The sequence below is a fragment of the Podarcis vaucheri genome (assembly GCF_965113315.1).
Source record: "Podarcis vaucheri genome assembly, chromosome: 11".
NCBI classification, from domain to species: Eukaryota; Metazoa; Chordata; class Lepidosauria; order Squamata; family Lacertidae; genus Podarcis; species Podarcis vaucheri.
Window position 1 is genome coordinate 22946687 of NC_138749.1, and position 103632 is coordinate 23050318.

The 103632-nt window shown below is 43.6% G+C and overlaps 1 protein-coding gene and 1 long non-coding RNA gene across 3 annotated transcripts; one reads left to right on the forward strand and one right to left on the reverse strand.

Annotated features, from left to right (window-relative positions):
- Positions 1-9593: 9593 nt before the first annotated feature.
- NDUFS4 (NADH:ubiquinone oxidoreductase subunit S4) lies at positions 9594-62066 on the forward strand. Of its 2 annotated transcripts, none has more exons than XM_082242300.1 (5): positions 9594-9753; positions 22129-22207; positions 53762-53934; positions 56986-57059; positions 61852-62066. In XM_082242300.1, the coding sequence occupies exons 1-5, from the start codon at positions 9632-9634 to the stop codon at positions 61953-61955; spliced, it is 552 nt and encodes a 183-aa protein (XP_082098426.1). In that variant the 5' UTR covers positions 9594-9631; the 3' UTR covers positions 61956-62066. The 2 variants fall into 2 exon arrangements, with proteins under 2 accessions (XP_082098426.1, XP_082098427.1); XM_082242301.1 differs by lacking the exon at positions 9594-9753 and adding an exon at positions 13022-13091.
- Positions 43979-65318, reverse strand: LOC309514304. Its single transcript, XR_014211905.1, has 3 exons — positions 65178-65318; positions 63021-63127; positions 43979-45014 (listed from the first exon to the last, which is right to left on the reverse strand). It is a non-coding gene; the product is annotated as an uncharacterized lncRNA (long non-coding RNA).
- Between the last annotated feature and the right edge of the window lie 38314 nt (positions 65319-103632).

The window sequence follows — 103632 nt, forward strand, 5'->3', positions numbered from 1 at the left end:
TGTTCTAAGTAGCTGTGATATATATATTTATGGTACAATAGTATAGAAATATTTTTTATTGGGGGGGACACGGATTAAAGATGTAATGGAGGTTTCTCAGGTTACCTTTACTTGCCCCTTCAACACTCCCAAACCAGGCTAGATGTGTAGCTTTTTCGGGGCAAGATCTTGACTCCAGATCTGATTGTATCATGGTGCCCAAAATGGCCACCATGGTTTTTCTAAACACTTGCAGGGTATGGCATCATGATTTAGGAAACTGATTAGTAAATCATTCCATGTATTATAGAGGGGACAGGGCACTGGCGGAAGAAGGTGGGTGTAGTGGGTGTGGTCTGCCCCAGGTGTCATCCCTGAGGGGGGTGACATCGCCATCCCACCCCCGTGGGACACTTACTCCACCTCCCGGGACATTCACTAGCTCTGCCTCTGGGACAGGGAAAACTGGATGCAGAACTGGTGTTTTATGTGGCAGCCAATAAAGCGAGATGAGCACCACAACCCCAGAGTCGGTCACGACTGGACCTAATGGTCAGGGGTCCCTTTACCTTTATGTATCTGATAACATATAGTTCTTCCTGTAAAAGAAGGATCTAACTCTCAAAAGATTACTAGGAAATATATTCCTGGCCGATGCTGAATATTTGTTGGTACAAAAATGTGTAATAAAAGTGATCAGAAATTTTCAATGACCAGTTCAGTTAACTGAAACGTTTAGAATTTCCCTAAATAAAAATTGGAGCCAGCAACAACACCACAATGTTCTGTTGCTCATTAAACTCTCTTGCGACTGAAAGGTGCAGTTTCTTGCTCTGTATAATCTGGGTTTAATGTACCCAAGTAGAAATGTCTGGCTTCTGCTGAAGGTACCCCTCCAATGCGTGGAAGGCCAACAGATGGGTGACGAGGATGTGATGGGAACCAGCCTCAACCACTTCAGATGATTCTAGTTGTGCAGGGGAGAAACTCCTGAATAGGGCTTTCATCGTTCAATCTATTTGTCTCACTTACCGAGTTGAGGCTCTTTCCCTGCTTACCCAGTATGGTCTGTAGACTGGAATGGGGAGCGGAGGGCTTCATCACAGGAGAATACAGTTAATAGTCAGTGGTGTCTGTCCTACACAGTAGGAGTGAACAGAACAGGCCGGGCTTCAGCTGAAACACATGCAGGGCAGGATATAGCCTTTGGGAACTAGGCAGGTTTAGCTTCACACAAACTGGTGGATTTATTGAAAGATGGCAAAGGGTTGGTGGTACCATTAGCCAGAATTGGCTGTAGGGTGATTAGGCTGGAGGAAAGTCAAACTATATCTTCTGCAGATGAAGAGAAAGCACACAGATGGAGAAGGCTGTAAACCCTTTGAGATATACAAGAACCAGGTATAATGATGGTGTGATGGCCTGGGACTTGGGCTCGGACTTGGAACCAGAGGAGTCTCAGTCTGCACTGGATCCTTTGCCTTAGGCATCATCTGAACCAAGTCTGGGGCCTGATCCTGAAGAGTCCCAGTCTACACAGGTTCCCCTGCAACAAACACCAGCTGGGCCGAGTCAGGGGCCTGAGCCTGCCCTGACTCCAGATGCGGGGCTTACCTTGTTGCCTCCAGCTGGGCCATCACTTCCAGCTGCTCCACTAACAGTTTGGTCAGGGGAGGCTGAGGTGGCCCCTGGGTCTAGTAACCCACCAACATCTCCCGAGCTGCAGAGACTAAGGTCTGAGAGAAGGAGAGACCTGAGTACTCGTAGGAGGAGTGCTCGCCTTCGGGTGAATCAGGGAGGTGAGTCGCCGGGGGATCAGGACCAGCCGCTACCCCGACAAAGATAAAAGGCTGTCAGGCCCCACCCCAGGTTGCCGGAGCAACATTGCTGTATGCTAGATCCTGCCTGAGATCCTGTATGGTTTCCTGCCTCGTGTCCTGCCTTGGCCCTGTTGGACTGACTCCTAGCAGAACCTTTGGATTCTAGTCCAGTCCTGGACCGTGTTTCACAGGTTACCCCCGGGCCCAGCACAGACGGTGTAATAAACAATAGCAACAATACATCCATAACATTGTAGCAGATAGGTCAACTTTGCATTGCATTATGTCCTCACTTTAGGGATTATTAGATTGTGTCATAGATTGGATTGTTTTCTTTTTTATACATATTGTGTCACTAATATTTTTGAATGCTATCCCTAGTAATACCAATAGACCAAGGGGGACTATTGAAAACTTATGTGAGAGGTCATAGCCCAGGATCTTCTACAAGCAAAGCCAGATACTCTACAGTGAAACCATGGCTGCATTAGTACTGATAAAGTTTTCATCATACTTTGAACTCTATATAATACTGTTTGTCCAGTATTAGGCTCCAAATGGGCTGGAGATGCTAAAGGCATGACAGCTTCCAGGAGGCAGACAAAACTAAGCCATTTTAAAAATAAAATAAAAGTGAGGAAAACGTTGGAAAAATTGAGCCTAGAATGAGTCAAAATAAAAATTTCACCCACTGGAGGTAGACAGCTTTACAAGTGGCAGCTCAACTTCCATGGGCTTTCTTTCTGTAACAAATTGAGTCTGCCACTGCTTGTGGTGACACCTCATGAAGACATAGTACCATTTCAAAGCCATTTTAAGTAAATGGCAGCTCTCATAAAAGTTGGTGACCAGTGATGGCCAGTGCATTGTGCAGCTTGGGAAGATAACAATCTAGGTCAATCTTAGTAGGATGACTTACGGTATATCCTCAAAGGTACTGTTGGGGTGGGGTTTGGGGGGGAGGGGTGCCACAGAGCATTATATGAACTATCACCAGAAAAATGATGTGGAAGGAGTACAATTGTCTGAGCAACAAGAAACTGGTACCTAATAAAGAGAAATAATTCCCCACCGACTCATTTACAGCACATAGAAAATGTCCAAGCTGGAGCTTAAGATACCTGTAGCAGTATGTCAAGATAAGACGAGCCTGTATCAGCTTCAGATGGGCCGAAGCTGGTCAAAATCTCACATTTTTGGTTATGGGCCCAGAACCAAAAATGTGAGATTTTGACCAGCTTTGGCCCATCTGAAGCTGATACAGGCTCGTCTTATCTTGAGCCCAAGCAGAGTAGTCCACACAGCAGAAGGATAAGCAGTATGTGCCACATTCTTAACTTTATTTACACTCTATGCTGAGAGAATACAAACATGCATCTTGCCTCTGTGAGAGCAGAGAAGCAACTCCTCTCGGAAACAAAGAACACCGAGAGAACACTGAAAAACAGGAAACCAGTGAACGTCACATCCAGTCTCCCATTCCCGTGGGAATCCAACAGTAACTCGGACTGTGGAATGCAAAACAATGTCTTGTGACTGCAGTTGCTGCTCAGAGAGGGAAATAGAAACCAACAGTATGAAGCTGATTCTTTGAAATACTCAGTCTACTGAGATGATCACATTTTGCACTGCTTATCCTAGTTAAAATACAATCTTCAAACTAAACATGCCAGCTTTGGGGAGACTAAGTTTCACAAGCATCTGCCTGTTTATTAATTAGTCTTCTTTCCCCCCAGTGATAAAAGAGGGAAACAGTTTTTTCTCTCTTATAAAGTGTCTTCACGCTGTTTCCTCAAATAATTCAAAAGTCACAAATAATAGCAAGAATCTTTGGTGTAGTTTTAGAACTGATATGACTGGGTTGTTTTGTGGGGTGTTTTGTGGGGGTTAACCAGGAACTCTGACTGGTTATATTGGCCTCCACTTGGTGGTGGTGGTATATGACTTCAGAAAACTAGCACAAGCCATTGGCATGCGTTTTTAGGGGGATACCAGATTTCAGGATTCATAGTTAACACTCCTGTCTTCAAGACTTGTAGATAGCACTTGAGTGTATGTCTGTGCAACAGTCTGTTGAGAATATTAGACACACTCTAAAGAAGGAACAAGTAAAGAGGGTCTATTTAACTTTGAGCAGTGAGATCTATAGACAAGGCACCCATCAAATTTACAATATGTGGGGTCTTTGCTAAACTAGCCTCAAAAGTCCCTGCTTCTCTTCACCACCAGACTTCAAAAAGAACAACAAAGAGACATTTTCTTCCCAGCAAAGGATGATTAGCATTTAACATTATTATCTACCAAGATGTGTCTGATTTATCCTGCTCGAGGCACTCAAGCCATTATGAACAGCACCCTTTTTTATTTTCACAAGGCTCAAGCATCAGTCAGGCACACCCAATATTTTTAAAAAAGTTTTTTAAAGAGGAAAAAAACCTGAAAAAAAGAACATAGGAGCATATGGCTATAAAAATTCAAAGACAAAAATCTGTTTTACCTCTTTCTTCTCATGGAAAACTTAACCAATTTTACACCCACAGAAGACACTATAAAGTGGGAGGGGGGTTGGAGAAAAGAAGGGGGCTTTTGCATAGACAATACAAGAAAAGAAAATCTCTGCTTACGTCAAACAGTATGAACAGTTTCTTAACAGCATCGGCCCTGAAATGAGTTTAAAAAAAAAAAAGGCTTCACAGCCCTGCCTTCCACTCATCTTGCAGGTTTCTAAAGTGGGGGTGGGGTGGGGGATAAAAGAATCACAGTTCCCTGTCTGCTAGGTAAGCAATTGTGAAAGAATATTTTAATCATTTTTCCAGTGTGCATAAGCACACAAAGAAAACCTGGGTAAAATAATCAATAATCTTACTTCAAAGAACAATAAAAATGTGTGGCATAATTAATTTGTGTCAGGAAGCAAAAGAAATTCAATTCTAAAATGCCTCTGAAAACAAACAAACAAAGCCTTTTACTAACCCCTGGGAGGCATATAGAAGTCCACACCTTACATTTAAAGCACTATGATGCCATTTTCAATGTTATGGCTTCTCCCAAAGGAGCCTGGGAACTGTAGTTTGTTACAGGTGTTCGGTAGGTTTAGCTCCATGAGGGGTTTCCTAACAACCATGCAGTTGATGTGTTTGCTACTCTGAGATCCTTTGGGAGGAAAGGCATGATATAAATTTACTAAATGAATAAGAATAAGAATAAAAACACGGTGGAGTTGTGATCTCCTTTCTTGGTTTAGGTCCATTGGTTTGGTTTGGGTTCTAAGTTCCAGAGCAGGAGAAAACAAGCTTGTTCCTTCCTCCATACGGAATCTTATCTCCTCTCAGTCTCCTCTTTACTAGGCTGTACATACCCTCAACTGTTTCTCATAAGGCTTGGTTTCCAGACCCTTGATGATCTTGGTCGCCCTTCTCTGCACACATCCCAGCTTGTCAATATGCTTCTTAAATTGTGGATCCCAGAACTAAGCACAGTCCTCCAGGTGTGGTCTGACCAAGGCAGAATAGAGCCAGTACTATGACTTCCCTTCATCAGGACACCAAACTTCTCTTGATGCAGTCTAGAATAGCATTAGTGTTTTTTGCTGCTACATCACATTGCTGGCTTATGTTAAGCTTGTGGTTTACTAAGACCCCTAGATCCTTTTCACATGTACTGATTATTTCTACCTAAGTGTAGAACCTTTTATTTGTCCCTATTGAAATTCATTTTGTTAGTTTGGGCCCAATTCTCCAATCTGTTAAGGTCATCTTGAATCCCAATTCTGTCTTCAGCGGCATTGACTAGCCCTCCTAGTTTGGGGTCATCTGCAAATTTGATCAGCATCCTCTCAATAACTTCAACCAAGTCATTTATAAAAATGTTGAACATCAGGTCCAGGACAGAACCCTGCAGCACCCCGACTTACCACTTTTTTCTAGGGTGAAGAGGAACTGTACTTGAGTATTCTTTGGGTTCAGTCAGTCAACCAGCTATAAATCCACCTAACAGTTACCTTGTCCAGCCCAGCTTCCTTGTAAGAATATCATGGGGGTCTTTGTCAAAAGCCTTCCTGAAATCAAGATGCACTATGTCTACAGGATTCCCCTGACCTACCAAGCTTGTCATTATGGAAAAGGGAAATGAGGGTCATCTGGCATGACTTGTTTTTTAGAAAACCATGCTGGGTCTTAGTAAGCAAAGCATCCTTTTCTACGTGCTCACAGACCGACCGTTTAATTATCTGTTCTAGGACCTTTCCTTGTATCGAATATCATACCAATATTTGCTATGACCAAATATCACAGGAGTTGTGAGCAATCATAACAGCCACAGTGATACAAGGAAGGCATTCATGGTATTTCTGGCCTATCAGTGATGGACTCTATGCTATATCTGTGGTGTTACTTGCAGGAGTATCAACAATCTCAAGCTGCATTGAAAAGAATTATGAGCCCTCTCTTGATTACAGCCCAAAGGGTGGGCTTGATAGAAGCCACAGGAAACAAGTTGCAACACAAACAATCTACCCTGACTCATTCTGATAACAAGGGGTTTGACTGGATTTCTTACTTGCCTCAAGTCTAGAGTAACATTTAAACAGTAGATTTCAAACCACATTATCAATAGCCAGCACGAAAGCAGTGCCCGTTAAAAATGATTTTCTGCAGACTTATGGGGGAAAGGTGGAGTTTCCCTGTAGGTCTGTGCCGTCTGTTTAGTTGCATGTGAAACGGACAATGTAGCAGAAGTTGCCTGTTTTTAATTTTTCTTTTTCTCCATGGGCTGTGATGTTTTATTGAAGACTCATACAAAAGGAGGGGGGGGAATTAAAACCAGACAGCTCTGACTTCATTGTAAATTTCATATGCAGCCCAGCAGGCCGTAACAAATAGCGTCCACCCCTCCCCCCTCCCGCCTCATCAGCTCTTTGGCTATAGCTTGGAGATTGCATAAAATCACAAATAACGTGTGCCATGTGAGTATCCTCACTGATTTTAAAAGACAGAAAATGGTGTCGAAATAAAAAATAAATATTTCATTATGTAATAGTATTGCATAGTGAATTTAGCAAGATTTAAAAGATGCAGTAGATGGAAAGCTGCCATTATTCCTTTTTTCAAATCCTAATTCGGACATCACAAAAAGAGAAGGGGGGGGAGCTGACATAGTACCAGCAGGAGATATCATTTTGCATATGGAAAGTAACAGACGTGTACAGCCCAGGAAGAGAAACATACCCCAGGCAGGAAGAAGGGAGTCATTCTATCACCAATATAGTTTTATTCTTAAAGTCACCACTAACCCAATGTGCACAGGAGTTAGCATACAAGCAATTAGTCATATTTATGTTCTTATTCAATGAGAACTAAGGCTGCAATACTAGATTCACTCACTAGGGATTAAATTCCATTGATCACACTTAGGTATTTAGGATCGTGCTGTGTGGTTGCCATCTGACAGATACCGTACATACAGAACTCACAGGGAGTCTTGTTTTTGAATGAACATGCAGAGAACTGAATAAGAGCAAATGTCATTAAAAGGTTTACAAAGTGCAGTAGGTATAAAAACTGCAGGTGACTGCAAATATCTGGTGAATAGAATGTATTCCATTGGTAATAATTATTATCTAATAAGGGCTCTGGGAAGGATAGTGACCAACTTCCTCAAAAAAAATAGGAATAGTGACAACCCACTGCTATGACCTGGTGAGGGGGAAGTGCCTTTCTGTCCCTTGAAAAGTTAATAGAGCTGAAGGAGGAAGTTGAACAAATTACACTCTTTCACACTTCATCGTTCAGCTCTATGGGCTTTTCAAGGTTAAGATGATTAATTCTACTTGAATTGAAGACTGCAGGCACACCATAGATTTAAAGCACATTACTTCCCCCAAAGAATCCTGGGAACTCTAGTTTGTTAAGGGTACTGGGAATCAAACCTCTGTGAGTGATAAACTACAGTTCTCAGGATTCTTTGGGGGAAACAGTGAGCTTAAAATCTATTGTGCATATGTATGCACTTTCTGTCTCTCCAGAGGATGGGTGGTGCCCACAGCACGCGCTCAAAAATCTAATTGCACCCAAGGACCTAAAAAGATTGGCGACGCCTGTAAAAATCAACCTGAAATGCCACTTAAAGGGAGAGTGTGAGTGGTTAAGCCATCAGATGACTGTTCCTGCCTCTGTCCCCTCACCCTCTTTTAATTCTCTGAGCGACCCAGGAGGGAGAACTGGACCCAGCTGTTCTGCTTAGAGAAACCATTAGAGAAAGAGAAGGCAGCAGCTGCTCCTCACAGGAGCTGCCATTTTCTTTTCTCTCTTCCTCCCCCTTTTTTTGCAAAAAGAACTGGAGACGACCAGCAAATCCAGTCCACCCAATTGCACCATGCAGAGAATGGGGAGACGGGGAGACGGGACCAAGACTGCCAAGAGAGAGAAGGAAAGAAAGAAAGGTGAGCAATTGTGTGGAGGCTGTTTTGGTTCATCTTCACTTCCTCTCCGGTGGGGAGTGGGTGACACGGAGGGTTCAGTAACTGATGGTTGCATAAACCTGCCCAGGAACACTTATATGTCCATCATCTCTCAAAGGCCCTCTCTGTTCAGAAGGATCTACGTATACTTACTGACCCATCCTTGCTCTCGGGGCGATGCAGCATGGAGGACTGGGGCCCAGCAGGACTGTCTAGGCGAGTTCTTCAACCTCTGTTCCCCATTTGTTGCGGGACCACAACTCCCACCATCCCTGACCACTGTGAGACTGACTAGGGGTTGCTGTGCACCTAGGAAGAGGTGTCTGCAGCTGCCGCCACATCTGCCTCCTTGACCTTGACCTCTGGATTGTGCCCAGAAACAGAGGTGGGTGAGCAGACAGACAGACAGTCAGCAGCCCAAGTTCTCCAGACCACACCTGCCTATCTGCCATTTCTGGTGGTGAGGAAGATCGGGCCAACGAAGGGGCTTGGGGTGGGGAGGGGAAGGAGGCCCCCTGCCTCTATTGGTTACATCCCAACTTTCCTCAGAATTGCTCAAGGCAGCATAAGGGGGGTCTTTCCTGTAGCCACTTTGTCCTCACAAGAACCCTGAGAGGTAGAAATAAAAAAATTCCTTCCAGTAGCACCTTAAAGACCAACTAAGTTAGTTCTTGGTATGAGCTTTCGTGTGCATGCACACTTCTTCAGATACACTGTGTATCTGAAGAAATGTGCATGCACACGAAAGCTCATACCAAGAACTAACTTAGTTGGTCTTTAAGGTGCTACTGGAAGGAATTTTTTTATTTTGACTATGGCAGACCAACACGGCTACCTATCTGTACCTGAGAGGTAGGTTAGGCTGAGAGAGGCTGGCTGAGTGTCACGCAGCAAACTTCCTTAGCTGGGGAGGGAACTGAACCCGTCCCCCCCACCCCCCCACCTCGCAACCTTCCTAGCCCAACGACAATCTTCAAATCACACAGACATATTGCCAAGCCATTCCAGGAGCTGCCGGTGGCTATTACGGCAGCCACGAGAGATTGACATGGGAGCAAGTCCCACTGAAGCCAACGGGAATGGTTCCCAAATAGACACGTGCGGGATGGCGCAGGTATGATTTGCACCATACCTAACCTCCCTCACCTCACCCCACCCACTCCTTTCACTTTGTCCTCTTGCTTAAAATCGGCCCCTCCCTCCTCCCCCGCCGCCTCTCTTTGCTCTCGCCTCTCGTGGCAAGTTATTACGGCAGCGGCGGCAGCAGCCATTCATCTCCTTCTCCCCCTCCCCTCCCCCGGTTCGCGTTTCAGCCGGGACGGAGGCGGTTTGTCCCTAGCGGCGCCCCGTCTCCGCAGCAGCTGTTCGCACCAACATGGCGGCGGTGCTGCTTCTGCAGCAGCTCTCAATGTCAGCGGCTGCGGCGGCGAGGCACTTGGCGCGCGGGGCAGGGAGAGAAGCGGCAGCCGTTGCCTCCACCGGCGGCCTCGGGCCCAGGTATATATCTATCTGTCTCTCTATATATATGGGAAGCGGGCGCGTCGGCGGGTAGATAGGGGAAGCGGGAGGGCCGTGGCCCCTCATCCTCCACTACCCACCAGACCAGGAATGGGATTGGGGGTCGGACGAGATATGGGTGCGTCTATGTGTCTCGTTGTCCAGGTGTCGTCGTAGAGAAAGGGCGTGGGTTGAGGCCACGAGCCAGGGTGTGTGTGTGTGTACACATATACACGTGTTTATATGCGGCAGACTTAACTGGGACGCCCCTCACCCAGCTTTGCCTCCCCCCCCCCTGTGGATGCCCCTGGGAGTCTACTCGTGAGGGGGAAGCAGCTCTTCGCCTACCCCCAACTCTTAAGGGTTTTGATTCTTTTCTCTGGCCTCCACTTTGCGCAGTTCATTGTGCGTCCAGCTGTAAACGGGGAAGAGAATTAGCTCTCCTTTCAGATAGAAAACAACAACAAAGATTGTCCAAGAGGCACCTAAACAAACAGGTTTATTGTATGTTTTCGCTTGGAGACCTCAGCTGCGTGAAGCGTAGTGTTTGGTTGTCAGGTGCAGTCACTTGGTGCAAGGTGATAATTGCAAGCAGCCGGGCATGGTGAAGGCCATGAAATGTAAAAGGAAGTAGTAGGTAGGCCTGTGCCTTTTTCCGTGCGGAAAGGCAGTATATACAATACAGTACAAGATAAGAACGTGCCCTTTGCAACAGCGGTCACTGTGATGATAGTCCTTCCGGTTTGTGTTAATGTTGATTTGACTTCTGTATGGGAAAGAAGCCCATCGTTTCAGAAGCCTGGTTTTTCCATTCTTGTGATGCTGATGATTTCTTTATTAATGTTGATCTTCTGACTGAAGCTTACTTAAGATGTGCTTTTCTCAGAACTTTCCACAGTTGCAAATCATGTTTCCCTCTTCCTTTAAAAAATAGTGTAAACTGTACAGTATACATATGGAGATATTCTTGTTCTGCTTGTGGGTGAATAGGAAGTCCACTGCAGTAACTTCTGTTGTAAGTAAACTCTTCTATCTGTATGGCTTGAGAGAATATGAACATGAAGACATTAAAAAATGTTGGAATAAATATATTCAAAGCTATCTTTGTAAGGCCCCTGATCTCTTTTCACGCACACATATTATTTACAGCATGGACAATGTCCTGTACTATAGCTGCTTCTGAATGACAAATTTCAACTGTCGACAAACTCTTCGGGGACTGGGAAGCCCTGAATATTATTATAGTGTGTGAATATGTGTATATGTACACCATATTTTGACCTTTCCTTTGCATCTTAACCAAAGTCTCCCTAACGCATTCATTGCTGATTTAGTGGAGAAAATAAAAAAGAGTTTATTCATTTCATACTGTTTAGGTTTGATAGTTGCCTATGATTAGAACTTACTACATTTGTAGCTAATTAGAGCTAAAGAAAGTTCACAATTCAGATGCTATCAACAACCAGTTTGAGGGAGAAGCAGAAGGGAGGAGCTACAGAGGTTTTCTTGGAACTTCTATGGAAGAAAAGTCTTACCTTTTGAATAGTCTTTCTCTGTGTATTTTTCTCCCTCTCTTCTCTGGGCTAAATTTGACCCATCTGATTGGTTATTGTGGTTTTTTTAAAAGTATACTCTTTTACCTGTGGGAGGAATAAAATACTGTACTCCCTAATGTCCTATATGGGAAAATTGTCCTGATCTTTTGCAGAATCAAGCACACTCTTCTGCACTGATTTTAAGGCATGCCTTACCTTACTATAGGATTGGGCTATAAAGATTTTTCTAATCATCCCTAACCTGTCTCATCCATTATAGCTTTATTATCAGTTAGTACATATACCAGTGTTGGTTGGAAAAATTTGCACAGAAACACTGCTGAATAACTAGAAGATTTAGATTCCTATGCTGTTGTTTCTTAAACCAGAAAGAAGAAATGACTCTGCACTGGAGCAAAATATGAAAGAAATTTCCTTTTGAAAAAAACCCCAAACCCCTATACATGGATTCAATGAGACCTACTGCAAAATAAGTTTCCCAATAAATGTGTATAATGTTGGAATACAAGTAGTTTACAAGGGTCTTCTTAAATAAAGGCCTACTTGTCTCTTGGCCTACCTCTGTCCTTTTCTAATGAACTTCGCAGTTGTATGCAAATGTTTGTGTCATTGGGAATCAGGATCTGAGCAGTTACAACATTTTTATAGCCTGATGTTAGCATAGTTTAAAATGGCTACACTTCTGGACAAATGCTTTATGGGTTGTCTTCAGTATCCTAGAACTCATTGGTAATACATTTAAAAAAAGAATTCTATATTGAATATTGGAGCTTCAGTTCTTGGGTGGTCTTAAGCAGTGCTTTTTTCGGGGGGGGGGGTGTGATGCAGGGGTATGCATACCTCTAAACATTCTGTGAATCTTTGTACTTTGGCCCTTTTACTGTATTTATTTCCCCCGATTTGAACTATAAAATGGCGCTTTTCTTGAGTCCAAATGAAAGTACCACTAAACATTTTTAAAGGAAAAAAAACACTGGTCTTAAGTTATCCTAAAATGGGGACTTCTAGTAACAGCTTCTTTACATTGCATTCTTCTTCTTTTCAACCCATTGAGACAAACATTGATGTATTTAAGCGATCTCCTTGGACCCAAATATCCAATTAGTGCTACCTCAAGGCAGTAGATCGCCCCGAGTGGTACACAGCATCATGTGGAAAGTGTGTCCCAGTATTCCCTGCAATGTTATAAAAGGCACTTGATTGCGTGTGCCTGCACAATGAGTTATATTGTAAAGTTTCCTAAGATGTCCATCTCTGATTTCATGATGCTTCACTGTGCCCCTAAAAATACTGCCTCAAGCAATTGCTTGGGTTGCTTATGCAGTTTAGGATTTTAACTCGCTGAAAGAATGAGCCCACTTTCACATTTCTTTGAATAGTGGAAAAATCAGACACTAACGATGTCTTAAGCCACCCTTAATTAGAGCCTACTACCAAATTTTGTAGGAGAATAAATCAAAAGCAATGCTGGTTTTTAAAATTCAGATTATATCACAGTTCTAATTACTGCATGGTATACAACAAATTGAAATGCAAATATGATTTTTGTTGTGTTCAAATAATCGGTATCACTATATGCTCAATATTCATCTTGCATTTTAGAGAGGCATGACTTCCAATTGTTTGTCTCGCTTTTGACACCTATATTTTCCTGGCAGATAAACAGTCTTCTTTGAAAGATCTATTACTTAACCAGCCATTGTGTTTTTCAGGAATCTCAAGAATGTTATTCATTACAAAGCACATATTTGATTGTCAGTGTGAGAAACTTCCATTCTATTGGTAAGGTCATTCCCTATATCCAAAGAGAGCTGGCAATTTCAAGCAGTATTTGAACTTTGTTCTTCAATCAATATGATTGGTGACAATACAGATTAACATCACATATTTTTTCTAGACCAAATAAAATTCATTTAGTTTTAGATAAAGCAGAAAAATAAGTTCAGTGTTTTTACATGATTCATAACATTGCTTATTATTGTATTTTAAAAATAAATAAATTACGAGCCCTTAGTCAATTTCTGAATGAAGAAGTTGCCTCTTATTTGTTTGTGTATGTTTCAGTTCCATGATTGACAGAGATTGAACTTTCACCAACCCACTTGCAGGCATCTTTTGAAATAGTTGTAGCAAGATGAAACTAAACAGTAAGTCTTGATTAGAAGTCTGCAAGGTTTTAAAAATTTCATTTAAAAGCAGCCACAGAGTGCAGATTCCATTGAATCTCTGCAAAAACCTCTAGGTATTCATTAGGGAAAACTTACAGGTGTTGTTTACCTCTTATTTCTCTGTTTAAAAAGATTTATTTTGTATTTTAGTACTCCTGCTAATAATGCTGGATGTCAATTGCATTTTTTGTATGGCATAACAGGATAAACTCTTTGAAGTCCGTGCTTCTGAAAGAATAATTCTCCATTCTGAAAATAAGATTATTTTGTGTACGTATATTACACAATACTTTGAGTCGATATATATCCTTCAACAGAACAGTCCTGTCCAGAGAGCAGATGAGTTGCAACAGCCCTTTGCACAGCTGATACCGCAAAACCTGAAATAAATATAGATAACTTGTTTTCTGTAGAGAACCATTTATTCAGACTCAAAACATCATGACCAAATGCAGCCCCCAGTTGTGTGTACACTTGTCAACTGACTGATTATTGGTTTCACCTAGAAATGCAGTGATATTCATAATTCATAATCTACTGTTTGTAGATTTGTAATTAGTGTGTGTATATATTTTAAATAGATGTTTAAGGGTGTAGCATGTTCGAAGTGCAGTGCTTTAAAATGCAAATTTAAGAGCAGGGAGCAAATTCACATCTGCACATGGCAAAGCGGAATAAGATGTGAGATGGTTTTACATAGGGTAGTTATGGATGCAGTCCTGTGCATACTGTTTGGGAGTATTTCAGTTGGGAAAGAATTGCACTGTAAAAAATAGAAGTACGTTGAGGAGATGTATAATGGGGCAAGTGTGTCTGGTTTGTTTTCTATTGTGACAAACATGGACTAGCCTGTGTGTGAATGATTTGTGTGAAGAGTTGCCATTGAATGTGTTAATTCTTCTTGACATTTATACCCACTTCTTCTGAAGTGACCAGAAGGAAAATGGATGGCGGACCTGCTAAATTTACTTGCTAAAATTCCCTCTAAAGCTCCGTTTATGAAGTTGTTGTGAAATTATGCACAACTATTAAAGGTGCCTCTTTTGCATCTGCTTGCACTTGCTTCTTCCTATTTGTTATGCTGTTATACTTCACGCAGATATACATAATTGGTTTGTTAAAAATATTTGAATAATAAGTTCGTAAGATAATAGTGTTAATGGCTTTGGTCTAAATTGTTAAGTAAATGATTAGTTAATATATACTTTTTCAGAACTATTGCTAAGACAGTTGGGGCCACCAAGCTAGTGACCATTGAAAGACGAAAGTGATAAAATCCCATATGGGTGATATCCAGTTGGGGCTTTTTGCTTGTTCCACTCATGAAAACAGGAATTTTCTTTTCTCTCCTCCCATTGCATGCCCCCCAGATCTGCTCCTGAGAATGGGGAGACACCCTGGGGGTAGAAGGTGGTGGCAGGGGGCATGGAAAGAGAAGACCTATTGCATAATAATAATAATAATTTTTTATTTATACCCCGCCCTCCCCAGCCAAGGCCGGGCTCAGAGCGGCTTACAAGCAATAATAAAAACAAGATGAATGATTACAACTTAAAAACAAAAATAAAATACAACATTAAAATAATGGAACATTAAAATATTAAAATGTAGCCTCATTGCAAGAGAAGGAAAAGAAAAAAGAAAATGGGGGGGAGGGAATCAAATTGGCTCCAAGCCAAAGGCCAGGCGGAACAACTCTGTCTTACAGGCCCTGCGGAAAGAAATCAGATCCTGCAGGGCCCTGGTCTCATGAGACAGAACGTTCCACCAAGTTGGGGCCAGTGCTGAAAAGGCCCTGACTCTGGTTGAAGCCAATCTAACTTCCTTAGGGCCTGGGACCACTAGGGTGTTGTTATTTATGGACCTTGAGGCTCTCCGTGGGGCATACCAGGCGAGGCGGTCCCGTAGGTACGAGGGTCCTAGGCCGTGAAGGGCTTTAAAGGTCAAAAGCAGCACCTTAAATCTGAACCTGTACTCCACCGGGAGCCAGTGCAGCTTGTAAAGCACTGGGTGAATATGCTCCCATGGCAGAGACCCCGTGAGGAGCCTCGCTGCAGCATTCTGTACCCGCTGGAGTTTCTGGGACAGCTTCAAGGGCAGCCCCGCATAGAGCGAAATACAGTAGTCAAGCCTGGAGATGACTGTCACATGGATCACTGTGGCCAGGTCGGGGCGGGAAAGGTAAGGGACCAACTGCTTGATGCGGCGAAGGTGGAAAAATGTCGCCTTGGCTGTTGCTGTAACTTGCGCCTCCATGGAAAGGGAGGCGTCAAGGATTACACCCAAACTCTTAACGGAAGGCAATGGCACTAACTGGGCCCCCTCAAGAGAAGGGAGTTGATGTTATATTATATAACAAATGTGATGTTATATTTTGCCCTTATAGTTGTACTGTGCCCTACGTTATTGTAAGTTTTCTTACTAAAGGCGCAAACTCCTTTGATCAGAAGTGAGCAAACTCATTAACAGTTAATAAGTGAACGAGGTCAGTGTTGATCGTTTTTCACAATATGACTTTTATTAATTACTAGGGGGAGATAACTAGTTGCACATATAAACAGCAGCCCTTGTACTAGCTATTTGAAACTGTTCATTTGACTTGGGGACAACTGGCAGCACAAAAATGACTCTTGGGGTGTCTTTTGTAACAGGCTTACTCCAGGCATTAGTAGAAATCTGTTACATTTCTAACGAAGGAGAGGGCCTTTTTCACAGTGGCACCATGTCTTTGGAATGCCCTTCCCAAAGAAACATGCCTGGTGCCAGTGTTACAGGTTTTTCAGTAGTACATGAATGCTGTCCTACTTGTGTAGACATTTTAGATAATTTCTGGATTTTATCTCCATTCAGTTCTTTTAGTTGTTGTTTTTTAAATTGTCACTTGTTTCATTGTGTTTTATTTGTTGATTGTAAACTGTATTTGTGCCGTGAATTAGTTTTATTCACACTTTTTTGTTTCATTCTGAGATGTCTTGTTGAAAGAAGGTTTAAGAAATAATTTAAGTAAAATAAATCAAAATTGGAGAAAGAGCATCTGCGGCTTGGTGGCAAAGTACATGCTTTGTATGCAGAAAGTTCTAGCCTCAGTCCTTGACCACTCCGGTAGGACTGTGAAGCATTAGTATCTGAAACTGGGGAGCTACCAGTCAGTGTAGACACAACTAAGCTAGATGGACTAATGATTTGACTGTATAATTAGAATCATGGAGTTGGAGGAGACCACAAGGATCATTTAGTTACACCCCCTACAAATTTGGAATATGCAGCTGTTCCTTACAGGGATCAAACCTGCAACCTTGGCATTCATTAGCACCACACTAATTATTAATTTTTTATTATTTGATTTATATACTGTCCCTCATCAAAAGATCCCAGGGTGATGTACAACATTTAGAACACATTAAGTAGCTTCTATATCATGATGTTCCATATAACTAAATTCAGTGTTGCTGTTTTTGGCAACTTATTTTACTTTCTGTATGTTAATAAACTTTCTATAAGGCTTATCTTCCGTAACTATGCCACTCATACACATTTTAAAGTTTGAAGATGCTGTACCTGTCTTGTTATCTGGAAGGTGCTGCCCCCCCCCCGCCCCCTTAACTAATTTATAAAATTCAGAAGGAGTTTGGAAAAGTAGAATATCATAGTCTTTCCTGAACACAGAGGTGGGTTGTGGAACGTTAGCTGTTTCATTCCTCGCAGTTCTGGAATTAAACCCTTTGACTTTTGTACTACTTTGTGATAATAAAAGCACACTTGTTATTTACTGCGGCTTTTGGTACAATCTGAATATATTTGTGTGGGGAGACATTTGACATTTCAGAAAACACTGGCAGGGCAGAACTTAGGTCACCTGTGGTTTTTGCAAATTTGTAATCCTTCCTCCCCCAGTCGTCTCCCTGTTCCCACCAGCCGCCCACAAATACAGAATTCCAGTACAGTACTAGTCAGGAGCTAAGGAGATGCTGCATGGGCATAATTACTGTTCTGTTAGATTTTGTATTCCTTCTTAAGCTGAAAAGTTGTTGTTGTTTTGCTGCAGCAGTTATTGGAATCAGCATCATGGTCTGTCTACCTTGTCTGGTCTAGGAAGCAGTTCCTTGGCTAGTTATCAGTGGATGACTCTTTCTTTCAGCAATTTTGTTATCAAATTACTCATTTTCTTAAGCAATTGTATGTATAAATAGCACTCTGATTGACCTATTTTGGCATCTGATGCTACGGAAGCATAAAGAAATGCACTTTTTTCACTTGGAGTTTGATACCACCATTGGCTGTGATCAACATTGGGGGGCTTCAGTTGTATATCTATTTGTAACGCTCATATGAAATGCCTAGTAGTTGTTCATTTCCTAAATCATGTTTTTATTACCTAAAGGGTCATGAGTTCAATTTCAAAAGACAGGTGAACTTTCTGTAGTAATTGGCTTTGATACATGATACCAAGTAGCTGCCTGACCTTTGGCTAGTAATGTTAAAATTAGTTTTATTTTGGTTTTTATTCATGTACCAAATGAGTGGCATCTGTGTTTCCAAGACAATGTTGTTGCAGGAGACTAATATAGTGAAATCACCTGTCCTTGTCCGGACATAATGTCAGGTAGCTTTTTTCTCCAAGTTGAGTTCCTCTATGTGTACTATCTATCCTTTTGAACATTTTCATTTTAGATCTGTGTTTCAAATTCTGTTTATCTACAATATCTTTAGTTTAGGGTACAAACACAATTATTTTTAGATATTTATAAATATAACATAGTAAAGGTCACTTGCCCTGTTTCCTGTGTTGAATAAAATTGTCTTTAGACAGGAAAAGTTATGCAACATAGAAAAGAGCTTGATTTTTCTATCTCTTTTTCCCTGTTAATATGTCACAAAATAAATATTTCATAGCACTTCCTAGGCATGTAGTGGCTTGTCTGCACAAATGTAACTGTGGAAAATTAATGCAATTAATTCTAGGAAAATTAGCAGGATTTAAAAACTGCCAGATAAGTAGTAAATATGTATATTGTTATGGGGGTGTGTTTGTTTTGTTTGTTTTGATCATTTTATGAGATGTATTTTGTGTTTTCATTTTATACTTTAATGGTGGAAGTGGCCCTGTGGTGTTAGGATCAAACAAACAAACAAAAGCAATAGAGAAACGGACTGGTGTTATTTGATTGAAATAAATTCCATACATTGTACAGTGTACCCCCACCCTCTCTGAATGTAACTTCTTTGGATGTAAATCCCACTGGATATTTCCAGGTCTTGAAGGTTTTGATTCAACTGATAGCTATATTTATTTATGGAGAAACACACAGCATAATGTATTTAGCAGCGATCTTGGTTTCCTGGGTCTTGACAGCAGTCAGTCAACTCCTGTGGTCCTGATCAGCTGCAGCTAGAGGCGAACACCATCAATCACCTACAAAAACACTGCGGTCCAGGGACCACCAACCATCATCACTTCTGCCTTGTTTTTATTCAGAGTGTAAATCCATGAACTATGACTTTCACTCACTTGTTTAAAGTGGAAACTGCATCTCCTCAATTTGAAGAGCAGTAGTTTTGAGGGGTACCCCATGCAGCGTTTGAAGGCTGAGCACCAGTCGAATTTTGCGATTGGCAGTCGGACTTTTGCGACTGGATGGAGACGTCCAGGGGCTGCCCTTGGCACCTTGCATCTCCACCTGCCTGGCTGCAGTCATCTGGTCTGCTGGGCACAGCGGCAGCAAAAGACACGCCTCTTTTTCTGCAGCACAACCCTTGGCAAACATCTAATTTGCCCAGCCGCGCAGCAGCAAAAGATGCACCATTTTTTACTGCCATGCTGCTGGATGAATCAGATGTTTGGCAGGGTAGAGCAGTAGCAAAAGACGTCTCTTTTGCTGCTGCACTACCCTGCTGACCCCCTGATTCGCCTGGCAGCATTTTTTCTCTCCTTTTTATTTATTTTGCTGCGGGGCTGCCTGGTCTGATAGCAGAGCAGCAAAAAAAAGGTGCCCAGACATTTTGTCCTAAATCCCAGGAGCCACATGGCTCCTGGCATTCCTATCCCATTTTCTAACACTGATAATATTAACAGCCTTGTACAGATGTTATTGGCAAAGAATGGAACTTGATGGCATGCTGAAGATTGGCTGTGCTTGCCTTTTGAGAATATTTGATCAAAAATGCAATAGAACCTCATCTAGCTTGCACAGATGGGCTGCATTCTCCCTGAAGCAGCAGGTGCATAGCGTGCGGGTAGTTCTAATCCTCACTTGTCACTCTCTTTAGATTTACAGGTGGCCACAGTGGCAGGAATTGCCTTTTGGTAGCTTTGGCTGGTTAGGCCTTTTCTGGAGACGATGGTCTTGGTGTCAGTAACTCATCCTGTAGTAGAGTATGACTAACTTGTGGCCCTCCAGAGGTTGAACTTGCAACTCCTGTCAGGCCCAGCAACATTTGGAGGGCCACAGATTAGCGGTCACCTCTGCCTTGGTTACTTTCAGATAGTGCTGTATTGCTGCAATGTAGGGATGCTTTTAAAAACAGTTCTATAAGGTTCAGTGAGTGCAAAAATGGTTCTGCCAAATTATTGTCTGGGTTTCAGCAGTTGGAGCATGTCTCTAAACTGATTTTGTTTCCAAGCTTGATTTAAAGAGCTGGTTTGTGCCTTAAAGCCCTAAAGAGCTTAAGAGCAGGCTATTTCAGAAAGTGTCTGCCCTCACACCTACCTGCCTGATCCTTGGCTGTGTGGCCCTGCTTTCTGCCCTGTTCTTATGTAAGATATGATAGCACCATCTTATTGCCCCTTTTTTCTTGTGATTCTTATTATGTCCAAACTTTTAAGAAGAGAATGTACCACTTGCCTGAAATTCTGGCTTTATCTTGTTTGCTTCACATTGGGAGCCATTCAGATATATATTTTTTAGCTTTCTGGAGTTCACAAGGCAGCATGTGAGACACTCTTAGCTATTTTCTTCTAATAAACGGAACTTTGTGAGTAGCCTTAAAGTTCATTTTCAGTCGGAAACAACTGGGATAGTCTCTGCTTTGGAAGCTTGCTTCGCTTTGTTAAAATATCGCACATCTGGGTAAGCCTGATTTCTAGTCATTATTAAGAATGATGTGTTATAACCAAGATAAAATACTAGTTAAGTTTGCATGCTTGAAAGTGCTCTCAATTAATCACCACAGTTTAAAGTATAAGCTACTAGAAAGCTAATATTGAGGAAGTAAACTATTTTTTTGCTTTCTGTTTGATGGTTTGTGGGAGTGGGACATATTGTCTTTCAAACTTGTTCAAATTACAGTCAGACGAAATAGCTGACGTTCAAAAATTGTGATGCTCATGTAGTGGTGGAATCTATGCCAGCAAGGCAGCTACGGCACCTCATAAACTCAAAATATAATTTGCATTTGGAAGTCTGCTTGCTTTGTGAATTATGTAACTGCTTCAGAGACAATTCAAAACTTAAAAGGAGTCTGGTTTTTAAATTCTGTCTGTAGTAAACTTGCTGATCTGATGTTTCCCAAAGAGGAGTGGGATGGAAGTGAAATAGATGGATATTTATAATGCTCTGTCTTGCTTTTTAAGGTAAACAATAAAACATTATGAGCTGTACTGGTATCTTGATTACAAAGTGGCATACAGTAAATTAATAAAAACAGTAGAGTAATAAAAAAGATGAAGTCTCAAGCTTCATCTTGGGGAAAAAGTGTGTGCTTGGAATCTTTCATCAACTTCTTGCTTTTTTACTTTGCTTCCAGTTATTTAATGAATATTGATAACTACAGTTGAAGACAATGGGCTGGATCCAAAGAACCTTGAGAAGGAAAAGAGCTGCCACCGCTTTCATCACATGCTTGAGCAAGAATTCGCCTAGTGATATGAGAGGTTAATTCTGTAGCAGTTCTCTTTCCTTCTGCCTACACAAGAGGCTATGCAACCTCTTTGAATTTACTTGGATTTTCTTGCACAGCGTTCCCATTGCAAAATGTCAGTCCTTTTGTCCAGCGCAAGGACAACTTTTGGATCCAGCCCAGTGTTTGGCCTAATGTACTAACTGAACCATAGAAATGACTCGAATCATTTTTCTGGGACAGATCTTTAGAAGTCAGTTACAGTGGCTATTTGTAGATAAATGTGTACATCAGAGAAATGTTGAACAGGGCCTAGGCATTAATTCAGAATCTGTGTCTTAACTAGTCTCAGGAGTGTTCTTTCATTTATGATCCTGCCTTGAAACTTCCACTGCAGTTTGAATTGTTTGGAAAGGGACTAATGAGTTTAAGTCCTCTGATGCTTCATTGAGGTTCAGAGTTCCAGAGGAGTCGCAGTAGCTTTGCATTTTTTTCCTGTTTGTTCGTGACAAACCAGCTACTGTACTTGCATAGAGTAGTACAGTCCTTGCCACTGGCAGTCTCTGTGTGACAGAGAGCCTGTAGGCTGACATAAAGTGCAGCCTGTTGTGAACTGCTAAGTGAGAGTCTGCCAAAAACTCAGTAGACAGAACTAATTGGGGGGTGGCGGGAGGTGGGTGGATTTTTGAGCCCTCATTTCTCTCCCCTTTTTTTACAAGATGGATATTGTTAAAGTAACTTGTTTATGTAAGATTTGTCTGCCTCTATTTTCTCATTGCATGAATCATTTTTTAACTTCAAGTCTTGCACTGCAGGTCACTGAACACTTCCACATGGCGGCTGGCACAGGACCAAGCTCAAGACACGCAACTCATCACAGTTGATGAAAAATTGGTAAGGGCTTTCTGCTGCGTATGCTGCCTTGAGGGTTGTTTCTGTGCAACAGGTATTCAGTCCTCCATAGTGTACTGGAAAAAGAGTGCAACTGCCGAGTAAAAGGCCTTTCTTGACTAAAATGGGTACCTAGGTAAGTCATAAAAGTCATAGGATAGGATAGGATAGGATAGGAGAGTTGGAAGGGATCCTGACGATCATCTAGTCCAACCCCCTGCAGGAATATGTCTTCAGGGGGAAAAATGTGTACTGAGATATGCAAGAGTTTAAAATACGAAATTATGCATCTTGACTACATTCATGTTGACTAAATTGTGGTTAGGAAGCAGTAAAAAACATTTTTAATGTGACATATTGGAATCTGCCCACTTCCCTGTTATACATGAATGATTTACAAACACTTCTTAAAATTAACTGTTGGGTTGTCTCATTTTATCGCAATACAGTTTAAAGAAGCCATGTAAATTAATTGTAAGCTGTGTTCATACACCCTGTTTTAAATATGCATGAAGGATTGCAATTAGAAACAACTGTGTAGCATTCTTTTGCTAATCATTACCAGATCATAATTTTGGCAGCCTTTAAGTTCTAACATATTGCAGCGTGTGGTCCATCACTAGTACAGTGATGCAACCTGATATTTATGCTTACATTATACAATGGCCTGACTTTTGTTGTAAAGCATCCAAGACTCCTAGTGGGAATGTCATAGTTAAAAGAATAATTTTCACTGACAATTGTATCATGTTTGATTTTTGGAGATGGAAAATTGTAATAGAACCCCCAAGAATACATAAGTTGTAGTGTGCTTACCTTTGAACATTGTGAGAACGTATCTCCTAGAAAGCAAATGGCAGTGGCTGAACAAGTGCTTGGGAAAACTTGCAGTGCTACCTTAATTAAACAGGGTGGTTATTGAAGGATGTATACAGCCCCTCTTAGCAAGTGCAGACCTGCATTCTGGGGGGATTCCCAGCTCATCTATGCATTCAGGAGCATTTCAGGGTATCAGAGTGGGGATCAGTTGTGCTCCCCCTTTTCAATAATGCCATTACAATTAATATTAAATAAAATGAAACTTTCCGATTGACTTCTTCAGTGACATTATCTAGCAATATGAAGAACAATTCTTGGTGCAGATTTTGTTGAAATGCTTGGTCATTGTGTGGGAGCACACTTAAATTCAACTGCACTTTTTTGTATTCTTTAAATATAGCAGGATATTTTATATGTAAGACAGCCTGTGCAAGTTAAGTTCATCTTACAGGTAAAATGCACTCTGTGTTAACCCTAGATACAGATTCTGCATATTCTGCATATTTTTACAGGTATTTTTTGTTAAATGAGTAGTTTCCCCCCTAAAATAATAATACTTGTTATAAATCAATCCTTGTAAAGCTTGTAAAGCTATGGGGGGGGGGGATTCTCCAAGCTTCTTAGAATTAAATATGCCTGTTCTAATTTACCCCTTGCCCTCCCTAGCCTATTTGAACTTCTAGTCACTTACAAGGATCAATTGAAGTACGGCTAGACTAGTCTTCACTGAATTTAGAAATGTGGACCCTGAATGAATTAACGATCTATAAGATCATTACAAAAAGTTCAGTTTGTGCTTCTGTGGCAGACTGAACTTTTGATGTTTGATGATGAAAAATAAATTAATGCAATCCAGTTTTAAGAAGTCTTAATGACAACACCCACAGCAATGAGCCACAAATTTGCATCGTGTCCATATAATTTGATAAAATTTAATAACCCAAACTCTGGTTACTCGTATATACTTTGAGACTGACTCTGTAACTTCCTTAACTTCAATCAGAATTATTGAAATTTGAATGGACAACCCTGCAAATTTCTTCCTCTCTTGCCACTAGTCTTCTAGCTCAGTGGAGCAGCTTTAATATTATTTCGCACAACCCCAACCTCTCAGTGGTGCGAGATTCTAGGAGTTCCAGCCACTCACCCAGGGTCCCTGTTTCCTTTTGGAAATGAGGCACGGTAAAGACTCTGGTGTCTTTATGATATATGGTTTATTTACACATATATACAAGCCGAGCCCCTGTGTTGGAGGGGCTCCCACCATTGCACTCCAAGAGGGTCTGGTCTCTCCCATAGCTGCAGCCTTAGATTCAAACAGAAATCAAAGATAACTCTAAAACATGGGTCTGACCCTCTCTCCAGCTTGCTGCATTTTACCATCTGCAGTATCACTGCAAAAACTCCATTCTAAAATCTCCATTCCACTCTTCAAAAACTCTTCTTTTCGTCTTCTACCTGACTCAGATCTGGAGGAGGGGCCTCTCCCATCTGTCTGCTTTCAATAATAATAATAATAATAATTTATTATTTATACCCCGCCCATCTGGCTGGGCCTCCCCAGCCACTCTGGGCGGCTTCCATAAAAACCAAAAATACAGTAAAATATCACACGTTAAAAACTTCCCTGAACAGGGCTGCCTTAAGATGTCTCCTGAATGTCAGGTAGTTGTTTATCGCTTTGACATCTGCTGGAAGGGTGTTCCACAGGGCGGGCGCCACTACCGAGAAGGCCCTCTGCCTGGTTCCCTGTAGCTTTGCTTCTCGCAATGAGGGAACCGCCAGAAGGCCCTCGGCGCTGGACCTCAGCGTCCGGGCAGACTGATGGGGGTGGAGACGCTCCTTCAGGTATACTGGACTGAGGCCGTTTAGGGCTTTAAAGGTCAGCACCAACACTTTGAATTGTGCTCGGAAACGTACTGGGAGCCAGTGCAGGTCTTTCAAGACCGGTGTTATATGGTCTCGGCGGCCGCTCCCAGTCACCAGTCTAGCTGCCGCATTCTGGATTAGTTGTAGTTTCTGAGTCACCTTCAAAGGTAGCCCCACGTAGAGTGCATTGCAGTAGTCCAAGCGGGAGATAACCAGAGCATGCACCACTCTGGCGAGACGGTCCGCAGGCAGATAGGGTCTCAGCCTACGTACCAGATGGAGCTGGTAAACAGCTGCCCTGGACACAGATTTGACCTGTGCCTCCATGGACAGCTGTGAGTCCAAAATGACTCCCAGGTTGCGCACCTGGTCCTTCAGGGGCACAGTTACCCCATTCAGGACCAGGGAATCCTCCACACCTGCCCGCCTCCTGTCCCCCAAAAACAGTACTTCTGTCTTGTCAGGATTCAACCTCAATCTGTTAGCCGCCATCCATCCTCCAACCGCCTCCAGACACTCACACAGGACCTTCACCGCCTTCACTGGTTCTGATTTAAAAGAGAGGTAGAGCTGGGTGTCATCCGCATACTGATGAACACCCAGCCTAAACCTCCTGATGATCTCTCCCAGCGGCCGCATGTAGATGTTGAAAAGCATGGGGGAGAGGACAGAACCCTGAGGCACCCCACAAGTGAGAGCCCAGGGGTCTGAACACTCATCCCCCACCACCACTTTCTGAACACGGCCCAGGAGGAAGGAGCGGAACCACTGTATAACAGTGCCCCCAGCTCCCAGCCCCTCAAGACGGTCCAGAAGGATGCTATGGTCGATGGTATCAAACGCCGCTGAGAGATCCAGCAGAACTAGGAAACAGCTCTCATCTTTGTCCCTAGCCCGCCGGAGATCATCAACCAGTGCGACCAAGGCAGTTTCAGTCCCACGATGAGGCCTGAATCCCGACTGGAAGGGATCCAAATGGTCCGCTTCTTCCAGGCGTGCCTGGAGTTGTTCGGCAACCGCTCACTCAATCACCTTGCCCAGGAATGGAAGATTTGAGACTGGGCGATAGTTGGCCATCATGGCCGCATCTAAAGATGGTTTTTTAAGAAGCGGTTTAATAACCGCCTCTTTCAGCAGGTCTGGGAAGGCTCCCTCACGGAGGGAAGCATTCACCACCCCACGAAGCCCATCGCCCAGTCCTTCCCGGCTAGCTTTTATAAGCCAGGATGGGCAAGGATCCAGGAGACAGGTGGTTGGTTTCACTCGTCCAAGCAGCCTGTCCACATCCTCGGAGGTAACAGATTGAAATTGATCCCACTCAACTTGACTAGACAGAACTCTAGCACTCTCCCGTCCCGGCCCTGCTCCCACGGTGGAGTCTACTTCTTCCCGAATCTGGGCGATTTTATCTGCAAAAAACTTTGCAAAATCATTGCAGGAGAACATGTGGCCCGTACTGGGCCCCGATGTTGCAGGTGGTTCCGCTAAATTGTGAACCACCTGAAAGAGTCTCCTGCTGCTGTTTTCTGCAGATGCAATAGAGGCGGTGAAGAAATTCTTCTTCGCCGTCGCTATCGCCACTTGGTAGGCTCGACGTTGAGCTCTAACCTGTGTCCGGTCAGATTCGGAATGAGTTATCCGCCACCGGCGCTCTAGCCGTCTCAACGATTGTTTCATTGCCCTCAGATCCGTGGAAAACCACGGGGCTGTCCGGGCTCCATGCAATCGGAGAGGGCGCTTCGGAGCCAAACAGTCAATAGCCCTGGTTAACTCCACATTCCAGCGGGCCACCAGGGAATCAGCTGAAAGGCCATCAACATGGGATAAAGCATCCCCTACCACTCTCTGGAAACCATTTGGATCCATTAAGTGGCGGGGGCGGACCATCCGAATTGGTCCCACCTCCCTGCAGAGGGGATGGGTCGCAGAGAAGTCCAGTTGCACCAGGAAATGATCTGACCATGGCACTTCTTTCGTTTCGCTTTTACTTAGTGTCAGATCACCAACATCCATAGAGGTAAACACCAGGTCCAAGGCATGTCCGTGGCTATGGGTTGGGCCAGACTTATTCAGGGACAGCCCCATGGAGGCCATGCTTTCCACGAAGTCCCGAGCGGCCCCTTGTAAGGTCGTGTCGGCATGGATGTTAAAATCCCCTAGGACGATCAGGCTAGGTGTCTCCAGGGGAACATCCGCCACGACCTGAAGCAGCTCGGGCAGGGAATCCTTGGCGCAGCGGGGAGGTCGGTACACCAAAAGGAATCCTGTACTGCCCCTATTGCCCAACTTCCAGAACATGCACTCAGAAAACTGGGTCTTCCCAATAGGACGCCTGGTGCAAACTAATGACTTCCTAAAAATCACTGCAACCCCCCCTCCCCGCCCACGTGACCTGGGTTGCTGTGCGTAAGAGAAACCTGGTGGACAAGCAGCGGCAAGAACAGGCCCATCTGCTTCACCCAACCAAGTCTCTGTTACACAAGCCAGGTCAAATCCTCCATCCATGATCAAGTCATGGATGGCAGTGGTCTTATGAATCATTGACCTGGCATTGCACAGCAGCACCTTCAGGCCATGTGGGTATCCCTTGCTGATTCTAGTATCCATCCGGTCAGGACCAGACCCGGAGGCAGGGATAGTCCTCAGACAACGACTAAACCTGCCTCCTCTGTAATGACATGGTCTGGTCTTAGCGTAACTCCTCCTCCTACCCGTGATCACTGAGATCGGTTGTCCCAGTGCATCCCCCCCTGTGGAACATGCCCCAGCCATTTTGTGGGCTGGGGCCCACTCCCCGGCAGCCCTGACCCCTCCCCCTAAAAACAAAATAACACCTTAAACAAACAAACAAAACCAATAAAACAATACAAACAAAAAAATGTAAAAATTTCAAAAACATCAAAATAAAAAAAATTATAATTCCCCAAGCCCAACCAAACATCCATCCCACCCCCACCCCCCACATACAAAAAATCCAAAGAAAATTTTTAAAAACATTTTAAAAACACTCTGTGCCTCTCCGGCAGTAACAACTGTCCTAGTGAGGCCTGTCAGGCCCCGCCCCAGGCCAGATGGTAAGTGGCAAGAGCAGGGCCCTCAGGCACTCACTCAGGGAGTCCTCCTGGGCAGCAGGCAGCAAGCAGCACGCAGTCCTTGTGAGGCCCCAGGCCCCGCCCCAGGCCAGATGGTAAGTGGCAAGAGCAGGGCCCTCAGGCACTCACTCAGGGAGTCCTCCTGGGCAGCAGGCAGCAAGCAGCACGTAGTCCTTGTGAGGCCCCAGGCCCCGCCCCAGGCCAGATGGTAAGTGGCAAGAGCAGGGCCCTCAGGCACTCACTCAGGGAGTCCTCCTGGGCAGCAGGCAGCAAGCAGCACGTAGTCCTTGTGAGGCCCCAGGCCCCGCCCCAGGCCAGATGGTAAGTGGCAAGAGCAGGGCCCTCAAGCACTCACTCAGGGAGTCTTCCTGGGCAGCAGAGCAGTCCTTGTGAGGCCCCAGGCCCCGCCCCAGGCCAGGTGGTAAGTGGCAAGAGCAGGGCCCTCAAGCACTCACTCAGGGAGTCTTCCTGGGCAGCAGAGCAGTCCTTGTGAGGCCCCAGGCCCCGCCCCAGGCCAGGTGGTAAGTGGCAAGAGCAGGGCCCTCAAGCACTCACTCAGGGAGTCTTCCTGGGCAGCAGGCAGCAAGCAGCACGCAGTCCTTGTGAGGCCCCAGGCCCCGCCCCAGGCCAGATGGTAAGTGGCAAGAGCAGGGCCCTCAGGCACTCACTCAGGGAGTCCTCCTGGGCAGCAGGCAGCAAGCAGCACGCAGTCCTTATGAGGCCCCAGGCCCCGCCCCAGGCCAGATGGTAAGTGGCAAGAGCAGGGCCCTCAGGCACTCACTCAGGGAGTCTTCCTGGGCAGCAGGCAGCAAGCAGCACGTAGTCCTTGTGAGGCCCCAGGCCCCACCCCAGGCCAGATGGTAAGTGGCAAGAGCAGGGCCCTCAAGCACTCACTCAGGGAGTCCTCCTGGGCAGCAGGCAGCAAGCAGCACGCAGTCCTTATGAGGCCCCAGGCCCCGCCCCAGGCCAGATGGTAAGTGGCAAGAGCAGGGCCCTCAAGCACTCACTCAGGGAGTCTTCCTGGGCAGCAGAGCAGTCCTTGTGAGGCCCCAGGCCCCGCCCCAAGCCAGATGGTAAGTGGCAAGAGCAGGGCCCTCAAGCACTCACTCAGGGAGTCTTCCTGGGCAGCAGAGCAGTCCTTATGAGGCCCCAGGCCCCGCCCCAGGCCAGATGGTAAGTGGCAAGAGCAGGGCCCTCAAGCACTCACTCAGGGAGTCCTCCTGGGCAGCAGGCAGCAAGCAGCACGCAGTCCTTGTGAGGCCCCAGGCCCCGCCCCAAGCCAGATGGTAAGTGGCAAGAGCAGGGCCCTCAAACACTCACTCAGGGAGTCCTCCTGGGCAGCAGGCAGCAAGCAGCACGCAGTCCTTGTGAGGCCCCAGGCCCCGCCCCAGGCCAGGTGGTAAGTGGCAAGAGCAGGGCCCTCAAGCACTCACTCAGGGAGTCTTCCTGGGCAGCAGAGCAGTCCTTGTGAGGCCCCAGGCCCCGCCCCAAGCCAGATGGTAAGTGGCAAGAGCAGGGCCCTCAAGCACTCACTCAGGGAGTCTTCCTGGGCAGCAGAGCAGTCCTTATGAGGCCCCAGGCCCCGCCCCAGGCCAGATGGTAAGTGGCAAGAGCAGGGCCCTCAAGCACTCACTCAGGGAGTCCTCCTGGGCAGCAGGCAGCAAGCAGCACGCAGTCCTTGTGAGGCCCCAGGCCCCGCCCCAAGCCAGATGGTAAGTGGCAAGAGCAGGGCCCTCAAGCACTCACTCAGGGAGTCCTCCTGGGCAGCAGGCAGCAAGCAGCACGCAGTCCTTGTGAGGCCCCAGGCCCCGCCCCAGGCCAGGTGGTAAGTGGCAAGAGCAGGGCCCTCAAGCACTCACTCAGGGAGTCTTCCTGGGCAGCAGAGCAGTCCTTGTGAGGCCCCAGGCCCCGCCCCAAGCCAGATGGTAAGTGGCAAGAGCAGGGCCCTCAAGCACTCACTCAGGGAGTCTTCCTGGGCAGCAGAGCAGTCCTTATGAGGCCCCAGGCCCCGCCCCAGGCCAGATGGTAAGTGGCAAGAGCAGGGCCCTCAAGCACTCACTCAGGGAGTCTTCCTGGGCAGCAGAGCAGTCCTTGTGAGGCCCCAGGCCCCGCCCCAAGCCAGATGGTAAGTGGCAAGAGCAGGGCCCTCAAGCACTCACTCAGGGAGTCTTCCTGGGCAGCAGAGCAGTCCTTATGAGGCCCCAGGCCCCGCCCCAGGCCAGATGGTAAGTGGCAAGAGCAGGGCCCTCAAGCACTCACTCAGGGAGTCTTCCTGGGCAGCAGAGCAGTCCTTGTGAGGCCCCAGGCCCCGCCCCAAGCCAGATGGTAAGTGGCAAGAGCAGGGCCCTCAAGCACTCACTCAGGGAGTCTTCCTGGGCAGCAGGCAGCAAGCAGCACGCAGTCCTTGTGAGGCCCCAGGCCCCGCCCCAGGCCAGATGGTAAGTGGCAAGAGCAGGGCCCTCAGGCACTCACTCAGGGAGTCTTCCAATGGTCCATCTCCCAAGGCGATTACTTCTTCAGGAAGCCAGCCTGGCTTATATTTTAACATTTGCTGGGTCCAGGGGTTAAGAGCACCCAGAAACTCGAGCACCCACCAACTTATAACTATATCTATATCCTTCTATCCATCCATCCATAGAGACAGACACACGGTTCATAATACTGGTTAATCATGAGTTTTTTCTGGCAAAGGGGCTGCCCTTATTTCCTCACCTTTTATTGCTGAAATGGGATACTATGGAATAATTTGACTGCATCATGTTTCAGTGGAGTTGACCTTTAAATGTGTTTCTTAAATTTGAATGCCCTTATGGTGACATTGATAAAGTCTGCAAAAGAAATAGGCAAAATATTGTAGTGATTCCTAAACTGGGAGACAGAATGTGGACATTTGCAGAGGATAATTTATGTGGGTGATACGTACTCAGCTTAAATGAGACACAAAGAAGCCCTCAATATAGCAGAATAAATACTTTCAAAAAGATTCCTCGCTTAGCCTTGCCACAGATGTTTTTCCTACATCTAAACAGTCAGATCTAAAGCATGGGTCCTTCAGTAGCATCCTGAGTTTGTGGCCTAACAGCAACACCAGGTGAACCATCCATGGGTTGAATTCCAAAGGTCTGGAGTTTATCCTGAGGAGCTGATATCTATAGCTTGCCAGCTGAGCTTGGCTGACATTATAAAATTCAGGGTGAGAGGTGGCCCCTCTAGGCTTTGTCTATGTTGGGAAATTGCCCTGTTGCTGACGTGAGATGTCAGCAGTGGTCTCCCTTAGTGAAACTTAAAATGATTTAACTTCTACCATATGAAACAAAATTGGTTCCAGTACTATTATAGAAATCCTGTTTCTCCTTTTATAAAGTTGTGTGTGTCACATATAGTTCTCTTAAACTTCAGTAATCTCTGCGGTGTTTCTGCATGAGCCCTCGTGCCTGTTAGTCCACTCACATTCTGATTTGTTGAGTTGTAAGTATTGCTCTTCCAGATCACTTTGCAGCTCAAAAACAGGAAAATATAAAAGTAGCTGTCCTAATTTGTTTGTATGCTATAGCAAGAAATGCTTAATCCAGTACGTAAGTACCACAGTACTATTGTTAATTAAATAATAATAATAATAATACTAGTGGCAAGTTGTTGCTGGCAAGCTTGGCATAATAATAATAAATACTGCAACTCTGATTGTGGGATTCCTGGTCAAAATGAGTCAACTTCCTAAAGATTTCCAGGTTGGTATAAGATGCCATTTGTCCCCATTCCAGTTGGGCTTTGTATATTGGAAAGAATAGGATAAACTTATCCTAAACCGGCAGACTTCATTCAGGACAAAGGAGTAGCAGGAATCTTCCTGCCCTCCCTCCTCTCCTATAGAGTTGAAGGGATCAATGTTCATCATAATGAACTGTGGAGATGTAAGTGGGGTAGAATTTAAAGGATCCTTAGAGATATCTTGTACTTTTAATGTCTGCACTGTGGTTCGGAGCCATACTTCTCACATTGAGAGTCTGGCTGCTCCTAAGAGAGGTACCCTGGGGGTAATGTAAAGTAGACTCATCCCTAGCCCAAAAGACATGGACTGCAGTAGAAAGTATTGTTTCATTCTCTCCCAGTCAGGGGCCATGTGCCCACCCACTTCTTCAAGTGGTAGTAGTGAGGGACCAGCAATGCAACCCTTTATTTTTCATGGCCTGTTTTGTTTCTGCAGGGAACCTGAAAGCATCTCTGTGATCCCTGTCTGCTCCTTTGATCTGCTTGACCTCAGACGGGAGATAACTGAATGCTGCCAGCTGAGCTGTTTGTCTTTACTTTGTGCTGGTTACGCTTGGAGGCCCAAATAATTCTTTTGAGTTAGGGGTGGCTCTCTGTGACACAGTTTTAAGACCTCTTGTAGATAATGCTATGGATACTTCAGTATCTGTTCTGGAGCTTAGTGATACTGAAAATTGTGGTCATTGTTGTAAGGTTGACTTGTGGATTTTGTGACCAGTTCTTGAACTGATAACACAATAATCTCAGCGCAATCTTACATATGTCTACTCAGAAGAAAGTCTCATTTAGTTCCATAGAACATACTCCAAGAAAGTGTGTATTTGTGCACGTAAGTGAATTAGTAACTATTCACTTTGGGTACCTGTAGTCAGCCTTTTACCACATGCCCATCAACTTAGGGGCATGCTACAACCCCCAGGTTGCTAGCCAGGATATCAGTATTGTTCTTCAAGAACTCTATATGATTATGAGTTAGTAGAACACCACCTAGTAACAGAAGAACTCAGTAAAATTAGAAAATACAGGTTGGTGTTTTGAGGGAGCTGGAGGTCTGCTTAGCTGAAGATTTGAAGCATTCAAAAGGAACAGAGTTTGAATTATACATTTCATTTCTAAATTTCTTTTAACATTGACTTTCTAGCTGTCACTTCAGAATTGCTGGTAATATAAGGCATTGTACAATATTTTGCATTCAGTTAGAACATTTGTTACTGCCAATACCTCAAGCAGTATGTTTTAACAGTCTGATGTACTAATGGCCTAAAATTGATTCTTACATTTAACTCAGTACTTCTGTATTTCAAGAGTATGTTTCATTCCTGTTATAGGATTTACTGTGGTTAGGGGACATCATTGGGTCTTAAAAATGAATGCGAATGAAAACTGGCATAGATAAAGATGGTCCATCTTGGATTGGGCAAGTAGGCTAATGGTCTGATCTGGTATGTTTGTTAGTAATGAACAGATTAATGAATGGCAGTTAGGAATTAAATATAATAAGAGCTACCTGAAAATGGAGAATACAGGAGCAAAGGAGAACATTTCCACAGAGTTCCTAAAAAATTCTTTTAAGACTGGTAAGAGAGATGAATGTTTAGTTGATAGACAGAATAGCACACTATGGTTCTTAAGCTGAAACAGGACTTGTAGTGCTAGACAGATTTACATATTCCCTGGTATGTTAGGAATGCCGCAAGATTTATCTTATTTTAGTAAATGCATGTCTTACCTTTCCACCTGGGGACACCCTTGGCAACTAACAATATAAAATACCAAAAAATTACACTCAAGTAAAACTTTTAAAAAACATTTACAAATGAATAGTTGAATAGCAGATAAGTACCAAAACACACCAGCCAGTTAAGTTTTTTTTTAAAAAAAGCAGAAGAGGGCCAAACATGGATCTTCCTTGTTGTAAAGGTAAAGGGACCCCTGACCATTAGGTCCAGTCGTGGCCGACTCTGGGGTTGCGGCGCTCATCTCGCTTTATTGGCCAAGGGAGCCGGCATACATGTGGCCAGCATGACTAAGCCGCTTCTGGTGAACCAGAGCAGTGCACGGAAACGCCGTTTACCTTCCCGCCGGAGTTGCATTTTGACGTGCGTTCGAACTGCTAGGTTGGCAGGAGCAGGGACTGAGCACCAGAGGGTTTCACAACTTGGTGCAGCTCCAGAGCAGTCTCTTTAAGATTTACCCCACAAATGTGCCTCTAATAAAGAAACCTCCTCTACTAATCCATCAAGTGTCCTGACCACAAATGATTTAAGCCTTTAAAAGTAATAGTTAGCACTTTGATTTGAGTCTAGAAATGAATCAGTAACCATCTGGAACCACAAAGGATGGGCATCTTATGTTAGGTTTCCCAGTAAATGGCACTGATAGCTTAGATTAGGTTTCGACATAGGGAATGTGTCGTGATTATGCAACTCTCCCTGGGGATCTTACTGAGTGATAGCATAGAAATATCCATAATGATTTTTTGATATATATATATTTTGCAAATAAGCTCCCAAAATGTTAGTAACCCTCCTGTGTATATGTCCCTGAGAAAGAGAGATGGGGTCTGCCAAACTACTCACCAGGAAGAATAGTTAACCTGGGCAAGTAGCCTGATGAGAAACTACAGGTCTGAGTTGTTGGGACAAGAAGTATTGGCTTACTCTTTAAAAATACTACCCAGCGACATCTTTTCGTTCATGCAAGGACTTCTGCTTCAATGGAACTTCTCCTTCCACAGCATCCCCCACCCCCCGATCTGTTTGGGGTTTTAGATTGCAGGGGTGGAAAAGGAGGGGGAGATTGCAGGCAGAAGTCCTTGGGCGAACAGAGTGACTTCGTTGGACATGACTCTTTGCTAGGAATGTCTTGGATAAATCAAAGGTCTTAGTTTTATAATGAGCTGCCATTATGAGTTTGGAATAAATTAAAAAGAACCAAGCTGAAAGGCATCCCTTGTAATCTTTTATAGACATAACATGTCCTATAACATACTTTGGATGAAATGTGGTTTAACTCTTGCTTGTCCTCCGTCGTGAGATGTATGAAAAGGACTGGGTTCGTGATTCATATTCAGCAGATGAAGTAGGCTGGAGGAAAAATCCATGTTTAAAAGGCAGGGGCTAAACATATTTCAGGCTGCTGTATTTGCATTTTTGTTATTGGAGATACCTTCCCTAATCTAAACATAACCTTGTCTTTGCTGGCTCATGAAAACCTCAATCCTAAACACATATCAGTAGGCTTCTGGCACAAGCAAGCGATTTTGCGCAATTACTAAAATATCCTCTCAAATGAATTGTTCAGTGCTTCCTAACTACGCTGAAAACTCCATTTGTGGGAACAATGTTCCAGCATTGTACAAGCATCCTAGAGGCAGCCAATTCTTCTGTACAGAGATTCCCCAGAGTGCCTTCCCCACAGGACAGGCTCAGGCCTTATCTGCAGCTTACAGTGGTACCTCGGGTTAAGTACTTAATTTGTTCCGGAGGTCCGTTCTTAACCTGAAACTGTTCTTAACCTGAAGCACCACTTTAGCTAATGGGGCCTCCAGCTGCCATTGCGCCACCGGAGCATGATTTCCGTTCTCATCCTGAAGCAAAGTTCTTAACCCGAGGTACTATTTCTGGGTTAGTGGAGTCTGTAACCTGAAGCATCTGTAACCTGAAGCATATGTAACCCGAGGTACCACTGTATTCTGTGCTCCAAGACTTGTGGTTTGCCCCATTTAGCTGCTGAAGACTAGTTTCACTCTCTCGTCTCCATCCAAATATATTCTTACAGCTAGTTCCAGTTCAAAGCATAGTTGAAGGACAGCTGTATCTTGGACGCAGGCATTGGAAGGATTATAACTGCCATGTGACCAAAGCTTTCTGTTTAAACTGAAGGTTAATGTCATTGACAGGAGGAAACTTTTCTTCTTTGACCTTAACAATATAGGAACTGGTTTGTTTGTTTTTCATACACTCACAAAAATTTGTTGAAGAGAAATCTGGAAAAATTGCAGTGTTGCTTAAGATAGCTGTCAAATATCCTGAATTCTTGGCACCATTCTTACTGATAGGATAGCATTCTTTCTTTGCTGACCAGCTGACAGAATCATTATATGACGACTTGCATTTACTCTGGCAAATTTTATTTCAAGTGTCTTATGACCACATGAGGCCCAGTTATCTGAGCTGCACTCCGACTCTGAAGCTCAGTGAGTATTCCCCACTAGAATTAAATTGTTCCTCGGCATCTACCAATCAGTCCTAACTTTTTAATAGAATTGACTCTCTTAATAGGTTCCAGTGCCACATTGTCAACATACAACCATTGAAGCTGCCTTATACATTGAGTCAGTCTGCTGATCTATCTAGCTCAGTATTGTCTCTATCAGTGGGACCCACCTTTAATCCAAACATCCATTTCGGGAATGCTTTTCTAGTTTGAAAATCATGTATTTGTGTTGCAGTTGTACTGCTGTTACAACCCACTTTAGATAAGGCTTCAGCCTGGTAGTGGGCCCTTATCCACCAGTTCTGGACCAATGATCTACAGTGACTGACGGCAACTTTCCATGGTTTCAGATAGGATCTTTCCCAGCCAATACAAGGGATTTAATCTGGAATTTACTGCATGTACAACACGTGTTGTGCAACCAAGATATAATTCATAGGGAGCTATGGTTAGCACAGCCCAACAAATCCTCATCCATTTTTCATGGTTTTTTCAACCTACCCCAATGAAATTGCAGTTTTTATTATAGGGAGGTGTTTTCTAGGGAAAATATGGAGGCTTTCTTACTTTATTTGCTGGTTGCTTGATATGCTGTGTCCTATTAGTACACTCTTCCTTGGACTAAAGGACATAACCATTCTTTTTGTTTACAACAACATTAATGTTTTCTATTTCAAACATTTGATTTCTTCTCCCACCCATCTTTTCCAAGGGTAATTAAGGAACCTCAGAAGCAAATCCAAGACATGCCTAAATAACTTGGCATGGGGCTCCAATGCCATACTTCTTAGTACACTGCGGTCCTTGCTACTTGAAATTCTTACAAGAGCTGTAAAACTATGCTTAATTAATTATATAGTTCTTGATTTTAAACATGTTCATGCACATAAATTTGGAGAAGAAAAATAACTATTACATGAAACTGTTTTCCTTGTAATCTGTGTAGAAATTAAAGTGCATTTTTACATTTTCAAAGTTTCTAGAAAGTTTCATTTATGTGAAAGGTGGAGTTCTACAGGAAAGGGCAGTCTTTCTTGTCACACTTATTTCAGCTGTCTAAAGCTTAAGCTATAACCACAGAGTGCAAAGAATATGTTAAAATCCCAATTTAGTCCTTTTTTGTGTCTGGTGTTACACCTTGCCTCAAATGCTGGCTGCACTTTTTCTGCTTATCATTACTGGTTTAATTTGATGAATTTCAAGTAGCCCTGATGTTTAAGCACATCAGATTTGTAATTGCATTGCTGGAAAAGTTAGTATATCTGGGGTCTGCAGACTTTTTTTGGGTGGCTTTAAACTACATCTCCCTAGAGGTGGGTGAGGTTTTCTCTTTTGAAGTTATTTGAACACAACTTGTTGATTGAATTAGTTTTTTAAAAGGGGGGGGATAGAGATTTGCATCCTTGAAAAGTGAAAGAAGAGAAAGTTGTTAAGACAAAAGTGGCTATTTATCTGTATGTTTATTTCTAGTGGAAGCTGATATCACTGGTTAGTATTTGGCACTGTAACTGTAAACTGGTTCAGTTTTAGATATAGAGAAACTTTTAGCAGTATTTACTAGACAAAATAACTCCAAACTGGCTTTAAAAGCAGAGATAACTAGAGCATCATCTGTTTGAATTGTACCCTATTGCCACAGAACCCATGTTAGCTGTGGAGTCTTGTTTTGTGTATATGGTGGCATTGTTATGAAAAGAAATTCCAGATTAATTAGATGGGAGACAATCTGCAGACTTAAAGTCAATGGAAATGTACAATTAATTTATGGTCTGTTTTGACTGTTCACATTTAACGTTTAGCGCAATTTATTTAACTTTATTTTAGTCCTTCTTTTCCAGAATGCTTAACTTTCAGTTTCTTTTGCATTCTTCCTTCACTAATCGTGCTCATGATTATCACTTTGAAGTCTGCCATGTTGAAAGTGATAATCAAAGCCACAATTAGTGGTGGCAGATTCAACTCCGCAAGTAGTGTATGTGAAGCAAGGGAGTAGAAAATAGAAGCCATTTGTAAATAGGCAGAGCTCTGCAAACACTGAGGTGCCTTGTCTTCTATTCCGGAGAGCTTACTAATTGATTATCGGCTGTCATGTAGCAACCTTGGTGGTGAAGGTACATTTTAAAATAGCATTTGATTGATAGAAAGTGCAGTAATATGCCACATGATTTTTCTATTCAAGAACTCTTGCAAATGGGCCTTGGGGCTAATACAGGCAAACCATTACCCTTAAACTTTTTGAGACGGTGTGCATTTCTGTAATACAACCATATAGCTTGCAGTCCCCCCACCCCAAATGAATGCTCCAACGCAGCCCTTTAAAAATAAATGAATAGGATTTTGAGAATAGAGGTCACGGTAACATAGTACGTGCATATTTATATTTAGAGAAGTATATTCAATTTTTAAAAGATTGATAATTCATTGCAATTCATTGCCTGCCAATTAATTCCCTCTTTAATTGGAATACTGTATCTCAATTCAGCCCCCAGTGCTTGCTGCCACTTGCTTTTCTAAGTAATTACTGTTTGATTAAGCATGTGGTAGTGTTAGCAAGCTCAGCTGGCTGGCTAGTGATACAGAGCTTTCTGTAAAATGTCTGCAGGCAACAAGTTCTCCGCCAGTCGACAGACTGTAGCAGTGGCAGATCTAGCAACGAAATCAATATATTTATCCTTGTTTGTAAAAGGGTTTTATGGTCTTCCAAAAGAGAGGCTTTACATGAGAGATGCTCATTTCCCATAATGGCATTGGATCATCATTTGGTAGCTTTTCAAGTATTATTGTGGGTCAGCAGCAGCTCATTTTGAATTACTAACCTGACAAAATACTTTTTGTGATGGTAGCTGCATTTAGTTTTCAGATTAAGGGACTGGTGGGTCTGGCTTTCATTTCTTCAGTTTCTTTTCACTTTGGTACATGGCCGTGCTATCTCTGCTAGGTTGCAGGAGCGTCTGAGATTGGGGGTTATACCATTTTTCTAACATCTCAAGTGTCTGTTTTGTCTGCTCAGAGGGCATTCTTGTGCAGAGATTTCAACGCTTTAGTCTGGAGCACTGGGTCAAAGGATATGTCTCTTTGGAAGGCAGATGGGAGACCTTTTTATTCATGAAGTAGCATTTCACTTTACATCAAAGAATAGTAGGTTTTCAGACCTCATTATGATGGAAGTTCAGTGCAGCCCTTTAAGAAGACATGCAACATATTCAATCTGTTTTAGATGCTTTGGGAGACACTTGTCATAGTAACTTTGCAAGGTTTCAAATTTGCTATCCATAACCACTCCAATCCAGCATTAGTTTAATGCTCACAGAAGATTTCTGTGCATTCATTCCCTGTAGTATCAGGAACCACACATGTAATTTCTGAACTTAATTTCTGAAATCAGAACCATATGAACAGTGCAAAATAGCTTTCTTGGGGTGGTTGGGCAGGAGAAGGCATGCTACAAGACTGAATCCAGCCCCTTCCTCTGTTCTGAGGAGGTGACAATTCTCGTACCTTCCATACAAATGGCTGAGATTGTCATTGTCAATAATAAATGTCCCTTTAGCACTCCTTTTAAAGAAAAGCCTTTTGTTTTACAATTAATTCCAGAAATAACACAGGATTCTAATTGTTGGGGTCTCTTAATAACAACTCCCTGAGGTGGCAGGATTCCCTATCCTTGTTGAACACCCCTCCAATATCTTATTGAATTTTTCTATTAAAGATTCTTCAGCTTCCCTGCAGAAGTTTTTCATTAATTAGCTACCTACAGTTAGAGCTTCCTCTGAACTAATCTAGTGTCTCATTGCAACCAGCTACAAATTAAATGTGCTCATTGAGCCTTCCCTCTAATATTAGATATTTCATTATTATTATTTTTGAAATTATGAATTTCACATATTTGGATTCAAATAAACTGGATCCTGTCTGGTTTTTTTTGAATCCACCTTAAAATATGGGTTCAAGCATACAACCAGAAAGATAACAAAGTGCTGCAGCTTCTTATGGAGGGTTGGGGGCAATGGCTTCCTGTGATATTTCAGGTCAGCTTTTCCCAACCTCAGTTACCGTTGGACTACAATTCCCAACATTCCATACTGGCTGAGGCTGATGAGAGTTGTAGTCCAAGATTGGGAAAGGCTACTTTAGGTCATATGTGATCATGCTCCAGCTGGTCTATAGTATTACCTCTTTAATGTGCCCCCACAGGTCTGTAATATGTCAGGGGTATTGCATAGGAAGCATATAAGCCCTCTTGCCTTTCTGTGGGGCTGTTTCGCCTACAAAGCAGTTGATACGGCCAGGGTGAGTTCAGCATTAGGAGGAGTGTCTGGAGAGGCAATGCAACCAGACACATTCCTTTCCCCCCTGCTACTAGAGATCTGTGTGGCAGGGAGAAGGGTGTTGGGGTCTGCCAGTGCAAGGGGAAAATCTGTGTGGGTTTTGTTCAATACATTTTTTAATTCAGATTTGCTTCCCTAAGAGAGTTGAAATCTTGCCACAATTTGGAAAAGACCTCCTTAATTTGGATTGGCTTTTGCTGAATTTGGAAAGTTATTTATTGTTTATTTTTGTTACTATATTAAACAACAGGGAGAGAAAACCTCTAAGTTGCTTGCATAAACACAACAAAAGACGACTTCTACAACAAAGAGGTTCCTGTTTCTGGTTTGTAATCGGGGCAAGGGAAAATTTAAAATAAATGTTAACAAATGTATCAGATATTTACAGTTGCTGAGAGGAGAAACGGGAGCGGGGTATATAATAAATGTGAGTTAGGAAAACAGGCTTCTAGAAGTAGTGTTTAATGGGGACTTGAAAGTTCTAGGCATTAATTAACAAAACAAAGTGAAAGTTTAAACTGTTAATAGCTGTGACATCCCTAAAGCATAGCAGTGCAGAATGCTAACACTAACAGTTCTCTATTGTGCACTATTTTAACAGGGTAACTGTGTCAGTTCTTCCTAGCTCCCCTACCTGCTGTCTTTGGAAATAATCTTCATTACTTGGTGCTTGTTTTTCCGCCTTTCATTAACAATGCCTATCACAGCATGAAAGTGCAACATCTCTCATTACTCAAAACGGGGAAGAGGGGGGGGGGAAATGTATTGACTGGCAGAGGTTGGGGGCACAGCATCTAATACTTCCTAAAATATTTCATATTAACGCTTGCAAGTTAACATAAGAGGACCTTCTAAGCCACTGCAGAGGCTTCTCTAGAGTAGCCTTCAGTAACCTCCATGTGTTTTAGGCTAGCTGGAGTTGATAGGAGTTGTAGTCCAAAATGTCTGAAAGGCCCCAGGTTAGTGCAGGCTGTTCTAGACCCAAAATCTTTGCCCACCCTGTTTACTCTGTGGCAAACGCGTAGTTGTGTTCAGCTCAGCCTTGTGTTACCGTATTTTTCGCTCTATAGGACGCACTTTTTCCCCTCCAAAAATGGAGGGGAAATGTGTGTGCGTCCTATGGAGCAAATGCAGGATCCTCGGCTTCGCCGCGAGGCGCCTGACCTGGAAGCTGGAGGAGGAACAGAAGGGACTCCTTCTGTTCCTTCTCCAGCTTCGCTGAAGGGCGCTGCGCCTTCTCCCTCTCTGCGCAGCGCCCCTCCTGTGAAGGAGAGGCGCTGCACAGAGAGAGAGAGAAGGCGCAGCGCCCCTTGAGCAACGCGCCTATCAAGCGAAGCCGGAGGAGGAACAGAAGGGTCTCCTCCTGTTCCTCCTCCCGCTTCGCAGCGACGCACCTTTCCAGCGAAGCCGGAGGAGGAACCGAAGGGTCTCCTTCTGTTCCTTCTCCAGCTTCGCTGAAGGGGCGCTGCACCCTCTCCCTCTCTGCGCAGAGAGAGAAGGCGCAGCGCCCCTTCAGCGACGCGTCTGTCCTGGCTTCTGCTTTAGCCCTGCACAGCCTCTTTGGGCAGGGGGAGCCTTCATCCCGCTGCCCTGAAGAGGCTTGGCGGGGTTACCCCAGAAGCCAGAACAGCCACACAGTATCCCAGAAGCCAGATCCCTCTTGCTGTTCTGGCTTCTGGGGTTCAGAATAAGTTTTTCTTGTTTTCCGCCTCCCAAAACTAGGTGCGCCCTATGGTCCGGTGCGCCCTATGGAGCGAAAAATACGGTAATTTATTGATAATGCTTGAAATTGGCATGTTGGACCCCTTTCCTGTTTCCTAAACTGCCCTAGCCTCTTGCGTGTGAACATTTAAAGCTCTATGTGTGCCTTTGTGGCCTGTCTTCCCATACAGTTACACATTAGTGGGAGAACCTGCCTTTAATTCTGTGGTTGTCTGTGTCCAGGGCAGCCGTCTACCAGCTCCATCTGGTGTGTTGATGGAGACCCTACCTGCTTGCACACTGTCTTATCAGAGTGGTACATGCTTTGGATATCTCCCACTTTTACTGTAATGCATGCTTTGGATATCTCCCACTTTTACTGTAATGCATTACTGTAATGCGCTCTACGTGGGGCTACCTTTGAAGCTGATTTGGAGACTACCAGAAAACTACTCTGTGGCTACCAGAGTGGCGACTGGAAGCAGCCACCAGAACCATATAACACCGGTCCTAAAATATCTATATTGGCTCACAGTATGATTCCGAGCACAGTTCAAAGTGTTGGTGTTGACCTTTAAAGCCCTAAATGGTCTCAGCCCTGTATACCTGAAGGAGCATCTCCACCAGCTACACTACTTTCCAAAGACATTTGAAGGCAGTCCTATACTAGGAATTTTTTAATGTTTGATGTTTCATTATGTTTTTATATTCTATTAGAAGCTCCCCAGAGTGGCCGGGGCAACCCAGTCAGATGGGCAAGTGGGGTGTAGTAGTAGTAATAGTTCTTTTTCAAAAAAACATCTCAATAGCTTTTATTGAGTTGGGGAGACACTGGTTTTGAGACCAAAGCTTTCATAGAAGGATGTCTATGTCCAAGAAATAAGTTCAGTAAAATCCATAACTCTTCCCACCCCCCTTTATACAACCCTTTCTCTCTTCAGGCATGCTTTACCTCTGCAATGATCGCAGGTTCATCAATCACTTTAGCCATGTTTAGGTATAATCCTGCATGATCAGAATACTAAATTGTGGGGAGAGCCTCCATGAGCACAGCAGACTCTGCAACCCCAGCGCATGGAGGGCAGTGGGAATTTGACAAAGTGGATGAAGCTAGCTAGCGTGTCCATTCTCTCCCCATTTCACCATTCTAATTATATAAAGAGTAACAGCACCTCAATAGTTGCTCCATGCATCTCAGGATGACAAGATAAGTTATGAGGAGAATATTATTGCAGGGGGTTGGACTAGATGACCCCCAGACCCCCCTTCCTATTCTACAGTTCTATGATTCATTGTCAGCTTTGTGGAGGCCATTGCTAGCTGTGTTTTTGGTCAACAGTGTAAATGGTTTGCTATACAATGGAGTCAAAAGAAATCCTGTGCAACTCCCCTTAGCTGTTCTATAGTCATAGTTTCTTCTTTTTAACCATTATTTCCTGATTTTTAAAGCAGAAAATAATGCTCATTGTGGCACAGAATGGCAGCAGCAAGGTAACAGTGGCAAACTGCCAGAATCTGCAACTGAGCATATTTGGTGGGAAATTGCTCATGATTGGCCTTTCTCAGGTTTGTGTAGCATGGTGCTTCTTTTGGGGAAGATGAAAATTCAGAAATCTATCTTTCTGCCTGCATGTCTAATCTGACAGTTCCTTTTGTGTTGAACTTCGCTGCTGGTTTTCTTGTGTTTTGTCTGAAAAACTGTCAAGCAAGAAATGCATATACTTAAAGTCTCTCTCTCTCTCTCTCTCTCTCTCTCTGTGTGTGTGTGTGTGTGTGTGTGTGTGTGTGTGTGTGTTTGGAGTGGATGAAAAATTTGGGTGTCTGCCTGCAAAGCAAGCAATTTTATTCCTTTCTTTCTGTGGTAGGGGTATAACTCCCAATTTCCAAACACCTCATTCTCTTGATGAAATTGTATGGAAGGGTTTAATGTGCACAGGTAGTTAGAAATATTTTTGGCAGGATCTTAGTGTACCTGTGGATAAATACAGCAGTGGTGATTTTTTTTATTTTTAAAGAAATCTCTTAAGCACCAAATATTTCAGGGGTTACCAGGGCTTAGACTTTTTCTCTGTTTTTGTTATAGTTGCAGGGGAGGGAGAAGACAAGAGGGACACAAAAGCAAACATTACTGTTTCACTAATTAGTTATATGAAACGGGCAAAAGAGAAGTACGGTAGTCTTGGTTTGATAGTCCCTCTCCCTCAAATTTTTTTTAATGCTACTAATGCCTGTGTTGGTGTCATGCTGTGGGTAGTGCTGGGTTGTTAAGCTTATAGATTATTCTTATGGCTGATAGTATGGCTGAAACCAAAGGGCCTACAGACACATCTCTTCAATCTCCGATCATGTGACATCTCTTGGATACCTGAAATTGAGCATTAAAGAGCAAAGAGCTGTTTTTCCTGGGAGATAGCAGTGGGGCCAGAAGAAGTGTGGATAAGCCCTAGTGTGTTATGCTTTTTTAATGCATTATTGAAACGCCATAGGTATTCGCTAAAAGGGGGAAGGAAGTAATTTGCAAATCATCCCTGAAAATGGGGGGCTGATCCCCTCTGTCAGAAATTCTCTTTTTGCTTTCTTTGGTTCCTACTGCTGTTTTTTCTTTAGGGAAAATTCAGCGACAACTCTTGTTGGGTTGTCATCAAGATGGGATCTCAGGTCTCTAATATTTTGCCCCACTAGTTAGCACAGGATGGGCAAAGGAGAAGTAAGTTGATAGCAAATCTTCAGCCATATTTTGCATTCTCATTTGTGCACATTTGCATATATGGGTGAGACTTGGACTGGATTGTCGTGAATATGAAAACTATGAGTAGGAACTGTGGTAGAGCTCACTTGTGTGAATTGCTCTTTAATATTCACCCCTTCCTTGATGCTGTTCCTTCAGTACTTTTGTGTGGCAGGGATGCCATTGCATTGCAAATGGTTCAGGTAGGATGCTATTTCTGGGCAGATCAGTGCCCAGTGATGCACGGAAGCTTGGTGTTTCGTTCCGTCCTGGTCATCTCCAGGTGCCTGTGGGGAAATACAAGCATGAGCTGGGTTATACATAGATACAGTAACCAGGCCAGCAGCAATGTTAGTGATTGACAGAATTTTTTCCACCACAGTATTTATGGAAACCACTGCTAACAATATCTTTGTACAGCATGCTGACATTTCTCCCAAAGATTCCCTATTGGGAGATAGACAGAAGGGAACAAATGGAGAAAAACCACAGCTGCCTTCTATGTGGGAATCAACCCAGAATTACTGTATGAATGTCTATGTAGCAAAAAGACAAGCGTTTGGGTATAGTAAGTACTTTCTTGAAGGCTAATGCGCTTCCCCATTGCTTGTGCTGTTTGAATCTATTAGTTACATACCTGCTCATGTTAAGTGTTTATTCCGCAGACTTCCCTTCGTCAAACCGCATCCCAGAAGACAATAGGGAAAAGCATTGAGAAATGAAACAGTTTCACTCTCAAAAAGCCACACACAAAAATTTCAGGAGCAATATATAGAGGCAGACACTGCAGTTGTCCACAATTGTCCCAGTTGTATGTTTTTCAACTCCATGCTCTTGAACTTTGTTTTTAAACTTCCAGTGCTTGTCCTGGCACAGTCTGTTTCAACCAACTCCATTGCAACATCTTAGTGGTCTATTTAAAATATGAGGCATGCTAGCAAATTTGTCTAAACTTATCTAAAGTAGCGATACCATCTCTTCAGTCCCTATCTTTATATATAAAAAAAGTATAAACTGTGGAGGTTAAGTAGGTTGGGCAACCGGAAGTAATTACTAAGTCCAGTGTGGTTTAATAAAGGCAGAGGCTAATTATTCAGTTTTTTATTTAAGTGAAATGGTGCCAGAAAGGAGGCTCCTGCAGAGCAGCTGCACTCCTTCAGTGTTACCCTAATTTACCACAGACACAACTGTCACAAACAGAACTTTTAAACTTGATATAATGGAAGTTAGGGGGCTTTTGTCTGGAGTGCATGCAGAAGAACCCTTTTATACAAATCAACCGGCAGATGATGGACAATGATGAAAATTTGATTCTTTGAAGTCATAATGGTCATTGAAATGTGTGAAATTCTGGCATTGAAAAGAGGGCAACTAGCAAGGCTCTGAATCTTGGGTGGCTGCTGGAAGCTTGCTGGGAGGTTTTCTGCATTTTGACATCAACTTCCCATTGCTTGTTCCCGGCTTCCTTTTATTTAGAGAGGAGGAAAATGTTAAACAGTAGATATTTGCTCTCTTGGGTTCTGTATAATCTCTTGTGGTCATATTTTTGTGCTCTGTCGTTATGCAGATGTGAAATTGTTATATGTTCCTGATTTCATGAAACAAAAACTGCTGATGCCCAGAGGTTGTGGGGTAGGAGGGTGGGTTTGCTACTGTTTCTTCCCTGTGGCCATATCATTGTCTAAAAGCTTACATTACTAATTTTCCCCATAACAAGGGGGTTGAAGTAATAAAATTATTCTCAGAAATGAAGCAGAAGACTAACGATGAAACTTCTTCCATGATTTTGGAGGGAGTGATCTAATTTAAAAGTAGCCCACTTCTTCTGCTTTGAGTGAAAATTAAAGGTTAGAACCCTAGAAATTGGTTTCCCGTTGTTGTTGTTTTACAGTTGTGTTATGAGGTATTTCGTAATTAAAATTCCTCTTTGTTCCCTGTTCTTAAAAGCACCTCTCTTATATCACTCCACCTGAAAACCTGCTTCAAAATGGAAATAATCATCTGCCATGCCAAACAGGATTCTAGTTCATTATATATACAAAGCACCAGTTTTTTGTTTTCTATATTTTGAAGATGCACACACCCCAACAGAATATCAAAGAAATCCCACAGGTGCTCTGCTGTCAGCATTTGAAAATGAATGGACACAGAAAGCTTGGAATTGTTAAGCACAATACTGCTAAATATACAAAAAGGTATTTTTTAAAAATAAATTAAAAACCCCAACTCTTTCCCAACATCTTTGTTTCAGAAAGTTGGTTCACAGGTAGTTTTCACTGAGAACTTGAACTCGGAACAAAGCGCTGGAGACACAGTAGAGAGTTGGACTTAGTTCTTTTCAAGTATTATATTGTTTTTAATGGCGTCTTGAAGCGGGAGCTTTAGCCCATTGAAATGTCGCTAAAAGGACAGGTTCTTCTGTCAGTAGCTGAAGCTGTGTGGATGAAATGATCACAATAGAGTGTTGTAATGCATTTTCAAAGTGTGAGAAATCAGTTTGTCTAGACTGAGAGTGCGCCTACAGGGAATAGGAATTTTAGAGCTTCTGTGCTCTTTAGGTGTCAAGTATGTGAGAGATGCCAAGCCTTTATTCCATATCTTTGGCAACAGCTCAGCAATGCTACAGTACCTTACATGTCTAGTGCAAGCAAAAACAGCAATTCTGTGTCAGGACAACTCAGGGCTTCACAATCCAGAAACTCATTGTCCTAAACAACTGTCTGTTCAATTGCCAGCTTTAAACTGGGGGAGGGAGGAGTGTGTATGTGGGGAGAGGGGAGGGGAGATATCAATAAACAATTGCTGTATTCCCAGAAGGCATGGAAACTTTGGCTGTAATGAATCAAAAGTACAACGAGCTAGCAGCATCATGCAGCTATTTTAAATTATTAAAGCAGGCCCTGTTTTTCTTCTTGCTCTGAAAAAGAGGCTTTCAGAAGGATAAATCCCTTGCCACCACTAAAGGTTTTTTTTTTCTCTTTAGTTGCAGCCAGTCAAATACCATGGTATCTACGGCTTGACTTTTTCACGTTAGACTAGACCTTTTTCTTCATTAGAAGTAATTTTTAAGCATAACAAATCTTCCAAGAGCAGCATAGTCCTATTGTAAAGCTATACACTAGTTTTAAAATAACTACAGTAAAGGCCCTGCAGTGGATTGACTTGATGGGGGGTGAGGCAAAGAGAGACTTGATGCTGTGCACCTAGGACATAGCGTAGCTTTCTTTAGTGTTTAACTTCCAGTAGTGAAGAAGCCCTCATCTCTGATGTGCTGCTTTTCAGTAGAAATATCCCCTTCTTGTGACCTACTTTCCCCATCCATTTCTGGGGAGAGGAGAGACTGGATTCTATTCTCCTCCACCGAGTCACGAAGGAGATTCCTCTCCAGAGTTCCCTTGGCTTCTTTTGCAAGTCCGGCTACTGCAGACAGCAGTTGGCCTCTATCTAGAGCACATCTTCCATGTACTCAGGACCAACAAGAGATGCTATTTGGGGTGGCAGGGGACGATTCGCTGTTGCTCAGAACTGGGGAAGGAGAATATAAAGGAGAATATATGAGAATATAAAGGACAGAAATGTGATTGCATTCAGTGGTGACCTAATTCAAATAGAAAACACTTCTGCTTGTGAAAGAATATCAATTCTGATCTACCCACTGCAGTTTCCTGCTCCCGGCAGCCCTGCTGTTAAGAGCTGGGCGACTCTCTGGAGTAGTTTGTGGTATTTTGGTACAGAGGGTTGAAGAAGAGAAGAATGGAGTCTTGCCTTGGTCAAGCACTTTCTGCTAGCATGAAGCCACTGTTGGCTACAACCCACAGATTATAATCCAAAACGCCATGTGTACCAGGTCTGTACTTTCACTTTTGATGTGAGGAAAGCACCTGGGAAGAACACCTGGTATAGTGGTAGTCTAAAGACCAATGCAATGTAAAACAGAGATTTACCTGTTCAAGTATCTTTAAAAATATGACACACTTTGTGGGAGGATTCCCCTACCTGCAAGTGTTTGCAAAAAGAAAAACTATGATTTGTGTACTGCAGAAGCTAACACAGAAAATTCCTTAAAAACCTGCTATTTTTTGCAAATTTTAGAGTGTGTAAGCTTATGATACTATCATGCTTCTTGGTGTCTCCACATGCAAATGAGGTGGGCGCAGGAACAAGCCTAGGGAAACTTGAGATATTTCAAACTAAATCATTTAGTTCTGTGGAACTGGGGGAGGAAAGCGTACAATGTTGCAGGAGAGGGGGAATCAGGGGAGCCAAAAAATCGGGAGAAACTGAGTTGCATGGACCCTTGGAGGATTCTGGGGATGAGCAGACAGCAGTTGAAGCCTCTGTGCCGGCACAAAGAAGGGAGAGGTAACACTGGAGTCGGGACAAAAGTGAGCAATTGGCTTGGCCTCAAAATACATTTGGAGGTGGGACTGGCTGAATAGAATGCAAGCAGTGAAGCAAGTTTATTCTGCTTAGCACTGGTACACTGTGGGGAGGGGGCGGTAGAAAAGAGAGTATGAGTGGAATGTGAGCTGTGAAGCGAGCATTCCACCCAGACAACTCCAGGAGCTGTGTTCCATGAGAGCCAGGCTCTCATCCCTAATATTACTTAATTTTTCTTCTTAAAAAAAAAGATACAAGGACATCAGGACTATGCATTTTCACACTTCTGAAACAGTTGTGGTCCTGAAGTCCTTGCACGTGTTTTGGGTAGTATGGAAAAAAAGAGGGCAATACGATAGTGTGTGCAGGGGGGCAGCAAACGGGCTCGGAGTCATCTGTGAGTTTGAACAAATATTAGCAAATAGGGAAGGTGGCAGCTGATTGGCAGGTAGAACATATTTTGCAAAGCTATAGCTGACCACTCACAAAAACAATAGATTTTGCGAAAAAGGATTGAGGAGTTTCTGACACTGAGGCTTATTATTATTATTATTATTATTATTATTATTATTATTATTATTATTTGAGTAATAGCCAACTAAGTCATACACAAGAGTATACTCATTGAAATCAACCAACTTAAGTTCGCTTGTTTCAATGGCTTGAGCATGACTTAGTTGGCTACCACCTCTCATATATAGTGTGGAAAACCACAGAGCGATAAAAGCAGTGCTTCATGGAGAAGTGTGAGAGAGAATAAATAAATGGAAACAAATAGGCAGCATTACTTTTTGGGATGCTGCATTTTAACATTGGAAATATATTAAGGGGTGGTGGTTGAGGGGTGCTTTATGCTGCCTCTGCCAGTGCACTCAATAGTCATGTTTGTGTCCCCTGCTGCCGCTGCCATCTGTGTGTTCAGTGGTCATGGGGCTCTTCATACACACTGGTCCTCCATACACAAGGGGCATCCTGGTCCATTCTAGAGATGCTACAGCCCCTTTTCACATGCACCAAACATGGCTGCCAGGGTTCCGCCACATAGCCCCTGCAACTCTCTCTTTGATTCTTTAAATACTTCAATATTACTAGGGGTAGGGAAATAGATGTGCAAAATATGGCTGCAGAGGATCGTCTCCCCCACCTGCTCTGCAGTTATGAGTAACACTGAACTGGTTAAACAGTGCTCCCTTACTTGATGAGCACGTAGAACAGCTTATGGGGAACCTTTGGCCCTCTAGATGCTGCTGAACTGCAACTTCCATCATTCTTGGCCATGCTTGCTCAGGCTGTGGGTCATTACAGTCCAGCAACATCTGGAGGGCCAAAGGTTCCCCACACCTGATGCAGAGGACACAAAAGGAAGCTTTCAGGTTTTAGTAGGGCACCCCTGGAGCCAGCAAACTCCCAACATGTGCTTGCAAGGGCCATGTTGTCTTCCCCAACAGCTGAGCTCCCACCATAGATGGTCAGTAGGAGAAATGGAAACTATGCTGAGGGTGTGAGGAAGGGAAGAGATTGTTTCCTTGATGTTGGCCCAGTGTGATGTAGTCAGCAACCACTCTTGATGGCTTTGTGCTGCTTGAAAGGGGAAAGAAAAGCCGAGAGACCAGAACCCAGGATCTCTGTCACTTAATACCATGCATATACCCTGCGCACTGAGCTGTCGCACTTGGTGGAGGAGATTGGGATATTCTTTATGGCTCTCGCTTTTCCATCCAAAATACTTGTTGCCTCCAGGCCACCCAAATAGTGTGCTTTTGCTCATGCCTTCCTTGTCTTCCATTGATCTTCTGCCTTTTCCCCAAAAAGCTGGGCAGCTCATGCTGAAGCCTCCTGTAAGCTGTGTTGTAAAGAGCATTTTTCTTATTTCATAAAATTTATGTGTTGCTTAGTTGTTAAAAAAACAAACAAACCTCTTGTGTACAAACACACCACCCCCATCTCTGTCTCTCTAACAAAAGAGAGACTTGAATCGTATTATTTGAATATATGTGACACACCCTCAAACCAGTAAAAATGAGTTTTGCATTTTTATTCTTCCTTAATATCTTCTACTTCATTTTTCATGTTTGTTTGGTTTTTTTTAAAAAAAATGCCTCACCTTTTGGAAGTTAATGAGAACTGGATTCCTTTTAGTCAGTGACCTATAAAGGATTCCCCCCGCCTTCTTTTTTTAATATGTCCTAATCCCAAGGATATGTTAATATGAAAGCGGATGTATTATTGCTAGTTGATTTCTATAAACAGACATGTTGAAACAATCAGGCCTCGCCTTATTTTTTTCTGCAGGTAAAACACGTTGTGTGAAGCCTGACAATTGGTTGCCCAACCAAACAACTTTTCAGATATTTCTTTTTTTAGCCATCAAATGCCAATCTGTCAGGAGAGAATGTAGTTTTGTGTGTTGCAACATTTTGACTAATAATTGGTGTGTCTTCATATTATGACTAGACTGGTATTCAACATAAACACTACTTGCACTCAAAGAAAACATTTATGATTAAATTGTTAAAATATTTTGACAGTTTGCTTTAGGTAGTCTGAGCTCAGCTTTTGTGCGTTGTTGTAATTTCCTGTGGGGTTCCCCCCCCTCCTTGGTTCTAAATGCAAGACAAACATTTCACACTTGGCAGTTGTGACTGATCTCTCGATGAGTTTATTTTATAAAGTGAAGCAAAAAAAGGGGGAAGGGGATAGAAGATGGGCCTCCTGTTTTCTTTCTTTCTAAGGATGGTCTGGTGAGAATATGAAGAGCTTTTAAACTCTGTGACAGAAGAGACTCTGAAGTTGGTAGCTGGAGGCTTATTTTAAAAATCCCAATGTGCTATTTAGACTTGTTTGCCTCCTCAAATTTAAGTCATGTCATCACTGGTTTGGATTAGTTCTGTCTGCCTGCAGTTGGACCTGTACCAGATCAGCCTTTTGTTCCTGGAGAAAGGCAGCGGAAGACAGTCCAAGCCTCTCCCATTGGCATTGTGCATGCAAGAATCTAAGTAGGCGGCAGTTTTGAGTTACTTCTGCTAGCTTAATGTGGTGGCTTCTGCAGGAAGTATTTGATGATCCACACCTTTTTTTTTTGTCAACAGCTGTTAAAGGACTAGGATTGCTGTGCAAATTATAGAGAACTGCTGAGAGGCTTTCCGTAAAGTTTACTTTCATAGCCTGACCCAGTCACAAGAGCTTGAGATGGATATAATACCACCGCACCAGTGTAAAGAGACAGTTCTCTGTCCGGCAGGATCTCGCACATAATTGAATAAAGGGCGGGGAGCAGGTAACACAAAGGGCTTGAGATGGATACCTTCCTGTTGGTTAGATTTGGCCGTCTCCTTGCATCATACAGCCAAACCCCCTCTTTCCACACCATCATTCCAACAATCCAGCCTTCTTGCTGCCTTTCCCCTCTCAAACCTTAACAGAATGCATACAATGACACTATTGCCTACAGTAAGTTACTAGAGCGTTCAGGTTTAGGAGCCATTCCGCGCCTAGCTCATATATCTAGCTTTCTAACACTGGCTACACTGACTTTTCAGTTCCCCATTTTGTGCCTTTTTAAAAACCTGAATAATAATATTGGGTGACTGTACAACTCAGCATTTATTTTTTTAAAAAACCAAATTTTTACTAATAAAAAGTAACATGGGAGGCTTTTCTGCAATGCTGCTTCATAGCAACAAGAAGACAGATTATATTTTAAACTGGGTTAATTTCTTCCAGCAATGCTTAGGATCCAAGAGGGTTATAGGAACACTGCAGGCTGTTTGAATGTTTCTGCTGCTATTGCGAACCCCTTCACAGCCCCAAAAGACACTCCTGAAAGTTGGGGACCCTTTGAAATAGCCTCTGATGCTGCACAGGAAACTGCATTTGGAGGAGGAAAGAACACCCTGGTATAGATCTGGAAATCTTTGAGTGCACTTGCAAGTCTTTAGATTTCAACCAGATTGTGTTACAATTCATAACTGCTTTATCAAAGTATTCAGAAGCCTCAGAATGGCATCCAAAACTGTCTATGAAGTAAATGTTTTCAAGTAATCTTGCCCAAATACTTGCCTCAACCTAGTTTGGAATGTCTGACTTGTCAGGTTGACACCATATCCTTCCACACCGGCCCATACACCACTTGCTACCAAGCAGCAATGACCAAGGTTAGTACAGCTAGTCCAAAACAAGACAGCCACAGCAGCCCATTCAAATCCACCTTTGCAATCCCCAATGTCTAAACCTCTCATCCACTTCTATTGGGATTCAAACAAGACTCTACAGAGAGCAAAGAGAGTCTCAAAAAGAGTGTGTTTTCCTGCAGGTTAGTTGAATTCAGAGGGAGGAATTCCACGTAGCACTAAGGAGATTGCTCAGTTCTCATTGCTTGATAGAATGGTCTCCCCTCTTCTCCTCCTCCTCCCTGCCATGTCATGTGGGGAAGCAGAGTAAGGAAAGCCCAGTCACACTACAAAAATGCACAGATCTCCACTAGTGAGAGCAGTTGGTTAAATCCAACCCAGAAGTGATAAGCCTCTTTCTTCTGGATTGTTCGTATCATTTCCCTGGATGGAAATGACATATTTTAAGAAGAGGAAAGTAACCTGTTTATTCTTACCCGGGTCATATTTGTTTATTCTTCTTTTTTTCTCCCCCCCCCCCCCAGGACATTTCACCTTTAACAGGTGTACCAGAGGAGCATATCAAAACCAGAAAAGTTCACATTTTTGTTCCAGCCCGTAATGCCATGCAAGCTGGTGTTAACAACACAAAAAAATGGAAGATAGAATTTGACACAAGGGAGCGCTGGGAAAACCCACTGATGGGCTGGGCATCTTCGTAAGTATAAAATAGCTGGCAAGTTCCATAGCTGGTAGGCTGTTGAGTGCTATGGAGCTTTATTCTCTGGCCTTTTGAACCTAGCAAACCCTTCCACATTCTCTCGTCTGTCTGTCTTCACCATCTCCAAAAACTCCATCAGCTGATATTGCAGTGGGGCTTGGTAGACAGACTGTTGCAGATCTTCTGGCTGCCACTGGTTGTTACTGCTTAAATGGGACGTCGAGAGACAAGATTCTAATTCCAAGGTTCATGCTCAGTTTCTGCTAAAGCAGAACTGCCTGTGCCTCAAGAGGGCTTTCTTTTGCCTCCTCTCAAAGCAAGCAAGTTAGAAACTTTCAAGTACAGAAGCATGGCACTAGCTCTCTGCCTTAATTTCCCCATCTGTAATATGAGCACAATACTCACGATCCACTGTATTGAGGGGCTGAAAGATTACCAAGATAATGTACTGAAATTATTTAAATAAAACACACGAAGCGTTATATTTGCAATGTTCTTTGGGAGACCAGATTTCAAATCCCCACTGACCTATGAACCCATCAGGTGAATTTGAGCCCGTCGCAATCTCTTGGCTTAACCTTGCAGGGCTGTGTTGTTGGGAGGATAACATGGGGATAGGGGAGCCTGTATGCCATCATGCGCACCTTAGAGGAAAGGTGGGATAGGAATGTAGTAAAACAACAACAACAACTAAGTATTATTTTGGTAGCAGATTCATTCTGAAATTAGATTTTGGAGGCTCTTTCACTGTACATTTGAGAAGAGATCTTAGCAATTCAATGAACTTAAATTTCAGCAACAGTTACAATAAGTGTGTGTTGCAGTGACACTGATAATGGAACTCACTCTGCTGCCCTAAATATGTTCAGTAACATATTTAAATTGCTGTCGCCCAAGGCAGGCTACAAGGGGCTGGAAAATACCTTCGATTTCCTTCTCCACCTAATTTGATACTGAGTGACCTCCAAAATGAGTTGGTGTATGTTTGTATGACAGTAGCATGCGGCGGCATCTCCACAGAATTATGTTCAATTCTGTGTTTAAAAGGCATGGTCAAAAAACAGTCATGTTCACAATCAGTCTTTACATATAAAGTTAGGAAGTTAGTTCAATATCTCTAAAGCAGATAACTGAATATTCCACGCCAAAACACCGTTTTAATGATGATACAACTATGTCCTCCGTCCTCAGTGAAAGGGTCTGTTTCCCCATTTTGTGACCTTGGGATAAGTTTATATATAAATTTTAGAAGCTCTATAATGTATGCATGTATTCTCATAAATTCTGAGAATTCACCGTGCTTCTCTTGCTGGCACAGAAAGTTCGGTTTTAGTTATTGTGGTGGGGGTATTTCATTCTGAAAAAAAGATGTACTACATATGTTTAGCATTTTGGGTTGCTGTGGGCTGGAGGTTTGGCTAATTCAGAAAGTGGAAGGCTAGGAATTCTTGGCCCTTTTGTGGTTCAGCCTTCTCCACTCTAGAAATATGAAATGAGAGTAGAAAAAGTAGATTCCCTTTCATTGTTGTCTTCTTTTAATTTTCTGACACCTCAAAATGCATTCCCGTCTGCAGCTATAGGGGATCGTGGAGAACAGGAAGCCTTCCACTTTTATCATGCCTCAAGTACAAATATTTGGTTAGAGATAGCATGATTAATGCTTCTATTATAAAGAATTATATTGCCTTGCTGCATTTTGTATTTTCAAGAGACTGGGAGACTTCTATTCAACCCTTTGGTTCTTGTGCTCTCCCACAATGTTCCTTTTTATCCCCTCCCCATGTTTTTTAATGTATGAAGCTGCCGGGTGATGTCAATTTGTTTACATTTATGAGTTTTTTTATCTCATCCTTCATCAAATAAATGATCACAGGGCAGGTTGCATAAAATAAAAACACTAACACAGTAGCAGTGAAACAATTAAAACAATATATCGTATTTACTCGAGTCTAACGCGCCGTCGAATCTAACACACACCTCAATTTTCAAAACCTTGAAACCAAAGAAAGGTATTTGCTGATGATTGTAAATGTGCTTTCGAATCTAACGTGCACCTTAATTTCTGCAACATAATTTGGCCCAAAAAGGTGAGCGTTAGATTCGAGTAAATACGGCAAATTGAGTAGACAATCCACTTCCTTCTTCTCAGTCTGAATATCAATGTGCCCATTAAAAGTCTGACAGAATAGATGAGATTTTAGCTGACACTGAAAACTAGCCAGAGTTGGCACCCAGTGTTATATCAAGGTGGAAAGTTGTTGATTGCTGGGGTGCCATCACTGGGTGCCACTCACAGGTCACTGAGGTGCTGAGCCTCACTTGGGGATGGGAGGAGGAGGAGGAGGAACTCCCCAGTGGATCTCAGTACACAGAGGACACTCAGTTCTGTTTTTCTTTGTCATCTGAATTGGGTGAGGCTGTGCCTGGACTTGGTAATGAGCTGGATGAGGACTAATAATCTGAACCTGAATCCTGACAAGGTGAAGTTGTTGTAGGTAGATAGTTTTGCTGTCCTGGGAGATGGTGTTTAGTCTTTTCTGAACCATTGTACTGACCCTGGGAAAGCAGTTAAGACCCAGCACTGTCATTAGAGGTCCAAATGACTACTGTGGCATACAATGTTTTTCAGCAGTCCAGCCACTTCCAAATGGAGGGAGGCTGACCCCAGTTATCCATGCTCTGATAACTGTTGCCTGGAATACTGCACAGTGCTAGTCCTTAATCTTTGAAGCCCTAAATGGCTCAGGGACTATACCTAAAGGAGCTCCTACTCCCATGTCAACATGCCTGCAAGGAAGAGAGCTTTCTCAACAATGAGACCCAGGTTATAGAATATCTTCTCCACTGTCGGGACTAATAGTGCTCTTAAATATAACAGTGCCAGGCAAAAACATTTTTACCCCCCATGGCATTTTGATAAATGTGAAAATTGTAGTTGGTGAGTGAGAGAGAGATGGTGTGTATATACCACACTAAAATCTAGTGTGATGGAGAGTGGTATTTAAAATGTTTTAAGCAAATAAATAACTAAACATTGGTATTTTGCAGCGCGGATCCTTTGTCCAATGTGTTGATGACCTTTTCTACGAAAGAAGCTGCTATAGCCTTCGCTGAAAAAAACGGTATGTGCAGACCACGCTCCATGCAGTGCTTTGGTGACCCACTGCCTGCTTCTTCCACTTAATGGGAAAGAGGACTCCATTGCTCTCCTACCCACCAAGTGCTCTACCCAGTTGTGCTCCACAACTATCCCTGGCAGGTTTCTCCATAATCATCATCATTTTTTATTTGTATGCCACCTTCCCACAGTTAAAAAAAACAATGCTCAAGCCCGCTTACAGCATAACAAGATTTACGTAATTACAAAAGTCATGAAAAATAAACCACATCAAAAAATACACAGCCAAATGGGAAACAATTTCTACATAAATCAAAATCTAAAACTAAGAATACAGCATTAATATCACAGTTTAAAATGACATAGGTAAAAAAATAACAGCAGTTTAAACAAAAAAACCAAAACAGAGCCCTATCTGCCCAGCAGCGGCAGTAGTCCTTTATAGAGCCCATCAGATCCCTCCCTGGGCCAGGTGGTGTGTGGCATCCAGCCTTGAATGCTCATGCCTAACTCAGGCATTGCCTTGTTTCTGTCCTAAGCCACATCTTCCCTAGTGATTAAGATTTCCTATGACTGAGCAAGAGGTAGCATTGCATTATTGTGCAACTTTGCTGGCATAACCAGATATTTTCAGAGTTGTCCATTCTAGTCCCCCATTCTACTGGAAGCATGCGGGATAATATATTCCTTGTGTTTTGCTGCCTGACCTTCAGAGGTGAAGGAACACAGTTGATTTTACAGACACCATAAGGATTAATTCTTTGCTACTGTGAGAAATTTGAATTTGGAAAAATAGATTACAATATGTATTTGCATACAGACTCATCTTTTTTAAAGGACTGGCTTAAGCCCTGTGACTTAAAGCACAATAGTTTGATGTGGCTCACAAGTCAGTGCGGGGCACGCATCCTTACAGCTTTGCAAACTGGGAAGCTGGCTTTCCTATACCGAGCCTGTCTAGTCAAGTTGCATGGGATCGATTCCAATCTGTTACCTCCGAGGATGTGGACTGGCTGCTTGGATGAATGAAACCAACCACCTGTCTCCTTGATCCTTGCCCATCCTGGCTTATAAAAGCTAGCAGGCTGGGCAATGAGCTTCACGGGGTGGTGAATGCTTCTCTCTGTGAGGGAGCCTTCCCAGACCCGCTGAAAGAGGTGGTTATCAAACCGCTTCTTAAAAACCCGTCTTTAGATTATTATTATTATCTGGCTCTATTTATGTAAGGCTGAAAGTGTTCAACTAGCCGTCTTCCTAACGGAAATAAAACACACTTCAGATGTGTCAGTTTTCCCTAGCATAGTCTGAGGGCTTTCTGAGGAGGAGAACTTCTTGTGAGCATTTGCAGCTCCTTAAGTGTTGGCACAAAAAATTAAACCCTTTTATCTCTCTCATTTCCTGCAAATATTTGACAAGAAACTTAGTACTCTACTCGCTAACGTGAAGAACCAAGAGTGTTGGCCTACAGCCCAGTGTAATGCGGGCGAGGGACAAGGTTTCCCCTCTGCCGGTGCCAGGGCACCTTTATCTTGGTCTACAAGTTTCACTAATTCCACAACTAGGCCTCCTGAGCACAGAGATTGGAGCTGCTTGGCAAGGATGCCAAATTATGTGCTAGTTTATAACACTCGGGGAAACAAGGGGCCATTAAACTCATTTTCACTCTCAAATTCTAGAGTCAAAAGTTGAGCTTGTCTCTAGAGGGATGAAGGCTAGTGTGCTAAACGCAAGCCTGTCTAATATCTTCCTTTTTAGCATATATATTTTTGCTTCAGGATAAACTTTTGTTAAATGAATCCCAGAAAAGAATTATGCTGAAGGTATTTTTAACTTACACTGGAAGTTCAGCACCTTTTCTATTTGTAGGGTTTTATTTTGTGTGTGTGTGCACAGAGCATTTTTGCTCAACCCTGCTTAGTCACAGGAGGGCAAGTAGAAGCTCATGCCTACCTATCTGGGAGAAGGAGGGCTCCCTTGGGATCATGGCGTGGCAGGACATTAACCGGGCTAAGGGATAAGAGGGAGCTGGTCTGTGCCACTTCATTGATTTTTCCCTCAGAGAAGTTGCTGATTGGGTGATCTCTGGAAACATAGCTATTACCTCGGCCCAGTACAAAAGAGATTCTGGGTGCATAAGGGACATTCGAAATTGCATATACTGCCATTCCTTTTCATACTTATTTGGAGGGAACTAGATGTGTGAAGTTGAACTGAGAGGAAGCAATCCAATCAGCTGACTTTTATTGTGGGGTTTCTGTGATGTGTGTGGTACATAGCGTAGTTCTTTGGGTATGTTGTGTATGCACCTCGTCATTTTATGGCACGCTTACCTGGCCTGCAGGGGGTTGATGGATGGAAAGCAGAGATTGTCCATTAATGCACAGGTGGATCTGGTTTGGTGGAAAATTAAAATTATATTATGAAGCGGAATGTTTAATTTTGGGTAAGAGATTGGAGAAAAAATAATATATTGGATCTTGAAAGTTTTAATAATAGATGGCATGCGTATCTTAATTACGAGAAAGTAAAAGTCAATAAAGAATTTACAAGTCATATGTGTGGTGGAGCTGTGAGGAAATTAAGAAATTTTGGATAGTAGTACACGAAGAACTAAAGAAGATGTTGAAAATATCAATAACAAAGAAACCAGAGACCTATCTCCTTGGATTGATAGATGAAGAGATACCACGTTGGGGGGGAGGAATAATTTTTCTATATGCAAATACAGCTGCTAGAATAGTGATTGCTGCTAGGTGGAAGTCACAAACTATACCCGCAAAGGAAGAATGGATTTGTAAACTAAATGAATGTTTAATTTTGGCAAAATTAACTGCTATAATAAATCAGTCAAATCAAAAATTAAAGGAGTGGAAATGTTTTGATGAATATATGGCAAAATATCACTCAAAAAAAGATACGCTAACATGCCTAGATTAAAATGTGAAGTATTGGATGGAAGAAAAATTAGTGAGAAAAGATAATAATAATAATAATAATATATAGATGATTTGAGAAGATTGTAGAATGCAAAGATTATTGTAAATTGTATAATGTGGAGGAAATCGAGTGGGGGCAGAGGGAAGTGGAAGGAAGGAGAAAAGAATATTATGATGGATTGAGGAAATAGAAATGTAAAGGTATGAGGGAATGGGGAGGAAATGGTGTTGGCTTCGGTACATCTGTATTGTATTGCAATATGTGGGAACCAATAGAAAAAAAGAAAAAAGGGGAGATTTTGGAACACAGAAATAAAGCAGAGGAGAGAGAATGGGATGGGATGGAATAAGCAGCTTTTTTTGGGAAGATTCGGTTCTAGAGAATACTTCTGGACTTTCCCCTTGCTCATTATGTTACTCTTTCAGTGCTTATTATAAATTCAGCTAAAGGTTTCTATTGGTTGAAATATAGAAGAGCAGAAACAATAAAAGCACAATCTAATCCTGCACTGAAATCGCCTACCTGCTTCTGTCCCCTCCGCTTGGTTTCTTAATATGCCTTTCCTGAAAATGGGGTATTGTGCTCGTAGGAGGGCTTGATGTACCTTAGGGAACATAGGAAGCTACACTGACTGCCAGTGGCTCTCCAGGGTTTCAGACAGGATATCCTTCCTGCCATACCTGGAAACACCTGGGACCTCTTTGCACGTGAAGCATGTGCTTTGCCACTGAGCTATGGCTCCACATGGGGCATATTTAGGTGACTGTCAGGATCGCCTGCCAAATACTTTTTCTAAAGGAAACAAATTAGCTCAGCCTTACAAACTTGGTCACGACAAATTTTCTGTATCTTTTGTAGAATATAACTAGGCTTTAAGTGTTTGCTGTTGGTATCCTGTAGACTTGTCTTCTTGAACAGAAAACCAACCTTCATGGCTTATTGCAAACTGCTTCTGAAATATGCAGCTCCACCTCAGAAACACAAGTCCAAAACACACACTTGGGCACAAAAAAAGCATATGCATAAGGCATATATAAGAATGAAGGAAGCTTCCCTCCCTTCTACTCCCTGGTAGCCTTTAGAACCTGCTCACTGACAGAGAGGTTGGCCGTGTTACACTTTTGCTGAGTATCTGAATAGTCTGTTCTCAAGATTGCCTGCCCTTCATTTAACCCTATCTATCAGCAAGAGACTCCCCATCTCTTTTCTGTGGTCAGCAGTTCCACCCCTGTATTATCATCATATGCAACTCCATGTGCCAAATCTGATGGGTGCAATTGGAATAAGGTTTACAGGGAGAGAAAACCCCTGCAAGAGATTAGTGTCCTTTGATTTCATCTGAATTTTTTTTTTAAGCAGTGGGAGAGTTGGCAGTGTCCCTGGTCTGCAGAGCAGCTGATTCTGATTAGAAGGCCGCTTAATAAATTCTCCCAAGCTCACCTCCTTGTCCTTCTGGCTTCCTTGTGGCATTGTGGTACCCTGCTACCATGCATATTTTCAAAACTTGGCCCGACATCAGAAAGAGAGGTGTAGATGCATGAGATTACAGGACTTCATGTGTCAACTGTTGGTGCTGGTCTATCAGCAGGAGCGGCGAAAGTTGGAACACACAGTGCCTGAGATCTGACAAACCTGAGAACAGGTGGAGGTCACATTTAAGGCATATCTGTCTTAAAGGATTATTGTTCTCTGCCTTTTACAAAAGAATAAGCTAGTAATTACATATAGTATATCAAATATGTTGGTTATTTCTTTTTTGTTAGCTCTTAAAAGCTTGACGTTGCAATTGTTTGTGTTGCACTTGCTCTGTTATTGGGTGCATGTGTGTTGTTTAGAATTCTCTACATGTTTTTTCCTAGGCTGGAGCTATGATGTTCAAGAGCAGAGGATTCCAAAACCTAAATCCAAGTCTTATGGTGCAAACTTTTCTTGGAACAAAAGAACAAGGGTGTCCACAAAATAGGTTGGCATTGGCTGTCTCTGCGTCTGACTGTGAATAAAGTCAGCTGTGCTGTATTTATAGTCCATGTATAATACATCTCTTAATCTCCTAATAAATTTGACCTTTAAACTACTCATGCATCTTGTGGTGTCTATTTAAAATGTTTTTGATGTCTCCAATTGAACCTGTTACAAACTTCCCTATATTTAGAGAGGAGATTTGGGGTGTTCATACCTCTAGGAAATTGCTGTACGTGGAATTCATTAAAAGGAATGTTTGAAATGAGCTGCAACATTAAAGATCAAGCCTTGCCTTTTGGAGTAATTTTATAGTTCAATAAATGTCCATCCTTTCACACAGAAAGGCTGTTAGATGTTCCTCTGGTTTTTTCGCTTATTTATATAGAAGAGGTTAATCTGTTTAAGTGCTGGCAGCAGGCGATCTCTGCTTACTGTTTTAAGCAGTTTTGTAAATTGCATTTTCTCTGAGCATCTTCCAGTTCACTTTACTACAGCTGACTTCCTAGAAAGATTCTTTATCTGAAGACTAGCTCTGAAAGACTGAATTAAGTGTCACATTCCTATAAACCTCAGTTGCAGTCTGATTGAGAAAATATTGTAAGATCTTGTTTTTAGCCTTTGAAGGTACACTCACAGTAATGCTTAAGTACCGCAACAGAAAACTCTGCCATTGCCTGCCCTTGATGCACAACAGTAGGGCAGGCAGCTGCCAGGGACCTGACTATGCTGTTGCCATTGTGAGAGAATTGGGGAGGGGGTCATCCTCTTGGACAGAACCCAGTGTGTTCTGAGTATTACGGAGGAGGCAGTAGACCTCAAGGCAAAAATCTAGGGAAAATGCCATAGCCCCAGAGCCAAAACCATTTGCTGACTTTCCAGAAGCTAAGTTCATGACAGCAACGCCCAGTCCTAGCACTTTCCTGGGAGGTAGCATGAGCAACCGGCTCTGATGCTGTCCATCAGGATTACATGCCTGACCATTGGCTTGGACTGATGGGAGTTGGAATCCGACAACATCTGGATGATCAAAGGTTCTCCACCCCCTGCTATAGGAAACGATTTTTACCTCCCAAGAGCAGAGGCGAATGCAGTTCTAGTTCCTCGGTGCTTCCAGACCCAGCAGCTTTGAAGAGGCAGTTCTTATTGTCTCCTCCTGGTGCTCAAGCATGGGAACTGCATGATGAACATGTCAGCATGTTAAATAAGCAGGAGGAGATCAATGCACACCAAAATACAGTGGTGCCTCGCAAGACGAAAAGAATCCGTTCCATGATTCTCTTCGTCTAGCGGTTTTTTCGTCTTGCAAATCAAGCCCATTGACGGATTAGCGGCTTTTAGCGGCTTATCTGCTGATCGGTTCAGCTGATTAGCGGCTTAGAAAAGGGGGGGAGGGGAAAAAACCAGCAGGAACTTGCAAGACATTGTCGTCTTGCGAAGCAAGCCCATAGGAAATTCATTTTGCGAAGCACCTCCAAAACGGAAAACTCTTTCGTCTAGCGAGTTTTCCGTCTTGCGAGGCATTCGTCTTGCGGGGCACCACTGTAAATAAAAACCCAAAATCAAATCACATCTGTAAATTAAGATTTTCTTATTAGGGCATTGAAAATTGGTTGAGGTTTGACCAGACTGCCCACTTCCTGACACTGATGGAGTTGTGATCCTAACTGCTGGGGAAGACCTAGATAAAGACTTGCTGGCGCACCTCAACCCTGGTGCTCAGTGCAGGTAACAAGTTGCTACTGATGAAATTCTAATGACGATTAAAATCCTAAGCAAAAGGGTTGTGACAGGGTGAAATGGTTTTGGAGGGTGGGGTGGCTAGAAACCACAGTGGCAGAAGGTCAAGATGGGAGGCTGAACTTCTCATATTTGAACCCATCAGTGAAATCTTGGGCTGCCAATCACTAGCATTTAAAAAAAACCCAGTACATGCATGCGTAAAATGTGCCAAAGCTGTACAGAGTGATTCCAGCTTCACGGCAGTGTTACTACACTGCATAGTTTTAATGGGGCAATTTTAAACAAATGCATCCAGTAAGTGATATTGTGAAATAGAAAGCTAATCCCTCCTTTATCTGCAAAGTATTGGTGCAGGGAAGTGGAAGTCTATATTTAGACTAAGTTCAGCATCTCCCTTTTTTAATTTCATGATTAGGGGACTTGCTTGGCTTGAGCGCATCATTGGAGAGGTTATCTGGCAGTGTGTTAAAATGTGATGTTTGGTTACTGAACTTCAGCATCTGCCAAAAAAAGAAAAAGGCTTTATTACACAACTAACCCTCTTGTTCTGACCTCTAGGAGAAAGGAGGCAGTTTCCCAAACCAACAAGAATAGTACAGTATTCTTCTGGAACAGGAAATGCCATTAAAATTGCTTTGTAGTAATGCTGGAATTATCAAAATTGCTTCTTCCCCACTGAATCCAATTATGCCGCGTTTACACTGTACTGCCTCTTGTTCCGCCCTGTCTTGTTCACTGAACTGGGGCGGTCCAGATACTTATGGGATTTCATTCAGCCCTCTAATACAGTGTTTGGAATACTATGGCATCATTAAACTTGGGACTAAGCCCAAGAGAGACTTGAATGTCTTAATCCAGAGTAGTCCTCTTATTTCTATCAATGTAAGTTTACAAACCTGGTTAACAAATTGGCAAAAGATGGGTGACCTGGTCCTACTATAAAGCAGTATTTGGGTATAGTTTATGTGTTGAATAAGTCACGGGTTCACTGGCTGACAACAGGTAAAACTTGTAACACTAAAGCAAAGTGTTCTGTTGGGGGGAGGTAATGAATAAAGCATACATTCAGGCAGATTGAATTAAACCTTGTGCAAATGTGACTACACTGGAGTTGAAAATTCTGGCAGCCAGGTGACGAGCTGGTGGTCACATTATTCACAGAGAAGCAGCTTTTCCACTGTCCTGCCTGCTAAAGAAGGGGGGAAGGTAAGCCGCCTGACTGATGCTGGGAGCTACAGAAGAGCTAATGTTGATGCACTGGAAGAGTAGGTGATGTCCCCTCCAGATGTTGGACAACATTTCCCATCAGTCCCAGCCATCATGGCCAAGAAGCAGGGATGGTGGGAGTTTTAGCTGATCAATACCTAGATGGCACCATGTGGGCGATCCCTGGTGTGCTGTCATAATCTCCATTACCAGCAGGTCAACAGTAACAGAAGCTAATGGAATGACACATTCCCACCCTGACCTCAACATCACTTACCAGACATTTTATGCAGTGCTTGCTCTCATATCGGCTGTGCAGGGAAGTAGGCACCCATCGGAGGGCAGAGAAAGCTGGGATGTCATAATGATGTCTCCGTACACAGTGGACAAATGGCTTTCCCATTCGGGTCAAATCACACCGTCTAGGAAAAGAAAACAACATTTTCTCCATCATTTTCCAAAGTCCTAGCGGTCAGCATGTAAGCATGTATATGTCAGAGGCTTTGTAGGAGTGCGGTAGTTCTTAGTAGTAGCTCCGAAACTGAAGATGCTGAGCAACACTCTTAAATATGGAGAGCAGCTAATGCAAATGTTACAAGAGCTGGAAAAAATAGGCCAACCTGCAGGGATTTTATTAAATCATTTAATAATTTGGTATGGCTGATAATTAAAGATACCCTAGAATAGCACTTATATTTAAAGAAATAAAAGGAACATGGGTTAACCATAGAGTGGTTAGTAAAACTTCATTAGTAAGGGAGTCAACAGCTTAGATAAATAAAAAACCCCAATAATAAATGCTTTTATGTGAAAAAAGTAGCAAACACTTAAAGCATAATAGGTTTAGCATTATACCAATTTAATTTGCATATGTAATACCCTGCTTCACATATTACCCAGGAACTCAGGTTTCCTGTTTTGAAATAATCCATTTAACATGCAGAAGCCCTAAAAAAAATAATCAGGTTAGATACAGGATAAATATTACCCCCATTAGCTCAGTGGTAAATGACTTCCAAACAGAGTCTTAAGTATTTTCACACAATTAAATGTGGTGTAAACTGTATGTTCTTAAACTAAGCACTAGAACTTGTAGATACCTTACAGGAAGAAAGGAACAGAGGCTATTACATTAGAGGCTAATGTAGAAATTCTCATGTTTTCACATGCGCTTGTTCCCCCCCCCAAAAAAAAAATCACAGGTGAGTCAAGGTTTTTTTAAAAAAAATCCAGGCGGAAATTGTTTTTGCAGCAACTATGAACTATTTTAAAAATGGGTTATTTTAGTTTTCCATGATTTCGTAAAGAAGATTGTGGCATTCTTTGCATACCCCCTTAATGAAGCACTTGTTCCTCGCAATGACTTGGTGGTTTCCTGCTATAAACATTTCTAAGAATGCAAGGTTGAATACAGCTCATTGAAATTAAGTGAGTAACTGGACAAATGACTCATTGCTTCGCCCTTCAACTTTGCAATGTTAACACAAAAAGCAAAGAATATGTACTTTCATGTAATTTTTTGCAATCAACAGCCACTAGCTTTTAAGAAGAGGTGTACACAAAGCTCTTAGTCAGTTTTTGACTGCTTTGTTATAGTATTTCAGATGAATAGCAGTTTTTCACTAAGGCCACTCTCACCAAAAAGCCCAGCCTTCCACTCCCAATGGACAGCCGCCGACACCAGTAAACGCATATGAACATGTTCGGCCCAACACCATTTAGAGATGGTTGTAATTCAGTGGTAGATAAATTATTGAAATGAATAAAACATGCTTACTAGCTCTGGCAGATCTTTGCAGTCCACACAGGAGAAGTTGCGAGTGGAGCAGAGGTTAGGAGCTTCCCTGCCCCATTTTAGCATGAATACAGCTTTGGTTGTTGGGGACTCAGCACCTAGCATTCCCTGCCCCACTCCATGTCATTGGCTGCTATTGGGGGACGGGCACGGAAGTGCTGAGTGCATCTATCTCCTATCACCCATCTGCCTCAGTGAGGTGGTAGCAGCAGATGTAGGTGCAGAAAATGTAAGACTGGAGACCTGCACATTTAAGATACTGCACAGCTTTATCCTTGAGCCCCCAGGAAAAAAAGCTTTCAATCTCATTTACTTTGGGATAAATGACAAGTTTTCTCTAGCTTGTGCCCAGTGGTACCTTGAGTTACAGATGCTTCAGGTTACAGACGCTTCAGGTTACAGACTCCGCTAACCCAGAAATAGTACCTCGGGTTAAGAACTTTACTTCAGGATGAGAACAGAAATTGCTCAGTGGTGGCGGTGTGGCAGCAGCGGGAGGCCCCATTAGCTAAAGTGGTGCCTCAGGTTAAGAACAGTTTCAGGTTAAGAACGGACCTCCGGAACGAATTAAGTTCTTAACCCGAGGTACCACTGTACTATCAAAAACGATATATGGGATCTAAACTGAACAGCATGCTTGAGTCCTCCTGATGTTAACCTAATCCTAGCTCAGCCTTCACTAATGTGGTGCATGTTGATGAAGGCTGATCTGACTTGTCTCCTTTGGGGTTTTCACCTTCCACTGTGAAAAGTTATTGCTGCTTAGACTGTAGAATATAACTGAGACCCAGCAGGAACAAGACTAGCCATATGGACCAAGGGAGACAGGCCTTGTGAGATTGGGGGTGGGGTGGGGGGATGCAGATTGTGGCCACCGGTCAAGAAAACAAGCTGAGAATGGGTTTTGTATGTGTGTTTGTTTACTATCAAAAGGGAAAAGCACTCCTGGCGAGGCCTGCCCCACCACTGTTTACATTCCATCCACTTGAAAGTTGGTGCCCAGCATCTCTATGCAGCTTGCTAATCTGATCATTATTTGGATGCAATTACCAACCCAATGGATGAAAGAGAAAGGGAAGCAATCTGTCAGAAACCCAGGGTGCAGGTGACAGGGGGATCTATCATTTGCAACTGTACAAACAAACAAAAATGGGGAAGGGTAGAGCATCTGCTTTGCATACAAAAAAGCCCCAGGTTTGCATCTCCAGGTAGGGATGGAAAGAGACCCATGGCCTGATAATCCCAGAGAGCGTCTAGACAACACAGCACTATATAGACCAATGGTCTCACTCAGTATAAGGCAGGTTCCTAAAAAAAGAAATGCAAGGAGGTCTTCGGCGATCACTTGCAGCCGAGTAAGATTGTCTTCCATAAGCACAGTTTTAACAGTGAGTCTGTAAGTGACTGGAGGCCAATTCTGGATCCACACATCCTTCCAGAGTGGGGGCATAGGTTTCTGGATAGGAGTTGATCAGGGTGAGGGTTTCCCAAGCGTGCCTTCCTCCTAGCGCATTTCTCCCTTTCATCCTGAGTTCGAGCGTCTTCAAAGCCCACGACACCTTTGGTATAGGCGGTTCTCCAACCGGAGCGCTCACAGGCCAGTGGTTCCCAGTTGTTGGTGTTTATACTGCATTTTTTTAGATTTGCCTTGAGAGAAGAGTCTTTAAACCTCTTTTGTTGACCACTTTGGTCATTACACTTTCCATTTTTAAGTTAGGAATAGAGTAGTTGCTTTGGAAGACGATCAGGCATCCGCACAACATGGCCAGTCCAACAAAGTTGATGTTGAAGAATCATCGCTTCGACACTGGTGATCTTTGCTTCTTCTAGTACACTGACATTATTTCGCCTGTTTTCTCAAGTGATATGTAAAAATTTTCAGAGACACCGTTGATGGAATCTTCCGAGGAGTTGGAGATGGCATTTGTAAGTGGTCCATGTTTCACAAGAAGAGTTTGGATTTGATATCCCGCTTTATCACTACTTGAAGGAGTCTCAAAGCGGCTAACATTCTCCTTTCCCTTCCTCCCCCACAACAAACACTCTGTGAGGTGAGTGAGGCTGAGAGACTTCAGAGAAGTGTAACTAGCCCAAGGTCACCCAGCAACTGCATGTGGAGGAGCGGGGAATCGAACCCAGTTCACCAGATTACGAGTCTACCACTCTTAACTACTGCACCAGACTGGCTCTCTCACAAGCATACAGTAAGGTTGGCAGTACAATAGCTTTGTAAACAAGCATTTTGGTTTCCCTGCGAACAAGGTGGTCTTACCACGTTGAGGAAGCCCATGGGTGCAAATGATGCCCACCATCCACCCAGAGCAATTCTAGCCATTTAAAGTGCCTTTGAAGTCACACTGACCTGTCACCATACATTTGCCGAGCTCTCTGATCCCCTTTAAAATAGCCCTTGGAAACTCACCTCTGCACGCGCGCACACACCCAGTTAATGGGGTGAAGACAGCTATGGGTGATACCCAATGCAGTGTTGTCCTAAACCATGAATGGGGAACCTGTGGTCTTTCAGATGTTGCTGACCTAAAACTGTAATTATCCCAGGACATGAACCAAGCCATCTGAGATGGATGAGTGCTGATGTCTGTAGTGCCACAGGTCTGTCCCCCCGTCCTAAATGATAGTGCTTCTAGTTAAATGGTGAACCACCACTGCTTCTGCCCTCTTCCATGTCCAGTCTGAAAGAAGCGCCAGCAAAGCCTGGTAGCCAATACAGAGACTGAGATTATTTATATTACTTACGCATTATATTATCATTGAGACTAAAACTTTATATATACATACATATACAAACACACCTATTAGACTTTCCGGGGGGGGGGGAGCACTGCTTCAGAGCTAGATAAAATTATTTCCAATTGCGGAGTCAGGAAACATTTGAATGTGTGTGATAGCATCATGAATAATGCTAATGAAGCACGTTGTATTAAAACTAACAAAGACGGGAGCATTCTTAAAGATCTGTTCTCTGCCAACCACACAAACACCTCGGTAATGAAGTCTGCCACCATTGTTAAACTCTCTCTCGGGGACTAGTAAACTTGCTGTTCCGCACATAGACTGTTGTAGCCCCGTAGGCAATTCTAATCTTCACATAATTGTAATTACGCCAGTTGTGAAGTGAGGAGGGTATGCAAGCTGCGAAAATTTCCTTTGTTGAGTCTTGTTCAGTTGAGTCAAAGGCAAAAAAAAAAAGTATTTGCTTAAAAGACAAATTGAGCACTGAAGAAATATTTTCTTTGGAGTTGACATCCAGGATTAATGAACATTAGTAGTGATGTAAGGATATAGTTGTGAGCAAAAATCACATGGCTAAGGTCACATATTCAAATGTCTGATGTGATTGCCTTCCATCAGGGACACCTCAACCCAATTCAGACAAAAGGGTTTCTAGGAGAATCTCAATGTTTCTGGGCTCTACCAGCTCAAACTTCCAAGTTGTGATATATGATCACCCTTTTCTGTTTTCCTGCCCCAGTAACATATTATCATCTCCTTCTCCCTTTCATTGATCAGCCTGAAGCCCTAGTTCAGGCATCCCAACTTGGCGCCTTCCGAGTGTTTCAGATTACAACTCCTCTCATCCACCACAGCTGGGCTCTTTGGGGCTGATGGGAGTTGTAGTCCAAAACACTCAGAAGGTACATTCTACAAATACAAGCTGTAGAATGAGGGGACCTGGCACTAGGAATCGCCTACACCTGTGTTTTCAGCACTGAACCAAAACAGAAAAACAAAGGCTGTGTAGAGCAACATATAAAGTCCACACGTACACACACACACACACCTGCCAAAGAATCCAGGGGAACTTGGGAACACAACCTGCACCATCTTTCCCTTGATGGGAACATGACCTGCAACATCTTGTCAAAGGTTATAGGACTGGTCATCCCATGTCACATTCACACGATACATTTAAAGTACTATGATACCACTTTGAACAGTCATGACTTTCCCCCAAAGGATACTGGGAGCTGTAGATTGTGAAAGGTGCTGAGAGGTTTTAGGAGACCCCTATTGCCCTCCCGGGATGAGGGTGGCACTGTGGGTTAAACCACAGAGCCTAGGACTTGCCAATCAGAAGGGCGGCGGTTCGAATCCCTGAGACAGGGTGAGCTCCCGTTGCTCGGTCCCTGCTCCTGCCAACCTAGCAGTTCGAAAGCACGTCCAAGTGCAAGTAGATAAATAGGTACCGCTCCAGCAGGAAGGTAAACGGCATTTCCGTGCGCTGCTCTGGTTCGCCAGAAGCGGCTTAGTCATGCTGGCCACATGACCTGGAATCTGCACGCCGGCTCCCTCGGCCAGTAAAGCGAGATGAGCGCCGCAACCCCAGAGTCAGTCACGACTGGACCTAATGGTCAGGGGTCCCTTTACCTTTAACTATTCCCCTCCCAGATATACCATTCCCTGGGTACAGAGACTGACTACTAAGCCACTCCGTGAAGTGCAGCTTCTGGGAGGGCAAACCTGTCAACTGCCCCAGAAACTCAGGACATTCTGTTTTTCCTGCAAGAGTACAATGGCCATATGGGGTTCCTTGCTCTGATTTTGCCCTGAAGAAAGGGGGGGTTGGTCTCGTGTAGTGCGCCATGTGTTTTGGGGAACTGAGCCTCAAAAAGCACTTTTTCAGACCTGGAAGATGGTGTCCCAGATTTGGGTTGCATTGTTTTGGAGCCCAACTCTTACCAAACCACAGCTCCTTTTAGGAGATGCCATGACTATTTACAGTGGTATGATAGTGTTTATGGTGTAAATGTGGCCCAGTTCCCAGAGAGGTCAGGATGCTTGCCTGTGAGTACCCAGAGCCACCCTCGCTGCTGCCTCCCTGTACCCCAATGTAATTTCCTCACCTTAGTAGGGGTGTGCGTGGAATAGGTGTTTGCAGAGCCTTATTCTCAGCAGGCTACACATCCAATTCTGCTCACAACGATTGAAGCTGTTTGCCTTAAATCTTTGTGACATCTCTGCTGAAGATTCCTTCCAGTCAAATGAACTTGGAGCTCTCTGCAGGTAAAGTATGCAATCTGTCAATGAGCCAGGTTTTTCCCCGCCCTCCCAATACATAGGTTTCATAATTTCCTTTTAAAATCTACATTAACCTCTCTGAAATGTGAGCTTGCCAAATGATTGTGGGACAGGCTGGCGAGTAGATGATACAACACTGAGCTCAAGGTGCATGCCAATGTACACACAGGACTTGTGTACATGGAACTTTCCCCCGTCACTTAGAGACAGTGTGGCACAGTGGTTAGTGTGCTGGGCTGTATGACCTGAGAGGCCCGGGTTCAAATTCACACCCAGCCATGAAGCTCGATAGGTGATCTTGGGTCAGTGCCTCACTGGGGTTTTGTGAGGATAAAATAGGGAGACAAACTATGTAAGCCACCCTAAGCTCTTTGGAGGAAAGCCGAGATGCAGAATTAATTAATTCACATGGCTTGGGTCCAGGCTTCCTCAACAAACCTGCCCAGGCGCTAACATCCTTGGGTGAGCATCTTCTTAGCCCCATCTATAGCAGAAGCACGGCTGCTGGTGACATTGTTTGCTTTTGTGTTTTCTAAAGTTGTTTTTAAATGTTGCACTCCTAGTTTGGGAGATAAAGGTAAAGGGACCCCTGACCATTAGGTCCAGTTGTGACCGACTCTGGGGTTGCAGCACTCATCTTGCTTTATTGGCTGAGGGAGCTGGCATACAGCTTCTGGGTCATGTGGCCAGCATTATTATTATTATTATTATTATTATTATTATTATTTATTATTTGTACCCCGCCCATCTGGCTGGGTTTCCCCAGCCACTCTGGGCGGCTTCCATAGAAACGAAAAATACACTAAAACATCACAGATTAAAAACTTCCCTGAACAGGGCTGCCTTAAGATGTCTTCTGAATGTCAGGTAGTTGTTTATCGCTTTGACATCTGATGGGAGGGCGTTCCACAGGGTGGGCGCCACTACCAAAAAGGCCCTCTGCCTGGTTCCCTGTAGTTTTGCTTCTCGCAATGAGGGAACCGCCAGAAGGCCCTCGGCGCTGGACCTCAGCGTCCGAGCAAAACGATGGGGGTGGAGACGCTCCTTCAGGTATACTGGGCTGAGGCCGTTTAGGGCTTTAAAGGTCAACACCAGCACTTTGAATTGTGCTCGGAAACATACTGGGAGCCAATGTAGGTCTTTGAAGACCGGTGTTATGTGGTCTCGGCGGCCACCCCCAGTCAGCAGTCTAGCTGCCGCATTCTGGATTAGTTGTAGTTTCCAAGTCACCTTCAAAGGTAGCCCCACGTAAAGCGCATTGCAGTAGTCCAAGCAGGAGATAACTAGAGCATGCACCACTCTGGCGAGACAATCCGCGGGCAGGTAGAGTCTCAGCCTGCGTACCAGGTGGAGTTGGTAGACAGCTGCCCTGGATACAGAATTGACCTGCGCCTCCATGGACAGCTGTGAGTCCAAAATGACTCCCAGGCTGCGCACCTGGTCCTTCAGGGGCACAGTTACCCTATTCAGGACCAGGGGGTCCTCCACACCAGCCCGCCCCGTCCCCCCAAAACAGTACTTCTGTCTTGTCAGGATTCAACTTCAATCCATTAGCCGCCATCCATCCTCCAACCGCCTCCAGGCACTCACACAGGACCTTCACCACCTTCACTGGTTCTGATTTGAAAGAGAGGTAGAGCTGGGTATCATCTGCATATTGATGGACACCCAGTCCAAACTCCCTGATTATCTCTCCCAGCGGCTTCATATAGATGTTAAAAAGCATGGGGGAGAGGACAGAACCCTGAGGCACCCCACAAGTGAGGGCCCAGGGGTCTGAACACTCATCCCCCACCACCACTTTCTGAACACGGCCCAGGAGGAAGGAGCGAAACCACTGTATAACAGTGCCCCCAGCTCCCAGCACCTCAAGACGGTCCAGAAGGATGTTATGGTTGATGGTATCAAAGGCCACTGAGAGGTCCAGCAGAACTAGGAAACAACTCTCACCTTTGTCCCTAGCTCGCCGGAGATCATCAACCAGCGCGACCAAGGCAGTTTAAGTCCCATGATGAGGCCTGAATCCCGATTGGAAGGGATCCAAATGGTCCGCATCCTCCAGGCGTGCCTGGAGTTGTTCAGCAACCACGCGCTCAATCACCTTGCCCAAGAATGGAAGATTTAAGACTGGGCGATAGTTGGCCATACTGGCCGGGTCTAAAGATGGTTTTTTAAGAAGCGGTTTAATGACCGCCTCTTTCAGCGGATCTGGGAATGTTCCCTCACAGAGGGAAGCATTCACCACCCCACTGAGCCCATCGCCCAGCCCTTCCCGGCTTGCTTTTATTAGCCAGGATGGGCAAGGATCAAAGAGACAGGTGGTTGGTTTCACGCGTCCAAGCAGCCTGTCCACATCCTCAGGGGTAAGGGATTGAAATTGATTCCATGCAACTTGACCAGACAGAGCTCTAGCACTCTCCCACCCCAGCCCTGCTCCCACGGTGGTGTCTAGCTCCTTCTGAATATAAGTGATTTTATCTGCAAAAAACTTTGCAAAATTGTTGCAGGAGATCTTGGGGTCTTTACAAGGCCCCGGTGGTAAAGGTGGTTCCATTAAATTGCGAACCACCTGAAAGAGTCTCCTGCTACTATTTTCTGCAGATGCAATAGAGGCGGTGAAGAAAGTCTTCTTCGCCGTCGCTATCGCCACTTGGTAGGCTCAACGTTGAGCTCTAACTTGTGCCCGGTCAGATTCAGAGTGCGTTTTCTGCCACCGACGCTCTAGAATCTAAGCATGACTAAGCCGCTTCTGGCAAACCAGAGCAGCGCACAGAAATGCCATTTACTTTCCCGCTGGAGCAGTACCTATTTATCTACTTGCACTTGGACGTGCTTTTGAACTGCTAGGTTGGCAGGAGCAGGGACCAAGCAACAGGAGCTCACCCTGTCGTGGGGATTTGAACCGCCGACCTTCTGATCAGCAAGTCCTAGGCTCTGTGGTTTAACCCACAGCGCCACCTGCATCCCAGTATGGGAGATAGGTGGGATATACCGTATTTTTCGCTCTATAACATGCACCCGACCATAACACGCACATAGTTTTTAGAGGAGGAAAACAAGAAAAAAATATTCTAAACGAAACAGTGGATGTATGATTTTTGTGGTTCATTCTGTGGCCACAGACATGTGATCTGACGGTGAGTTTGGGGTAGCCCAATGCAAAAATCCTGAGGATCCATGTGGATCCATGCTTTGTAACCACGTTTTAAGTGGGGAGGGAAGGAAAAGCACTCAAGGGACAAGGAACACGCATGGGGTGGGTGGAGAAGGATGCTGTTAATAATGCAGAGAGGAGAAGGCTCCTCTCCTCTCCCGCTTTGCTCTTTTAAAGCAAGCAGGTTCTGCTTCTCTCCCTCCTCCCCAGCTCGCTGAAAAACTTTGCTGCTATTTAGCCAGCTGAGTGGGGAGGAGAGAGGGACAGAGACCCTGCTTGCTTTAAAGGAGCCAACAGGACAGGAGCTGCTTACACTCGTGTAAGCGGCTCCTCTCCCGCTTTGCTCCTTTAAAACAAGCAGGGTCTCTGTCCCTCTCTCCTCCCCACTCAGCGGCTCTTCTCCCGCTTTGCTGTTTCAAAGGGAGCCATGGAGGAGGGAAGGAAGGGGAACCATGGATCCTCTGCTCACAACTGCAGCAGATCCCCCCGCCATCCGTTGGCACTCGCTCCATAACACGCACAGACATTTCCCCTTACTTTTTAGGAGGAAAAAAGTGAGTGTTATGGTGCAAAAAATACGGTAAATATAATAAACAAGCAAGCAAGCCAATGGGAAGCAGGGCAGGGCAGCTACAGCTATGCATCCCTTTGTGCTGATGTACAGAGTGGTGTCCCTTCAGCCAAAGGGAAGAAAGAAAACCATTGTGGCCAATGCAGCTTTTTGCATGTACTGCAAAGCTTTGAAGTAGCAAGCGCCCAATAAATGCAAGAGAGCTACATTTGCTTCAACCAGACACACTCAGGAGAAACACAGCTGAAGCACAAGGAAACATTTCGAGGAACACACTGAGCATGGATCTTTCTGGTTGTAACATATTGTGCCCTGGCATTAAGAATAAGCAATTCCTACGAACTATTTTTAAATGGCTTTTCCTCGAAGACCGGCTGAGCAACTGTGGCCCAACTCTGACTCAACAGTTTAATTGTGCACAACCAATAAAATATGTGTTTACAACCCATCTGCAATATGCTGTGCTGTCAGCATACAAAACTAACCAAATGTGCCAGTGTCTCCTGCCATTAGGAAGCAGAGCAGGACAATAAATAAATAAAACCACAGCGCTTGTGCTCCATATTAATCTATATACAGTGGTACCTCGGGTTAAGTACTTAATTCATTCCGAAGGTCCGTTCTTAACCTGAAACTGTTCTTAACCTGAAGCACCACTTTAGTTAATGGGGCCTCCCGCTGCTGCCGTGCCGCTGCTGTGCGATTTCTGTTCTCATCCTGAAGCAAAGTTCTTAACCCGAGGTACTATTACTGGGTTAGCGGAGTCTGTAACCTGAAGCATCTGTAACCCGAGGTACCACTGTACAACAACTACCTCTGCTCTTTTTTTATGTTCACAATCGCTCAACTGAACAGATTAGAATGGGGTACGAGCCACGGAACAGTGGCAAAAGGCCCCATCTTCAGTCACCAGCACGTCCAGGTAGGGCTGGAAATGTCCCCCATCTGAAACCCTGCAGAGCTGCTGCCAGTCAGTGTAGACAATACTAAGCTAGATGGAACAATGGTCTAGCTCAGAAAATGGCAGTTTGCTACAGGCACTCTTAAGCATATATACAGTGCTTTAACTCTACAGCACTTTTCCTGTGTAAGAGGTTGTGTGAGGCCCTGCGTAAGACCAGGGATGTGAGGAGGCAGCAGTTTCCATTCTAATTTCTGTTCTGACCTGCCTTTGTTCAGCGCTGTTTCTGTTCTCCTGCAATTCATTTCCCAGCAGACACTACATTCTTCATCGCTTCTCCTGGCCCTCACAGCTTTTATATCCCACGTATAGTAGGAGTATTTAAAATAAGGGTCATCATAGCGTCCTCTTTTTTGCTCTTCAAAATATGGCAACTCTACCCTACTTGAAACCCTGGAGAGCTGATGACTTGCTTCGCCTTTTGCACATGGGCTTGTCATGTAAACCAGCAAATCCCCCATCCCCTTTCCTTCTCCAACAAAAACATGGACCAGAAACACTGAAGCAGAATACTGGATCCCTAATTCTGGCGGCCCCCGTATGTGTCCCATAGACTGAAGATGCCATAATAGAGACTCTGTTGGTACCCTGGTACTATTTAGCATATTTTTTGCTCTATAACACGCACCTGACCATAACACACACATAGTTTTTAGAGGAGGAAAACAAGAAAAAAAATTCTGAATGAAACAGTAGATATATCATTTTTGTGCTTCATGCTGTGGCTACAGACATGTGATTTGACAGTGAGTTTGGGGTAGCCCAATGCAAAAATCCTGAGAATCCATGTGGATCTGTGCTTTGTAACCACGTTTTTGCACCATTGTGGCCCCAGGCAACAGTGGGTGTGTGATTTTTTTGGTGCAGGCTGTAGCCATAGACATGCTATGTGATCTGATGGTGAATTTGGGGTGACCCTGAGGCAGAATGCAGGAAAGCAGCAGCCTCCTCTACAGCTTTCCCTCCTCCGTGACGCGGATCTAATTTTTGCCTGATTTTTGCCACTGCACTCGGGCCAGTCTGCTCCAGGGACCACACATTCGCTCAATAACACGCACAGACATTTCCCCTTACTTTTTAGGAGAAAAAATGTGAGTGTTATAGAGAGAAAAATACAGTAAGCAGTTTATCTGCAAGTGGCTACCCAAGGAATACAGTCCAAGGCAAGGTGGGCCTTTTGGTCTGAAGCTGCTCTTCTGTTCTTCACTGCTGGGCAAAATGACCACAGTGACAGGCCTCCTTCCATGCATTTCAAACACAGAGCAGTCCTTTCCCTTTCAAAAGGAGCTTTCTACACAACAGCGTGTCAGGCAGCAGAGTCACACATCATTCATTGCCTATGGCACATAAAATCTAATGAGAGCCAATTAGAGGCATTGTCTGCACAGTTCTGGCAGAATCACTAATGGGGCTACTTATATTTTGGGATCTCTGTTTCAAGAAAGTAAGATAAAGCACGCCACCGTTCATTCAAACATCATTTACCCTTTTCTGCTTCCCCACATTTTAAAAGACAAAACCAAGGCATGCCGCTAGGAAGACAAAGATTTTGCCCTCAAGTTTCCTTTAAAAATGCAAACAAAAACAATTTTTAAAACAAAAGCAATTTATTTTCATTTCTTTAAACCTACTGTGGCACGCTTGCTGTTGTTGTTTGAAACATTTTGCAATCTAATGAAGTGGACTGTGAGTCAATCAAAAGCATGTGCTCTTAAATAATAATTAATAATAATAATAATAATAAACAACTTATGAAATATGCGAAGAGAAATGGAATGACACCTGACGCATAATTTGATCTTATTCTCATTATGTCATACCGCCAAACGATAGCAAGCGCCTGGCAATTAAAGGAACTGAGTACCGTCTGCCTTTGAAAACAAATGAAGAAATGCGACAGAAACATTTCTCTCTCATAATCTCTAAAGAATACTTTCCCCGCTCAATGCCAGGAACACTCTCCCTCCCTCCATTCCTTTCTTATAAGATCTCTCTGTCACTTCAGAACTTGTTTTTACTGTTCCATCCCCTCTTTCTTCACCTCCTCTCCCCATTGCTGCTTCTTCATCCTCCCACTGGTTAGCTCCCAGCTCCACCCATCAAGATATCATGTGAGTCTGTGATGCAGGAATTCAATAAATTCAGATCAAGGCAGTAATCTTGTTGTAAGACCACCCCCCTCCAGTGAAGATGATCTGGGCCCAGTTTCAATACATGGAACTGTCTTTACAATTTCATAGATCCTTCTAATTAGTTTCTTTTCCTGTCCCTTTTTGGTTTGTGACCTTTATCGTTTCCTTTCTCCAATGTACACCTTAAACCCTATGCCTTGTGTACTTGCAAGGAAATTGCAATGGGATCTATTTTATTTTAATAGATATCTAGCTTGCCTTTTAGGTGTATTATACTCTCTGAAGTTGTTACAGCAATTCAGTATAATGCAATGCTAAAATTCTAATGTTTACAATAGCAATAAAACCATTAAAATATATATTTTTAAAAAAATATTAGAACATTGAAATAACATTTTAAAAGAATTTACTCTGGATAATTTATGCACAGCACTGAAGCTTTGAGCTCATATATTACTTTTTCTAAAGTGCTCACTCTATTTCTCAGACATTAACTCGCTCGGTATTGCAGTACCTGGGGATGCGGAAGGAATTCACATTTTAATGTGAACCTAATTTGTACTTCCCAAAACTATTTGTGAACTGGAATGCATGTATCCTTCCACAGTAGCACTTCTCTGAATTTTGTGATACAGCATTCCAATGTGTACAAAGCTGTGACTATTGGAAGTGTGTGTAAAATGCACACGTTATTGAAAATAATGTGTTGAAGTGCATTATACCAGAGAAAACTGCTTGCAAAAATGTGTATATTATGCAAAATGGCATACAAAAATACATACATTTGGAGAAATGCACACTTAAATGCTGAAAACATTTCATCTTTAAAAAAATAAAAATAAACGGATTGATGTGAAAATATGGAGAACTAAACATAAGACTGGGAAAGCTGAGATAAATCAAAACATACAGATTTACCCATCCACAGTGATAACCCTTTTAAGGTAACCAAGTAAAATCAGACAAACATGAGCTGGAGTCAGAACATCGCCAATTTATGGATCAAACATTTGTCCCTTTCAAAAGATGTACAATCTGAGACACACTTGAAAAAAATGTGCCGATTATTTTTAGGTTAGCTGTATGCTACTTGGGGTTGCACCCATGAATGCTTATTTGTAATATAAATACTTTTTTAAAAAATGCAGATGTCAGGCACTTTATTTAAAAAATGGCTTTTCCTCTTCACTCTCACACAGGAGGAAGCAGCCCTGACGCATGTACCCTCTCCAAACAAATCACGTATCGTAAGTTATCTTCAACTTACTGATGACCCTTGGGAAACGAGAAGCATATTGGAAGCCTTGCACGCCATGGAAGAGAGGAAGGGAAGTAGTGGCACAAGTATAAACAAACTATGAAACACGCAGTTACGGCGTTTGGTGTAAATTGCCCACATCTCTTCCATTCACGTTTACACATATTTTTGTGCCACTTGTGGGACACAGAGAACATCTGCATTTGTCTTGTCAAGGTTTGCAGACTGCACTGACGAGTGTTCCTTCCACCCTTGGTAAAGGTAATTTGGGGCCCAGCACAAAAGGGGTTACGAGAGGGGGGTATGATAGGAGGAGAGACTTAGCGGAAAGAAAATAGCCGGACACTCTCCCCAGCTTGTTTGATGGAGATGCGACCTGGCAGCATTGAAAAGCTTCAAGATTAATGGAGAAAAGGGGGAATCTGACAGCTTTTCCGCTGGTTTCACTTCTTCTGGGTGGGCCGATTGGTCTTGAATGTCACTTGCTACTTAATCTTGTGTATCTGAAACAGACTGACGTGTTTGGGGAGCCCTGCTTGCTCTGTATAGACATCAATTGGTGAGGCAGATAAAAGGAAACTGCCTTGAATCGCTCTCTTATGCCTTTTATAGAGCAATTTCTGACAACAAAATAATTAGTTGCCCCAACCAATGAAACTATCACACTCAGGATGCTCCTCTCTAACCCCCAAAGAGAAGGATTCCCTGTTTATTATCCTTCTTACAACAGCTTTCAAAATTTGTGCTGCATCCCAAAAAATATCTCCTTGCTGTTTTCAGGGGGTTGGGGGAGGAATCCTCATGTACAAGTCTCTGGAAGGTTGTAGGTGGAAAGATTTACAAACTATTATGACACAAAGACCTGCAGAATTGACTGCCTTACAAAATAGCACCAGAGCACGGATTTTGTAAAAAAATAAAATAAAAGCTCATCTTACATGTGTCCGAGTGGTGTTTTCCTTTTTATATGACATATTAGAGAGAAAGGGGTGCATGCCAGGTGACAACTTGACAAACTTGGGCTGTCTGATAATATTTTGGTAATGGACAAACTTTTTCTTTTTCTTTAATCACCCACTATCACCTACAACAATTGTATACTGTTTAAATTTATAGAAGCACAGCTTTTGGAAGAGATAAAGCAAAATTCCTTTTGGAGTCCCTAGTTACATTTATCTTTTTTAGGTATTTATCAACTGCTTTTCCAAAATTCAAAGTGGTATATGGACTATAAAAACCACTGTAAAGCGGAATAAATACAGTGGAAATAAAAAGCTGATGGCATAATACAAAGAAGCAACAGAACAGAACAAAATCAAGCAAACAATATGCTGGGGGGGGGCAAAAGTTTTACAACTTCTTCTAAATCCCAACAGCGGTGTAGATTTTAGTGTCCTTCAAGCAGAAAGTTATAGAGTTTAGAGGCTACTATAGTAAAGGTTTTGGGTCGCATCCAGAGGTTGTGCAAGCAGAAGCAGCCCACACAATTGGTCTTTCTCTTCCACTCTGCAGTCTTCCCTGCAGTTGGGACGCGGGTGGCGCTGTGGTCTAAACCACTGAGCCTCTTGGGCTTGCCAATCAGAAGGCTGGCGGTTCAAATCCCTGTGATGGGGTGAGCTCTCATTGCTCTATCCCAGCTCCTGCCAACCTAGCAGTTCGAAAGCCTGCCAGTGCAAGTAGAGAAATACGCGCTGCAGCAGGAAGGTAAATGGTGTTCCTGTGCACTCTTGTTTCTGTCGCGGTGTTCCGTTGTGCCAGAAGCAGTTTAGTTATGCTGGCCACATGACCCAGAAAAGCTGCCTATGGACAAATGCCGGCTCCCTCGGCCTGAAAGCGAGATGAGCGCCACACCCCATAGTCGCCTTTGACTGAACTTGACCATCCAGGGGTCCTTTACCTTTTCCTTCCCTGCAGTCTACCCCTACAATCATTCCCCTGCACCATGGTCTGCTGAGTAGTGCATACAGAACTACAGCGCAAGGGAGAAATAATTCAGAACTGCTGGATGACTCTTGATGCAGTGAGAGGGGAAGGAGTGAAAATAAAAATGGATGGATTGAGCTGCCTTCCACTAATTTAACCATTGGAAATTAACTCTCTGGTCTCAGCTGCTACCATCCTTGCTTGTCCCCAAAAGAGAACATTGTCAGGTGCCCTTCCTTATGCGTTGTGCTTTCATAATTAAAGGCGGGTTTATCTCTGCCTTTACCTGGAGGTTGTGTGGGTAACAGTTGGCTGAGTTATATTCCTGTGCAGGAAGCATTTTGGAGAAAATCTGGCCTTTTTTTAGGTCATCCTCCTTGGTATCATTTTATGTGTCTTTCCCAGCCAGTCTGTTTCTTAATGTTTCTAGTCTTTCTAAAATTTCAGCTTGGGTTGAGGATGGGAATGACCAGAATTGACTTATTAAAGTGTTTTTTTCTATAGAGAAATTGTCCTTTCGCTCGTTCACAGGGCATTGCAAATCATGTAATTAATTTGGGGGTCTCTTGTTTATGATGACCAGACCAGACCTTTTGGACCCAAACCTAAACTGGTCTGCAGGCTCTTACAGGGATTTAGAGCATGTAATGTTTTTTACATGAATCCCTTTATGAGACTTCCAGCATTTATGGCCCAGGAGCACCATTCAGCATCAGAGAATGCAAAGGAAGTCCCGGGCTCAATCCCTGTTATTGCTAGTGGTTGTTTTGAAAAAGAGTAGGCGGGACATAGACTCATAGAATGGTAGAGGTGGAAGGCGCTGCAAGGTTCACCTAGTCCAATCTCCTGCAATGCAGGAATCTTGACTAAAGCATCCATGGCAGATTGCCATCTGACATCAACACGATGGGGAAAGCTTTGTGACTGAGAACCTTGAGAGCCAACAGCAGACAAAGGACACCCTGCTGAACTAGATGAACAAACAGCCTGACCTAGAATACAGTGGTACCTCGGGTTAAGTACTTAATTCGTTCCAGAGGTCCGTTCTTAACCTGAAACTGTTCTTAACCTGAAGCACCACTTTAGCTAATGGGGCCTCCTGCTGCCGCCGCGCCGCCACAGCACGATTTCTGTTCTCATCCTGAAGCAAAGTTCTTAACCTGAGGTAATATTTCTGGGTTAGCTGAGTCTGTAACCTGAAGCATATATAACCTGAAGCGTATGTAACCCGAGGTACCACTGTATAGCAAATTCCTACCTTCCTGTGGCTATTATTGTTGTTGTTGTTATTATGCACTAAGAGACTGATCTCTTAGGATGAATAGGTTGTTTCCCCACCAAGGCCAGCCTGCCCTCAGCCAGCCCCCACGGACCTGCCTCCTTACTAACAGCCAGTCCCCGGTATGACCGAAATGCGGTTTGAAAGAAGCAGTCCATTGCAGGGTATCTGGTGCCCATGATAGTTTTTCTGGTTTACAAATGTGTCCAGGGGCTCAAAATGGTCGGTGACCCCTGCAGTAAAGGTTGTAACATGTTTGGGGTATGTCTGAGTTAACCCTTGTTTTCCATCTGTGAACCCCCTCCCTTTGTCCTACAAATAAAGTAAGCACCCTGACCTATAAATAAAGTAATCTCAATTTTGAGGAATTTAGTGAAGCCCATGGTGTGCCTTCTTAATGGAGATTCCTCCCCTACAGATCTCTCCTATGGCACCTTTCCCTTGACCCAGACTACTCAGTTATAATGCTTAAGGGAACTCAAAACCAATCTAAGAGAATATTGCAAGGAAGGGTGGTGGCAGTAACCACAGCTAAGCAGAAATTGAGTATATGCAATTTATTTATTTCACAATGGAGAGCCTCTTAGGTCACAAGGGAAGTAGAAAGTGCCTTTGTAGGGCTCCAGTTCTATGGCGATGCTTACCTATAAGCAAAAAGGAGATGGGTTGTGCCTTGAAAAAAGATCAAACTTTGAGTTTTGTTGTTTCTACAGTTATTTTTTTAAAAAAAGATCTGTTGAAGATATGCACCTGCCACTTCCATGTTTATACTCTTATCAGGATAGTTCTGGTAGTGAAGAGAACAGTTGTCAATTCAATGATGGATCACCAGCGTGTTAACATTATAGACCTGATTCCTTCTTTTCTCTCTTCCAAAAGAGGTATTCCCAGACATCCTCCTATTTTTAAACAACCAGCTGTTCTCCTAGCTAATTGTGTCCCTTTAAAACAAAGCTGCGGTCAACCCCTGATGTTTTTGAATACATGGTGAGCGGGCAACTTCAAAGACCCTGGAATTTTTGGATCTGTTTTATCTAACAGCAGAAGCCCAGGAAACATCTGAAACGCAAACATTTCCGTATTTTGTGTGCTGCTGTGATAAGTAGGAATTTTTAAATTGCTGCACGATTGTATGCAAATCTTTCCCGCTACATTTTCCACTTAGGGCAGGAGTCATCAATGTGGCACCCACGGGGGCACACATATCCACAGGGGCCCTCCCCTGTCACCCATAGTACCTCCTCCCTATACAGTTCTACCTTGGTTCTAGAACGACTTGGTACTAGGACGTTTTGGCTCCTGAACGTCAAAAACCCAGAAGTGTTCCAGTTTTTGAACATTTTTCAGAAGCCCAACATCCGACGTGGCTTCCAGTTGAGTGCAGGAAGATCCAGCAGCCAATCGGAAGCCATGCCTTGGTTTTCAAACTGTTTTGGGAGTCGAATGGACACCCGGAATGGATTAAGTTTGAGAACCCAGGTTCCACTGTACTGAAGTCAGGACTGAAAGAAGCAGTATATTGAGGACAATAGAATAAGTTGTGGTGCATGCTTGATTGTGGTGTGCGAGTTGTGTGGTGCCCACAACAGGTTTCTCCACTTCACAAATGTGTCCAAGAGCCTTTGCCTTCCAGTGAACACGGAGAAGCATTTTACTGTGTTGTAACATAAGGTTACCAGATTTTTTTCCAATGAATCCAGGGACACTTTTCAACGTCAATGGATTTTGTATGGGGACTGATTTGTAAATCGGGGGACTGTCCCCGGGGAACGGGGACGTCTGGTAACCTTATTGTAACATACTATGGAATACACACAACTACTTGCTAAGCAGGTCATCTCTATCATTCTGCCAACCAACAATGAGAATCTGATTGCCCTACAGGACCCGAGGAGCAGCACAGGGAGGTCAACATTGTCTTGATCAGTTTGGGTAACATAACACTCACTATACTCACAATCAGAGGCTATTTTCCTACCTTTTCTCTAGTACTTGATGTCAAAGGATGGGAACAGCCCTAGAGGAATACAAACACTGCTGGACACACTACAGTTAGCCTGACTGACTGGCCACCTAGGCTGTTGCTCAGGCTTAATTTCTGATTTTTCCCATGTGTGCAAGCTCAGCATGAGGCCTTTTCATGGTTTCTGGGCAGAAAAATCAACCTAGCAACCAGAAAAAGAAATTCCGGTTGTTTTCCACAATCAGTTTCCTATTAGTTATTCTTTAATAGAGCAACCAGCTGAAAAGTTTTCCTTTGATTGTCTGACAGGAAGGGAAAATCTAAAGGTAAGGAGCAAGACTAGAAAGAAGGTCCCTCAAGGAGGAGTTTAGAAAGAAAACACCCTCTGCCCTTTCCTAAAACATTATATTGTGCACTGGCTCTGTTTCTAAACCATCCCCCACTTTCTGTATTGCTGCTGTTGTGATATAAGATTAGCAGTGTTTTTTGAGCAAAGAAGCTCCACACTAGTTTTTAATACAGTGGTACCTCGGGTTAAGAACTTAATTCGTTCCGGAGGTCCGTTCTTAACCTGAAACTGTTCTTAACCAGAGGTACCACTTTAGCTAATGGGGCCTCCCGCTGCCGCCGCGCGATTTCTGTTCTCATCCTGAAGCAAAGATCTTAACCCGAGGTACTATTTCTGGGTTAGCGGAGTCTGTAACCTGAAGCTTCTGTAACCCGAGGTACCACTGTATCTTAGTAACAGCACAGAACATTTTGTTTGTTTTACAGCTTTTGGTAACCCCTTGTTCACTGTAGGCTTGAAGTCCCTTTTTAAAAAACGAACATGACCTTTATATAGCCCATTCTGGAGGGTGAAGTTCACGGCCTCTCCCTTCCATTGACTTTCCAGTTCACATCCTCTCCACCAGTGAACTGAGGGCCAGGATTGTGGTTGGTGCCATGTGCCTCCCCTGTCAATGCTCCACCTAGAAATGTAGCTGTGCCACCAAGCACAGCTCTCCAGTGATAGCTCAGTCGGTAGAGCATGAGACTCTTAAACTTAAGGCCGTGAGTTTGAGCCCCACATGGGGCAAAAAATTCCTGCACTGCAGCGGGTTGGACTAGATTACTCTCAGGATCCCTTCCAAGTTTACAATTCTGTGATTAGAAAGGCGGCTGGATTTGCAAACCAAATTCAGATTGTGGGGATGAGGGCAGAACTTGTCAGCCTTAAATGTGGTTAGCCTCTCTTTGCTGGTGTCACACAAAACAAGGTGTAACAACTGAAGGGAAAGGGAATTTCCTGCTGAGAATGGCATGGGTGCAAGTTCCAAACCATGGCATGCAAGGAGAAAGCATTACAGTATGTCTGCTGCACCAAGAAATAAAATATTTTAACTGCACATGTAAACTTGTTAATTTGGACTCAAAACCAGTTAAAATATTTTCTGACTGCCTTTTCAGAGATTTTTTTTTAAAAAATGCCAAGTCACCAATATAATTCATATTTCCAAGTTAGGCAATGGCATTAGAAGTACTGGCAGTAATTCATGTAAAAGGTGCTCCCTCATTCAACTTAGGCAGTTATGAAAAATGATCAGTTTAGCACTGAAAAACAGCAGATAAGCAAACAGGGAGGATTTCTTATTTCCTCTGTTCTTGCATACGGGACTTCTGTGGGTGGTGCTATCTGATTTCAAATCTGCAGGAAAGACTACCACACCTCCCATCCCCGCCGGCAACTCATTTGCACTTTACAGTTTTAATATCTGCAAATATAGGCGCACGGCACTCTTTTGACATTTCAGAACCGGAGGCAATTAAAAAAACAAACCACAAATGCCCTTGACCCTTCTAATTGGAATGTCTGGACGCTGTAATCGTAAGTTACAAACATGGCAGACTTTATCCTGGATTCTAACGTATTCCAACATGCTTCATTAGGAGAAAGAGATTAAAAATGGATTAAGCTGCAAAATATTCTGGGTTTTTTTTCTTTCAACCAAAGTACTCACTGTCTTGGCCTACCAAGGCCTCACACACTTCACACGAATCAGCCCATCTGTGTACAAAACCTGAACACTTGTGGCCCCTCAGAATTGTGGTTTTGCTGTGAAGATTTGCTATATGGTTCAGTCAGTATATACAGCGAGCTCCTTTTCTTGGATGTGATGGGGAGCAATTGGGAGGACGTCTTCCCTGCATTTTGTATCTTCCAGGCTATGAAAAGGTTTTAGGCCAGGCTGAGGGGAGCCTCAGACCTGGCAGCTGAATAACAATCTTATTACAACTGAGCTCAGAATGTCTTCTGCCTTAAATTTCTCAGTTCTCAGCTGGCTTTCCTCAGAACTGCTTCCTATCACTAGCTGCAGTAAACTGGAGATATTAAAAAATGTGGTTTTTATGCTGAGGTCCATCCACCTGTGTGTATTATTTTTTTGCGCTGGTTCAGATATTAATATCGTTATTAAGTGGATATTTCAAAGGGTTTTATACAGTATTTATACATGGAGGCGAAGGTCAATTCTGTGGCCAGCGCAGCTGTTTACCAGCTCCATCTGGTACGCAGGCTGAGACCCTACCTGCCCGCGAACTGTCTCGCCAGAGTGGTGCATGCTCTGGTTATCTCCTGCTTGGACTACTGCAATGCGCTCTACGTGGGGCTACCTTTGAAGGTGACTCGGAAACTACAACTAATCCAGAATGCGGCAGCTAGACTGGTGACTGGGAGCAGCCACCAAGACCACATAACACCGGTCTTGAAAGACCTGCATTAGCTCCCAGTACGTTTCCGAGCACAATTCAAAGTGTTGGTGCTGACCTTTAAAGCCCTAAACGACCTCGGTTCAGTATACCTGAAGGAGCGTCTCCACCCCCATCGTTCTGCCCGGACACAGGTCCACTGCCGAGGGCCTTCTGGCGGTTCCCTCAATGCAAGAAGCGAAGTTACAGGGAACCAGGCAGAGGGCCTTCTTGGTAGTGGCACCCGCCCTGTGGAACACCCTCTCACCAGATGTCAAAGAGAAAAACAACTACCAGACTTTTAGAAGACATCTGAAGACAGCCCTGTTTAGGGAAGATTTTAATGTTTGACGGACTATTGTATTTTAATATTTTGTTGGAAGCTTCCCGGAGTGGCTGGGGAAACCCAGCCAGATGGGCGGGGTATTATTATTATTATTTTGGAATGGTATTTACTGTATATACTTGAGTATAAGCTGATTTTTTCAGCACATTTTTTATGCTGAAAAAGCTCCCCTTGGCTTATACTCGAGTGAGGTGGGTGCCAGAGGAACGAGCAGCCCAAAAGGAGGCCTTTTGGGCTGCTTGTTCTTCCTCTACCGCTGCCACCACCACCAGGTTTGTGGTGTGGTGAACCGGCTTATACTCAAGACAATAAGTTTTCCTAGTTTTTTGTGCTAAAATTAGGTGCCTCGGCTTATATTTGGGTCAGCTTGTACTTGAGTATATACGGTATATATGTTTGTAAGCTGCTTGGTGGAAAATATACTTGAATGATAAATCCATTAAATAAATAAATTCACCCATGCATAGACCACTTTGGTTTCTACTATCGTGATAATGCTGGCTTGAACCCAGATTTAATTTTCACTGCAAATACAGTCTTCCACACCAGTTTGCTTTGCTGTGGACCTGCCACCAGATTAAACAAACTGCAGTCAATCGTTCATTAATCAAAAATTAAATTTGCACATGGATTAAAAACAATAGTTCTATAAGCAAGAAGGTTGGTTTTTAAAGCAAAATGTATGCTATTTTTTGTTTGTTTGTTTCTATAGCACATGCATGTGGAACAGTAGACATCCTCTCCCAAGTTTGTGAGAATGACAGGGACTTGCCTCTTTAAGATAGTGCTTGCCATCTGTAGCTTTAAGATGCACTTGTATTATACATGGTATTTTTAAAAAATAAAAATCTGCTGTCCAAGTAATCAGGAGCAATTTTTAGGCAACTAAAAAGCTTTCGAAACAATTAATTTAACCAATTATTTGCTGAACCTTGCAACTGTGTTTTGCTACTCTCTTCTCATTCAAAGCTCACCTCTCTCGTGTTTTCCTTTCTCCACCCAGGTTGAGCCTCGTTCTCCCTGCCACCCCCTCCCCGCCAATGCCACCCCTCCCTTTCCTGCTTCAGAGGATTCCCAGGTGTAGGGTGTGGCAAATGTTTGGCTTTCCATACAGAAAAACAAGCATTTGGTGACGTCCTGATCACCCGAGGCCAGACTCTCAAAACAAAGCCTGTGTCGAAGGAAATGTCTGCTTAAAGACTTTGGTCTGGCTCCTGACTCTGGGTTCTAGCATAGCAGATTATATACGGTTTAAGAGACGGTTAACAAGTCTGGAGGTTTAATCTGGTCCTGTTCGCCGCGCATGCCAAGAAATCTTTCCCTCCCCTGCAGTTCTCTACCTCTTCACCATGTGTTTTTCATGATAAATGGCCAGTTTTCATTTTATAATCAGGAGATAGCTGAAGTTCCCCAGAAGCTCTCCTAATTTATTATGTTTGTTAAAAGCTTAAGATCTTTCCAAACTGCTCATATTGCATAGACTTTCACTCCCTCCTCGCTCTTTTTTGCCAACCTAGTCTCTGGCCGCACTCCCCTCTGCCCAACCAATCCATCTAGTCAAAAAGTGGAACACCTCAGGCATATATTTTTTTACAGACTTCTTCAAGTTTCTGTCAAAGCTGCTCTGTTTCATCAGATAATTTGCAGGACTATATTTACATAGTAAAGAAGTTGTCCCAATCTGATTCCCCCCCCCCAGCAGACTTGTATTGTGATACACTGTTTTACTCACAAGTAAACCCCACAGCTTATCTTCCAGCAAGTGTATTTACAGTCACAGAATACATGAATAGATGAATCTTAATAATAATATTTTATCCCACCTCTTCCCCAGAATCAGTATTCAAGGAGGTTTCAAAAAATCAAAACACGGATAAAACCCAGAAAGGTAGAAATCTATAGTTTAAAAGATAATAGTTTAAAAGTATTTGAACTACAATAGAATCAAAACAATATAAAAAAACAACCCTATTAAAATACAGATAGTAAAAACAGCACAGCACTATTAAAAGCCCTTTCCTTAAAAAGAGTTCCCCAAAACCTGTTGGAATAAAATGGTCTTCACCTGCTGGTGGAAGGAGAACAAGGAGGAAGTGTATCTAGGGAGGCAGTTCCAAAGTCTGGGAGCAGCCACTGAAAAGGCCCTGTGCTGCATCTCCACCAAATGTTCCTGTGACGGGACTGAGAGAAGGGCCTCTCAGACCCCTGGACCATTTTGGTCAGTGCTATCTTCCACTGAGGGACGCGGGTGGCGCTGTGGGCTAAAGCCTCAGCGCCTAGGGCTTGCCGATCGAAAGGTCGGCGGTTCGAATCCCCGCGGCGGGGTGCGCTCCCGCTGCTCGGTCCCAGCGCCTGCCCACCTAGCAGTTCGAAAGCACCCCCGGGGGCAAGTAGATAAATAGGTACCGCTTACCAGCGGGAAGGTAAACGGCGTTCCGTGTGCGGCTCTGGCTCGCCAGAGCAGCGTTGTCACGCTGGCCACGTGACCTGGAAGTGTCTTCGGACAGCGCTGGCCCCCGGCCAATAGATGTGAGATGGGCGCACAAACCCCAGAGTCTGTCAAGACTGGCCCATTCGGGCAGGGGTACCTTTACCTTTACCTTTATCTTCCACTGAACCTGGAAACTGAAGCACATGAAACATATGCTCTACCCTTGAGCAGTTGCTTCTCCCTGGCTTAGTGAATTGATCTTAATGTCATGACTCAACTTGTTTAAGTCACTCTGAAAGGGCTTCTGGGATCTGTAGAGTGGTGGCCTAGATGTGCAATGGAACATTCTCAAGAGACTAGTCTGGGAAGGCAAACTCTACTGCATTGAGTATGTTTGTGAACTTCATCATATTAATATACTTCTTCATACATCTTAGCCCTTAAGTCGGACAAATAGCACGTTTGATGGATTTAGTCTACTAAGTCTTAAACCCAGTTCCCTCAAAATTGAGGAAAGTGGCCCATAATCCAATTACGTACAGCAAAAGATGTAGCATGAAAGACATTGTTGTACAGTGGTTAGACTGTCAGACCAGGGATGCAGACACTCAGGGTCAAATTCCCATTCAGGCATGAAGTTCACAGAGTGACCTTGGGCAGGTCACTGTTATTTTATGTATTTATCTGGCACATTTCTTGCCTGGCCTTTAGATAACATGGAGTATGGGTAATCATGTATGTCACCTTGAACAAAAAGTACAATAAATAATGGCACCATGTAACATAACGCATTGCATGCGAAAGTGTGTCCTATCAAATGTCCATTGACAGAACCATCAAGCAGCTGCAGACATGGATAAAAATTGAAATATATCGTCAGATTTTAGGAAAACGGGACAAATGCTCTCTGCCTTCTACAATGATTTATGGATGTCTGGAAGCTGGGAGTCTCTTTGAGCATGGAATGACAAGTGAGAAGAACTCGCTCCACATTTTCACTAACTTCATATTGCGTGGGAAGGGGACTTTTGAGCAGGGCCTCTCCTGCTGTTCTGAACAGGTGCTCCCTAAAATGTGCCAAGATTTTTTAGTGATGCATTTTCTGGTGAGGACCTGTTCCCCTTCCAAGAACACTGCATACCTTGGAAGAATAACACCCCATCCTTTAAGCAGCTTTTTTGCCTCCTGGCCTGAGGCAGATATTATTCTGTCCATCCATTCATCGATCTTACCTTCCGCTTTTCATCCTGACCCATTTCAAATTAAAACAGACCATAGCACAGAAACACACACATCACAGGTGAACGAATGCACAGGGACAACTACTAAGCACTGGCAAGGTAACTTTTGCTCTGGCAACATGTACAAGCACATGTAGAGCATTATGTTAAGTGGGACAAAGCAGGAGGGCTCACCAGGGAGTCTATTGGATGTGGGGGGACCCAATAAGCCCAGGTGATTGCTTGTTTCACACACGCACACATGCTGTGAGGTCACAGAAGTGTCTTTTATGCATCTGTGTTGGAGCCCCGGCTCCATTGGTTTATGTACTTGCCATTTCCCAGCTACGACCTAATGCTCCCTTCCCTCCTCAACACCAAACTGTGGCGCTGTATTCATATGGAAACACCTCCTCAGAGATCGGAGGCCTTGGAGGCCAGCTGCTTTTTTCAAAAAAAAAACCCAGCAAGTGTGATTCCAGCAAGATAACTAGTCTGCGAAGCAAAATTTGCTTCCAGTAAGGCTGGCAAGAGCCAGCAAGATCATATAGCAGCCAGCTTGTAACAAACATTTCACAACCATCCTTTCTTTCTTTCTAGTTCTAACTTATTCATTCAAAGCCCTTGGATTATTATTTTTATTTCTTGTACTGTGCTTCTCTTCAGTCAAAATAGCTCCCTGACCTAGTACTTTCCATCCCCATATTTAAATTAACACTCCAGACTAGGCTGAGTTATGTCTGCACCATATATCCTCTCATTATATTTTTATATCATTGCCAGAGATGACACAAGGCATTTTGCTGCCTGAGGCAAAGGGCAAGATGGCACCTCCCATTCCATGCACAAACACCAACTGGACTGGCTTGGACTAGAATCTTCCACTGGACCTGAAGGCATCAGGCTAAGCCACGTGGTCAACATTTGCCACACTCAGTGTGCAGCAGCGGTGAAAAAGGCAAATCCCATGCTAGGGATCATTAGGAAAGGAGACAAAAATAAAACTGATCTCATAAAGTTGTTATACAAATCTTTGGCGTCCCTGCATTTGGAATACTGTGCACAGTTCTGCCCACCTTATCTCAAAAAAAGAAAAAGGAAAAAAGAAAATGTGGAGTTGGGGAAGGTTCAGAAAGGGCAGCCAAAATGACCAAGGGGATGAAACAATTTCCTTTTTTGTGTGCTTTGACTGTATGCAACTTCTCTTTCTCCTAACGCTAGCAGGAGAAAGGTGTTCCTGTGCCCGACTTTACAAGTGCAACTCTCTATTCTGGAGGGCTGTCAGAAGACATCCATTTGAAGGCCTCCTCTATGGTGTATGGAGTGCGTGTGAGTTTTCTTTTTTCTCATGTTCACAGATACATTTACAGCAACATCCTGCACATGCCTACTCAGAAGTTTGTCCCACTGAGTTAAATAAGGTTTACTACCTGATAAGTGGATAGAGGATTGCAACCTTAGTTGATTATAACAGGGCTTTTACACATTGCTGTGTAAAATTTCCACGTTTCTTTGTAATCAGGAATCTCTGGAAAAATTATTTGGATATCATCTTGTACCTGGAGCTCAAGTATACAATTTGTGCTAGCAACATTGGATTGTACATGGTTCCAGGAACTTGAAGTTTAGATCTCCTTGATTACAGGGAGCCTTACTTCTCGGCGTATCTATAGAATTTCAGCCTGAAAGCCACTGTTAATACAGCCATGCCATCGAAAGCTTTCTGTATGTAATTTCTGTGTGAGGCTCCTGTTAAAGATAAAGGAGTGGGACCAATTAAAAAAGTGACTACATCTACCAATGACTGTTTGTTTGTTTGTTTGTGGCATTTACACTACTGCCCTTTAGCCATTTTCTGACTTGCCCACTGCCCCACTACTGCCCCACAATGACCACCTGTCACTGATTACTACTATAAGTAGGTGAGACAAGAGGAAGGGATTTATGATTACTGGAGTTTTGGAGTAAAGTAAGGAGCTTTGGGTTGTTTAATCAGGCCTTCTTGAAGTTGGTGTCCTCCAGGTATTTTGAAATACAACTCCCCATCAGACAACATAGCCAATGGTTAGCAATGATGCAAGTTGTAACCCAAAACATCTTGAGGACATCAAGTTGAGGAAGGCTGCCCTGGGCACTTCCTATCCACTTTCCGACACATCTTTTGCCCTTAATTCCTCCCCCCTCAGTTTTTCTCCTATCCTTTGACCCCACAGGTAATAAGTGAAATGCACTACCTCTCTTCCCGCCATTACTTAGAAAAAAACAGTTCTACAGCAATTCAAATACTTGATTCAGAAAAAAACCCCATGTAAAAATATGGAGCTTATAGACTTGGAAAAAAGAGGGGGGAAATGAACGCATTGCAGCATTATTTATTCTAAGTTGTGAATTTGAGTTTTCTTGGCGCACGACCTGGGATTGCTTCCTGTAGAATTTTGGGATTTTTGGCACAGAATCTTGACTCTCTTGCTCATAAGTAATGGCTAACCCAAGAACAGTCTGTCTTCACATTTTCCCTTGATTCTCAACATTCTGTTTTCAAAGCCAGAAAAAAGAACTCTACACTTTTTTGTGGTTTTCATAATTTTCTAAATATATTCGGAAATGGCACTGTTTTCTCTTTCTTGATTTGTAGTTCTTAAAGTTCTTCCGTTCTCTCAGAACCCCACCCCCCAAAGAAATTTCAGAAATCAGTCAGATGCCATCACCGGAAGGATACTGAATTAGAAATGGATATGTATAATATATCTCTATATGTTTACTCTTTTTAAGCAAGAGGAAAAGACTGGTGAGCAATCTGACCATGTTTTCTGGAAGGTAGTTTGAAAACCCATTGTCCAGCAGGAATGAGCCTGGATGTATTGGGCCCTACTCTGTATTGCGCACAGAGAGACATCTTGGATCAATTCCATGCAAGCCCCCCCCCCCAATAGTTGGCCCAGCTTCCGCAGCACCAACCAGCTGTTAAAAGCAGTAAGTGGGGACTCCATCCAACTTTCTCTGTGTGCTCCATTTCCCTGAACAGGTGATCCACCAGCCTGCTATCCAGCATGCTTTTACATGCAGGAAGCTGTGGGTTGGGGCCAATATCGCTTTTAAGTAAGTGCCGTGCATCACCAGCCTACCCCCTTTGGGATTCAGACAGCACTTTACAACTTGTACACACATTTTTGTTAATTACAACAGCCATCCTACAACTTTCGTTCCAGTCATTCAACAGTGAAACTCAGACAAGCACCTTAAGGGGGGGGGAGTGTCTGCCAGACAGCAGGCCTTTCCAAAAATAAGATTTGTACCATTACCGTTTGTTGTTGTAGCAAACAAGCGATGATCTATATACTGTTCATCTCGTTCCAAGCTGTTTTGCTACCAAGAGAAAATGATTTTCAAACATCCAACCGCACTGGGCTCAGTGGCCTGGGCTTGAGCCAGCACATTCAAGAGAGGTACACCTTGGTCGAAAGCTCTGTAGTGTTGACAAGGTAAGGCTGCCAGGACCAAAGAGTTCAAATTCGTCTTGGCATCATGTGCTCGCTAGATATTTCACAGATGTATTGGGGAATGGGAAGCTGTTGAAGACGAATCTGTTTCTCTGGAAGCACATAAGCAACATATCTTCTGGGGAGTGCAGGCTGTCCAAAGACAACCTGAGCTGCAAACTGGAAGAAAAGAGGTGGCGATGCCAAGTATTTTCCAGTAAAGCAGATGAAAACGAATAAAGGAAAAACGCAAAAATGCCGGGGAGGGAGGCACACTCCCCCCCACTTTTTGTGTGAAAGAAACCAATAAAAGTCTACAGCACAATCCCAGAAAGTGAAGAAAAGAAATCAAAAAATTGTGTCCCATTGACTGGAAATGGGTAGCTACGTTTATGGGAGGAGGTCTTATTAGTCAGCATGGCTGCAGGGTTTGGCTAGACCATAGATAAGCTGGCTCTTGACTTAAGACAAGAATCAGCTGGAGGGGCCCCACTTTTTTGTTGACACTTTCAAGTCTGTTCAGTGAGTCATCAGCTGCCTCACAGGCACTTTAGAGTGGATTAATGCTTGACTTCCAGCTAACACATTAGACCTCTTAAGAAAAGAAGTTGTCAATAAACTATAAAGCTCCATTTCTATTACTTACATAAATTACTTGGTAAGCCACCTGAATTAAATTTAATGGAAAGAAGTCCTATTGACTCAATTAATTAATTAATTAGGAAAAGGAGGAGCAGAGATACACAAAGAGTTGTTTTATTTTGCAGCGCCCTTTTTTGGAAAAACCCTTAATATCGTATTTACATGTTGTTTACTGAACTGTACTGTAAGATGACACTAACAATATTTATAACCCCACCCTGAAAATCAAGTTATGTTCGGTGGCTAATAATCACACCATCCCTTTAAAAACAGAATGACAGATCAGTGACAAAATTCAGAATTTGTAAACTATGATGAAATCGTTCTCTTGCCTTTATCCCCACGAACAACTGTCCTGTAACTGAAATAACATTTGGCTTTTTGTATTATGAACATGCGAACTCTTTAGACTTCTGAAGCAAACGCCTTCCTATGAACACTCTTCAATCAGCCGATCAGTTTATTTTTTTTGGATTTTTAAAATTAGCAAATAATTTATGAAATTTAAAGAGACGTGTTATTTACAGCTGAGCTTTTTGGAGGATACATACACACCCTAATGGCAGGATCACAGAATACTCTTAAATGTATGCAAGTAACTACGCATGCATAGAAAAGGTCATGTGTATATGAACTAGCCTATTATGGATATAGGGACGCGGGTGGCGCTGTGGGCTAAAGCCTCAGCGCCTAGGGCTTGCCGATCGAAAGGTCGGCGGTTCGAATCCCCGCGGCGGGGTGCGCTCCCGCTGCTCGGTCCCAGCGCCTGCCCACCTAGCAGTTCGAAAGCACCCCCGGGGGCAAGTAGATAAATAGGTACCGCTTACCAGCGGGAAGGTAAACGGCGTTCCGTGTGCGGCTCTGGCTCGCCAGAGCAGCGTTGTCACGCTGGCCACGTGACCCGGAAGTGTCTGCGGACAGCGCTGGCCCCCGGCCAATAGATGTGAGATGGGCGCACAAACCCCAGAGTCTGTCAAGACTGGCCCGTTCGGGCAGGGGTACCTTTACCTTTACCTTTTTATTATGGATATGGCTGGCATCAGTTTTGTATTACTCCAGCAACAATTATACCAGCTGCTTGCAAGGGGGGGAGGGAAGTATTGTGTGAATCAACAGCCAGTGCTGATATGTCCCTAAGAATAAATGTCAATAGATTAAGTGTGCTGGCAATATTCTTCTGCTCACATTACTTCCCCTTTCCCCTGGGATGAAATTGCAAACTCAACCAGTGCAACTGGCACTAAACCAAACATATTATGTAAAATAGCAACTAGAAGGGATAATACTGTGGGGATATAGGATTCCTTTCAGGATAAGAGAAAGCCCAAAGCAATCTTAAGTTATATGCAGCATCACTACAACTTTGATTTCTTTCCACACCTTTAACCAATTTTTTAGAGATTCTCTAGAGACACAGCTTTTCAGGCAGCATGAAAATGAGAGGTCAAAGAAACCCAACTGTTAATCTTCATATTCTTTAATCAAAGAATCAAGGTCATCTGACTTGCAGACCAGAATTGATGTAAACCAAAATGGACATGAAGCCTATTGCAGCGATTGCTACAGAAGAAATGCAAGTTTAACTCATTGAAGCAGTCTTGGGGCTACTCCAGGGGTGGGAGCAGATGCAAGACACTGAAAAGGCTGATATGTATCACAAAACCATGGTTTTCGCCATCAGACTCACACAGTCCGTATCCTGCACAGTTGTGTGGACAGCTTTGGTAGAGTTTACCGTATTTTTCGCCCCATAAGACGCACCGGCCCATAAGACGCACCTAGATTTTAGGGGGGGAAATAAAGGGGGGGAAATTATTTTTCCCCCAGGTGCGCTGCGCTACACCAGGAGCTTGGGGCGTGCGGAGCTCAGCGTGCCCCAAGCTTCTGCGTGCCGGCAAGGTCTCCGCTAGCGTGGGAGAGCCGGGCGCCTCTCCCAGGGCTAGCGGACCCCTGCGCTAATCCAGAAGCTTGGGGCAAGCTGAGGTCAGCGCGCCCCAAGCTTCTGCGTGCCGGCAAGCAGTACGCTGCCGCCCCAAGCCTCCCGCACCCGGCAGGAGGTCCCGCCGGGTGCGCGAGGCTTGGGGCGGCAGCGGACTGCTTGCGCGCACCTAGAAGCTTGGGGCGTGCTGAGCTCAGGGACCTCCTGCCGGGTGCGCGAGGCTTGCAGACACTCGCCCGAAGCAGGGGGAGCCCTCCAGAGGGCTCCCCGTGCTTCGGGCGACAGGCTGCCGCCCCAAGCCTCGCGCACCCGGTGGGACCTCCTGCTGGGCGCGCGAGGCTTGCAGGCATTCGCCCCATAAGACGCACCCCGATTTCCCCTTCATTTTTGGAGGGGAAAAAGTGCGTCTTATGGGGCGAAAAATACGGTACTTTTATTTTTTAAAGAATCCTGGCTTAACGTTACACTCAGACCAGGGATCCTAGTACAAAACAAGCTCCGGTTGGTTTAATAACCCAGCTGGGTTTCTTTAACACAGAAACAAAATCCTGCCAAAGAGCTTTGCCCAGCCATGGCAGGAGGGAGGCGTGTGAACTCAACGCTCTGCTCACACTCATTCAGGCTTGTCCATGTAGTGCTAAATGACAGTTTGTTCATATTTATTTAGTGAAATATACTTGAAGTCGAGAGTGGATCTCATGCTCTTTATTCAGCTCATAGTGGTGAGGAGGAATGGAAGTTCCCCCCAGAATGTCTGCTTTATATACATTATTCACACAATGGGCCCCACGTGATTGGCTAATTCTGGGATTCTCCTGTAGGCCAATCAGGCTGTGGATTCACTTCCACCTGGAGCTGGATTGGGTGGCTCCTGTGGACCAATCAGACTGCTGCATTCTGAATCCTGTTGTTCTAGGACCAATCAGACTGCTGCATTTTGGATCCTATTCAACTCAGTACATAACATTTAGTTAAAAATATATACAGTTGTACCTCTGCTTACGTATCCCTCTGGATACGTAAACTTCGGGTTACAAACGCGACAAATCTGGAAGTGTATACTTCCAGGTTTTGCCATGCACGCATGCGCAGAAGCACTCAGTTGCGCCGCATGGGTGCGTAGAAGGGTGCCTCCAGTTACAAAGTTTTCGGGATCCCGTTCGTAATCGGAGGTACCATTGTATACCACTTCAAATGATAACAATCTCTAACCATTTACAAAGACATAATAAAAAATGCATTCAAATTACCAAAAACTAGATTAAAATGATACGTATCTCATAAATGAAAGGGGAACAGCATATGTAACAAATAAAATAAAGATAAAGGCAGCCCCCCCCAAGCCTGGGTAACCCTATGTCTTTGAGAGCTGCTTAAAGGTCATCACTCCCTCTGCCTCATGTATTACAGGGCATTCCAGAGGGAGCGTGTTACGACCAGGAAGCCCCACTTCCATGGCATCACTGAGGGTGGAGTTGAACATAGCACTAAGTGGGGTATGCATGCCTCCCTTTCCTCATCCAGTTGCTCCATAAACCCTTTCTGGGTGTTCATCCAATCCCTTAGAGCTGATTCAGGGTACAGAGAGATGGGAAAGGAAAGTCCCATTGTGTGAGAAGACCTCATTCTGTGCATGCAACAACTTAGTTGAATCCTGCCCTAAGAACAATTCGCTGGTTTTGGAACAATCAACAAGGTCTCATCTGAGGATCGTAAAAGATTAGCTCGGTATGTACTAGGGGAGGCAGTTTGCTAGATCTCCTGGTCCCACATTGTTTAGGCTGCAAACGTCAACAACAAAACCCTGAACTTGGCTCATTACCTAAAAAGCAGCCAGTACAGATCTTCCAGCTTTCTCTAATTTGGTACTATGCCATGCCCCCACAGCAGACACTGTGTGTTATGCCACACACCCCACAGTGGTCACTTAATGACAGGTGCCCTTGGCACCACTCTTAATAAAAATAATCTATAAAATGATACCAGTTGTAGATAGGTAGCCGTGTTGGTCTATAAAATGATACACATTTTGATTTTTTATTATGTATTTTTGGGTTTCATTTTCATCCTTTTAGTCCAAAGTGAAAGGCAGAGCATCACACTTAAGCTCCTTGGTAGCTGCATCTTGGGCTAGCTGCCGCTTCCAAACCACATTGTGGCTCAGCATGGTGTAGCATATATTCCTTTATGCAGCCTTTTCCAATTTGGTGCTCCCCAGATCTGCCAGTCAGCACAGCTACTATTGTCTGAAACATCCAGAGGACACCAGCTTAGTGAAGGCTGCTGTAGAAAAGAAATATTGCATGTGTACAGTCCCATAACTCAGGTTTGAGGCTTGTCCCTACCGTCACAATCACACACAAAGCCCGTTTGGTTCTGGCCAAAGGTCTATCTAGCCCAGTAGATAGAACAGTAGAACAGAGTGCAACAACTCTTCCCAATCGCAATTGCCAGCCACTGGTATGCAGAAACATCATACAGAGTAGGTAGACCAGAACCATCGTAACTTGTAGCCACTGATATTTGCTCAATCCTCTTTTAAAGCCTTCCAAGCTGGCAGCCTTGCATCTAGCAGGACACTGAAAGGAGGAGAGCTTGTTAAGGTGTAGGAGCCAAGTTCTCATTTAGAGCGGAGGATGGTTTCTGTAGAGTTATGTTTATTATTATTTATCACTAAGATTTATATCACATCTTTCCAATAAAATATCCAAAGCCAAAGCAGCATATAGTAGACATAATAAATCAGGACAGACAGTATCAAACAACATCAAGGAAATCAGGTTTCTTGTTGTCAACTTCAGCCTTTGTCAATGTTACTTGTCCCAGCACTATAAAGTCATAAACTCCTTTTTAAACACTGGCTTCCCAGAAGACATTACCCAAGTTGAGTAAGCTCCCTTCATGTATTATTTTGTGCTAGCGACTATGTTCAGTGTGTGCGAGGCTAGAATTTATGACCTTCCAAAAGTATTTATTTTATTATGTTTATAATCTGTCATTTCTCCAGGGAACTTGTGGCAACATACATGGTTCTTTTATCCTCACAGCAACCTTATGAAAAATGTTTGGGCTGAGAGATAGGGATTGCCTCATGGTTATCCAGTGAGGGGGGATCGGCATCTGGGTCTCCCCAGTCCTAGCCCAACCATTTAACCACTCTGTCTTCCCACTTGCCATTGATTTTGCTTTAATGAAGGCAACGTTATAAGCTGTCACCTTTATGCAAGAACAAACACCATGCTGCTTCTGCAGAAGCACAACTGGACACCTTCATCTGCCCCAGCTGCAACAAAGCATGTCTCTCCTGCATTGGTCTCTACATCTACAGCAGGCGCTGCAACCTGCCAGCAGTTTGACCTCACCATCAAAGGTGGACTCCTCCATTGTCTCCCAAGACAGATGGATGCCAACCAACCAATCAACATAGGAAGCTCTCTTATACCAGGTTAGACTACTGGCCCATCTAGCTTAGTAGCCTAGGCCCAGGGTTTCAGACTAGGGACATTCCCAGCCCAACCTCAATATGCTGGGGGCAGAATCTGAGACCTTCTCTATGCGACGCAGATGCTGCACTACAGAGCTATGGCCCTTCCCCATGGTTTGCTTCAGATGAGCTTTAATTATTGCAGTTGGCAAGTAGACATCCCCGTGATCGTATCACTTTTCCATTACTGTCAAACAGGCAGTGTGAAATGTCATTGTTCCCCACCACAACCCCCACAAATTCAATTTATGTCCTTATCTTTTGTTTCTACCATTCGCAAAAGAGCCATAGACTTTGGGGTTTGTGGACAGCACCTAATGTATTTTATAGATGAGCTTTGCTACGATATGCAGCAACTTCATCACATAATTAATTTACATATAAGTTACACATTGTCAAGTTCGTCTGACTTAATATTGGTTCAAGCTTAATTACAAATGTAGAGGCTGTTGAATTTTGTTGGCATTTTTTTCGTTTTGTTTTTTGACAACCAACCAATCAGGATTCAGAAAATCCAGATGGCAGCTACATAGCATACTATTAGCAGCCCGGCTGCATCCCAAGACAGTCCCTGCTAGATATTTCTTTTACCTCATTATAAAAGAAGTGAAAACAGACAGGAATTCTTGGTTTTCAAACCACAGTACGTGATTCTTCTAATGGCCAGGTCAAAAAAACTCAACAATAATGCATCAACATACCAAAAGGATCACATGACATTTGTGAGGTTAGATCAAGTATTAAGTGAACAGAGGGAGCTTATTTACAATCTGTTAGACTAGGCTCCCATGGCCCTGTCACTGTTCACTGGAGATGGGCCTGAACCAAAACCTCAGGCCTATTCTGAACTGTGTGTGAATTCAGATCCTCATCATGCAAAACAAGACGGTTGGCAAGGGTACTTTCACATCTCCAGGTGCACAGAGTACGCTGCAAGGAAGAAGGAATAATCTTGTGGTTTTGGCTGATGCCTGGGAGCCAGGAGACTCGGGATTATTCTTCGCTCTATCCTAGCCGCTGTGAATTTTAGGCACTCGGATACTTCAGGACGAAAAACACACATAATGAGAGTAAAGAAGCGAAAATACTCAGCAAGTGAACCTTGTTTTAATAATAAAAGCAGGGGAGGAACTGAGTTATATTTAACTATAATAGCATATACATATTGTATCTTTGGCACATCCCAAGGACTAAAATTAGTGAAACATGGTACTATATCTTGATATGCATTTGTTTGTAGTAACTTCTATAAATATTGTTGCCACTTCCATGGGGAGAAGTGTTGTCAATTTATCACTGCTGGCTAGAATTATTTTCTCAGCTGTGGAGCAGGTTAATTGTGGACACTAATAGAGAGGAATGCAGGGTAAACATTCCTTATACCATTAATGTATGTCATTATTTTAGCAGCTGTATGTTACCTTATTTACTGTCACACTAAGGTCATGCTCATTACTTTAAAGGTAGAGCAGCGAGTAAGTGAACACATTTGCACGGTGCAAATTCGACAGGCAAACTTTTAGCTGTTAGGATTCCACTGACGAAGAGAGCCTAATTAAAAGTCAATGAGAACTAAAGGCTTTCTAGTTCACAGCCTGTGCCTTCTTAAATTCAAAACGACTTTTAAAATTACACCTGCCAATATTTAAGTTTATTTGATAAATTAAAGCTGCAGTTCTATCCATACTTATCTGTAAGTCTTACTGAACTCAACAGGACTTACTTTTGAAAGACATGCATAGGACCACACGCTAATTAATTACATTATTGTGTACCGCTTTATATTTCAACAGAAATCTGCAAGCGATTTACATATACCAACAAAAATCCGTTTTAAAAAACACAATGGAGTGGGAGTGGTGACAACCCCACATTAAACACTAAGCAATATTATTGCTGCTAATTATTATTTACACATTTTAAGCAAGATAAGTAGGCAACAACAAATATCTCAAAACAATGGGGAGAAGTAGAGATGTAAAAAAAAAAAGGAAAGCTTTAATACCATATCAGAAATGTTACCCTGATTGTTGGGATGAAACTGAGCGGCCTACCACTATCACAGCACTGTCTCATGAACTGGCAGGACAACAGGGAGGAGGAGGAAGATTCTGGTGAGGGGTGCAGCCAGGACTGAGACAGACTGGGGCAAACTGGGGATGGGGAAGGAGAGGTTGGTGTAGGAAGTACTCACAGGATGATGGAGGAGATGGGATCAGTGAACAGGAACCAGAGCAGCAGGACTCATCACCAGACCCAGAGAGGACCCCATTTCCTGAACACGGTAGGCTCTGGGGTGTAGGGGGCAGCGGGTGGGGAGCACCAGGAGGCCGAGGCAGGCAAGGGCCCACAACCCAGCTCACTAGCTGGCTAGGTGGGGCTTGCTAG

Coding starts and splice junctions, on each gene's coding strand:
- NDUFS4 (XM_082242300.1), top strand. CDS start 9,632: ATGGCGGCGGTGCTGCTTCTGCAGCAGCTCTCAATGTCAGCGGCTGCG. Junction 9,754..22,128: donor ACCGGCGGCCTCGGGCCCAG/GTATATATCTAT, acceptor CTTGCACTGCAG/GTCACTGAACACTTCCACAT. Junction 22,208..53,761: donor TCACAGTTGATGAAAAATTG/GTAAGGGCTTTC, acceptor CCCCCCCCCCAG/GACATTTCACCTTTAACAGG.